At 37.1% G+C, this 110,753-nt stretch overlaps 1 protein-coding gene and 1 long non-coding RNA gene across 2 annotated transcripts; both read right to left on the reverse strand.

Annotated features, from left to right (window-relative positions):
• Positions 1-2,814: 2,814 nt before the first annotated feature.
• atp10a (ATPase phospholipid transporting 10A) lies at positions 2,815-78,081 on the reverse strand. The gene is made up of 21 exons (XM_073815223.1): positions 77,451-78,081; positions 56,848-57,052; positions 54,209-54,294; positions 49,804-49,910; positions 46,766-46,897; positions 46,316-46,446; positions 45,937-46,189; positions 45,583-45,800; positions 44,886-45,080; positions 41,648-42,209; positions 34,700-34,803; positions 33,948-34,074; positions 31,728-31,912; positions 27,347-27,698; positions 19,657-19,733; positions 15,373-15,498; positions 15,008-15,208; positions 14,207-14,287; positions 13,358-13,462; positions 6,685-6,872; positions 2,815-4,622 (listed from the first exon to the last, which is right to left on the reverse strand). The coding sequence occupies exons 1-21, from the start codon at positions 77,876-77,878 to the stop codon at positions 3,911-3,913; spliced, it is 4,575 nt and encodes a 1,524-aa protein (XP_073671324.1). The 5' UTR covers positions 77,879-78,081; the 3' UTR covers positions 2,815-3,910.
• Positions 60,765-63,810, reverse strand: LOC135757883 (uncharacterized). Its single transcript, XR_010536365.2, has 4 exons — positions 63,423-63,810; positions 63,044-63,089; positions 62,639-62,697; positions 60,765-62,352 (listed from the first exon to the last, which is right to left on the reverse strand). It is a non-coding gene; the product is annotated as an uncharacterized lncRNA (long non-coding RNA).
• Positions 78,082-110,753: the final 32,672 nt, after the last annotated feature.

Raw genomic sequence — 110,753 nt, forward strand, 5'->3', positions numbered from 1 at the left:
GGATTCTATTACAGAATATGATACTTTGCCAAAAACTAACAGACGTGAAATCTGGTATTTAAGTAATAAACTCTTAAAAAAACAATGGATACAGAAAACAACTCTTACATTTTATATAAAAAGTTTATCAAACATCATTTTATTAATATAACTTTCAAAATAACTTTACACATAAAGCACATATAATAAATTCACTGCCGTCTACATATGTGTTTTCCAGTGTTAAGGCACATAACATATATTCTACAACGTATAAAACTGTTCTTCCGGTGTAAGTAAAGCAACATCCGCATATACAAACTTTGCTTATAATTGGACTCTGAATATAAAAGTATAAATAATTTCAGCATACGTTGAAGATGCTAACATTTAAATTTAGACGAGACAAGAAATATTGTGCCCTCCTATCACCCACGCACAAGAACGAACTGAAGGGATGAAGTACTTGTGTGCTTTACATTAGCTTCTTAATGGTTTACTATAATATTTCGACAAATTTGGTCTTTTTACAGCAAGCTTAATATTGTATGGCTCTTTTCATATAACCTACTACACACCTAAACCAGTTTTCCTCTAAACACTATCAAATATTTTTTGTGTGTGTTTATTAGTAAAATAAAAGAGCTCAGATTTTACACCGTTTTTGGTCAGAAAAATTAACTTTACACAGAATTCACCTCAAAAAATAATTTTGGTAGGCTCTTTCATCTCAGACAAATCATTTCATAAAACTATCTCGATAATACGCACACCCCTGACATTTGGATAGAGTTTTTTTATGCCGAACAAAAGCATAACCACCCATGCGCTCGCATGAAACATTCATTACACATACATTACAGCTTTAAAATAATGAAAAATTGCACAGTCACGGGTTTGTCCATTAACTCCCTTCATTGCCTTGGAATAGACAGTGATCAAAACGGAATGTTTTCATGAAACTATTCTGGTGATTCCTGAGGGCGACTCATAAACGTATGCCATACGTAATGCTTCCTGTGTAATGAAAAAATAGGACCAATTTGGGTACAGTAACGACGGAGGCGGTGAAGGCACAAAGAGGATGAATAATGGAGCGGCAGCCCCGCGGCGATTATCACTGAATGATGAAATCAGCCTGAGTTGCCGGTTACAGTACAAACGCTCCAGAAGAGACTCCAGCAATAGTGTGCTTCTGGCATCTTTGGTCAAGGAATAGCCATACGGCTATTGTAAACAGGAGATGAACGTATATATTTAAACTGACGAGGACTTTTTTCCTGATGGGGTAAAATTGCATCAGATGCGCCATGTGTCCTTTCAGACAATAGCTTTAACATATGGGCCGATATTGTCTAAATTAATAAAATTATTTTAAAAATCCTATTCTGCGGGAATGTGTTGATCAAAGCAGCAGGGAAAATTTCAGAAAATACTTAAGCTGGTGAAACGCAAAGACAAGAAAAAAGCCTGATGTGCTTCAAAGAATAGTTCATGCAAAAATGTTATGTCATTCTGAACTGGTATGACTTTTTTGCAGAATACAAAAGAAGATATTTTGAAAAATTCTGGTAGGCAAACAACACTGGCCCCCATTGAGTGCAACTGTATAGACATTAGGCACATATCATAATATCTTTTTTGTGCTTCACAAAAAACAAGAAGAGTCATACAGGTTTTGAAGGACATGAGTGTAAAGAAATGCTGATTTTTGGATGAACTATATCTTTAAAAGACCCGATCTTTTACATGCAGGTACAACAATGCACAACTCCCCCGAAGGCTGTAATGATCCATACGTGCATAAGCGACTTATTTTTGGGTGGTTTCTAAGAGCTTCAACGTAATCTGGTAATAAAAGGCAATGGAGTGTCATGCATTGTCATCCTAACACCAAAAAAATCTGCATTCCTATTACCCCTAACAGCTGGGCAGCAACACAAGTCATATAAGGTGTGACAAAAACAACATGTAAAGAACGAACGGTTAAGGATCGGCAAGGGTACACCAATAGCACATATTAATACCTGAACCATTACATGTCAACTTGATCTAATGGTCAATGAAGGCATAAACCACATAAATGGAGGTGCGCATTAAAGGGACACTCCACTTTTTTTGAAAAAAATGCACATTTTCCAGCTCCCCTAGAGTTAAACATTTGAATCTTACTGTTTTGGAATCCATTCAGGTGATCTCCGGGTCTGGCGTTAGCACTTTTAGCATAGCTTAGCACAATCCATTGAATCTGAATAGACCATTAGCATCACGCTAAAAAAATAACCAAAGAGTTTCGATATTTTTTTCTTTTTTAAAACTTGACTTTGTTGTAGTTACATCGTGTACTAAGACTGACAGAAAATGTAAAATTTTCTAGGCCGATATGCTAGGAACTATACTCTCAAACAGGCGTAATAATCAAGGACTTTGCCGCTGTAACATGGCTGCAGCAGGCGTAGTGATATTACGCACTGCGTGAAAAAAGTCCCCTTGGTTACTTTCAATAGCAGGGGAATATTTTCAGGCAGTGCGTAACACATTACTACGCTTTCTGCAGCCATGTTACAGCAGCAAAGTCCTTGATTATTACGCCAGAATGGGAGTATAGTTCCTAGCATATCGGTCTAGAAAATCGCAACTTTTAATTTTTTGCAGTCTTAGTACACGATGTAACTACAGAGGAGTCAAGTTTTAAATAGGAAAAATATTGAAACTCTTTGGTTATTTTTTAGCGCGATGCTAATGATCTGATCAGATTCAATGGATTATGCTAAGCTATGCTAAAAGTGGTAGTGCCAGATCTGGAGATCAGATGAATGGATTCCAAAACGGTAAGAATCAAATGTTTAACTCTAGGGAAGCTGGAAAATTAGCATATTTTCAAAAAAAGTGGAATGTCCCTTTAATAGCAGCCATCTCTCATGTTATATAATGTAATAATTAATGTAAGGAATGTGAAGTGGCAAACACTACTGTGACTTTGGTTTAATGTAACAAAATTTGAGGTAATTTAATATAATTAGGATTATCTATGAAAATGACTAAGAGCGATTATTAACAGTAGCTCTGCATAAATTTTTTTTAAAGGGATAGTTCACCCAAAAAAGAAAATTCTGTCATTAGTTACTCACCCTAAACCTGTATGATTTGATGGTACCCATTGACTTATAGTATTAATTTTTCCTACCTTCTTTTGTGTTCAACCTCATACAGGTTTAGAATAACATGATGATGAGTAAATGATGACAGAATTTTTATTTTTGGGTGAACTATCCCTTTAATAAACCTCCAGATACATCAAATTTAGATTAGTCACAGGGTTTGTCACTTTACTCAAGTAGCCATTTAATTTATCTGTAAATGTTAACCGATACATTAACTTATCAAAAATAGTAGTTAAGGTGGCATTTATTTATAAATAACTTCGTGGGTCACAGCTACTGTAATATAAGCACGACAAAATTTCTTAAAGCAAATTTGCTCAGGTATCAAAATGATCATTTAGGTACCCTTACCGTAAAAATAAATTCTTTAGTTACGGACATTTGGTACTGTGGTTTTTAGGTGGGGAATAAAAAAACATTGTGTGCGTAGTGCTAACAGAAGTGTCTTATGGTAGGAGGGAAAGGTTCTTTAAAGTGCACCAGGTCCAAATAAACAGATAAAGGAATGTCCTGGACTGCCTCTGCCTCGAAAAACATATCTCCTCCAGTTCTGAGATGGTTTATACAAGAAAAACATTACAAAAACAATAGTATCAGAACTAGTTTGCATATGCTGGACACGCAAAAAAAAAATCTTTATTCTAAACTTTATACATCTAAAATATATATATATAGTACCAACCATTATCTTTATAAAATCAACACAATTATAATAATATTTCTTAAAGCAACGTGCAAATTTGAATTAGCGTAACGAGTAGAAGGCATCATAGAAATGTCGTTGTAAGTAAATGTTCTTGTGGGCAGCTAGACGATTGGCTGTTCTGCATGTCCCCGCCCACTTTCGGTAAAAGGGGCTTTTGGTTTAAATAGTCCTCGTCCTTTAGTTTCTGTTCTAACAAACAGCTGGGTGGCGACACGAGCTGTATATTCTCACTTTGAGAAAGCAGCGGTGTGGATGTGAGCAAACGAACCTGACAGAGGTCAGCTGGGCTCAGCGTGGCCTCCAAGCCCGTGGCCTCCAAGCCCGTGGCATCCAAAACTGTCCTGGAGCCAGCATGGTCATTGGTGCTTGACGGTTCCTTCGTAAAGTCTAAATTTCCAGAGTCCTGTGTGCACGTCTCAACTTGATCCAGCTTTTTAAGGTTGAGTACGACATGGTTCCCAGAGTTCTTTGAGCTTAAGGGTGTGTCCCTCATCTCCACGCTCTTTGACGGGATGGGGCTGGCTATAGATTTCTCCTTCTGTTTGGTGCCACCCGCACGAGTTTGCTTCATCCTTGGCCTGTAGTCTTTAAGGAAAGGCCCACAGAGGGGTATAAACGGGGCCCGAGGGGTAAAAAGTGACCCGAGTGAGCCCAGCTTCATCCGGCTCTGGCTCAGAAAGAGCCTGCGCATGTCCGCCGGCAGTTTGTCCAGCTGTCTTCCCACTTGGACGGGGCTTGGGAACAAGGAACCTTGACAGGCTCTGTAAAAGTATCTGAGAAATACAAAGTACAATTACATTTATATTTCATCAATATATGCTTACAAACCCATGACTTTGGCATAGCTGGTGCCACACTGTACCTGGTGTGCTACAGGAATGTAAGTGAATGTTGACATGTTACATACGACTTTTCTGTTTGCTTTAGGCAGATACCCACAAGCTTTTGCACTGCTAATGCAATGCTTTACTAGCTGAGCAACATGATCCACAACACCACATTATTTAAAAAAATGTAAGAGGAATATATTGGCCTCGTACACACTGCAAACTTTTGGAAATGACAACCGCATTTACATGCGGGAGTGAATCCCCTAAATGTTTGTGTCATGTCTTTACAGAACAAGACTCACTCCCAAAAATGTAATGATTGACAAAGAGATAACCATGGCAACGTTCTGCCGTCTTTTCTGCGTGCTTTTCACTTACAATTTTGACCAAAATAATTTTACAGCATTATGTTTCGCAATAAACCTATGTTGTGTATTGTACGCATTTGTGAGGCTGTTCCACAGCACGCTGTCTTGCAGTGTTGCCAGGTCCTCGTCTTTTTTGTACGATCAAACCGTTTATGGCTTTTGGCTCATGAAGCGATCAAGTTTTTGGTGTTATTAAAGTGTGAAGATGCCAGTCCCAATATTTTGATTTTTGAGATAAAGCTTTTGGATTTCTTTCGGTGTATTATTGGATTTTTCTTGTTCGCTGTTTTTTAAGTGCAAGATCTGGCAACACAAGTCGGCAAACGCTCGTGCCTCTGTCATTTTCTGAACCGCACATACAGAAGACTTTTTTTCTCCTTCTAGGCATTTATTTTTTCAGAAGAAAGACCTTTTGTTTCGAATCATTGGTTCGGAGCTTGTTTCTAACTGGCCAAAGTCACGTGATTTTAGCAAACGAGGCTTCATTACATCAACTGTTTCGAAACGTTAAGAAAATCCAACGATTCACCACTAGGGGGAGTTGATCACAAATGACCAGTGTAGGTGAACTTGGGTCAGTTTTATTTTAAAAGTTTATAAAACATTCATCCTTCTGACTAATAACACGACCATTTTGTCAACTTTTTGTTTATAGACAAATTTAACGACAAAAATGTGCATAATTAAAAAGGGAGTTCGTTTTAATGATTTGTTTGCCATAAATAAAACTAAAAACACAGAATACACTTTTAATTATGTCGTAATTAAATTAAATAATTTATTTTTCTTAAAAACATATTTTTAGAACAATCTTGCTATTATTTTGTAAAAAGTGTCAAATGTTTGGACAGATCTTGCTGCTTTTACACTATTTTGACCAGCAGGTGTCGCCAGCGTGTATGGTGTTTCGAACACTTCGAAAAACTAAATCAATTTACGAAGAAATTGGTTCAATTGATTCAAAGCTTCGAAAAGCTTCGTTTCTCCCATTACTAGCTCCTCCTGAGATGTTTTCTCTACAGACCTATTAACGTCTACGATATTTGCTACATTTTTTGAAGGTGTGGCTCCTCTTAAAGTGTCCGGGTGAAACAGTATGCCATTTTTATTTACCTGCCACGGTGGCCGTGTAGGTGAAGCGAGTTTTATTAGCGGGTGCCAATTTCCATCCCTGGTACGTACATACAGTTTTGGCGCTTAACTTTTTATGGGTTTTGGCTCATGACGCGATGTGTGAAGGTGCCGGTCCCGATATTTTGATCTTTGAGGTAAAGCATTTGGATTTATTTTGTTTTTTTATTGGATTTTTCCTTGTTCGCCGTTTTTTTTTTTCGTGCAAGACCTGGCAACACAAGTAAGCAAAAGCTCGTGCCTCTATCCATTTTTTCAGAAGAGAGACCCGTCATGTCCATGATGCTCGTTTAAACACTTTATCAACTACTAGTTGTTCAGTTCGGTTATGTACACACTATGCAGAGTTTTTACATGCATTTTGCGGGAGTTAATTCCCATAAATTACTGAACTGAATGTAAGTCCCGTAAATTACTGAACTGTGTGTGTACAGAACAGGATTAAGCATTAAAAGGTGAAGTGACAACCAAATTAATATAGAGGGTACGGGACCATAGATACATACCTGGGAAGAAGAGCAGCGATAGGTGTGACAACACACAGCAGGTAGAACATAGGATCTCCCAGAAGCCTTTGCATGGTCCAGTAAGTGTTGGAGGGAGCGAAACAAGTTGGGCAGGAAGCATTGTAGCACAGAGCAACAGTAAAGAAGAGAGCCATACTGAAGCCAATCGATACCCAGTTCATCCATGTCTGTGAAATAAAACAAAATAAATGTAAACCAAGTGTTACTAAACTGTCCACTTATTGCTCATAAGTGAGCACTTTCAAGTGCAAGAACCATCAAATGTAATTTAGAAGATACTTAAACGATCTAATACTTCTTATGATCTGATACGTTTAGCAGAAAACATAGGGGATCAAAAAACAATCTGGACCCCATTTATAGTGCCATCTGGTACACAGAATTGCCTAAAACCTTTGCGAGGGCCTAGCGTTGCCAAATCAGCCAACTCAACACCTCACCCCAGATGACTTAAAAGAAGTTTTACACTCTTTTCTCCAGTACATGTGTTCATTTTCCCAGGCAGCGTGTGGAGCGATGGACCTGCCAGTCCGACTATTGGAAACGTTTACTCTCTACTTGAGCCATTTACCGTGAAGAACAGCCTCTTCCACACCAGAAGCCATCATCGTGTCCGAAAAGACAGTGGGGCTGCGGTGGATATTTGTCATGCGGCTGAAAATTTACAGCGCCGGTGTAATGGAAAAAGCTCTAATCCAATTCACCCTCATAAATCTAAAACAGCGACTCTCAAGAACGAGGGGAAAGAGAGAGGAGGGGCAGAACGCAGCTGCGCTCATACATAACCGCAGCAAATAGATCGGCCCGCAGCACGCCGCTACTGCACGGGACACAGGACAGACATCAGCTATTAGCCTTGGCCACCCCGTGTGCATCGGACGTGGTGTGCGAAAGGGCATGCGAGCGGTAAGCCGAACTGAGGTGGACTTTACGTGCCGTCGGGCTGATGTATGGCTTCCGACGGCGCAGTGTCGCCCGGTTCAAGCCAATCAGAGAGACTCCCTGCGCAAATGTCTGTGGCGGTGTCGGCATCACCCTGGTTTTACTCACCATGGCTCATTTAAGAACGAGAGAGGAACAAGAACGCCTTGTTTTAATCTCAACACCTATAAATATGTGCGAAATGAGTTTTGGGAAAAGCCAAAGCTCTTCATCATTTCTGAAATGCTAAACCTTTAAAGATGGATTGCACACATGACATAGAACATCACCACACGTACAAGTACAATATAAGAGATTGTTTCAGATATACTTAAAGGAGACAGAGAAAATGGGTTAGAGAATACACAAAGTAGAGAATAAACAACAATAAAAAAACATAGTAGGATAAAATATGACTGCATTATGAAGGAAAGAGCAATATAAACAACTAATACAATGTGCATATCAGCTTAGTCAAGCAACAATTTAGCTGCTTATTTTATCATTATCATCACAATCCTTCCAAGGCTTTGAGAAAAACAACTTATTACATCATATGTGACCCTGCCTGTGAAAACCCAGATAAAGTCATTTTTTTGTGATATACTTTTTTCACATAAAATAAATACATAGCGTAAAGAACATTCTGTGAAAATAAAACATTGGTATCTTTAACACTGACTGAGTAAGGTCAAACATTGAAATCAATGTTAAACAAATGAGTAAAAATCAAACTTTGATGCTCCTAAAAACACATATTTGGATTATGAGACTTCAGCCTGGATTTCACAGACAGGGTCACATATTTCAACTACAGCAAGTCTATTTCTCACGATTCTTAGAGATCATAAAACTTCATAAATAATAAATGACAAATAAATACACTCTAAAAAAACAAACGGTGCTATATAGCACCAAAACTGTTGTTTTGAATCGTAACCATAGAAGAACCATTTTTAGTGCCATATAGCACCGGTGAAGCACCTGTGTAGAACCATATAGGGGCCATATAGCACCACTAAAGCACCACATATGGTTCTACAAAGCACTAAATGGTTCTACACAGGTGCTTCACTGGTGCTTCACCGGTGCTATATGGCACTAAAAACGGTTCTTCTATGATTACGAGCAAAGAACCACTTTTGGTGCTATATAGCACCGTTTGTTTTTAGAGTGTATAAATATTTTTTTAAATAAATAAATAAATAAAAAATAATAATTTGAATTTATATGTGGTTCCTAAAGTTTTATAAACCGAAACTGGCATTTTGGAGACACTAAGGAGCTGTATACACCAAAGGATTACTAAATTTTTTTAAAGGTCACGTTCGGTCTGATCCAATTTTTAAACCCTAGTTAATGTGTAATGTTGCTACAATAGCATAAATAATATCTGTAAAATGATAAAGCTCAAAGTTCACTGCCATGCAGGGCAGCCCGCCTAAGCTGGGAAACCCAACCGCCTTAACTAGGTCGTCCAAAAAAAAAAACCGGGCACATGCGCCACACGGCTGAAATGAGATAAAGACGTGGTCCGTCATGTCTGGAGGATAGCCAGTTAATAAAACGCGTGTCTGTGAGAACTGTAAGTGGACTTATGTTTTGGGGTTATTTTAGCCTGTTATTGTATTAGTCTATAGTTCTTGAAAATTAAAAGTAAGTAAGGTGGTGATTTTGTTGTTTGAGCAACCTGCTAGCTAGGTTTCATGTGCCTGTTGATTCGATATAATTGTTGAGCACTCTTGCTCACTTTATTTATGTGAATTATTTACATGCTACAGTAGTTAGTTATACTCCTTTAAGATAATGTAATTAGCCTTTCGCCGAGCCCCACCCCCCTTAGTTACTGTTGCTACTTCCGACAAACAAATGACCAGCGCGACAGATTGCCATGACGGAAAGCGATATACCAGTGCGTGTCAGTGACCTTTTTTGGAGCAATACCTCCGCTATTTCCTCCAGATCGAGGCAAAAGGGGTTACAGTATGCAGTGGAGGGATATATTCAAAATATAAAAATACGCAATGAAGGAGACACGGCTACTATCGAGGCTAATGCTTACCGGTCTCAAGCAAAAAATTAGAAACCACTTGACCGGTAACTCAAATGCAACCAGCACAGCCTTGTGGACCAGTCATGCTCTTGCACTGCCGGGTAAGTTCTCTTTCAGCAGCCATATCACCCTGTAGCCCAAGACAGCTTGCCCATTGAAGCTAAGCAGGGCTGAGCCTGGTCAGTACTTGGATGGGAGACCACCTGGGAAAAAAAACAGGTTGCTGCTGGTAGTGGTGTTAGTGAGACCAGCAGGGGGTGCTCACCCTGTGGTCTGTGTGGGTCCTAACACCCCAGTATAGTGATGGGGACACTATACTGTCAAAAAGCACCGTCCTTCGGATGAGACGTTAAACCGAGGTCCTGACTCTCTGTGGTCATTAAAAATCCCAGGATGTCCTTCGAAAAGAGTAAGGGTGTGCCCCGGCATCCTGGCCTAATCACCATTGGCCTACTAATCATCCCTCATACTAAGTGGCTAAATCACTCCATCTCCTCTCCACTAATAAGCTGGTGTGTGGTGGGCGTCATGGCGCAATATGGGTGCCGTCGCAACATCCAGGTGGATGCTGCACATTAGTGGTGGTTGAGGAGATTCCCCCGTTCATATGTAAAGCGCTTTGAGTACTGAGAAAAGCGCTATATAAATGTAATGAATTATTATTATTAATTATTATTATTCATATGGTACGGTCTATTAATGTCTATTGCAAATACAAGGGTATGTTAGCTAGCTAAACCTACATGTGTTTCAAAGCCATTCAAAGCTTACTAACATTTCTGTTGTTTAGAGGATAGCCGTTTTGAGAATCATAATGTTTTATTTCCTTTGGTGATAACCAGAATTCACAAATAGGAAACTGCTTTGGCTTAAATGTTGCAGGACAGATAATATAATAAATAAAATGTATAATATGATAAAATTGCACAGCATTTACGGGATTGTAAGGGGTAAAATAAGGGGTAGGTTTTCCGTTCATAAAATGCTACATGAAAGATAAAAACAAATTATTTAAAGTTGATTGTTAGGGCGCTATGTTCGACTTTGTCATAAACTGACGAAAAATTAAGTTTGGGAGCTGAAAGTCCTAACACAACAGCAGCTAATGTAGCTAGCGTTAGCTAACATGTTAACTAATGTGGCAAAATAACTCATTAAATTATCTTAGAGAGTAGGTTCTCTAACATTCTGGGAATTATATTGATGGTAATCATAACTTTGGTCCAATTTGTGTACTTGCGTCTAGTTAGTAGATTTAGACCACACTGTAACTAGTTAGCTGTAAGCCTTACCTTTGTGCAGACGTATTTATGCTGCGTAAATGTTCGACACATTTAACTGGATGGGGCAGTCCACACTGTTTTATCCATTGTATGGGGCAGTCCATACTGTTTTATCCATTGTATGCACCGCTCACAAGTGCTGCGGGCGTGAATGTTTGTCGGACGTGCTCGCATAGTAACGGTTGCTGTGATGTGTGATTGGACAATGGCCGTTTTGGGGGAGGGACTGGCGAAAGGTCAATTAATAGTGGGAAATATCAGTTTTTACAATTTTTTCGCTATCTATGATCGTTTGCCAGACGTTCTACAAGTTAGTTTCACTTCATCATGCAGCTACTCCTGTTAGAGGTTAAAACATTTAATTCATTAATAATCTGGTATGTGTTCATTTTCTGTCACAGTTTCTTCGAAATTAAGTTTTGAGTGTTTTTTAATAAAAATATTTACATTTTCATAATGACACATACGCCCCGCCCCTTTGATTGCCACGCCCCTCGGCACCGCCCAACCCTACCACCTTAACTAACAAATTTTCTGCGGGAAACCCAGCCATGCGATATTTTCTTTAACAAAATTCCCCTTTCAAAGCCTACAGCGAACGGCCGGTTTGGACTACAGCCCTCTACTTCCTGCTTTAATGACGTCAGTAGAACAGTTTTTGACTAAGCTCCGCCCACTGGAATACGTCAGTTGCCAGCTAAGCTAACGGCAAGCTAAGCTGCTATTGAATCACAACAAACTAAACAAACTACACAATCAAAACTAGTTACGTATTTCTGAAGGAGGGACTTTATAGAACAAGGAAGACATCAGCCCGTTTTGAGGACAGTGAAAGCAGTGAAAACATGTTTTTTTACATGTGAAACATGAACACATGTTATATTGCACACTGAAACACAATCAAAGCTGCAAAAACACAAAGAACGAGACCTTTAAAATCCTGATAATTTACTCACCCTCACGTCAACCAAAATGTTGATGTCTTTCTTTGTTTAGTCAATACGTTTAAAAAAAAAAAAATTCTCAATTTAATAGATTTATTGGACCCCAACAGTTTACAGTTTTAATGCAGTTAAATATCGCAGCTTCAAACAGCTCCAAACGATTCCAAAGGAGGCATGAGGGTCTTATCTAGCAACATTTTTGGCAAGAAAAATAAAGAAATATGTACTTTTAAACCACAACTTCTCGTCTTGCTCCAGCCGCGTGACGTGCCAGCATTACCTCATATAATGCGTCTTCAAGTCAAAAGGTCATGTATGACGTATGCCAATCTACCGATCCAGTGTTTACAACTGCGGAGAAAGAGGACCTTTCCGACATTGTTGTATGTGGAATAATACTAATTAATGTCTTTGTGCCAGTTTAGTTTAAAATGGTCTGCAAATGTACGTTTCACATATGTAACCTGTGACCTTTCGACGTGCTTAGGCAATTACGTGAGGGCGCGCTGGGGCGTCACGTGGCTGGTGCAAGACGAGAAGTTTGCTAGATAAGACCCTTATGCCTCCTTTGGGATCGTTTATAGCCCTTTGAAGCTGCGTTTAAAGGTTCTCTAAGTGAATTCACGCGTTTTAGACCATAAAACATTTTTTGTTACATACAGCACACATCTCCTCACTATCTGCTTGCTACCTGACCGCTGATCAAACTGTAAAAAAACACAATCTCTGTAGACAGCCCAGGCTCTACAAACTTCAATATACACACAGTGGCCAAACCTGCACCACGAAACAAAACAAAGTTTTACAGCCAATAAACGCCAAGAAAGATTTGGGGGTGGGGGTTGGTCGCGTTCACAAAGCACGGAAGGGAGGGGGAGGAGTTAGCTACGCTCCGTTTGTTTGAAAACAGTTCAAATATCAACAACAAGTGACGTCGAACATATTTGCTTAGAGAGCCTTTAAACTGCAATTTTAAACTGCATTAAAAATGTGAATTGTTGAGGTCCAGTAAAGTGTATTAAATTGACAAAAATCCTGAAATGTTTTTCTTAAAAAGCTTAATTTCTTCTCGACTGAACAAAAAAAGACATCAACATTTAGTATGACATAGTGGTGAGTAAATTATCAGGATTTATTTTTAAGAAAGTGGAGTAATCCTTTAAAATGTGTTCTGGTCGATCGGATCACAAGTGGAAGTTTTGAGCTCGTCCACTTTTGACCACACTCAGGTAGTCGAAAACACTTTCGAGCGGATTGTCTTTGTGGTGTATGCATGTGGTCGAATGTGTTCGAACAGCCACAAGAACCTGCCTATTTATCTAAAGTGATGTACCGAGCACAATGTTTTACATCTTTTATGTGAACACACAGTGTACAACGCTATCTTTAGACTTTCATTGATAAAACCTGAAGTCTTACACTGTTCAAATCAGAATTGAAGCACGACTCACCCAGGTTTTGGTCTCAATGCCCAAATGTATCAGGATGGTGAAGAGGGCCAACGTGGTAATTGGAGTTCCCCACGTGAACAAATCCACATCAGAGTCTGCGTAAGCCTGAGGAAGTGCACAATGCTCTTGAATTACAGTAATCATTACAATAGAATTAAACTAGCATTACATTTAGTTATCAATATATACATTTTGGGTAACACTTTATTTTATAGTGTAATTATCTAAGTAAGTACGGAGTAATATAAAGTATGTACTTAGGGTTTGGTTTAGGGTTAGTTGCATGTAATTATGCATAATTATACACTTTTACTATAGTATGCACATGCAATGTGTACCAAAGACATTGTAAAATAAAGCGGTACCAAATTCTGTAATAAATTATTTTGCATCATGGAAGAAATTCAATCTTAAGGTACCTCTTTTTTGCATTAGTGAAATATTCTTAGTGGGCCAACAAGGCACAAAAATAAATAAATATTGGCAAACTGCTTGCGATATTCCTGATTTGAATTTAAATGTCTACTAAATGACTTAATGAAATGCAAATGTGCTTTGCACAATGTTTTAACACCATGCGGTTTTATTTATTAGACTTTTTGTTTGTGCAACAATTATGCATGTGTCTCTAAATTAGACACTCAAGTTATTTGCAGGCTTTTTCTAAAAATATTGATACCAAGTGAATTTTTAATTAATTCGATCAAAATATTAAACTGATTACGAGCCCTAGTTATTAAAAATAAGGAGATTTACAAAATACCAGAGCAGAAGGCTAGACATAGAGCACAAGCTGTGTATTTTGGACCCAATTCCAACCAATGCACAAAAGAATCAAATCATACTTACAAAATATGGGATGAAGAAACAGATGAGGCTTTGGTAAAAGGCATCAATCATGTTCATCCAGAACATATAGGGTTTATATTCCTGTAAAAGCAATTCAGAGAAAACTCAAGTTTACCATTCCATGAACCCAAATGATAATGCAAAACAAAATCACCATTGGTTTTATTAGAACGGCATTAGATGTTCAGCTAATGAAGTAAAAGAACGTTATGCTTTGTGACTAACTCAAAATAAAAGAAGTCCTCAGCAAAAGATGCTTTTAGTCAAGCAGAAGCACCCGCTGCAGTTTAATTATCATGGGTTGCACAATTTCAGCGCTCTGCCGATGATTAGTGTTTTTTATAAAATGTTTTTTTCTGTTTTCCCGCTTATGAAACCCAGCACAGAATAAAAGAGCCATTTTGAAACGGGTCAGCAAAAAAACAATCATCAAAGCAATAACTGTGGCAACCGCTGCACGGGTAATAAACTTCACCTGCTTATCGAGAAACTGCTGACACGATGCTCCGGGGGCAACTCATATCTAAATACATGCGACAAAACATTATTCAAGGGTTTTTATTTACAATCTTTTCTGTCTAAATTATAATACTATTTACGCATTTTATTAATGCGTTCAGACCAACCAACGAACAAGTTCTCGTAGCTCAATTTGTTTGTGCTTGCAACTCCAAGGTCGTATGTTTGATTCTCATGCCAACTGATAAAACTTCTAAATATTTTCTTGTGTGCCCCTGAAGATGCCGCTTTGGATAAAAGCATTTGGCAAATGCATAAAATGTAAATAAATGAAAAACGCACCTCCGAGTTTTGCCCATTCATGTAGAGCTGAGGAAGCTCCTTTAGGGTTTCTGCTGACACATTTTTGTCTAGGGTCCCGGTGATGAGTTGAGGGAATGCAGAGAACATCAGGTTGAAGAAGATCAGATACCACTGATCGACCATGGCTGACCCCGAGAACCCACAGTAGAACTGATACCAGAAGATCAGCGCAACAAACATCTAGGCCGAAATACAAAAGAGAAATGTAAGCAGGTAAAAATGGTAAAAAAGGTAGATAAACACAGAAAACAACATAGTGTTTTAAATGCTTAAAAATGTGTTTAATTTTCTCTTTTTCTATGTATTGTTGATATGGAGAAAACCAGTAAAATTCCAAGACTTACAGCATTTTTGTAGAAGAAGTAGAGGATCATGTTGGCTAGACGAGAGTAACACCAGTGACCGTGAACCAAGAGAAGTTTCTGCAGGTATCGAAACCGCGGCAGGGCAAAATCACTGGCCATTACTGCCTATGAAAAGAAGAAACAGTGAGAAAATGCTAAATGTTTCCCAAAATTCCTGTGCAATACAAACACTGAACAATAATTGATGTAGGAAATTATGAGTTTCATTAAAAATATCACCACAAAAAAGCGGTAATACTGTACAATATGGTTATATTAGTAAACATTAGTAAATGCATTAACTAACATGAACAAACAATAAACAATATAGTTTTTCAGCATGTATTAATTCTTGTTATTACATGGCTCGTTGGAATGCTTGATTCTAATTGGCCAGTCGTGACATTTGCAAATTTGTTATTCCCAGATTACAACCGCTCAAAACTAACAACACACAATAGTCGTCCTGGATGTTGCAAATCATTTTGACAGGTTCAGTTTAATAGACATATATTATATAATTATTATAATACACAAAAATTTTATATAATTATGTCTTTTAATAACATATATGGCATTATATGATTAAACCAAATAGCATGTTTTGAACGTTTTATCCTAAAACTGAAAATAAACTGTATTCTCCTCGCGGAAGGTCTGCATTCATTAAAAATTAGCAAATAAAATATTTCAAATGATTATTAAAGGGGACCGAGAAAGAAAAACCATTTCTACCTTGTCTTTGTTGAATAATGGTAGTTTACCCGCATTCACAAACATACAAAAAAGTATTTCTTTTAGAAATGTCAGCCAGAAAACGGCCCAATCTGAAAAACTGATGCTTATGACATCACAGGCATCTAACTGCACCTCAACTTTAAAATAATTAGCTACATTTTTTGAGGGGCAGCAAAGTCAGCCAATCAGTAATGAGTTTGCAAGTTAAGCCAGTAGGGGGAGCTAAATAGGTGCAAAACCACTTGTTTAAAACCCCCCACCCTAATAGAGCTATCTGAGAGAGGTTTTTAGGAAGCTTCTAAGGCATTACAGACCCAAACAAAAACATTTTTGTCTACATGTCACATCACAGAACAACGATAAATACCCCGTTCAATCATTCTATGTCACCTTTAAATGTTCCTAATCTTACATATGAGGTAAATAGCCGTGTAATAACCTGGATAATGTACAGGCAGCTGGGTTTATCATGAAATAAGCCCCTTCAGTGTAATACAAGACCCTTCGCGTCCCCTCGGGTCCTGATCACACTGTTGGGGCTCATTTCTGGGATAACAACCAGCTGCCTATACATTATCCCTTAGTTAACAAATAAAACCTTATTGTAAAAAAACAAATATTTTACATAAAAATGTCACTCTCATTACTGTAATTAATGTAGATTCTAATAAGTTATATTTATTTTTAATACTACATGTAGGGCATGAATTATCATTTGATATCCGTGTTATTCTGTTATCTTTTCTCCCTTTTTTCCCAAACCGTGACAAACGCCAGTCCTCCTTCTCTGCACAATGCAATAAACCTGCTTAACCAATCATAGCGCACCATTCCATGCATTGTAAACAATAATGTTGGCACTTTGAATACACACAGATTCTAGAAACGTAAGCCATCAAAATTGAATAATTTACATAAGAGGCAGTGACACCAGCAATGACAGTGTTCTTAATATGAAAAAGTAAGTGTTTTTATTAATGCCATTAATGTTTATTTTTAAATCAGTGTATACCACTAGTCAACTAAATGAATATAACATGGCAAAGATGAATGCACATTACATATTGATTCAATAGATTTATAGCATTTTAGGGACAAAAATGGATTTATTGCATTTTTGCAATAAATAAATAAATAATCTGTTTTAATAATAAATCTTTGAAAATCAAAAATTATGGATTTGAACTTTTAATGTTATTATAACCTTAAGATGCTATGTGAAAGTTTGTAACATTAAATAGTGGTTTTCCTCTTGTCACTTTCTTGGTAAAGAAAACACATTTTTACCCAAATTAGTCAAAATGGATTTATTGCGTTTTGGAACCAAACTCTTCATATTTTATTAATGACAGTGCGCTATTAAAAATGGTTAGCAAGTACATTGTGTGTACAAATACGTCCCCATATATTGTGAGAAGCAGGCACATAGAAGTAAAGTGCTTACAACATTCACATAAACAGCCTTGAGGCCCACGATCAATCATAAGAGACACGCAAACATAGTGCCATGACACCGTCATACATTCATATGATATACGAAAGATTAACATCAGCCTGGTGACAACACACTCATTTAAAAAAAAGGACATTTTTGCATAAATAAAGAAGTCTCTCTAACTGGTGATTCTGGTGAAGACAATTCCCCGTCCATCACAATGTATTTTTATATAATACGTTTATGACAGCTGCTTGCGTCAGGCAGCTAACATAACATCTATCAGAGTGACAGATGCGGCTCTGTTGCCTCCAATGGCGGTTGGGATTTTAATCAAGATTCTTTTGGCCTGACACCACCCCATCAACCATCTTCCCCACCCTGCTGTCATTCTCATCAAGGACTAAAAAAACATACAAGGCAGGTGCGATGAGTTATTACCAAGCCATGGTCATGACATCATGGCAGTGTTTCCTACGATGCATACATAAGCATTATATGATTGGTAACGTGTATTTTGGTTTGTCTTTTGTTTAAGGTGTTCTTGTTACACAAATAAGTAATGAGTAATATTAATCTATTTATTTTTATGGTACGCGCTCATATTATCTTGTCACATTGAGGCTCAGAAATCAGTTTCGGTTTCTTCCACCACAATGCTGTAGATTCAGCAGAAAATCAGCGCTGCATCACATTTTGAGTGACATAGTCATAAACAGATGCTCATTATGGGAGGGATTTTAACGTTGAACATTGACCTCAAAGAGATCTCGGATGAGAGGAGCACTCCAGCACGCAGCAGCGAGCGTTGCCTCGTTACGCTCGGATCATTCGCTGAATTAATTAATCCACATGACGCATGAGACAAAGTGTCAAACGGATGAGCTCATGGTGGCGACTTCATCTCCATTCGCCTCATCAGAATGAATGCGCTTCAGGTCCACCACTGAGAACAGTGCTGATCGGGTCAGGTTGGTGTTTTTGGGGGGGTAAAGTCAAGTTTTTAAGAAACCACAGACAGGTAGACGTGGGGGGCGCACTAAATAAACAAACAATTAAAGCGAACATATGCTGTGTATCGCACAGATCAGCTGCGGGGGTTAATTTCATTTATAAAAGCATGGGTCAATGTACCAGCCATAGAGTTAATTTAATGTTAAGGTTGTGAAAGGTTTCATTTATCAAGTCTACCCAGCGCTGCCGTATCTTGGCCAAAAAATTTCATAAAGCATGAATTATGCATATCCAGTATCTTGGCACATTAACTCTCCAGTGCTGCTTTGTAATGTTCAATCTTTTCTACTCAAGGCAGAGCAGTGCATAAAGTACGACTATGTTGCAATCTGGCGATGCGTTTGATTTAACCAGAAGCAATCATCTCTCTTTTTCGAAAACATTTTTGCACAATCTTATTAAAAGACAACAGTGTTTTCCTGAACGCTCCATGAGGTTTCCATTGGAAAAAATGCAGTCTCTGCCCAAACTTATGCTATTGGTTGAGACGGTGCAGCCAAGCTGCACTTGTCTGGATGTTTAACCATACAAAGCAATGTTTTGATAGCGCCACAAAGCCATATTTACACTTTTTACTGAAATCAGCCTATTAATGGCTTACTTAAAGGTGCAATGTGGGATTTTTATAAGGATCCGTTGACCGAAAGTCAATATAATATACAAAACTATATTATCAGTGGTATATAAAGACACTACAAAATGAACTGTATTGTTTTTATTACCTTAGTATGGGCCGTTTTTTGTCTACATACACTGCGGGTCTCCTTACATGGAACTTGCCATCATGTTTCTACAGTAGCCCTAAATGGACAAAACATCCTAAAGAGCGCGTTTTATCATTACGTTGTCTCAGACAATGACGTGTTTGTCCTGTGGTGGCCACCATAGCTTCACTATGTGTTTTAAAAACAAGTAAGCTGTGGACTGTGTCGTTGGTTGCAATTTTTACCACTAGATACGGCTAAATGTCCCACATTGCACCTTTAAAGCAGTCTCTGCATAAGCTGATAGGAGAAAGAATTTTAACATCCATCTTTAAGTCCATTTGTCATTCATGTCTACACCGTTTCCCATGAATTTTCCCCATTTCTCCTTACCTGCATGCCTTCCTGTCCAGAAATCCCCACACCAACATCAGCTACCTGGATCATGCTTACATCATTAGCCCCATCACCTAAATTGAATGAGACGGAGAGAATGAAACAGTCAGAAAGAGATCACATCCATTTCATCTTGCACAATGTCATCCTGCACTAATGCAAACATTGCATCAGCTGCAAAGTGCTTGGCTGGCAGAATCAAACCACATAAATTACAGCAAATACCAAAAACAGAAAGTGTAAGGATATACTGGAATACTATTGTGACCTTACATCAGTGTCACCTTTAACACACCAAAATGCACAAATAAATCCAAGGGGAGCACTAGCTTCACTTATTAGGTTTAAAAGAAAAATAAGTTTGCAAGGTTATGCATAGATTTTATGTTTTTTGTGATGTACTGAAGTCTGATGTAATTGTATAGTTCAGGGTTTCCCAAACTTTGATTTGCGAGGGGTTCATTGATAAAAACAATTAATTACTATTAAATCATAAAATGTAAATAAATAATTAAAAAAATTACATAAAAATTCAAACAAATAAAAACACTTATTAACAAAAATATATATTTTATTTGTTTAATCTAAAGGCCATGTGACCAATATATCTGGAAAAACTCATGCGAAATGGAGAGATACATTTTATGTAATAATAATAGAAAATTACCAGACAAAGGTCCATTAATGGGTAATAATAACAATAACTAGATAAACTATTAAATTATTGGGTAACACTTAACTTGAAGGGGTGTTCATAAGACTGACATGACATCTTCATAATCATGACATGACACGTTTCACGATCATGAAGGAGATTTTATGCATTATTGTATGCCTGTGTTTTTGTATGCATGTGTATCTTTGTATGGGTGTGTATTTGTATGCGTGTGTATTTGTATGCGTGTGTGTATGTGTATTTGTTTGTGTGTGTATTTGTATGCGAGTGTTTTTGTATGCGTGTGTATCTTTGTATGTGTGTGTATTTGTATGCGTGTGTATTTGTTTGCATGTGTTTTAGTATTTTATATTTATTTTTATATGTACATGTATTTATTCTTTAAATATATTTTATATTACTTTATATTTATTTATATGTTTTTATTTTTATATGTTTATGTTTATTTATTTTTATATGTATATATTTATATTATTTATTTTATATGTATATGCATATATTTATATTATTTATTTGATATGTATATGTATGTATTTATATGTTTTTTTTTTTTTTTTTTTTTTATATGTATATATGTATATATATATATATATACAAGTAAAGGTAGGTTACAACATTTGATCCTGAAAGATTTTTAGTTATGCTGGTTAAAAGTCTCCTCACATCCTGATAGCAATCACTATGTTAAGTTGTTTAAATGTATTTGTAGAAATTTATGTCATATGTGAAAGGCGTAGGACCAATATTTTTTCAACCAATCATAGATCTCGGTCTGAACGGACTTTGCCTTTTTTGTCCCTCATACGCAAGCGTAATTTGAATGCCCACCGCGCAGCTAGTCCACGCAGACACCATACATCATCGGCGCGTTCACGTGCGCTCACCTCCTGTCTGTAAACAGTTAGAATAGCAAACTTTTCTGCTGTATTGACAACCTGCACAGGAGCCACAAAACAAAAGAGATCTTTAATAACAACAACAGCAAAAACTGCCTGGATCAGCAAAGAGCAAAAACCCAAATTAACATACGGTAAATTTACTGCTTTACCACAAGATGAAACAGCTGCAGGAGGCAAAGGGTCTGAAAGGGTCGTTGCACTGTTTATTTTGGTAAGGAAGGTATGCCATATGTTTGTATTGAGATGGATTCAGATATTCTACTTTGATGAAACATTGTGTTGCTTATGAAATTTGTGTTCGTTTACGGATAGCGTAACGATATAGTTACTACGTCTACACAACCGAAAGTGTGCTTTAACTAATTCTGATGTAAACCAGTTGTTTATGTTGGTTATTTTGGAAATGTTATTCACTTTGTACTAGGGGTGTAACGGTACGTGTATTCGAACCGGACCGTTTCGGTTCAGGGCTTTCGGCACGGTGCGCACGCGCACCGAAAGGCCGAATGCATTTTGTGTGCGCCTGTGCGGAACATAATACGTGCGTTTCCGCACGAACATATTAAGTGGCGGAAGTCTCCGCGTTCAGCGCAAGTCTTCTGTCAAACATATAACATAATTCGGCCCGCAGAAAGATTTTTATTTACTTAGTTGTATATCCGTTTGATTATTGATGTAAACGTTTACGTGTCGTATCTAAAAGCGCATGTTAAACGCGTGTCAACGCGCTGCTTTGTTCTTTCAAAAGTGCGTGAGAGGATGCACGTCTTTCGTTGCTATGCATTCATGAGACGCACTTTCTGTGACAGCAAGAATAAGGAATGCGTGATCAGATTTTTCATCTGCATATCACGTCAATCATATCATTGTCACAATGCGATCAGCTGGTCGGGACAGAGAAGAGCTGTAACCCGGGCTTACTCTGTTACTCAGCTGCGGAGGGGTTCGTAAGTAAAGTCACAGCTTACATTGACAACACAAGCAAAGATTAGGAGAAACGTGCAAAAGATCAAAGATTGGCTATGTATGCAGCTCACTAATCTCAAAATGAGTGTATCATCATGTTGCTTGCTATGCAGTTACACATAGAGCAGTAATATTATTTTTATACAGAGATGGTACATAGCCAATTCAATTCTGTGAGTTAAACAATCCAAAATAAATCAAAACAGAAAATTTTTAGTGGCAAAAATGTAGGCTAATAGTTCATAAATGTATTCAGGAATTGAATTTGTTAGTTCAAGGTTTTAGTAGAAAAAGTTTAAGAGAAGGTTACCTTCTGTTATAAAATAATGTAAAAAATAACTTTGCAGTAGTATTTTATTTATAATTTTTTCATTTTATATATATTTTATCTGTTATATTTTAATAAAGTGTTTAAAAAAGTGTAAACAAATTGTAAAAAAAAGTTTAAAGTAATAAACAACCTGCAGTTTAATGTTTGCATTTCTCCCTTACTGTACCGAAAATGAACCGAACCGTGGCTTCAAAACCGGGGTTCGCACCGAACCGTGATTTTTGCGTACCGTTACACCCCTACTTTGTACTGCAAAGTTTTCTCACGGGTGAATGAGACATGAGATGTGACCGTCTGATCTGTGCGTGTTGATATGTTTTGAAAGAGGCGTGACTTTGGATGGCGATTTGACTGGAGGGTGGGATCATGATTTCATTGCTAGGTGGCTACCGTTAGCATTTTAAAAAATGCGATACCCTACCTTTAAGTGTCATTTGTTCAATTATGTCATTTTTAATGCAAAGATGACATTGTTCGAGATGTCTTTGTTATGATTTGTCATAAATCTGTCATAAAAATTACATAGCAGATATTAGAATATTATCTTTTGATGTGTCTGTTTATTAACAATTAGTATTAACACTTAACTCTTTCACCGCCAGCGTTTTTAAAAAAAGTTGCCAGCCAGCACCAGCGTTTTTCATGATTTTCACCAAAGTTTAATGCCTTCCAGAAAATGTTCTTCTTTAAATATATAAACATACAATATACCAAATGAAAGAACAGACCCTCTGCTTTCAAACAAAAAAAAAACGTTTCATCCTACCTTTAGTGGTTCTTTTGCAATCAGCTTTTGAATATGGGTAGGTTTTTGCAAAAACACCATATTTTGAGCAAAAAGCAGAAATAATTCCATTTTTGTGACGGACTTTTCATAGAGATCCCATTCAGAGCGATCTTTAAAACAGACACGGACATGCAGCAGCTTGCCATAGGGCAATACTTCCGGTTTTAAAAAGTTGTGGAAGGGCGCGGTATTGCGGAAAGACGGAAAATCTCTTCATTGGCGGGGAAGCGTTTTCTCTTAATTGACGAGATATCTCGTCAATGGCGGGGAAAGAGTTAATGACTACATGCTACATGTCCATACTCAGGCCATAGATCATTGAGGCTGTTTAAACTTGGTATTAAGATGTGTTTTCATCGATCGGATCACAAGTGGATGAGAGAGACATTACGTTTACACCTGGTATTTAAATACGTCTCTTTTGTCACTTTCGACCGCTTCTGTCCTGAATACTGTGAGGGGGTGGTCTGTGAGACGGTGGGCGAGTCTCTCTGCTGTCATTCAAATGCGAGCGGGAGTAATTATGAGTTTATATGGACGCAAACTAATATTAAGTCGGAGTCCACTACTTGTTTAGCAAGTAAACATGCTGCACAGAGTTTTGTACGTGTGTATGTTAGAGCTTTCTCTGAATTTTCAGCGCAATTGATGAAATAAGATCGCGCAACTTTCACACGGTTTCAAAACAAAACTACGGAGATCCGATGCTTTAGTTTATCAATGAAAGGCTAAAAATAGCGCTGTTCACCGTATGATCACGCCAGAAGTCAAAAAAGACGTAAAACTTGTGTTTAATACCTCAGATTAGATAAATGGGTGGAGAGAAGGCGGTAGCGTGTGGCTGTTCGAACACATTCAACCACATTTGCGTTCCGCAACTCCAAAGCGATCCGATCGAAAGTGGTTTCGACTACCTCTGGATGTGTTTGAAAGTGGTCGAAAGTGGACAAGCTCAAAACGTTTTGAACACAGTTTACACCTGGCATTAACGTCGTCCACTTGTGATCCGATCGACGAAAACGCATGTTAATGCCAAGTGTAAACAGCCTCATTGAGGTCATCCAATTAGATGCTTCTCTTTAAAAATGACATAATTGAGCGAATGACACTTAATGACACTTGTCATAAATGTACATAAACCCTCCTTCATGTTCATGACACATGTCATGTTCATGATTATGAAGGTGTCAAGTCAGTCTTATGAACAGCCCTTCAAGTACCAATTATTGAAATATTTACTAAAAATATCAGGGGGTACCTTGTGTAAATAAAAGGTCAAGGGGGTTCGGCTAAAAAATACTTCAAAAACCCCTGGTATAGGTAAACGAAACTTAAAAGCAAATCAGAATCTTTCCCCCTTTTTCCCAAACCCCTGCCTCTATGATTTTTGGCAATGCCCACTTTTTACAATCCAATAAATTCTTGTAGAGATGTTCCCAAAAATGTTTCCCTTCCCGATACCGATACCTGGGCTTGGGGTATCGGCTGATACAGAGTACCGATTCGATACCTGGGTTATTGGTGAATTTCATGTTAAAGTCAACACCTTTATAAAAACGCCTAAAAGGTGTAGCCGTTTGGTTAAAAGATGGTGCAAGTAATGATTATGAGCAATAAGCACAATTAAAGGATTATAAAACTCTAAATCTAATGTACTAAACACCAGAGAAAAACAAGCTGTACTTAAGTCCACAAATACTTGCTGTTTGATGATGTTTGGCTTGGATCTTTCCAACTGCCCTGAGGTTGTTTTTTAAAACCATCTCTGTTGCCGCCTCAGGAAGAGAGCACAATGCTAACTCAACCCCGAGCTATCATCAAAAGCCCAGTTTTGAGCTAAAAAGCTACTCGCCTTTGAAGTATAAAAGCCCACTGAGAGCATCAGTTGCCTTTGTCCGAACTGAAACAAACAAACATGGCAGCCAAATTCAACAAGACCACCTTTATTTGAAGTACAGCGACAAAGCAAACATACTTAGCACTAGAACTGGACACATCTGCTGCAGAAGTTTCTCCCCAGTTCACCCTTAATCTCAGTCTGGGTCTCATATTCAATCTATAACGAAGCAGTCTAAAACGTCAATTTTACGGCAGGAGGTTTTATTTACGACACCGCCTAGGGTTATTGGAATGCCCCGTCCCTTCATCCCATCCAAAATGGTGGTGTTAATGTTACAAAAGATGTGCTTTTGTATTTCCTCGAGCCCGAAATGAATCACAAAACCTTTATCAAGGGGGAACATGGGAGGGGGGGGTGACCTGAGGTAACCTACGCTTTCTACTTCCTCTTTCCATAAGCAGGTGGCTCAGATGCACCTTGAATCTCTCTCTCTCTCTCCCTAAAGCCATCTGGATAATTAGCCAGAGTGCTGCGTAGGCTTGTAAATGTGGCATTCTGCGCTAGGGAAAGGACAGACACGTGTTGTCCAGTCATCAACGAAATGTTTACTCCGCAACACCGGGGACCATTAATCTTTGAATTTGACTCGCCAAGCAAAAAAGTATGAGAAAGAACAACGGCAACAAAAAAGAACATCTACGCTGGCCATTTTGGGCTTTTTATGAAGATACAATCACTGCTATAACAGAGCCACTAACATCAGCTCTGCACAACACAGGGAAGTTTATTTGTGGCTGTTGTCTTAGTCTGCATTTGATGTTTATGGCCACTAAGGGACCATCAGCTGTAGATTGGATTTTGAAAGACTCTCCCTTCTTGCAACACAGGCAAATTAACTATATGTTATTAAAAAAAACTGCTTGAGATTAAACATTTGTAACAAACTTTGTATAAAACATAATATTGGAGAAAACACAAAATAACGACATATAATAATTTGGTGGCTCCTACAGGTATGTACAGGCAACATAACTATTATTTAAAGGACAAGTTCGGTATTTTACACTTAAAGCCCTGTTTTCAGATTGTTTATGGTCAAATAGAACGGTTTTGACTGAAATGTCGACATTTGCGGCTGCCCTGAGAATTTTCGCGTGTTAGTGTTTCACCTCACACCTCTACAATGGGTTTAATGGTGCACTGGAACAATCCTTCCTAAATTGCATTAAACTTTCGTTTACAAAGACGTGAAACTCACCGAGTGGTCAGGGGTGTTCACTGATATGCTCACACAAAAATCGCTGCAAAAGATGCTTTCCAACAGCTGTTTTAGCATTCGTTGTTAACTTGTGGACCTATTTTTCCAAACGCCTCACACCCGTACATTCTTCCGCTTAGAGCTTGAATAATAGACACTCCAGCCCAGGTGGTGGCGCTAGTCCGCCATTGCCAATTGCAAGAATAGAAACAAAGTTCCCGGCGCGGAGTAATACCGTACCTCACAGCACATCTAATACATGTCAATGGAGTTGGTAAAAACTACGATAAAACCTGTTGGAATGCGTCTTTTGCAGAGATTTTTTGTGTGAGCATACCAGTGAACACCCCTGACCACTCGGTGAGTTTCACGTCTTTGTAAACGAAAGTTAAATGCATTTTAGGAAGGATTGTTCCAGTGCACCATTAAACCCATTGTAGAGGTGTGAGGTGAAACACAAACATGCGAAAATTCTCAGGGCAGCCGCAAATGTCGAAATGTCATCAAAACCATTCTATTTCACCATAAACAATCTGAAAACAGGGCTTTAAGTCTAAAATACCTAACTTGTCCTTTAAAGGCAAGGTGCACAATTTTTTAAAACACTTTGGAAAAGGGAGATGGGCAGAGTACCAAAACAAACTTGTACGGTGCGTGTCTACTAACCGACATCAATGCCTGGATTGCATATGTGTGGAATGGGTCTATCAAAAGAAGGTCCAGATTCTATTGGGGTAGGGGCGTGCTTGTTTAGGTGCTTTCTAATATCTACATTGGCTTTCAGAGACAGGCGGGGAAAGGGTTAATTGTACGTGTAATATAAAGCAACCATAATTTAGTTAATAAAATAATTTCAAGTTTCATAGTTGTTTTGACCTACTCAATATACCCTCAACTGGGAGTTAAAAAATTAACTTCAGCAGGACTTACCAATGGCCAACGTCATGACCTTCAGCTTGTTACGGACCAACTTGACCACCATGCTCTTCTGCAGAGGCGTCGAGCGGCAGCACAGAACGGACCTGCAGCTCCGAGCAACCGCCAGAAACTTGTCCTCGAGACTCTTATCCAGCGCGTAGGCCAGGGTCCGGCCGTCAATTACCAGCCCGAGCCGGTGCACCAAGAAGGGGCTGGTGTGTGTAGAGGATGCTGGAGAACAGACAGGAGAAGAAAAGTGGAAGCTGCTGTACTCTCTGGCCACCTGAGGATCTGGTGGAGGGTTGCAAAGGAACTTGGTCTGGATGTAGTGAAGGCTGTTCTCCAGCAATACAGCACAGGCCTCCTGATAAATTCACACGAACAGACAGAAAACAGGAGGTCATGAAAGGACATGATGAATATCTCATGTGGACCGACAACATCTGGCAAACATATCATTTTGAATAAAGACAAATGAGTCAAAAATGCATCTTGAACCTTTGTGAACTTTGTATAGTCGCATTATATAACACCACGCAAATTACTAGACGCACTATTATGCATGGAAAAAACGTATGACTAATACAGCTAGTCAGTGATTAAGACATGGCTATGAGGCAAGTCTTCTCATTTGTGTAAATTAAAGCCAGAAATCAAAATGTAGACATTATTTAATCACCATCATAACATCCCAGTCAATATGCTGTTATTTTCTCAGGGAAGAAAGAGTAGATTTACAAGAATTTATAGCAAGAGTAGTGTAACATTTTGTATATATTTTTCTAAATCTTTCTTCGTTCAACATTTCTGGAGCCTGACATCATTTGGTATGAAGAGCCGAGTAACAAACCTGCAAATATTTCGAACTTTGTGTTTCATGAAAAATGCAGGCTTGAAATGAGGAAGAGTAAAAATAAATAACAACACTGTTTTTTGGCTGAAATATCCCACAGATGCTTCATATATTCTCTGAAACAGTCCAGCTGTTCTGAACTTTAACAGTGCACAATGTCATGCTGGGGCAAACAGGTATTATTTGGTATATGTGAACCAAAGGGCAGGATTCAACAGATCAATGGGAGACATGGAGCTACAGTTTGTGTTTTAAACTGGGACAATCAGGCCAAGTTATGGGCAATACCTTCATGTATTCTGTCATTCCTCGTAGCAAAAAGCAAAACAAGAAAAATAATATCAGTCAATAAATAATTAAATACAATATCACATATAAAGTACTCGTGAGATGAAAAGAAATGGCTTTCAGTCCTGTTTTGAGATATTAAATATTCTCAAACTGTGTAGCCGTAGGCAGGAGTGGGTTTTATTCCTAAGAGTTGGGAGTGACAAGTCTGAACTTAGATGCTGTTTTTTAATTATGTGTACGAGAAACAAAATTATATCTTCTCTGTAGCCTAAAACATGTCCATGAATCAAGTCAAATCTAATTATTTAATGAATAATTTTAGAAATGCGATTCAGTGATTTTTATGCATTCGCAAAAAGAGCCACTGGTTACTTTGTTTGTAAACAGTGTTATTAAAATGCAAGCTAAGTTTATTATGTAGCATGTTTATACACAAAGATAATTGTGTAAAAGCGCTTTACAAAGAAATTAGGACTGTGCAATATTCACTGTAAAAAATGAAGCATGACGTTAAAACAACTTGGTCAATTCAACCTACTATGTTAAGTGGAATTGTCCATCTTTGTGTACAACAGGTTCCAGATACACAAAATTAAATATTAGGGTGCAACAACCAAAAAATGTCATGTGCACGTATGTGGACATCCAGGACTATGAAGGTTAAAGTAGCATAAAAATATATGTTGATCTGACTAAATGCCGCATTTTTACAGTATTAAAGAAAATATGCGCTAAGATGCTAAATAATGCAATGCATATTTTTGTAAAATCAATTTAAATTGTAAAAATATATATAAATATTAGGGCTGTCAATAGATTAAAATATTTAATCTAGAGTAATCGCATGATTTCATGAGTTAACTCGCGATTAATCGCAAGTTAATCTCACATTTTTATTTGTTCAAAATTTATCCTAATTTAACACTTTTCAGGTTTTTAATACTTTAATCATATATACATATATATATATATATGTTTTATGTCAATGTATGTTTACACCAGCCTGTTTACAACACAACCATCAAGTTGCATGATTTGTTGGAATAACACAAAACATGACAGAACTACACCGTTTTGAAGTTGACACAGTCAGCAAAGTTAAATTACCACAAAAATTACCACATACATTAAAATCACTGGTAAAACTTATACATTTAGCACACCCAAAGCAAAAACATCATCAATATATGTTAAACTTTTTTTCTTTTATTGTTTGATTGAGACAGACAGTTAAGATCTACTGGATCTAATATAGTGTTACACATCAGATATTTTTACCCAACAGTTAACCAAACATTCACTTAAGACATAACAGATTATCCTACCTGCCTGAATTCTTGTCAAAACAGATATTTTAAAAACTGTAATTTTGGGTTGATGTCTATATATCGGAGTCGCGCACTCGCGTATCTGTGTGAACGCGCTTCAGGTGTCAGTCAGCATGAGGAAGATCGGTTTTAAGTCTTGTCGCTCTTAAAGGAATAGTCCATTTTCTTAAAAGAAAAATCCAGATAATTTACTCACCACCATGTCATCCAAAATGTTGATGTCTTTCTTTGTTCAGTCGAGAAGAAATTATGTTTTTTGAGGAAAAATTTTGAGGATTTTTCTCATTTTAATGGACTTTAATAGAGCCCAACATTTAATACTTAACTCAACACTTAACAGTTTTTTCAACGGAGTTTCAAAGTACTATAAACGATCCAAAACGAGGCATAAGGGTCTTATCTAGCGAAACGATTGTCATTTTTGACAAAAAAAAAATGAACTTTTAAACCAGAACTTCTCATCTAACTATACAAAGCTTTATGCAAATGGGTGAAGTGTCCCTTTAATCGTCGTTAATATGAACTTTTAAACCAGAACTTCTCATCTAACTATACAAAGCTTTATGCAAATGGGTGAAGTGTCCCTTTAATCGTCGTTAATAAAATTAGTGGCATTAAAATGAATTTGCGTTAACGCGCTATTAACGCGTTAATTTTGACAGCCCTAATAAATATATAAATCCAACATATGTGTTTCATATTTCCGGTGAACATCACAACAACTTCTGAAAGTAAACAGCCATGTTTACTGTTGCATAAAACAAACATACAATTTAAAAAAATGTAAACAAACAAACAAAAATAAATTAAATAAATATTACCGCTATCATGCAGAGTTGCACATGCACACATGTCCAACATGCTAAATACTATTATATCCGCAATTGACCATACGTTACTTTTTGAAGTAATAAAATTAAATTGCTTATATTTATTGCAAACCATAGAAATGTGCACATTTGCAATATTACGATATACTACGCATTTTGAAATGATTGAAAAAAACTCAAAAAAGTGAAAAAATACACAACTATACGAAGAGTGTGTTTCCAAAACAAGATGACTCCGTTTTTTTTCAGAAATATAATTTTTTTGGTTGTGCATTCCAATTAATATCAATTAAACTGCAGTTGATTTGTATTAATTTAAACCTTGATAACTTAAAAAATACAGCTAAGTAGCACAATAAAACACGATAACATAATATGAAGAGTTTGGTTCCAAAACGGCTTAACGTTTTTCAAAATTTGTCAAAACATGTTTATTATTTTCACACTCTTTGTGAGGGAATTGATGGTGGATTGTTATATTTTTAAAAATTGAAGGTATCTTTTTTTCTATAGTTAAAGGAACAGTTCACCCAAAAAAGAAAATTCTGTGATCACTTACAGTACTTCCCCTCAAGTTGTTACATGCCAGTATAAATATCTTTGTTTTGCTGATCACAAAGATATTTTGAGCATTTTAGGAGTACCACGGACTTCTATATTAGGAAAGCAAAATACTATAGAAGTCAGTGGTGCTCCAAAACTGCTTAATTACAAACAATGCTTAAAATATCTTCCTTGTGTTCAGCAGAACAAAGAAATGTATACAGGTTTGGAACAATTTAAGGGTGTGTAAATGATGACATCATTTTCTTTTTTGGGTCAACTATGCCTTTACACCTTTTACCATTTCTTTATAAATATTTTCTACATAAAATAAAATGTTGCATAACAAAACAAATCAGCTTTTTGTCCTAATACTAGTCATCCCCTGAGACATGTTTATAGTGCACATTATTGCAAAAACAGTCAATTATAAAATTAAACATTTTAATTAGCATTGTATTGCTATCAGTCAGCATTTAGAGGGAGGAAATGTTGAAGAAGAGAAAAACCACTAAGCACATACTGAAGCAACGCATGATGGGTATTACCTGCGAGTCAGCATTAAGTGTGATGATCTCCTCCTCTGGGTCCAGCAGTTTGCAGGCGTAAGCGATGTTGATGGCAGTCTCCTGTTTATCTCCAGTCAGCACCCAGATCTGAAGGCCCGCTTTCCTCAGAGAGGCAATGGTCTCTGGGACTCCATCCTGAAGTCTGTCCTCAACACCTGTTGCTCCTATTGCCACAGACATAGATTTCATTCAAAAGTCATTCTGTAATGTAGTTTGCCAATAATGTCATACTGGCAAAATATAGCCTGTGGTTAAAAAGTGTTTTTTAAAGTTCAGAAGTGTATTAAACTGCTATAAATGTCTCTGTAGATCTGGTGAAAATTCCCTCGAATTTTTTACAGCACTGAGCAAAAATAATTTATCCGACCGCAAATGTAGCACACAGTAAATTAGTCCATAGATAACTCATAGAAGGGGATTTGTTAGCTTTGGGGGATTTGTTGAAAGACTATAGATTGAGGATAGATAAGATAATGTGTAAGATAATGTGTTAAAGACAGGCAGACAAACGTATATAAAGAATGTATAATGATGTAGAAAATTACAAATTATATTATTATGTGACAGGTGCTATAAGGTTTAAGTACATGTAGCTCTGTATCTTTTCACTTTCTATTAAACATGCATTTGACTGCATGTTTAATAGTCATCTTTCTTTTGAAATGTGTTGCTTTGTGTGCCGCACGTCATCGCTTCACGGCGAAAGTTTTATTGATTTTAAACATGAGCGATAGTTGGGACATAGTTTATACACTGCAAAAAACGATTTTCAAGAAAAAAATATTAGTATTTTTGTCTTGTTTTCAGTAAAAATATCAAAAAATTCTGAAAATTAAGATGCTTTTTCATGATGAGCAAAACGACCCAAAAAATAAGTCTAGTTTTTAGACCAAAAATATCAAATTTAAGTAATTGTGTGCATGTTTCCCAATGGGGTAAGCAAAAAATCTTGAACATTTTTCTTAAACACTAAATTCAAGAAAATTCATGAAAAATTTGCTTACCCCATCGGCAGATTTTTTGTTTGTTTTATGCACAAAATCACTTAAATGTGATATTTTTGGTCTAAAAACTAAACTTATTTTCTTGGGTGATTTTTCTCATCAAGAAAAAGCAAGTCTAGTTTTTAGACCAAAAATATCAAATTTAAGTAATTTTGTGCATAAAACAGGCAAACAAAAACTCCCAATGGGGTAAGCATAAAAATCTTGAAATTTTTCTTAAACACTAAATTCAAGAAAAATTAGCTTACCCCTTGGCAAATTTTTTTTGTTACTTTTGCTTGTTTTATGCACAAAATCACGTAAATGTGATATTTTTGGTCTAAAAACAAGACTTTTTTTCTTGGGTCGTTTTTGCTCATCAAGAAAAGCATCTTAATTTTAGAAATTTTTTGATATTTTTCTTGAAAAATTTTCAAGAATTTTTGCTTACCCCATTGGCAGATTATTTTGCTTGTTTTATGCACAAAAACACTTCAATTGTATTTTTTTTGTCTAAAAACTAGACTTATTTTCTTGGGTCATTTTGCTCATCAAGAAAAGCATCTTAATTTAAGAATGTTTAGATATTTTTACTGAAAACAATATAAGTGTACACTGCAAAAACGACTTTCTTACTTAGTATTTTTAACTTGCTTTCAATACAAATATCAAAAAATTCTTAAATCAAGATGTATTTTCTTGATGAGCAAAATCTAAGAAAATAAGTCTAGTTTTTAGACAAAAAATAAACAATTTGAGTAAATTTGTGCTTAAAACAAGCAAAAATATCTGCCAATGCGGTGAGAAAATTTTGTTTACATTAAGTGTTTAAGAAAAATGAAAACTAGTTTTAAGATTTTTTTCTCGCCCCATTGGCAGATATTATTGCTTGTTTTAAGCACAAATTCACTTAAATTGTATTTAGTTTTTTGTTAAACTTAGGTCATTTTTCTAAGGTCATTTTGCACATCAAGAAAAAGCATCTTAATTTAAGAATTTTTAGATATTTCTACTGAAAACAAGACAAAATACTAAGTAAGAAAGTCATTTTTTGCAGGGTAATGCAGACGTGTTGTGGTGTCACTCGCCCATTGAATTAGCGCTCAGCTTTAACAATTGTCATCCAAGTTCAAGTTTAAAACCTTTATTATGATATAGCATGGTGGTTAAAACACAATATGTCTTTGAACGTACTAAGAATCACTTTAGAAGTTACCTAGAAGGGTGAGGTTGGTCTCTAGTCGTAATGCAGACTCAAAAAGTAACTCCTCCCTTTTCTGTATTGCCGTCTCGGCCTCAAGGTGGCGCTGTAGCCAACTGGCATACTCCTCCTTACTGAGAACCTGGACCAAAAACACAAAAACAAACATTGAACATTCCTCCATACACCGTTACAGTCTGGGAAGTTCAATTGGGGTTATTTGTGAAAAAACATGTTTTGGCGAAATGCGTGCCAACAAGTTCATACAGTTTTTATTTAGTTCTGCTAATATTGTTGGTGCTTTTATGATAAACGGCTCCTCATTGTCCAAGTAGAATTCTTCAAAGGCATCTGCTAAATAAATGACGCTAAATTAATGTTAATGTTTATGCAACATTTGGCATCAGCACTCATAAATATTATGGTCGAGGTGGCACAAAAGTTTTCTATAGAATAGATCACCACATCCACAATAAGATGCTTAACTGTGTGAAAAACGATTCGTCCCCCTTCTGTTAAGGTGACTATTTAGCAACAGTGGTAATGAATCTTGTTTATGCCTTTATTTAAATATACAGAATGTGTGATGCAGAAGATACAGGAAAGAAAAATAGAGAGAGAGAGAGAAATGAAATAAACACAGACTTGTAAACCATCTGTGCAAAAATCTTTCACAAGGCAACATCCCCCCTATAGTGCACCCCCAAATATGTAAATGTAATACTAAAACTTAATAGATTTTTATCGAGAGTCAATTCATCAGTTACCTTTTTGGCAATACAGAGCGTTCTGAGACCATCTGCAGCATAGAGATTTAAGTAGTTTTGAGTTTTATACAAAACTTTCCTTTGTCGTTTTCCCTTGACATCATCTGCAAGATAATAAAAGAATTAGACAGTTTATCACAACATAATAACATTGCAATTAAGGGTAAGATTTATTAAACTAACATCAGCCACACAAATAAAAACAAACACTTGGCCCCCCGAAACAAGGCTATTAGATTAAATCAAGATGGCAGAGCGTTTGACAGGTTGACTGGATAATCTGACTACAGAGTATTGTAAGGTTTATTGCTTCTGTGTTATTGCACATTGCCATGCTTGCTGGCAAGGCGAGCAGAACAAACAGTTTGGGAAGATCACTTCAGCCAAGACCGTCAGACCATCAGCCAAGACACGGGGGCGATAGCGTCAAACTGATTCATCGCTAGTCGCCACCCTACACTGCAAACTGTGAAATGGCTGGACGTGCTCATCCAGAAACGTATACAGTGAATCTCATGACTTATGTATGATTTATCAAATGATAAAAAATAAAGGTAAAGACTTTAATCAACAGAAACAGTATTATTTAAAGATGAAGTGAATCGTGTAAAACCTCTAGAAGCATTAAACAGAATAGCAAAAATAACATGAATTTCAATCCTGGACATGGACAAGACGGATAGTTCACCCAAAAATGAAAGTTCTGTCATCATTTACTCACCCTCATGTTGTTACAAACCTGTAAAATGTCTTTGTTCTGATGAACACAAAGTAACACTCTTAGAAAGGATTTACACATCTTTGTGACTTAAGCTTTTAACACAGTATGTGTAATTTTAACACATTATTTGTCATTTTGTGTTGATTTTGTATTAAAATATAACAAAAGTTGTGTTAAAATGTGTTGTTTCGATAATAACACAGAGATGGGTGGATTCTGGGACAACGCATTTAGTGTGTTGTCCCAGAATCAACACTAATGTGTTGTTTTTAACACATTCGTTCTAAGAGTGAAGATATTTTGAGGAATGTTTGAAATCAAACTGTTCGTGGACCCCATTTCCTTCCATAGTATTCTTTTTTCCTACTATGGAAGTGAATGGGGTCCACAAACGGTTTGGTTACAAACATTCCTCAAAATATCTTACTTTAAAGGTACAGATATGTATACATTTGATACCAATATGTATCGTTGAGGTACTAATATACTTTTTTAAGGAACAAAGTTGTAGTTTTTTAAACAGTACAGTCCCAGTGACAGCTTTTGTTTGTACCTTTATTTCTGAAAGTGTAAGAAAAAAATCAAACCACTTGTGTCATTTTTATGGCATTTACGTCTTAAATTGCTTCAGAACGATCTTTGGAAATTCAGCCAATGGCTTACCTACTCTGTAAAATTTTGAAGTTTAATCAAGTTGATTTTACAATTAATTTGGACTTTTTTGACCAGTGAGGAGTTGTTATAAATTATAATAATAATTATTATTATTAAAAATCAAGTTGAAATAACTTAAAGGAACCCCACTTTCATAAAAAATCCAGATAATTTACTCACCCCTATGTCATCCAAGATGTTGATGTCTTTCTTTGTTCAATCGAGAAGAAATGACATTTTTTAAAGGAAAACATTCCAAGACTTTTTTCAATTGAATAGACTTTATGGGACCTCAATGTAGTTTAAAATTGCAGTTTCAACGCAGCTTTATAGGGCCCAAACGATCCCAAACGTGCCATAAGGGTCTTATAGCAAAACGATTGTCATATTTGGCAAGAAAAAAATACTTTTAAACCACTACTCCTCGCCTTGCACTAGCCGTGTGACGCGCCAGTGTGACCTGGCAGGTTATTTTTGACCCATAATGGGTAAAAATTGGACATAACACAGTGCTGGGTTACAAAAATACCAAATGTTGGGTTAAAACAACCCAGCATTTGGGTCAATTTAACCCAGCATTGTGTTCTGTCAAATATTTACCCATTATGGGTCAAATATAACCCAGCTATTTTTAGAGTGTACGCATTGTATAATCATGTCGAAAGGTCACATGTTACATATGTGAAACGCAAAATTGTAGACCAATTTAAACAACAAACTGACACAAAAACATTAATTCGTATCATTCCACATACAACAACATTGGAACTGTCTTCTTTCTCCATACTTGTAAACATTGGAGCGGTAGTTTCGCATGACATTTCAACATGATTAGGTTATAAGTGAGGTCAAGCTGGCGGGTTACAGGGCTAGTACAAGACGAGAAGTTGTATTTTTTATTTTTCTTGGCGAAAATCTTGAATGACATGGGGATAAATTATTGGGATTTTTTATGAAAGTGGAATATTCCTTTAAGCCAATTCAACTTTATTATTATAATTCATAACAACTCCTCACTGGTCAAGAAAGTTCAAATGAATTGTAAAAGCAAGTTGATTAAAGTTAAATGAAATGGAATTTTTTTACAGTGTATAATCCTTCTCTGCACATTTAACTCGATTAGCATAAAAAGAGTTAATACTTCACTAAAATGGCTGCTTTAAAGCAGAGAAAACTTTAGGTCACCAAAAAAATTTCAGTGTCATATTCCAAAAAAATGAATCAATAAATAAAATGACCGCCATTCATAAAAAAAAAACTTAATGAAAATCCCCTTCCAGCTGCACTACGGAATATTCTTGTTTTATACCATGGTCTGTTTAAATACTTGATTCTGATTGGCTGGAAGGTGTGCATTAAAACTGTTTAATGCACAGGTAGTTCCAGTCAGTTTAATTACAGTTAGAATAATCTGCTATTATAAACATTGGTAACCATAGTAACACAGTTACACTTGCAGAGAGAGCGAGCGAGCGAGACATAAGTGCATCTCTCTTTAAAGTGCGCAGGTTTTATTTCAGCACTACTTTATTTAAAGCGGATGGAGTGCGAGCCTTAACTTAAAAATGACTGTCATTTTTACCCGTCTGTTAAAAACATTACACTGTAAACATTAATTACAGCTTTAACTTGGCAAATAACCAAGGTATAAGCGGGATAATCCACGGCTAGCCATGCATTAAAGGGTTTTAATGCACTTCGCAGAGACAACCACCCTCCGCTACGCGTCGGGTGGTTCTTCGCCTCTACGTCGTGCATTAAAACCCTTTAATGCATGGCTAGCCGTGGATTATCCCTTACTTGTCTCTCATCTTCTTACACGTTGCATAATGACCGAAGAGACAACATGTGCCGCCCATGTTTGTTTTTCCAAATCTTTTTGGCAGTCTGGTCAAGGCCAGCCTTTATTTTATAGCTTAATGGTCAAAGATATGAACGTTGTGACGGATTTTGGGCATTGTGTCATCAGATGAGCACGGCAAAACTCCCCATACTCCTGAAAGAAGCTATTGTACCTTCAGTGGCTCTGCTAGGCTAATTGGAAGTCCACACCCAGGTGGCAAACAGTGCAGGAATATATACAAAAGTGTGTGTGTGTGTGCATGAAGTAATTCACAGTCTGTAGTCAGATACAGTCCGCCTGTGTTTGTACTGTGCAAGCGTCTACATCTCTCTCTTGCACACATCCTCCAACAGAGGCCAGACGCTAATAAATCCTGGGTTTCTAAATATATTTCTTGGCTGCCAACTTCACACGTGGCAGAAAGAGGAAGTGACATTAGAAGTTACACCACTTAAAGTGCGAGTGTGTCGGTAAGTCACCGATAGCCCCGCCCTCGCGCAGTTTCTTGTGGCAGGAAGTGAAGAAAGGTTGTATCGAGGAGTGAGGAAGTTAACGTTTTTGATTAAATATTAAGAGGGAACGTGAATAAAAAAATTATAATAATGAAGCGCAAATATAAGTCATTTTTAAAACAGTACAATATTCCTTGAAAAAAGTTATTAATTTAATCTTAACATTTGCAGCATGAATGAACCAAAATCGAACAATTCCCCGAGAAATCAGAACACATTTTGGTAATCTGTGTGTGAAAAGGGCTTGTGAAAAACAAAATTCTGATTCTGTGTTTATTTTTAACACTTGTGGGTGTGAATTTTTAACACTTTTCAGGTTTTGCTGGGTAAACATCATTTTGGCTTTAGGCTACATGTGAGGCATGCTGTCATGTATCATGAAATACATTGATGATAATTACCAGAGGTCTGTCTGCCTAGGACAGCAATACCAAATCCTTAAAATGACAATTTGGACAATTTAACAAGCCCAAATAACACGTTTTGCACAGAAAAATATATAAACTAGAATATGAGTTGCACATTTCTGCTTTTAACCCTTTCCCAACATCTTGCCCCATAGACATCCAAAGCAAGCAGCTTACTGTAAATTTGATGCTTGTTTATTTCTACAAACTGAGAGATGCGTCAGATGCTTTCCTGTCTTAATAGACAGTGACAAATGATAATCTGCTAACCTGGAACATCCCTTTAACCAATAACAACAAAATCTATATTGCGATCTATTCTGCTCTTTCATCAGTAACATTGTGAAAGCTTGCAAATTATAAAAAGCTAAAGATTTTAATCTCGTTTTTTGTTTGTTTACATGACATTTAGTTAGATGTAAAGAGCAAGGCTGTGTAAGCAGTACTCTGTTTCATTCATTTATGTACACAGCATTAGAGAAAACCGCCACAGCGGCTCTAATCGTGCCTGGAATACTAACAAGCCAGTCTACCTTTGCCATTAAGATACTTTATTACTGCTAAAACCTATGGCTACATCAAGAACAAGAAAAATCTGGACGCTGTCTCAGAGATGGGGACATAATGCCCTAACCATGTGGACTAAGGTTAGAGCAACATGAATAAACGCTACAGTATATGAATACCAAATTTATTCTATCATTATAGGTCAACAGCTACCACCAAAGACAAGAGGCTACGATAAGCACTTTAAGCACATGAAAAATGGAAACATTTCCGGACATATCACACTGTTCTACACTTGTTTTTTCCTTTTTTTATTGTACTGGAGATTGTGGAGATATATATATTCAAAAGAAATCTGATTATGGGACACTTGGCTACAACCATTATTTATATAATCTACTGGAATAAGTCTCATGTGAGGTTTAACTATTATTATTTAATAATAATAATTGTATTTATTTATTTATATATTTATATTTATTTATAAATAAATAAATAAATAATGCAAGGATTGTAGGCAAACAGTTTACTTCCACCTCCAAACCGTTCGTGGACCCCATTTACTTCCATAGTATTATTTTTCCTACTATGGAAGTAAATGCGGCACATGAACGGTTTAGTTACAAACATTTCTCAAAATATCTTCCTTAGTGTTCATCAGGAAAAAAATACATTTATACGGGTTTGCAACAACCTGAGAGTGAGTGATTGATGACAGTATTGTCATTTTTGGGTGAACTATCCCTTTAAAAAGTTACACATTGCACCTCTAAAGTTCTGGGCAGTGTTGGGGAAAGTTACTTTTAAAAGTAATGCATTACAATATTAAGTTACTCCCAAAAAAAGTAACTAATTGCGTTACTTAGTTACTTTCATGAAAAGTATTGCTTACGTTACTTTTGCGTTACTTTTTCTTACTTGGCCGAGGCTTGATCTCTTTCAGGCCTTGAAGGTGTTTTTTATGATCGCAAAAATGTCACGCTCTGGCCTGCCATCTCCGTTTATGACTCAAACTGTTCCCGTTCAGGCGCAAGTGCGTAATTTTATGTTAATATGTTCAGTTTAATTCAGTGGATTGATTTATTTTTAACTGAAAAGTTAAAAACTGAAAAGTAACTTGCATTACTTTTTTCAAAAAAGTAACTCAAATATTAATGTGTACATTTATAAAGTAATCTGTTACTTTACTCGTTATTTCAGAAAAGTAATATTATTACGTAATGCGCATTACTTGTAATGCGTTACCCCTAAACACTGGTTCTGGGTACAAAATCCAGGTAAAATGTGCCTCTAGTTTATATATGACACTATTTTGTAATTACGACTAGGCTATACGCTGTATTTTTATTTTTTAATTTAATAAACAGGAAGCAGTTGAGAGTAAACAAAAAGTGAGCCAGATTCAAACCAGCTGCCGTGGCTCGAAACCTGGGCATTAACTTTGTATGCATATCTAAGCTACGCATTTAAAGGACAAGTTCGGTATTTTACACTTAAAGCCCTGTTTTCAGATTGTTGATGTATGATGAAATAGAACGGTTTTGACTAAAATTTCGACATATGCGGCTGCCCTGAGAATTTTGGGGAGTTTGTGTTTCACCTCCCACCTTTACAATGGGTTTAATGGTGCACTGGAACAATCCTTCCTAAAATGCATTAAACTTTCGTTTACAAAGACGTGAAACTCACCGAGTGGTCAGGGGTGTTCACTGGTATGCTCACACAAAAATCGCTGCAAAATACGCATTCCAACAGGTTTTATCGTAGTTTTTGCCAACTCCATTGACTTGTATTAGATGTGCTGTGAGGTACGGTATTACTCCGCGCCGGGAACTTTGTTTCTATTCTTGCAATTGGCAATGGCGGATTAGCGCCACCACCTGGGCTGGAGTGTTTATTATTCAAGCTCTAAGCGGAAGAATGTGCGGGTGTGAGGCGTTTGGAAAAATAGGTCCTCAAGTTAACAACGAATGCTAAAACAGCTGTTGGAAAGCATCTTTTGCAGCGATTTTTGTGTGAGCATATCAGTGAACACCCCTGACCAATCGGTGAGTTTCACGTCTTTGTAAACAAAAGTTTAATGCATTTTAGAAAGGATTGTTCCAGTGCACCATTAAACCCATTGTAGAGGTGTGAGGTGAAACACAAACATCCGAAAACTCTCAGGGCAGCCGCATATGTCGAAATTTCAGTCAAAACCGCTCTATTTCACCATAAACAATCTGAAAACAGGGCTTTAAGTGTAAAATACCGAACTTGTCCTTTAAATCACCAGCATTAGGGTAATTATTACTGCATTCATACCTGAAACCGGTCTGATCAAATCCATGATGACCGAATCAGCACCCTTGGTGTACACTGTGATCTGTTCGGTCAGCGGGTGCCTGACGACCACTGACATTCTCTTTCTTGTAGAGTCGAACCCCAATGTGTGCAGCAGCTCAAAGCTCAGCCTGCCCAAGTGTGGCAACTCCACAGTCACCTGATCAGGCAGACGACCCACAAGGGCACACTTGTATGCCCGGGCCGCATAAACAAGAGCTGCCTCATCCGGCGACTCGGCCTCGTATCTGAGCTCGCACTCATCTTGCGCCAAAGCCTTTGATTTATCGTAGTTGGGTGGGACGGGGCTGAAAGCATGCTGAAGGTCGTGATCTCGAGCTTTTTCCTCGTTCAGCTTTGTCAGCGTGCTCTCAGCCGAGGGGGAGGACAGCATGCTGGAGGCCAGCCTGTGGGATGAGGAACGGTTGGTGGCCAAGCTGGAGGAACTGCTGCTGTTGGAGCCAGAGGTCAGGCGGCTCGGGGTGAAGCGTTTGATGAAGTCCTCTATGGTCTTCACTGGAGACTTTAGCTCGTAGCGACGCACCTTAAAGAGATAAAGGGAAAATTGCATAACACATAAATCCTCAGAAATATTTCCACATTACTTCCACAGAATCGCTTTGATAAGTCAGATAAAGGTTGTTTTGAAACCGGGGCCAAATTGGAATTGTTTTCATATTTTACCATAAATGAAAAAGCAAATGTTTCATACCACCCAAACAGTTTAAAAAGTCACACTTAGTCTAAATTTGTTGCAAACAACGTAGGTGATTTTGTCACACGCAGCATCGTATGAAAGATAAAACATAAGTGCCACAAAAAAAAAAACTGTGATTTTGTTGCTCTCATTTTCAATTTCGTGGCTTTTTGCAGAGAACAAGCCACATGGAATTCTGGAGAAATAAAACATTGGTTATTCTACAAACATATGATGATAAGTTTCCACTTAAGTAGAAGTTTAGAAGACATGTGACAGATGGTTTCCTAAGAAAGTCTGTTTTTGATATGAATCATGCACATCGTACATAAGCAAGAGTTAGACCACCATTCTCTGGATTTAAATCATGTACTAAACTACACTTTAAAAATTCCTTGTTGCACTTTAATATTTGAGTTTAAACAACTTGAATTAAAGGTCCTGTTTTTCCTCATTTGTTTTTCAAACTTTAGTTAGTGTGAAATGTTGCTGTTAGAGCAAAAATAATACCTGCAAAATTATAAAACTCAAAGTTCAATGTCAGGCGATATATTTTCTTTTACAGAATTCCCCTTTCAAAGCCTACAGCCAACGGACGGTTTGAACTACAGCCCTCTACTTCGCGGTTAAATGACGTCAAAACGTTTTAGTTTTCGACTAAACTCCGCCCACAGGAATACGACAATTGGCCAGGTAAGCTCAAAAGACTCTGGCTATGCTAAGTTGCTGTTGAATCAATCTTGTTTTTAGGACAGTGAAGGAAGTAAATTGTGTGAAAAATACTGTTTTTTAAACACGAAACATGAAAACATGTTATACTGTGCACCATAAACACAAATATAACTTTAAAAATACAAGAAAAACAGGACATTTAAAAAGTCATTTCAACTTTTTGAGTTGAAGTTGCTTTAAATTATAAAAAATAATTATAAAAAAAGATGTAATAACTTTAGCCCATTAGCCCAAGTGCAAGAATATTTTTTTTTACAGTGAACCCATTCCAAATAATGCTATTGGCCAAGTGGGGAGTAACTTAGCTTTGCTTGCAGGTCAAAGTCAATTTAATTTACTCAACCTCAAGCAATCAGAGATACAAGTGTCCATCATCTTTCACATTTGGAGTTATTTTAGTGAATGTCCTTGCTTTTCCAAGCTTTTAATGGTAGAAAACAGAGATCAGGGAACAACTTCTGACTTTGAAGCCCAAAAAAAGTGCATCCATCCTTCACAGAAGTGGGTGATTCTCATGAAATCCCGATTTAGAAGGTTTCCAAGCATCAGAATTTTTAAAAAGCTCTTGAAACCATTTTTTTTTTTTGCACATATAAGATTAAGGTCTGAACTTACTATAACCATTATTTTTAGAGGATTTAAAAAATATTTCCGATATAATTATTAAAATTTTTAGATTATCATAATCAAAAATGATTATTACCGCAACACAAAATTACATTAAATATATGCATTTACAAACTCATGTTTCGGTAATGAGAACTAAAAAGTTGTCTAGGTACTATGACAAACAAAATTTCAACTTTTATCTGGAGAGAAAAAATAAGAACTGCTTACCTGGTCTTGAGTCTCACAGTCAATTATGTCCCTTTCAACAATTTTTTTTTAAATGTTAGTTTTTTGAGGGCTTAAACAATGATTGAAAATTGTTGCGGAGGATGAGAAAATTGGTCTTGGACACATTTATATTCTTTATTATTGTCTCTACATTTACCAATGATCACCAAATACCACATGTTTCTTTACTGTAAATGTTTATAGTATAACATGCCCTGAAGCTTTTTATTTTTTAATTATAAATATTTCCATGTCAAATAACCCAAATCCAGTCACGGACATGTTGCGGTAATGAAAATTTTCCCCTAAATGTGGAAAAAACAATGATGTCATTTGAAATCATGTGCAAAATAGTACATGAAGAGATGTTTGTAACTGTATGCTTCTTATTTTGATAGCATTTACTTTATCAAAATGTTTCATGACACCTCACAAGTTTAATTTCGCGATAATCACAAAAGTAATCAAAACAAACAAAACTTATCAAACAACACGTGGGTAAGGAGATCGCATGAGATCTGTTTTGCATCTTGTTGTGATTTAAATTGGCCAATCGGGCCAGTGACTGTTGCATCTGCTAACAACACATTCATTTTAAAACCTTTGTAATAATTATCTTACCAATTATGCACCAACAAAATTCCAGCAGCGTTGGTATGCAAAAGTTCAAGTTTATAAAGTTTTAAATATTTTTTTTACAAAATCACATCGATTACCGGCAGAAGACCTTTATTAATCCCTTGGAGCCGTGTGGATAACCTCTGAACAATGAATGCACTTTTTTGGGGGTTTAAAGTCAGAATTTGTTCACAGATCCCTGTTTTCTACCATTATAAAATTTGGGAAAGCAGGGACATTTACTAGAATTATGCCAAATGTGTTCATCTGAAAGATGATGGACTTACGTATCTTGGATTGCTTGAAGTATAACTCAATTTGCCTCAAGCTGCTTACCTTCTGCCTGGGCTGATTGGGAGAGGACACAACCACAGTGTTGCAGATGGTGAGGGCGATGAAGAAGTCAAAGACGTCACACAGGTCAGGAGGAATCTGATTCATGGACTGTGTGTGAAAACGCATAAACTCCATCTGACTGCTGCACTCATTGACCTTGTCCATAAGCTGAGGATCCGGAGTAATGTCTTTCTCCTGTTAGACCAATGGTAATGTTTAACATCACTAATATCACTATCATCACTTAAAGGCGGGGTGCATGATCTCTGAAAGCCAATGTTGATATTTGAAATCACCTAAACAAGCATGCCCCTACCCCAATAGAATCTGGACCTTCTTTTGATAGACCCTCCCAACACATACGAAACCCAGGCAAAGATTTAGTTTAGTAGACATGCGCCTTACTGCTAATTGGCTACACGTGTGTTTTGGTACTCAGCCTGACTCCCTTTACCAATGTGTTTTCGAAAATCATGCACCCTGCCTTTAAGTTAAAACGCTTTATTTTTGCTCCCTCAACTACTAAGATTTTTGGAGAATCGCGACTTTTCCATGCAATGAAAGTTCATGCATCACAGAATATTGGTTTATAACCACATAATGACCTAAAATACTGTATACCTCCTAACAAAAAAAAAAACACATGACCCAAACAGTCACAGAAGCATAGTGCATAGTAATACAAGCTCCCACTAACCATCGGACTGCTGAAGGCTGTGTGTTTGGACAAAATGCTGGCCCGTTTGGCTTCGGCACGGCTCCCTGTGCGGCGGTGAGATTTGGTGCTCTGTGATCGCAACACCACTTTCCCGCTCTGGTGACTGGCGACGCTGTCTCTCCGCGGTAGAGTCCCACCATGAGATGTGCATTCCTCCTCCTCTGAATCCACCTCCTGGTACATAGCAAGCCTCCTCGCTGTGGGAGAGACCCTCAGACTGTTTAACATTATTTTCTACACTTCCCAATGTTTGAAATTACATATTATTCTGCTTATTTACAGCGAATTAATGATCTGCACTCAAAGGGAAAGAATGAACCTTGGAATACTAACCATTAGCGTCATGCGAGTATTCCACTCCTGCCACAGTACAGCGCCGAAACACCATCTTGTTTTCTGTGAGTGTGCCGGTCTTATCAGAGAAGATGTATTGCATCTGGCCCAGGTCTTCGGTGATGTTCAGAGCCCTGCATTGGAGGTGAGAGTCTGTCTCCTCATCGTATAGCTCAGCATCCTGGTGGATAAAGTATACCTGGCATATCTTCACTATTTCAATAGAAACGAAGAGCGAGATTGGGATCAGAATCTGGAGAGAAAGAATGGCAGAAAAAGCAAGGTTTGTAGTACAAATGTAAATTAGAGCTGTAAATTGACATATATGTTAATATAAAGACAGAAACACACTCCAACACCAAGTTTGTACTTGCTTTACCTGAAATACTATAATCATGGTCAGGAAGAGATAAATGGCAGAGACCACTGGAGATAAGTTCGTTCCTTCCGGGCTAAGAACGTCAAAGACGGGCCTCTTATCTCCATACTGAAACATCCACAGGCCATGACCTGGAGAGGTTTAGAGACAAGTACTTTACTGTATAAACCATGTTTTAATGGAATTAAGGTCACAGAAAAACACAAGAGATAAACTCAACAGAAGATACATTCATAAAGTACATATTTTATAGCTTTCATTACAAATGGCCTTCACATCTTAAGGGCAGTTATCTACATTATAGTGTTATGGCCGGTTTACAAAACAAACCCATAACTATAATGATAACCATATGGAGACCTATAATAGCATCCTTAGTTGTTATTTGGACTCTTTTTAGCAAAATTTAAAACAATTTCATATAGTTTAAAAGTGCAACATATTACGTACCAATAGCTGAAAAGAGGCACATGACCAGCAGTATGATGACACACCAAAACACGTCTATGTTCATCTGGCGCTCCAGTTTGCTGCGTTTATATCGAGGGCCGTTGTTGTTCAGCATAGCTTTTGTCTCATGACCTGAAAATCAATACAGTCAGTCCAGAACTCACTTTTTGTATAAACCGAGTTGAACTAGTCAGAATTACGGTTTGCAACAATAGCCTCTTTCACACAGTAAATATTTTTTATTTTATTTATTTATTTAAATTTTATTCATTTAGCTGACGCTTTTATCCAAAGCGACTTACAATTGCTATACATGTCAGAGGTTGTACGCCTCTGGAGCAACTAGGGGTTAAGTGTCTTGCTCAGGGACACAATGGTGTGTCACAGTGGATTCGAACCTGGGTCTCTCACACCAAAGGCGTGTGTCTTATCCACTGCACCATCACCACCCCTATTACCATGAATTGACCATGAAATTACCAGAATAAATTTACCAGTAAATACAAAAATGTGCTGTTCACACACCCAGTGAAGTTCCGTCTTTTTACCAGTAAGACATCATTCACACATCAGTACATTCGGTGAGAAAGCAGAAGTTACCTCTAAAATGCCGTGCGAAGAGCTAATTGCTATATTTGTAAACAATGGCGGGTTATGACTTCATATCCACGGTCCGTATTTTGTTGTTTTCACATCTGTGGCAAACGCGGACAGTTGCGAAGTTGTTCATGACCAAACAATATAGCATTAGGCGACGTCAAATATAAAACAACAGTACTGTTTGCACATTAGGCTTACAGAGAGTGTGCTAAGGACGTCGGCAATTCGGCAAATAGATGGTAAGCCATTTTAAACAACTTTGGTGAAGAAATGTGCTCGACTTTTAAGCAGCATGTGTGTTGAAACGTCCGTAAAAAGGGCAGGGATAAATGCGTCATCTGTATCAAAACATTATGATTGGCCCAAAGCTGCCAGCACGGTCTGACGCAGTCTTTCTAAATGCCGGTAATCTATATTTTTCATTCACACATAGCGCTTACAGGTATGCGAACTTCACGCTAGTTGGCTTGTTCGGTTAATTTAGCCTATTCAACCTTCCAGGTACGTTCTGTATGCTATGGTTTATCGTTTAAATAACTGATAATATTACTTTAAAGTACAGACACCTATTCAGCCTACTGTTCTGTCTGCTATTGTTTAGTTGAATAACTTGCCTTTCCAGATTAAATGTCTGTTCTTCAGCTTGGATTTTGTGAAACAATTTTCTAAATAAACACGACGTATAATCCACTGCGACTTCTATATGAAAAGTTTGGTTCCAAAACGCAATAAATCCATTTTGATAAATTTCGGTAAAAACATGTTTTCTATACCAAGAAAGTGACAAGATGAAAACCACGATTTTCTGTTAGAAACTTTCCCATAGCATCTTTAGGTTATAAAAACATAAAAATTAAAATCCATAACTTGATTTTCAAAGATTTATTATAAAAACGGATTATTTTTTCCACAAAATGCAATAAATCCATGACAAGTTTTTTTCAAAATGCTATAAATCTATTGAATCAATAGCCTATATAATTGTGCATTCATCTTTGCCATGTTATATTCATTTAGTTGACTAGTGTTATACACTGATAAAAAAATAAACATTAATGGCATTAATCAAAACACTTACTTTGACATATTAAGAACACTGTCATTGCTGCTGTTATACTTGGGACGTCGTAGCTGAACTTTTTTGACAGCGATCAGCTGTAAAATGTTTTGGTCCTGCTCGATTTTCGTTGACTTTGAGTAAAATTATGGAAAGTTTTTCATAAGATCCCTTGGGGTCAATGTGTTAGCATGACAGAGCTTGATGCTGTCGGGAGAACAAGCACCCGTCTCACGAGTGCCTCTCGCGTAAATTATTAGATGTTGATGGCTTTCCCGTTACAGAAAACCATCACAGGTTTATCAATGCCATTAAATTAATATTTGTTTTTGTTTGTTTTCTGATCACGAAGTACAAAGTAGATGAGGAAAACTAGGATTCCGTGTACTCAACGTGCTGCCATTGTTTGTTAACATTGCGTGGAATGGTGCGCTGTAATGTGCGGAGCGGATTTATTGCATTCTGTGGAAAAGGAGGAGTGGCGATTATCGGGTTTTGGGAAAAAAGGGAGAAAAGATGACAGAATAACACGCCGGATATTGGATTTTGCGTAAAATTAAGAATTAACTTTTAAATACTGACGTGATATAATACTGATTCTGGCAGTAACTAATTTTTTTCAAAAATGGTGTTTATTGCGTTTTGGAACCAAACTCTTCATATGTTATTTCGTCTTAATGACGCATTTTTGAATAATGCGGCTTATACTCCAGTGCGGTTTATAGTCCGGAAAGTATATTGGTAATCTTACAACCTCTCTTACTGGTAAATTGGCACCACTGATTTACCAGTAAATTACCAGTAAAGACTGTATATGTGAAAGGGACTAATTAGTGATGGTTAAGGTAACCACAGAAGAAGGATAGGAATTTTGTACATTTACCTATATGCATTTGTCAGATGCTTTTGTTCAAAGCGACCTCAGGCTTTACATTTCATAAGTATTTGCATTCCCTGGGATTCAGAACCATGACCTTGACAATAACTGTGCATCTTTTCTGCAAAAGTACGGGTTTCCCAAATAATCCCCCTGTCTGGAGTAATGTCCCAAACCTACTCCATCGGTTGGCCACTAATGATTTCGGATACTCAAACAGCTATATCACCAATAGTGGTGTTTTAGGATTTAGTTTGAATATTGTGGTTTAAATATTGGGGTTGTAATTGCAAGTTTAATTAATAGGGGTTACCTCCCCTTCCCGCAGGAAACACCACCCCTGGTTGTATCAGAGATAATGTTATTAATATGGTATTTCAGCAACACAAATATAAGAATGAAGAAAAAAATGTAACAATGTTTTGATTTTTAGTGGATATTCCAGTATTTTGGACCGATTAAGGATTCCATTGAAAGTCCTGGCTTGGAAAGAGGGCAGTATACCTGCATAGATGATAATTCCCACAGCCTCCTCTGTGTTGCGGATGGTGCAGCCCCTAAGCAGCAGATTGTCTTTGTACAGCCCGTCTCTCCTCCCACTGCGATGGATTCTGTCATACACGAAGCATAGCCTCATTCATCACACTTGTAATACAACAAATCTATAAGGACCAGGCATAATCTGGTTTCAATCTGTATTTTTCTGTCCCGTTTGCTTGAACTACATTAGGTTCATTTCACGATGGAAATGAACAAAACCGGCACTTGAGATCATGTCAAAAGGAGATCAAACAAACTCCCGCATCCCTTGTTGTGGACCACATCAATCTATCACAGCTGACAGTCCGCAGGGCTCCCCCCAAGGTTCCGCTTTCCAGGCACAAAAATCAATAGTAAAGCCAGGACCACAGTAAAACAGCTCTGAACAGGTAAAGCCCTGAGGCAAGCTCATATCTCATTCAGTCAATGCAGCACTTTTGGTAAAACCCCAAAGCCTTGTCAAAGGACTGCTGCAAAGTTTCTCAGGAGAAATGAGTTGGAGGGGTTTGGAGGGGGGGTAATGAAGTCTTAAATTCATAAAAGAAAAAATCAGATCTGATGGAGGTACATGCCCTGGGGCTAAACGTGGTGATAAAAAGATGGCAGATGCAAACTCGAACTGAATGAGCAGTGAATGTTAAACACTTGTAAGCTTTTAATGCAATCTCTAATTCCAGGTTAAATTGAGGATTAGATGTCTTAGTTAAATGGCTGTTTTTGCTGAACTTGTCCTGTGCAGCTTTTGGGAGGTCCACCGAGCCTCTCTACACCCACTTTTTGTTTGGGGATGTGAACCGGGGCAGGGTGTAAAAATGCATGTGGTGTATATCAAATATAAATAATGAAGTTCACACAGACCTACTGATTCAAATAAATAACTAATCATTAAATTATTAAGGCTTGCCATTAAATTGTTGGCAAATTCTTACGCCCCTTACGAAATATGCTGTGTTAACTTGGGCCGGTTGTAGCTTAAGTACTTTGCAGATTGACCCAGGTTCAACTCCCATGCTGAAATGATTATTAATTTTTAATAAATCCATTAAAATTGCAACTCTTGCTAGAAGATGTATCAACAAAAGTGGGATGTCATTTGGTTCTTCTTTAGTTTTTTAACGACTTAATTAACCTTAAAGGAATAATTCACCCAAGAATGAAAATCCTCTCATAATTTATTCACCCTAACAATATCCCAGATGTATATGAATGCATGTTTGGAGCATTGCCATATTTAAACCTGCCATACTAATCTGTGAGCGAATCCTTTTGGATCTTTGCCATGTAGAAGAACCCCATATGAGATGATAACATGACAGGATTTTAATATAAATTCATTTGTTTGTGTATAGCTGAAGAAAGTAAGACATACATCTGGGATGACATGAGGGTGAGTACAGTATTAGAGAATTTCATATGTGACCCTGGACCACAAAACCAGTTCTAAGGGTCATGAGACTTAATAAGCTTTCCATTTATGTATGGTTTGTTAAGATAGGACATTATTTGGCTGAGGTACAACTATTTTAAAAAATCTGGAATCTGAGGGGCTGTTTATACCTGGTATTAAGATGTGTTTTTCGTCGATCGGATCATAAGTGGACAATAAAGACACATTTCACATTTACACCTGGTCTTTTAATCCATCTCTTTTGACCACTTTCGCCTACTTCTGTGCCGATTTTCTGAGAGAATCAGCAGAGGGACTCGCCCACAGACGTTGTTTAAAAACGAGCGGGAGAAATTACGTGTTTGAAAATTTACTACTGCTTGTAGTAGACATGTAACACAGAGTTTTGCACATGTATATGTAAGAGCTTTCTCTGATATTTCAGAGAACTTTTACACGCTTGCAAAATGAAACAAACAAAAGAGGCGGAGAGCAGCCACTTCAGTTTTATCAATGAAAACCTATAGATCACGCTAAATTCAGTGGGTTTAATAGAAATACATTGTGCTCAGTACATTAACAGTCTTGTGTGGCTGTTCGGATGTGTTTTCAACTACCTCTAAAATGTGGTGGAAAGTGGATGAGCTTAAAATGTTTTACACCCCGTTTACATGTCTATTTAGCGTTGTCCACTTGTGATCTGATCGACCAAAATGCATCTTAATACCATCTTAATACAGCCTCTTACTGTGGGTTCACACCAGACGCGTTTGAGGCGTCAAATTCGCGTCTACCACATCTAGTTTGCCACTTGAACATTTAGAGTGTACTTGCTTCATTCACACGTGAAAGTCACGCATTAAATTCTAGTCATGGAGACATTCACGCTGAAATTCGCGTCATGGGAGGGGCTTCTGCGACTCGGCTCGCTTGCTTGCTGTAAACACATCACTAATAGAGCAAGCTCCTGATTGGTTAAAGCGGCACGTTTTTCTGCCAGTTCACATTTTTCAACTCAATTCGCGCCATCCGTGCTAACTAGACGCGCGAATAAGGCGGAATCGCGTCTACCGCACCGCGCTTAATGGCTCATTCAGGCTGCGAGACCTCCAGATGCGCTCCCAAAATCACTCGCGTTTGACGCCTCTACCGCGACTGGTGTGAACACAGCATTGCATTAGGGTGCAAAAATCTAAATATTAAGAAAATCGCCTCTGAAGTTGTCCAAATAAAGTCCTTTGCGGTAGGAAATGTACAAAATATCTTAAAACGTGACCTTTCCATAATATCCTAATAATTTTTGGCATAAAAGAAAAAAAGGTGATAATTTTGACCCATACAAGGAATTTCTGGCTGTTGCTACAAATATACCCATGCTACCCAAGGTTTTATGGTCCCTTTTTTTAAACAAAGATTAACTCTACATTTCTATAATGGGGGTCAGTTCATTCAATTCAGAGTCACGTGCCAATTATGGAGTAAAGTTTAACTCCACTACAAGACAACACCATCAAAATAACAGCAAGATTAGTCTCTTAATAGGCCTACACTACACACAATTGCCAACTGGGTAACTGGGCAAAAAAAGCTTGCAGCACACCAGGAGCATCTGTTCTCTATCACCCAGGAAATAAATGTCATAAATATTCTGGTTCATGTCAGCTGACTCGCTGGCCCTACTGTCATCATTACCATGTGGTTTTCATCCAAACACAGGAGATCTACTTCCAACCTACACAGACTTCACTGAGCCAAAGTTTGGATTTGACTACTGTGCACAAGTTGTAGACATTAGCATTTTTGGCAGACTTACAGTGCATGCAAGCTGAACATTTTATCAGTGCATACATTCACTAGGACTCAAACCAATGACTTATTACTTTACCAGTTGACATATGCTAAAAAAATACAATATTATGTATGCTAATCCTGAGTATTTGACCTGCATGCATTATACATTTAATTCACACTTTGAATGTCTTAAAATCAGATTAACAATTATATTAAAAATGCAGAATACAAGAAAATATAACCAATCCGACTAAAGGCACAAAGTGTGGGTTATCAACAGGGCCAAGCCGGATCCAGTTAACCCCTGATGGTAGATGTTGTAACTTCAGATAGCTGCAGAAGGCTGCCGAAATCATATTTCTCCATTCGGAGTCATTTAAATGTGTCTGTGTCTTAAAATCAAATGCATTTTTTGCAGACACAACATAAATCACAAATTGCATGATTTTTATCCCTTTTGCATCATGGTAATCATTTTGATTCACTAAAGATGTTTTGATTCATAGTTTGTGGCAGGTTTCCAGTATCGCGTTACATGGCCCTTGTGATATGACTGTACTACAGAATAGCAAACCTATATGCTGCATGTACTCTGCCCTAGTCAATGCCTATAACACAAACCTGAAATTTTTCATCCTCAACTAGAATGATGGCCAAGATGATTGATAAAAAACAATTGACCTATAGCAAAGACTCACTTTGTCTGACATAAGCCAAAGCACTCCAACTGCACAAGAAATAATAATCACTTCTTGAAAAAAAAATGGCATAAGAAAAATACAGATTAAAGCTAAAGCTGCATAGTTCTCTATTCACTATTATTACCATCATTAAAAAGCAAAATCAGTATGCATTATGATGTAACATTCACTAATTCATCCTAGCTTGCATTAGTTAACTTAAACTTCATTAACATAGCACTTTGGTCCCAAAAAATACCCGTAAAATTGGCAGACAAGCTTCTGTGTGAATGCAAATACGTCGCATAAATGTTCTGGTAGGTTGCACGTCAATCAATCTCCCAGCGAAGGGCTTTAGCTCTCTCCAAATTTAACTACCACAATGCCATTATATACATTATTTCAAACTTGACGATCCTTGATCAGAGACTTTAAAATAATATTATATATAATTTTTTTTGCAGGTAAATGTAAAAAAGTCCCATAATATGTATTACTGCATTGAACTTACATGTATCCTCGAAATCGGTTGAGGTCATTGTTGGGCTTCTCACACTCAATAATGCTGTTGTATTTTAAGGGGTCAAACTCACAGTCCTGCAACAGAAAATAATTTGCCGTCTGTGATAAATGATTAATGAATAGTTCACTTAAGAATCAAAATCCTACATGTCTAAAATGTCATTCTTCTAAATCACTTTATGGTAGTTTCATATTTTATGCCTTGATAGCCACTGGTCACAATTCCCTTTCCTTGTATAAAAAAAAACAGTGTGCACAGTCATAAGAAGGTACAAAGCAGTCACTAGGATGGTAATTATTTTTTAAAAGGTGCTGATATGTACCATCAAGGCACAAATTGATACCTTTGAGTACTAATATGCACCCATTAGGTACAAAAGTGTACTTTTTTGAAGGGGCACTGCCCTCAACGGCAGCTTTTGTATGTTTTTCCTCAGAGTCACCAGAATTTTTTTCCAGATTACTCCTCATGTGTTTCATGGAAAATTAATGTTTATTTAAGTCACAAGAACAAGGCAGCATTATAAAAATTGGGTGAACGATGTCTTTATAGTGATAGTTTACCCAAAAAAGAAAATGTTATATTGTTCTTATCCTGAATAAAAGTATTTTTTAATGAACACAAAAGACGAAACGTGATTGTAACCACTGACTTCCATAGTAGGAAAAACAAATACAATGGAATTCAATGGGTACAGTCAACTGTGTGCTTACTAGGAATGCAACAATTCAATTTTCAGTTCTTGTCCACGGTTTTCGGTTCGGTTTCGGTTCTGATGCCTTGGCCTATTAAAGTGTTTTTTAATTATTCTATGCTTAGGTAACAGGAACTGTGAGATGTTAAGAAGCAAAAAAAAATGGTTTTAATTGCAGTTCTCTTTATTTTATGTAAATGCAAAAATCATCTTACACATTTCTAGTGTATTGATACAATAATATAAGATATAATTAAATTAAGATATTCAAAAATGATATCCTATTAAAACTGGGGAACATGTGAATTCATTACATTACATAAATTGGCCATTTTATATATCTGTAAACTTTACATTGTAAATGAAGTCTATACCTTACTGCACTACTGTTAAGTCCAACATCATGCTGTCTGTGTAGAAACCAAAAATGCGTTCCTCAATCAAGATTACTGTTGGGATTTATTTTAGCATCATGCGCATTCTCTTCTTGAGTTGAACTTTTTCAACTTGCGCGGAAGACGTGTTTCAGGCAAATAACGCGTGTTTCCGTCAATAAAAAGCCCAATTTGCGTCATTCGCATTGCCCAATTTGCGCAAATAATGAATCCACAGCTCAGATTTAAAAGAGAGTGGTGCTGCTTCTTTTTGTTGTTGTACTTCTGTTGGGTGTGTGTGCGCGTGCGTGAATGAAATCTGACACCAGCATTGCAAGCAGAGTTCAAGCTGAGTTAAAGCAGCTAGCGCACAGTGACTGGATATTAACTCGCTGTGGCGTTTAAGCGTGCAGATCACGCGGGCGCGCACATTAACAAAAGTGCAGGGAATATAAGGGGCTGTCCACGGAGACGTGTATCACTGTATACGTATAAATTTGTTATCGTATTGGCGTTTCATCCACACGGATACGGCGTTTTGGGAGACTGAATCCGCTATTTTTTGAAACCGAGTCCTAAAGTGGATAAATCTGAAACCGTATATTTTGTGAAGCGAAAACGTCATCACATCACATGTCGGAAGCGTCACACGTAACAGCAACAACAATAACGGCGGACTACGTGATTGTGTTCGTGCTACAGAAGCTACTAAAGCCTAATAGCTTTATTACAGCAAAATCTATTGCTTCTATGCAATTGTGGTGACCAACAAGCGATAATGGACAACACCATACGTTGGTTATGCGCATGCTCAAAGTCTTCTTCTCCGTGTATAGTGTATATCTGTGCCAGAATTACAGCGCCCCATACTGGTCCGGCATATATACTACACCGCTTTCAGTCGGTTTCAGTGGTTTCGTGTTTACGGATCATTTTTTTAGAGCAAGGAAAAAAATTATCGGATAGGGAATGCACCGGCTTCATGTGGACATAGCCTAAAACTCTACGGAAAAAAAACGCAATTCACATGCGCGTATTGGACCATGGGGGTCGAACCGAACGGTTCAATATTATATTGAGAATTGTGGCATCCTTAGTGCTTACCATTATTTATTAAAAAATCCTCTACATCATTTATCACAATACTTCCACAATATTTGTTTTCCTACTATGGAAGTCAATGGTTACAATCAGCTGTGTGCTAACCATCATTTATCATTTGTGTTCATCAGAATAAAGAAATTCATACAGGTTTAGAACAACGCGAGGATGAGAAAATGACAGAATTTTCATTTTTGGGTGAACTATCCCTTTAAATTTAGTTTGTTGTCAAATACAAGCAACAAAGAGTGAGCTTAACCAAGGGAAATGAATATTTGACTTTGTTGTACTGGTGTGAAATGACTTCTCTCAATGGGCAAACGCAGACCAGCTGAATACACACTTGTGAAAAGCAACACCATCACATTAACCGTACTTGATGCCGGAATGTTTCTTTTTGGTTCTTTACCCAACTTACGAGTTTTCACAGCAAATACTCTTTGGTACTGAGCACTTACCAGGTCGATGAAACTGCGCACCACCTGCCTCTGTTTAAGGTTGGTCTCTCCGTCCAGCGTGGCCGTCTCGATGTGACACAGGCGGTCCGGGTCACTGGAGCTAAGCAGCAAAACGTCGGCAGGCAGAATTTCATTGCAGCGCAGACGAATAAAGTCTCCGACCCGAATCTCCTTCCAGTATTTCTCCACGTAGCCTTTCTCATTCCTACAGAGGGTACAAGATAATACTGTTATTATATTTAAGCATAAACGGTAATCAAAAAAAATCAAGTCTGTTAAAATTCTGGTTTCGGCTCCCTAGATCTACTTGAGGTTCCACTGTATTTTCATTTATTCGTTTAGCAGATGCTTTTATCGAAAGTGACTATTTAATATTTTGTCCTGCAACAGTAAGTATAGTACACAAAGCTATGTTTCCAGGTAGGATAAAAGCAAAAAGAAAAACACACATAAGCCGTGTCCCAATTCAAAGGCTGCTGGATTCTAAGATCGATTGCGGCACAGCCACTTACTAAACGTCAGTAAGGCCGTACAAACTTTAAGGCTGCTAAAAGGTGTTTCTTTTTCCAGTGTTTCTACCAATCTACAAAATTTGAAAAGATCAACCCAGTAACTTAGTTTTGGTAAACCATTCTCTGCAAGCAAGTGAAAAATGAGGTCATTGAAATTTGGCACCCCTTGTGATGTCAGAAGGGGATAATACCGCCCCTTAATCTGCACTATCCAACCATTGCACTGCCATTTAGTGCAGAGATTTGGTGCAAGGACTGACACAAAACGGCATATTTTTATTCACAATTTTAACATGCCATAATAAATTATCTATATGGTATTTTGAGCTAGAATATCACATAAATATTTTGGGGACATCAAAAATGTATTTGACATCTTAAAAAATGAAATGTCCCCTTTAAAATGAGACCTCAAAATGCGTCCTTCTTTCTCCAAGCTGCGAAGGATAGAACGAATAGATCTTTCATGGTAGGCTATCCCGAGATTCATTGCGTGCCTGTAACGGCTGAATATAAATTTATATCAATTAATCATAAAATGGCTCTGATATGTCACTAGACATTTAGAAATCATTTTCATTTCAAATACTTATATCATTGACAGCAGTGGTCTGGCCAGGATATTGTCATTTAAAAAGTGGAGTTGCAGCCCCCAACTGATGTTTATGTTGTCATTTTGTGTATTGGCCACATGTTTTGTGATTGCAATACCAGTTTTGGCCACAATCCTACATAGTGTTCCTTTAAAACCTTTAACAAAATGAAAGTGTGTATTTAGCCGAAAAAAGTTTATTGTCGCTGTTTTAGTATTATAAATTATGTTTTGTATTAATATTATTCTGTAAATGTTATGTATATTTCTATGGTTGATTAATTTGATATACTGTTGGTTAGTTTATCTACATCAACATGTCATATTTTATAAAATTAACATTTTTCTGGTTCCATATTTAAATTTGAACAAGTCAGAAATGTATGCACTGTGTCCTGCTGATAGGTGCAGTGGGCGCAGACAGCAGGTGACGCAAATATGAATCCTCTGAAGGCTATTTGGCAGGCTACATTTCAGTTCTCTTCATAGACTTCTGAGGCTGCGACTTTCAAAGACCGAGTGCTCTGCTTCTGAGGTCGCGTCCTTAGAAGGTCGCAGCCTTTGAAGTAGGACACAGCTAAAGATGTGGCATTGACTGCTTTGGCCCATGCAATATATCAATGCACGCAAGACTGCCCTAGAAACATAAAGGCCACGGGTGAATAAGCAAACTGTGGTTTATCTAGATGAAAATCATTTCTTTTACATTTCTCAATGGCTTTAATAGAGTACATAGGAACTTGGCGGTTAAAATTATTAATTGTCAAAAAATTGCAAATATTCTAAACATGTTTTTTTTTTGCTTTTTTGGGTTAATCATTTTGGAGACATCCCTAATGTGATGATATCCACAAATTCTGTCTGTTATTTGTAGAAAGCTGCTATTGAGATAATGGCACAGGAGCAAAACAGACAAACAATAATTTAGAACTTGTAAACAATGCAAGTCATCCTAAATTAAAATCTCTTGCTACTAAAAAACTTGAAAATGTGCAGGGTTTGATTTTATACACCACCAAACTAAAACTTTGTTTTTCTTTCTTCCACATTCATATGTGAATGCATTCATAAGCACCAAAACGACAAACCAAAAACAACAACAATAAAAAACACATATGTGGTTTATGTGTTCACAACTACTAGGAGGGTTCATAAAGCTGGTTTAACACGGCGCCTACTTCAGGAGGACAAAAAATAATATTGCAGGGCGTTCAGCAAACATGGCTGCAGGGAATCTGGGACTCTTAAGGTGCATGGAAAACAAACCTTATTTCTGTTTCGTTTCCCGCCCTTCCACAAGGAGCTTATTTACTGTCGCACGGGAAAGTAGAGCAAACTCTTAAAGAGGTGAGGACAGACTAGAGGAAGAACAAATTCTCTATGGTTTAAAGGGGGTGGAGAGTGTGGTGGTTTACCACATGCTTGAAAAAGTTGCATGAGTCACCTGTTGGCAGCTTGAGAAGGGGTAACAGAAAGAGCATAGAACCTCTATGAGGGCATTATCAAAAGCCATTGTATTTTTACATTTATGCATTTTGCATACGTTATTATATACATGTACAGTATATTTTCATCAGTATGTGTGATCCCTGGGAATCGAACTCAAAACCTCTGCACAGCTAATGCAACATGTCATTTTTGTTTTAAGGGTGAAAGTCTGCAAATCAAAGAATTGAACCGCATTCATACGGGGGTCTCATCGTCAGGCTTTTGTGGGGCCAAGTGGAATCCATCCGGCACATGTTTAACTTTACTGCTAAATACAGATACATAACACTGAAGGTCAGTGTCAGTCCAGCATTTAGCTGAATTTATGTAAACATGAGAAGAAACAGATACAAACAGGGTGGTCGTAAGGAAGTTAAGCTGATGGTGTACTGTGATTACACCCCAAATTCACAATCTAGCTTATTTATAAACAATTCTGGTCATTGAAAAAACTTTAGAAGCTCCAGAAGAATTTGCGGGGAGGCTTGTTATGGAAGCATATGGGTAGCATAATTCAATTTAGAATGTAATATGCAATATGACAATGCAATATGTAAAATGGCAATGCATTTCTGTATTTAAGTTTACATTTTCCATGCTTGTATGTGCAATGCTTGGTGCAAAATAAAAATGAAAATGTAATACTTTAATTTACATTTTCCATTTTCTACAGCCCTGTTTTAAATACATATTTTAATGCTTTAGAAGTTGCAAAATTAAAATGGAAATGTATTACCCGAACTGATATAATGTGTTTCACATGGTCAAGCAAAAACTGTAGCAAAATTATAATTTAAATGTAATTCTCCCTAAATGCATTTACATTTACAGGTGGGAAACTTGGGATTGCATTTTCATTTACATAGAGCGCAACGGATGTAGCAAAATTAAATTGGAAATGTATTAGCTGGATTGATTAGATGTGCTTTACATGGTCAAGCAAAAACTGTAGCAAAATGATAATTTAAATGTAATTTTCCCTGAATGCATTTACATTTACGGGTGGGAAACTTGGGATTGCATTTTCATTTACATACACTCAAAAAAATATTTAGGCCTAATTCATAAGATTTATGTATTTTGATTACATGTAACATTTCCATCCATTTGGATTACATACTTCTAATCTAAAAAAAACAAATAAACTTTATATGATAGATATTTTTTAGATATATGTAAATGAAACCAGTAAAATTTATGTAATAGTTTTACTTAATCCAATGTGTTTAAAATGCATTAAAAAAATGGATTATGTATTCTTTATTAATAAACCCAATTCACTTAAAATGCATTACATTTAAGTATCTTACTAATAAACCATTTATACATTTATATATTCCTCCTCCATTTACCCTAAATCACAATATGCTATAACAAAAAAACACAAAAAAGAAGAAGAGCCAGACCACTTGGTTTTGCATTCAATATATTTATTTAATACTTCAAGGCATTACTCATAAGGCAGCAAAAAAGAGCAGCTAACAACTAGCATGACAGCCATGGCTTATACACCTCGTATTGTGTGCAAAAATAAATAAATAAGTGTGTTTCAGACATTTCAGCCACAATCAACCTCATTCCACAAATAAGTGCAAACATTTTGAGCAAACAGGCTGCAGAAATACAAAAAAACCCTGTAAAACTCAAGGTAGACATAAATCAGTGACAACAACATTACTTTAACATTTTCAGAAATCTGTGACATGATGTAATAATAATAATAATTTAGAATGATTAGGTGGTAAGAAAAAAAATGGCACATGGCTTAGTGTTTTGAGTGGCTGTGTGCCATTAACAATTTTCATGCATCTCTAATTACATGTTAGATATACATCAATTACATTTTTCAAAAACTTTTCAACTTTTAAAATTGTTAAAGCAATATTCCAATTTAATAAAACAAAAATCCCGATAATTTTCTAACCCCATATGTTTATGTTTTTCTTTGTTCAGTCAAGAAGAAATAAAGTTTGAGTTAAAGATTCCAGGATTTTTCTCAATTTAAGACTTTATTCAACCTCAAGTTTACGGTTTCAATGCAGATTTAAAAGGGCTCTAAATTATCCCAAATAAGGCATAAGGGTCTTATCTAGCTAAACGATTGTCAGTTTCAAAAATAAAAATAAAAGAGGACTTTTAAATCACAACGTTTTGCACTAGCTGTGTGACACTCTAGCATGACATAACTGAAACTACCGTTCCAGTGTTTACAAGCGAGGAGAAAGAGGAGCGTTCAGATGTTGTTGTATGTGAAATGATACTAATTAATGTCTTTGGGTCCGTTTATTATTTAAAATGGTCATTTGTGATGTGTAAACATTTATTACGTAGTTCACAATGTCGCACTGTGTGTCACATGGATAATGCAAGACAAGTTGTTGTGTTTTAAAAGTTTTCTTGCCAAAAATAATAATCTTTTGGATAGATTAAACCCTTATGCCTCGGTTGGGATCGTTTAGAGCCCTTTAAAGCTGCTTTGAAACTTAACTGTCGAGGTCCAATAAGGTCTATTAAATTAAGAAAAATCCTGGAATGTTTTTCTCAAAAAACATAATTTCTTCTCGACTGAACAAAAAAAGACAAACATCTTGGATGACAGACAGTAAATTATCAGTATTTTTGTTTAATGAAAGTGCAATATTCCTTTAATGTTAAAAAGTTCACTTGTAAATGTACAAAAATGTACCCACTTTGAGGGGGATGCATCAGCGTGTCTGTCAGGTATTCACTGAAGCATCTTTCAGTGATTGCTTGGTTGTATCAAGTCCAGTTCCATTAGGATTTTTTGAAAGGTCAAAGGTGCACCTGAGGTTCTTCTGGTAGTTCAGTTTAAGTGCATAAATGTGTGACACCAAGTAGGTTTTGCAAAACTTCCACTGTCTGTGCAATCCCCAACTCACCAATTTCACAATTCTGGAGAAGAACAACAAAAAAATCAGTCCCAATAGCAGGCAAAGTGAAATTTTCAAAAATGTGCAGGCAAATTGTTTTACAAACTCTGATATTTAAAATATGTAGACTGATTCAAACGTGTAAAATAATAGAACATTAGTCACAAAACCATCAAAAGACCTGAAAACAGATAATCACCTTGTTTAAACATCTAGTTATCCATAAGATATTTACACACACACACACATACCCATACACATACATATAAATAGATATATAAAAATAGAGTAGGTTGACATACACTTACCACATATTCTTTAATTTGTCTCTCCATGCCTTCTTTGAGGTAGATACAGATGTCTTCAACTAGAACAAGACAAAAAAACACAATATATAATGATTTTCTTTAACAATATTTTATGTAGATAATAGTTTATAGAGACAGATAAAGATTTTGTGAGGTGAAGAGTATGTATTTTTTCTGTTTTAGAAATATTGTGTCCCAGCATGTGTGTACACTACCGGTGAAATGTTTGGAATGAAGTCTCTTATGCTTATCATGACTGCATTTATTGGGAAAAAACCCACCTGTTTCCAATATTGACAATAAATCATCATATTAAAATGATTTCTTAATGATCATGTGACACTGCAATGATGAAAATCCAGCTTTGCATCAGAAATCAATATCTTTGTAGCATAACTTACATACCCTGTCTAGCAGACGATTTCATATAGACGATGAAATGATGCTGTATCTGTAAAATAAAGTTTTAGTTAGACACACACAATGCACTCAACAACATAGTATAATTGTAACATTCTTTTGTTAATAAAGTCACAGAGATTATATGATTATTTTATTCTGATAAGTCTCCAGTAGCCTATGACTTTATTTATTTCTTAGGTTTCAAACATTAAACGACAAAAAATAACCAATAAAAGCAACAGACACTGCAGGGTAATTTCCAACAGACCATCTGTGTAGTGAGGTGTATTTTACTCTGAAACATGCAACGCGTCACACATGTAATTAAACAACAGACAATTATATTTTAGATAATCACATCAAACTTGTTAACTTTACTCACCTACAATTTGGCGATCGTAAACTAGTGAGATGACGATCCAGTCCAATGCAAAATGGCGAAGTCCATGTGCTGTAGCGTCTGTTTTTGATTTTGGCGCCACCTCCTGACTGGAGTGTGAATAGACGTCATTTCCGCTTCTGCTAAAGTCAGTTTCCTGACACTTGTATGTAAATCAATCTCATAGAATTTATCCGGTTTGTTTCACGGCTAGATTTATTTAATTCATATTCATACATTTTAACTGATTAAATCTAATAGTTTTTAAATTGAACAGATTTATATATATTCTAATAAATCGGATTACATATATTTTAAAAAACGAGTATTTAAATAAAATCTAAATGATCCAAATACTTAAAAGTAAATATTGCCAGGAATCGTTTTTTTGAGTGTAGAGAGCAACGGATGTAGCAAAATTCAATTGAAAATGCATTCCGAGTTGACCACGCCCCCGCCCCGTGAAACACTGCGTCAAGGCGGGCCAACAACTCCCATTGCCTGGCCTCTCACGTGGAAAACATGGCGGCAGCAGGGCTGATTGAGAGTGTTATATTCGCTGACCGATTAAGTGAAGCATAAACAGAGAAATATTAGTGTTTATGGAGATTATTACGTGTCTGTAGGTGACAGAACAGCGTTGTTTGGTCCTCTCACCGAATTGTGGCCATTATCAGACGCTGACAACTGTTTGGTCACTAGTTTGGTCACAACATACGGGGATCAGTGAGCGACCCCTCACCAAATGGCATATCCTGTTGGCCTTTGATGTAAAAGCACCTGTTTATTGCAGTATGTATGCGGTTAGATTTGTCAAGCAGCCGTGTTGTGCTTTCACACTCTGTTTGCAGTTCGCTGCAGCTGCTGACCGCTGCTTTTGCCTATAAAATGATCGCGTGATTGACACTTCCTGCGGAAAAGCGCAAAAACAATATAACAGATCATCCTTTTTTTTCACAAAACAAAATACTTGAGATATTATTTGATAGACTAGTAAGTGTGGATTAATGATGTTTAAAATCTTTAGCCTGGTGGTCAGGACATGAATGGACCAAATCAGCAGATTAGCAAAGGTTTATTTATCTCCACATATATCATAAATAAAAATTAGCAGTGTAACTTTGCGATATACTTCATTATATTTCCTACTATGTATATATGATTTCCATATTATAGACGAGAGTATTCAACGGCAATAAACATCTCATATGGCAATAAATATAATAGACATAATAAATATTTTTGGCAGATTGATTACGGTTTGTATTACCCTAGGTTTTTTTTTTTTTGACCATCACAGTTCAAATAAACCCTGACTGTTACATATGTAGTGTATGTATTTTTACGTTGAAAACATTGTTCAAATCTTTTTTTTATAATTTTAAAATACAGAAAACAGCACGGAGTGAAAAAAGGTAGACAGACTGAACTTCGACATAAATACCTTCTTAGTTTGACATGTTTTGTGAAGAAGAAGAACCATTATCTGTTCTGGTAAAATTCAGTTCTTTCACAATAATGCAATAATGGATTATCATTTAACAAGAATAACCATTTTACTACATTAAGGCTTAACTATGGTTTCAGAAAATCTGTAGTAAACCAGTTTTGTTGTTGTTGTTGCTTGTAAAACTTTAAGGTCCATTTTCTTAAGGTTCTAAGACAGAGTTTACTGTTTGCCGTTAAACGACCATCTCCACCAGCAATCCGGTTCTAACCAGAGCACCGCATGTAAAAATTGTCGATCTCCATTTCGTTTCATATTCTCCATGTCTGTCTCTTGTATCAGTAAAACTTCAGTATAGTAACATGAATTTAACTAATCTGTCATGATGCGAGCGAGTCATGTCTAAGGTCTAAACAAGCAGAGGGAAATCACAGATTATTTACGCTATACCAGCTTGTTTTTAACATGGATCCTGATGGATGTCTGTTTTATATATTTATGTTTGAGTAGGCTATTGTTGTGTTTAAATATTGTTGTAATATTTGTTTAAATTTAATTAGCTTATTGCGAAATATAGAATAGGCCATTTTAAACGTAATTTTTCTTCATACGTTTTGTTTGCTTCTTTTAAACGAATTTCATTGTTTTGTTAATAACTTTTGTGGATATAAATAAATGGAACATTAAAAGTAGTGAATAAGATAAGCATACCCTAGCCACAGGTCAGTATAGCCTTCCATTCATTACGCTTCTGCTAGGATGAAAGTGTATAAAAGTACAGAAAGTTAAATGTACGTTTGGTCTGATCGGGTCAATATGCTGATGTCCGGGTGTGCAAGACTAGTCGATCTGCAATACTTATTCGAAAAGAAAAAAATCTATTCAAAAAATGTTTAACGTGTCACTGCAGGGTTAAGGTATTGTAATATAGAATGGTCATTTAATGCGCTATCACTTCATTTGTTTTATTTTATGTAAAGAAGTAGTATACCTGAAAATTATTTTGTATGTATTTCTGATTGTTTTGGCCATTCAGGTCGCAGTAACCTATTTCGAGATTTAACACCGCTGCTGGGTTTTCTGATTTCACTTGCTTGCGTGTTATTTAGATGTGCGCATCATGAGAAATTAAACTCTTTTTACCGATAAAACAGAAGAGCTAACCGAGACTGAGAATGAAACGAAACTTAGATTATTATATGCGGTGCTCTGGTTATGAACCGAATTGCTGGAGATGCAAACTGCAAAACAAGCAATGACGCCGTCTTAGACCCTTTCGAAAATGTATCATAGTTTGACTATAGTTAAAGCCAAAATCATGGTTACAACCAGATGGTTTTGAAAACCAACCACAAAACAGCTTTTAAAAAAACTTAAACCTTACTGTAGTAAAACCATGGTTATTCTTGATAGATGATAATCTATTATTGCATAATTGTTAAAGACTTTCACCGGAACAGGTGTTTATTCTTCTTCACAATAACATGTCAAACTAAATAAAGAAGTAGTCTGTTATAGCTTATAAACCTTTTATCATTCGCACCGTGTGAGGTTTTAACGCCATTATCTTTATTTTAAAATCATTTAAAAAAAATTACAATGTTTTCAACGTAAAAATACATTCACATATATGTAACAGTCAGTGTTTATTTGAACTGTCATGAAATGTTCGCGGTAGAAACATCCGTAGGCTACTTGCATGCGAAGGCAGCCACAGGACAGAGCGGGGTGAACTAGCGTCTGATAATGGCCACAATTCGGTGAGAGGATCAAACAACGCTGTTGTTCTGTCACCTACAGACACGTAATAATCTCTATAAACACTAATATTTCTCTGTTTATGCTTCACTTAATCGGTCAGCGAATATAACACTCTCAATCAGCCCTACTGCCGCCATGTTTCCCACGTGAGAGGCCAGGCAATGGGAGTTGTTGGCCCGCCTTGACGCAGTGATTCACGGGGCGGGGGTGTGGTCAACTCGGAATGCATTTTCAATTGAATTTTGCTACATCCGTTGCTCTCTATGTAAATGAAAATGCAATCCCAAGTTTCCCACCCGTAAATGTAAATGCATTCAGGGAAAATTACATTTAAATGATCATTTTGCTACAGTTTTTGCTTGACCATGTAAAGCACATCTAATCAATCCAGCTAATACATTTCCAATTTAATTTTGCTACATCCGTTGCGCTCTATGTAAATGAAAATGCAATCCCAAGTTTCCCACCTGTAAATGTAAATGCATTTAGGGAGAATTACATTTAAATTATAATTTTGCTACAGTTTTTGCTTGACCATGTGAAACACATTATACCAGTTCGGGTAATACATTTCCATTTTAATTTTGCAACTTCTAAAGCATTAAAATATGTATTTAAAACAGGGCTGTAGAAAATGGAAAATGTAAATTAAAGTATTACATTTTCATTTTTATTTTGCACCAAGCATTGCACATACAAGCATGGAAAATGTAAACTTAAATACAGAAATGCATTGCCATTTTACACATTGCATTGTCATATTGCATATTACATTCTAAATTGAATTATGCTACCCATATGCTTCCATAAAGTTGAGTGCTATGGATCACTCTTTATAATAAAGGTGCCATTGAAGAACCATTCTTGTCTTTTTTTGCTCCATAAAGAACCTTTAACATCTGAAGAACCTTTATGCCTAGAAAAAAGTCATTTGTAGTGAAAAGGGGTTCTTCAGATTAGGGAAAGGTATGAAAGAAATGATTCTTCTAAGCACCTTCAACTGAATGTTTCTTTTGAGGAACCAAAAATGGTTCTTCTATGGCACCGCTGTTAAGAACCTTTTATGCACCTTTATTTTTTAAAAGCGATAACTATAGAAAAGAGTGCATGTAAAAAGGCACGGCCTTCAATAAAGACACTAAATCTGTGAAATGCTGTGATTCATGTTCAGACAGTTACAGCCTGAGGATGAACCATTATGTGTAATTCAAGATTCACAAAAAAGACCTGATTAAAGAATGGGCCAGTGCCAAAAATATTAGACCTTACAGTAAACCCAAAATCAGAAAGTAAATCTGGTTATTTCACATTATGTAATAAGGATTAACATAAAGGTCGTAAAGCGATACTCCGGCCAAATATCAAAATAACCCCATGATTTACTCTCTCTCACGCAATCTGAGATACAAATGTGTATGATCTTTCAGACAAAGACATTTGGATTTATTTTACTAAATATCCTTGCTCTTTCAAGCTTTATAATGGTAGAAAATAGGGATCAGGGAACAACTTCTGACTATAAACCCCAATTCATCCTTCACAGATGTTATCCACACAGCTCCAATGGGTTAATAAAAGGTCTTCTGTGGGTAATCAATGCGATTTTGTAAGAAAAATAGCCATATTTTAAACTATAATAACTAGCTTCCGGTAACAACGTCATCTTGGACTCACGTAATTCACCAGAGTTTTAGCGTGGTGAGCATTCATTGCCAAGGGTACATTGCGCAGTGCTCCAAGATGGCACCGTTACCAGAAACTAGTTATTATAGTTTATAAAGTTTGATATATGGATTTTTACTTACAATATCGGATCAATTACCCGCAAAAGACCTTTATTAACCCATTACTTTTGTGACGAATGGATGCACTTTTATGGGCTTCAATATCAGAAATTGTTCCCTGATCCCCGTTTTCTCACATTATAAGTTTGAATAAGCAAGGACATTTACTTAAATAACAATGTTTTTGTTTGAAAGATGATGAACATATGTACATCAAATTGCTTGAGGTTGAGTACATTATAGGGTAATTTTGATATTTGGCTGAGGTATCACTTTAACAGCACAGGAGCAAAAAGCCATGTTAAAGAGTAAGACAAAGGGAAAACTAAATTTTAGGGCTGGGTAAAAATATCGATTCATCAATGCATTGCAATTATTTGTTCCTCAATTCAATATCGATTCATCAAATTCATGAATCGATTCAGCCTACCGGCCAGTGGCTGCGCTGTGGTTGGGCAACACTCTAGCGCCCGCTCCCCGAGGTAATTTGATCCGGCCCTTTATGTAGTCTATGAAAAAGACATCTCTAGAATAAATAAATTTAGAATTAAAATAAATGTATTTGGACAACGGGCCCTACAGTTACGAGTTGATGAGCGTGCATCTGTTACAGCATGAGATGCAGAGCGCGAGTCACGTGACTGGCGCGAGCAGGTTTGTCACATGTTTATATTCGTGCTTTGGTCTAACGCGAGCTGCTCGCGCCCGCACATCAAGACGCGATGACTGACAGTGGTGAGACCACGGACTCTATGGCTGTCTTAACCTCTTGTATTTCCATCTTACAAAACCGGCTTTTCCGACAGTTGTTGTTTGATATGTCGGCTCAATGATGACTTGCTTATCCACAATGACATTAGATGTCTTAATAAAGGAAACGCATTAAAACGATTAGTGACAGTTAATCAATCATCGCGCCCAACACCTGCACCACTGAACGTGTATCTATTGACAAACATACACCTGATTTTACTGCTCTAGCGAAATCTAAAAGTATAATTTCTCTTATTAGAAGCTAGACTAATGTTTGCCAGTTATTAAGATGGCTGTTGTAGTTTAAATAGGGGTAGTGAAATAATTAGCTTTGACAAAAACAGCATAAAACAATGTTATGTTACATATTGTAAACTTTTTTGTTATGTGTACTAAAGTGAGTAAATAAGTTAAATTCTCAATGAGTGTGATATGGCTCTTATTTACCCCTTTAAATGTAAATTAAAGCATCTTCCAGTGCACTTATGTTGTTATGCAGTTTTAAAATACAACATATGAACATGTCTGGATGTAGAAAAAGCCTACTTGGACATGTTACAATGCACTAATTTTGTTGTATGCAGTTTGAAAATACATGTTTGTAGAAAAAGCCTATTGTACAATGCACTGATTTTGTTGTTATGGAGTTTAAATATATGAAAATTAAGTCATAATCACTGATATATCTTCGGCCCCTTATATGAGATGCTTTTCATGAACTGGCCCCCATGACAAACTAACTGAATATCCCTGCTCTAGTGAGAGCGTTCAACATTGTACAAGAAACGCTTTACCAAAACACGCTTTACCAAAACAGCAAGATGGCAAACAGCAGCTGCACTCCGTTCAAGTCTGCACCAAAAGCTAAAATTAAAATATAGGCTACTCAGGTACTTAATTACTTGTGTATCTACTTATTATTGAATCGATATTGAAGCAAACAAATCAATATCGAATTGAATTGAATCGAAGCCTCAAGAATCGGAATCGAATCGAATTGTGAAATTCCTAACAATACCCAGCCCTACTAAATTTGACAGATTTTAGTACAAAAACCTTGGCAAACATAAGTGTAAAAAATAATAATAAATAATGTATTTTATAAATGAGCCCATTAAGATAAATATAGACCTAAATCTATTATAATGCTATAGTAAGAGAGCATGCTTTCATTCTTATACCCTAGACATAGTGGAAGGTCACTGATATAATATCCAAATGTTTTTTATGACTTGCTACATTAGACTTGTATCTGATATCTCCATTATACGAAATAATTGGTGAAACAATTCAAGGTAGACTGCCTAGGTGAAAAATTACTTGAAGTGCTCCATTTCCAAATACTAATTTTGTACTGAACATATTACAATTTTTCTCTAGTACTTCTTCTGTGCTATTTTGAGACACCATGAATATGAACTAAAATGTGCAAAATATGTATTTAAAAATAAACTGAAGTACCACTTTGTACGAAAGATGAGTTCAAGTTTACTACAAGTGGTAACTAAATATTTTTTTTAAATACAGATTATGTTAAAGCACATTTTAGTTTATATTCATAATGTCTCAAAATAGCAGAGATAAGAATGAAAGTGATCTCAGACCCAAGCTTTCTGTGCAGCAGAAAACCACATGTTAAGGGCACCATGACTTCATTGCTTTCACATGGCAAAAAGAAATCAAACCACAAAAAAATCTCTGGATGTTTTGTCGGAGTATAGTTCGCTGTACTTGTGTTAACACAGAAGTCTGTCTGCCAATTTCATGGAAATTTTCTGGGGCCAAAGTACTGTGTGAATGAGGTTATATACACACTTAATCGAACTAGGTGTGAAACACCCTTAGACATTCTTAAGATTATCTTAGTACTAAAGAAGAATTTTAAGTATATAGCCATAGTCCTTCATTGCGCTGATAAAAAAAGAGACGTGATCATGAGTGGTGTCCACCTGAGTTGACGTCATCTGCCAATGTGGCTTTTTGAATGACATATATTCATTTCGACGGAAATATCTGATCTGTCCGCTTACATTGCAGACGTGAATGCACATATCCAATGTATATCCGATTTCTTGTTTCCACATATGAATAATGCCTGAAACCAGTCTGAGAACACAGGGCTCCAGACTAACTTTTTTCACTAGGAGCACCCAACTGAAAATTTTAGGGGCACAACCAAAAAATCTTGGGGCACACACCGTAAATCAGCATGCTAACCAAATATTCACATTTCTACAAATTTCCACTGTATTACTAATAAATAATTTGATAGTAGATGCAGAAAGTACAATGTGCTGTTCAAATTCAGTGTCACATTAGAAAAAAAGGTCAAATTTACTGGTCGCACATGTGCGACTGGATGTAAAATTTAGTGGCACACTCTCAAATTTTGGTGGCAAAATGCCACCATTTGGTGGCAATCTGGAGCTCTGGAATATCAGAATTCATGAGCGCTTTCCTGCTTACACATTCGTGGGTCATATCCTCTTTGTCCCACATGACAAAAGAAAAAAAATATCGGAATTGATCCACCTGAAACATCCAGTGTAAATTCAGCCTTGTTAGGAATAATTACTGAACAGCCCACCCAAAGCAGGTTCTCAAAGTCATTGTACATGAAATTTGGGACATAACACTCATGGAAGCAGGTGAAAATGTGGTGGAAAAAAAATCAGGATTTGCCAAAATGTTCCTTAAATGAACACAATGACTACTAAGCATTGTTTTTCAGTTGGAGTTCAAGTAAAACAAAACTTCTGTCATTTCATAAAACGCTTGTTTCTTTAAACAATTATCTTGCCTGATAATCCAAAATCAAAAACAAACAGAATTTAGAAAATACCCAAGGCCTCTGTTGAAGTCGAACTATCCTTTCTTTCTTTCTTTCTTTCTTTTAAACACCATACCAGCTTCAAAGGCTATATTGTCTAACTATCCTAAAAATTCCGCTCAGAACCATCTTAGAGATTTACAAGCTTGCATCCCAGGTGAACCTGAGCTTTCTGAGGGAGCGTGAACCATCTCTCCCTATAAAAGCACAAAATTCCTAAAATTCCTGCTGTGCGTCTCTTTGAAATGTTTTGTGTTGATATTAAAAACCCTCAGGAAATATATCACGTTGTACACAGATTTTCATGAAATTCTGTGATAGTTTTGTCGCAAGGGCTTATGTTTCACACTGCGCTTTTTAAGAGTAACACACAATAGAAGGACTTTTGATCCAGCTGCTACCCATCGAACACAGGAAAGGAGGGGACGTGAACTCTTTTTAGACATTTCTATTGTTTTCCTGATCCCACTGTCTGTTTTGAACAATTACTTGCATTATTTTAAAAGTTACATTTGATTTAAAATAGTAAGTTCAATTTGAATGAACTTGCACGTAGCACCGAAGCGTTTCTTTTTACAGCGTATCTGATAAAAACTAGGAGCATATGAAATTTTCAGGCGTTTTATATAACTTCTCCTCAAAGTGTGAATACTGATCTTACATCTGTCCAACATAAGCATCTGCCTTGAGCGTTGATGCCTCAGAGACCCACGATATTAACAAATAATTGATGTGCCTCCAAGTTGTGTTTACCCTAAAGGTAAACAGGAACTCAGTGTGTAGGTGTCCCTCAAAATAGCCTTCTCTATTTGAACACGATGGCCCTCAGACTGTCCGTGTTATGGCTCGACAGACAAACCTCTTTTATTCAAGTAGTAGGGGTGAGTGGGGCAAAAAACTATGGCGGGTTTAGTTGTAACACGGACTGTTTACGTTGTTGCACAAGGTTGAGCGTTTTGTTTTTCCGGTATTTTTTTCACGCTGCCAAAAGACGATCTCCCGCAAATTATTGGAAATGTATAATGGTTTTCCAGAGAGTTATTAATGAACGAGTGTTTTGGTGGCATGTAAGGCAATTTTCCAATCATATGTTTTTTTTTGTTTTTTTTAGGTTTGGGTGTGTAAGATATCAAATCCAATGCTATGTCATATAAATCAGTGTCTTGTTGACTAAAACATAGCATCGTGTTTGTTCAGCTCTAAGCAACTTTTTTGGTGGGCTTAAAAATATTTTGACCCAGCGGGGTTAATTGTAACAATGTGTTAAACTAACCCCTCAGCACTTACTATATAAAAAACGCTAACGTTAGCATAATTCTTGCCGTTGTTTTAAATAGGCTACACATAAATGATTGCTGGCTGCCAACAAAATAAATGCGCCTGTCTTGTGTCAAATTTATTTTGGATTGAATAAGGTCACGTCAAAGATTAAAATCATAATGAAATGAATGACTAAAATCAGACTTTGATGCTCATTTTCTCAGAATTGGATTTTCAAAACTGCAGTATGGTTTTTACAGACTGGGTCACATAAACAAACATTTTTGTCATAATTGTGCTGCTTTTTCTCACATATTTAAACATTTGTATCCATTTATATTTGAACTATTGTAAGAAAAGGGCTGGATAAATGAATACAGTGTGAATACCTGTCTATTATAGACAGATATATAAACAATATCCACTTCAAGTATATAGACAAAATAGTATTGAAATATTTGCCTGCAAACTTAAATTTTAGCAAGTGTTACAACTAACCCCCTGCCTGTTACAATTAACCCCACCTATGGGGTAAGTTGTAACGTTTGCACTTCTGTCACGTTTGGTGTAATTGTCCAAGAATGGTAAGTACTAGAAACAAACTTCAAATGTTCATTTGTAGCAGAGATGTGTGTGTATTGCGTGTGTATAAAATATAATTAATCAAACTCAAATTTTTTTGAATGATTTGAGTCAAAACCAAAAAGCGTAAGGTTGTAACCCGCTCTACCCTATAATATATAATAATAATAATAATAATAAACACATATATTCTCAGCTGTTTTGAAATATTTAGAATATGTGGGTGAGACAAAATGCCTGATACTGTATGTTACAAAAACAGCAATATCCAGATTCCTTTCATTTTACCTTATTGTACAATAACATATAAAAACGACTAAAATTGACTAATGATTTATATGTATGCTTATATGCAGAATAGCATCTATGCATATAACATCTCAGAGTCATTTGTAACTGATGTGTTTAGTGAGAGTACAGTGCCTGGATGCCATGCACACCAAATCATTGTTTGGATAATAAAAACATCTCATCAAACATAGTAGAAATGATGAAGAACTTTATAAAAACAGATTAGAGAGGAGTCTGATCCAGTTGTAGAAATACAATTCTTCTAAACACTGCATTCATCATTTGGTTATAATCATTAAAATGCATGCACTATAGATCAATATGGACAAAGACTTTGCTATATCTTTCTAAGAATATTTTAATTTCAGATTAAAACTTTGCAAGGTCAAATCAGGTTCTGTTCAGATGGCATCAAACTCTGACGTCTTTTCATTGACACTCAGGGTTGCTTTGTTGAATAGTTCTCAAAAATGCCTTTCGCTTAAGAAAATTCAATCAAAACCAACCTTGAGATAGACATTAGCCCAGCACTTGTTCAGAATGAAAAGTCTGAAACACTGTGGCTTTTGACAGAGCTCATACAGTCTTAACATGGCTGACAGAGATGCTTTTCATCAGGAAAAAAACAGCCTTCAGACGCAAATTCACAAGTGGAAGCTCTCAAAACACATATGAAAGACAGACAGGCCTCCAAACAAGCCACGTGTTTTGATCACCCGTGTCGGTTTTACAGGAGAAGTTTTGACAGTGTCCTTCATTTCTGAACAGAGTGAAATTTCCTGACAAGTTTTATCTGGTAAAGGTCCTGTGGCTCGAGTGGATTGTGATGAATAATTTGTTCCTGCAAGTTCACTCTGTGAGTACACAGTGTTAACCATCAAGGACAAAACTAAAGTTAAACAACATGTAAATAGTGCAATCTGCAGTTGAATTTCCACTACAATAACCTCTAATGATGTTCAGTTAAACTATTTGACATGCTTTCCCAACAAAAGGTAATGGTTGAATTTGTCTTTAGTACAATAGCTCTCAAAATGTTAAAGATCAAAAAATCACCCAGATTCATCTTAAATTTCATTAATAAAGTAATTTAATGATTAATACCATGGTTCCCACGTGTCTTGTGATAAAATATCATATGACAACCAGTCACGAGAACCGTTGAGATTCAAGATTGAGAAATTATCAGTATGTCGCCATACTTTAAGTCTCAAGTGTGCTTGTTTTGGTTTCTCTTTTGCCAAATAAGCTTAAAAAATGATTCGGTTTCTATTAGCACACCAAATGTTTGACTTCAGAAGACATTTATAAGCGCATTAGTATCATTTGGATTCCTTTAATGATGAATGTTATCTGTCAAATTACTCATACTCGTGTTGTTCTAAACCTGTATGGATTTCTTTATTTTGTTAAACACAAAAGAAGATATTTTAAGCACACAGTGGATGGCACCCATTGACTTCCATAGTATTTCTTTATTCCCACTATGGAAGTCAATGGGTACCATCTACTGTGTGGTTACCGTCATTTGTCAAAATATCTTCTTTTGTGTTACTCACACAGGTGTAGAACAACTTGAGGGTGGGGAATGACAGAATGTTTATTTTGGGTGAAATATTCCTTTAAATGCAAATCAAAATATAAAAACATGACCCGAGATGATCAGCAAAAAGTTTATTTAATCTCTGTAAAAAGTGAAAGTTGGATTAATAAAAAAAAGAAAGTTGAAAAAGCTTACAATTTTAGGTGTTACCAATTAAAGGGAACCTATTGTATTGCTAAAAACTACGTTATTTTGCGTATTTGGTATAATACAATGTGTTTGCTTGGTTTATGGTTAAAAACACATTATTTTTCACATCAGCTAAATTTGTTTAGCTCCACATTTCCCTCTCCCTAAACGCATGGATTATGTACAAAACTCATTGAAAAGCGATGTGCCCCTGATTGGCCAGCTAATCTGTACGTTGTGATTGGCTTGAATACCTCTGATGACAGCCAGAAATGTGGCGCTCCCTACCATGTTTGAAAGATTGCCTCACAATGCAATGCTAACAGGAGTTAACTTACATGCTAAGTCTGAAGGGGGTTAGCCGCACAGCTAAGTGTCGCGCCGCGTAGAGTCGCGTCTAGGACAACACGGAGGTATCGTAAACCTGAAGTGCACATTACACAGTGCGAGCTTCGTCAGATAGCGTCTACTTAAAAATGCAAAATATACGTTAGCAGCCAATGTTAACTGTTAATGATTTGGGACAAATATGATGTTATTTAATGTTAAACTATGTGAGTGGCGCGACAGGGATTTGAGCATCTTCCTGAGTCGTAGCTGGTGCCACCTGTCCGCACCGGTGTGCATATACTCATAGAAAGCAATGTGTTCGAGTTTATTAGGACGGCGTGGCGCTGTGCGGCGCGTCCCGTGTGCAACCCCCTTGAAGCGGGAGAAATTATGATAATGTCGGTCTTTACTACATCACCAATCCCAGGAAGTAAACTGTTGCCTACAATCCGTGTGTTTGTTGTAGTCCAAAAAAAGAGATTTACGTTGACGAAAATAACTGGCGTCATTATTTACTTTGGGTATGTACCTTTTGCATATCATAAACATGTACTAATACACACTTACACACCAAAAAAAAAAAAAAAAAAAATGTAAAATTGTCAATCGGACCATAGGTGCCCTTTAATGTTTTTAAGTAGATCCAACTTTCACTTTTTACAGTGATGTACCTAATGTTTTGGAGGTAATAATGTACAGTCCTGATTCTTTAAAATAAAAACTCAATACTAGTATACAAAAGTGACACTTAGGCCTGGTATGCACATATACCTCTCACAGCACTCACTTTCCCACAGTGTTTACATAAATCACAGTTGCCTATTCTTCACCCACATCACTACTACAGTGTTTTTGGGAGTCATGTGATGTGTAGCCTTACTAACAACAAATATTATTAACCAAAAAGCACAACACCACTGGCCAGGTACTGAGGCTGTGTATCAAAATAAGTTGCCAACCTACGGTGCGTTTCCCAAAAGCATCGTTAGCCAACTATAGTCGTAAATTCCATTAAACTCTATTGGTAACGACAGAACTTGCGACTACAGTTGTTTTTTGTGTGTACAACATTTAATGCAACTACCTGACTAACCTTTTTTTGCGCATCATAGGCGCAATCGCCCATGTTTGTGACTGAAAAGACAACAGGTAGACAGGCCTACAGGTCTCTATCTTCATGACGGTAAAGCAAACTTGTGTTCATTGTCAGTTAGGAAAACTATAATACACACATACAGGAAGTTTTCATACACGTGCTTACCTACTGTAAACGAGACAGTCCATGTGATTGATTTCTTTATCTGATCGATGTCGTCTGTAATCCTCCCATAAATCTTTGATAGCGGTAACGGATAATATAAAGACCACGGGGGCGAGAGCCAGCTCGGGTTGAAAAGCATTGACCACCGGCACAAAATTGAGTAAGGCTATGAAAACAAAATACACGTTGGCGAATCGGTGAAACTGCTCGAAGAGATTCTTCGGTAGAAAAGAAAGCAGAGTGTATTTTGTGGTTTTAATCTTATTATCTGCATAGTGTCTGTTGGGGTTATCCAATCCTTTGGTATGGTCATAAAAAATGTTGGCGTGTACGATCCTTGTTTTGCTCTCCTTTTTGCTTTTCCTTCTTTTGTGCTTTTTGACTTTGGTACTTTTGGCTTCCCCAGACTCTCCAATCTCTCGCGCCATACTTCGCCAAACTTTTGTCTCTTTTCCTTCAAATAAAAGATGGTTTCTATGTAATCATGCTGATCCTCCTTGTTGACGAGGGACTGTATAAAATGCTCTTCACCCAGTTTTGTCTTTTTCAGCCATCGCGTCAATTCTCTCCCTTCCTCTCGTTAACTGGAAAGTTTTACAGCGGCATCTTTTTCCCCTCATATGAAGATGCTTTAAGGCTGGGCCATACCCGCTTACACATTTTAGATATACATCTCATTCGGATAAACCTTCACGTTCACATTGCACTTTAAAGTCGATCCGCATGATTGCAGCTCTGTTGTTTTACTCAGACTGTGTGGACAGAAGTAGCCAATCACAGCGAGCTACTATCGCGACGTAATTTGTGACGTCCTAAAGATCCGCCTGTTTACCAATGAAACCTCTTAACTGGAAGTGCCACGCGTTACCATTGAGAAAAAGTTTGTTTTGTTAGGTTTATGAGGACATATTTGTACTTTTAAAGAATATGTGCAGTTCATTTGTGGTATTAATAGCATCTAGCATTTATATTGTTTAAAGACGACCAAAATGTATTTAGTCCTCCTCATTGTGTACACTATAAACAATATGCAAATGTAACACAAATAAAACCGTGGTAATGTAAAATCACAAGTAATTTATGTAGGTATAACTAACATGATTATGTAAATCTGATGCAAATTGATCTACAAACTGATGCAAATTATAGCCTACATACAGTATACTTTATTATGGTGTAATGGTTTTCACCAATGCTTTTCAAACTAATAAGCTTAACTAACGGTATAGACATAAAACCTAATAGGCCATTGTTATTATTGTGGTTTTGCTTTTCTTGTTTGTTTACAAAGTATTGTTTTCCCCTTTGTTTCCACTAAGCATACAATCTCAGCCCTTATTTGTATAATAAGCCTACAAAGCTTTGCTTATGCTGTGCTTGTGGAGTTCATTTGTTTGTGATCTGTAAAATAATTGATTCAAAACAGAGATATGAAATGTTTACAACGTTATAGCCTATTCTTTAGTATTTTAGGAGTAGAGTAGGATTTATGAGGGTTGGGTCCCCACAATATCTTAAGAACTATTGAATGAGCCACACCAAAAATGTGTCACCAAAAACTTTAGTAATTAAAAATAGTACACTTTTTCACAGCATAGTGATCAGGCCAAATATACTCCCTTGTCTGGCAGAGATTCATGTGCCTGCTGTTTATATTACCTCCACAAACAAGTTGATCAGCTTTTCTGTGACTCACGAGCCTAGTGCAGTTTATGAAACTCCCAGATCTGTTTATGCCTTGTTATCAATAGATTAAATAAGAACATCTGTTCAAAATTAGAAGCAACTTTGCAATAACTGTTTATATTATGTTGGCAAATATGTTAAAGGCGGGGTGCAGGATCTCTGAAAGCCAATGTTGACATTTGAAATCACCTAAACAGACACGCCCCTAATCATATAGAATCTGGACCATCTTTTTATAGACACGCCCCGCATATATGCAACCCAGGCAATGATGTCGGTTAGTAGACATGCCCCTTACGGGTGATTGGCTACAAATGGTACTCAGCCCGACTCCCTTTGCAAAAGTGTTTTTCAAAAATCGTGCACCCCACCTTTAAGAGGTGTAATCAATTTAAAAATAACTTTTAGGGCATAAAGGCATGGTATTAAGGAATGTATGAATTGTATAATGGGATTGCCTTAATTGGTTTGTGATGTAAGGTTGGCATAGCTTGGCTACAGGAACAGGTTGGTTTGTGGTACCAGTTCTGCAACATGAACTGGTTCAAAATATCGACATCTTCTGATGTTGTGCCCTTGAACCAGAGGTGTAAAATACTCAAGCATTTATCAAATACTTTATCCAAGTGTTTTACTTTAACTTCACTACATTCTAAAACAAAATATAGTACTCCATTATATTAAATATTACATTTCATTTAATACTTAATTTCATAAAAAATCTAGTAAAAGTAAAATACTATTTTTATTATGCTTATGTATTAAAGTAAAAAAACAACACATTTTTAAAATGTAGAGGAGTGAAAAGTACAATATTACAGTATACATCGGAATGTAGCAAAGTTAAAGTCTCATAGTACAGATACTTGAAAAGTCAGTGAAAATACTTCACTATTTTACTCCTTTAAACAAGCAGGTTTTGGAGAGGTACCATAATTAATGTACTGTAATGGGAAATGCATTTTTGAAAATACCAGTACTTAATGCGTTTGTATTTATAAGTCTGTGTTTTATAGTTTGTTGTATCTTTTAATAAAATATGCTGTGTACGGGTCACTGTTTTGCCATTGTTTCTTCTTTTTCACAGCAGCTGGTGTACAGTAAATGAGGGATTTTTCTGCAGGGATGTTGCAGGATGCATGGTGATTTATGTCTTTCCACAAAGTCATTAGTTTTTGTTTTAAACTATATTATAAGGGCATTTCAGTGTACTATTGTTTGGCTTTTTAAATGTAGGTACAGTGTTTTATTAGCTCTTTTGATAAATTAACACTCTAAAAATGCTGTGTTATGTTCAACCCAGTGCTGGGTCTGAAAGCAACAAACAGCCATTGGGTTAAATTAACCTATAAAATTTTATTTGACCCAACGAGAGATTGTGTTTTTTTCTTTTGGACCCAATGCTGGGTTGAAAATAACCCAGCAGTTTTTAGATTGTATAACTGACTGGTTAGCTGAACTTTAGATTGTTATTTTTATGGACAAGCTTTTTTTGTGAACACTTAATCATTTAAAGCTTGCTGAGCTCAAAATTAATGCATAATGCAATGTGAATTGCTATGTAAATGTTTTGTTTGTCTGAATATGTGAATTTGTTTATCTCACAGGGAGCTACACTGCGACCAAAATGGTCGCATATGCGACCTTTTGAACTGCCGTTGCGACCCTAATTTTTAATGGGTCGCAAATGTGCTACCTAATGTCTTAGACAATATGCTATGATTTACTATGAGCATTTATTAAAACAGAAATGTGGATTTTACGAATACGTTTTATAACATGCTCTGAGCCATCAACACGTTGGCTTCATTTTGCGTGAAAGCACGTTGTGTCTCTCCGTATCAGTGTGCGTTTGCGTGCTCAGCTGTTTCTCAATGAATTAGGTGCGACGCGACGCAAGCGCAGTGTCTTCCATGTTTCTGAACTTGAGCAGAGGTCTTTCTTCACTGAGGACGCGGGACCCGTCTGTCGGGTCCGGTTAGGTCCTAGTTTAATTACTTTGGGTCCCAAGTCTGATTAATGTTGTGTTTATAACCCGAGTCGATCGGAAAACGGCCATGAGCGCTACCGCGCTAAAGCTCGAGTGCAGATTCAGCGTGCCTCCGGTTTCTATGGCGATGGTTCTTGTTACGACCACGCGCTGCATTTGCTTTCTCACATTTTTTTAATGATCTTATTATTAATAAACCATATCTTTTCTAAAACCATATCCATATTAAGTTTGGACAGAGATTGTAGCAAAAAGCAATGCTAATGTCAAGCCAATTGCACTGAACGAGCAAAGCAATGTAAAGTTTGTCACCGGGACAGCAAGTAGACTTTTAAATCTGAAATAATGAGTGGATTAAGCTTTTTAAATCGGCAAGAGAGAAATAGAAAGATAATGGTAAATGGACTGCATTTATATAGCGCTTTTAACAGACCTATGGCCATCCAAAGCGCTGTACATGTCACCTCACATTCACATTCAAGAAAGAGCAGAAGCAGTAAAAGTGCCTATATCTAATAGAAATTATTACCATTATAACATCAGTCACATTTATAATCTATAGACCTGCACTGTCTATTAATATACTATACATAGTATTGTATTATATTGAGTTTGATAAAAGGGGTCTAATTGCTTCATATATCAGTGCAAAAACAGTAAGTGTTTTCGTGGTGCTTTGACAAACAGTGTCAGCTTTGTTAATGGCAAAGGAAGTTTGGGGTGGTTAGATTGATGAAATAGAATGTGAAATTAATATTAATTTTCAATGAATCAAAGTATTGTGTTGTGTCACACATTATTAGTTCTATGTCACATGTATAGTAGACCATTATTTGTCAGGGGGTAATAATTGCCCTTTTCACCGGCTACCACCACCAAGTACATTTCAGATCTGTGGGAAACACGGCAACGTTTAAGAAAACAAGAAGGCATGTGGTTTAAAAGATGGCAAGTAAAATAAAAAGCATAACTGTATGCAATACAGTTTCATTATTGTTCATTATTATCCAGAGCGCCTTAATATGACTTGAAAAAAATATGTGCGACCAAATCATATTTTGCGCCAGTAACTGAAAAAGTTGGTAGCGCAAGTGCCACCAGTGGAAAAGTTTAGTGTAGTTCCCTGTCTCAATAAAGATAAAGCAATACTATTTAACATGATAAACAGATTAAATTGAACTTCATTCAAATTGTAAGAAATTACAAACCATTTGAGTGAACTGGACTTTGGACAGACCTTCTGTAGTGGTCCAGATGATACACTTGATTTATTTGCCACTACACAGTCAATTTGTCTCATTATGATATATTTAAGTGAAAAGCTTGTTTAAAATAACAATGAAATGTGATTAATTTTACACAGTAGTTCCCATGTGTTTCCGTGGAGCGAATGCTCATGGCTTTCCTTAATCTGGGAAACCACAAAATCGCAGGGGCTTTCCAGCAGACAGGTCTAATGCCTGGAATTGCTCACTGTCTCATTACTGTTGTCCAGCCCTGTCTTTGGACAGAAGTAGCATGCTGCAATGTCTCGGGTCCCTGCTCTCGTTGACCATCCATCACACAGAAATTAAATTGTTCCCCAATGCCAAGATGCCACAGAGTCCAATCAGCCATTATTTTCTCCCAAACCCAACAGCTGGATGCCGGTACTGCAAATCAAGGGCGACAGAGGGCCGGATGGGGCACTGATTGATCCCCCTGCTGTGCGCGCTTGGGGCTAAAAGACCCTGCTCTCGCAAATCTGCTGATATCTGGAGCTTTAGATAGATGCAAGCATTCAATAAACCTGAACAGTCTGCTGTTTTAAAACCTGGTTCAGCATTTGCTACTGTTTTGCTGTCCTAAATCATCATGCTTAACAAGTAGATTAAGTATTGTCATTTAGCTATTGATGGGGTTATGGCCTTTCAAGCTGCCCTCTTGTGGTTAAATTGTTATGTGTTGCCTCCACAGTCATTTGGCACAATATGCTGCGCACGTGAAGATGGCTTGCTCAGAAATACAATGATTGTGGTGTCCTTGACATCACTTCTAATTGATTTAAGTTTAATTTAATTTACACATCCCTAATGTTAATGAATGATAGCATCATTAATCAACAATATGTGCACAGGACAAATTAAAGGAAAGTGATCTGATTCATCCAGCTGAGGAGTTCTAATCATAAATAAATGCGTACTTATAACAGTGATTATGTTAATTATTATACACTTGTAAATGATTTGCATTAGTTGCTGTCTACATTATGCATTAGGGAAGAATGTAACAGTAAGATTCATTGAGTGCAAATATTGTCTAGAGCTTTGGTGCAATCTTTTTCATTCACACCTGATTTACCAAGCATGCAATTTTCCTCCAAATTAAGCAGCAATATATGTTTGCAATTTATTCATGGGCATTACGTTGACACACATTCATTCACTGTCATTCGCATGTGATGAAATTTTTACATTATAATTTGCTTCGTAATTTGATTATCAGGCATTCCAATAAATCAGTCAGCCACAAAGTCATGTAAGTGACTTTCACACAAGGATGCATTAGAAGCTTATAATAATCTTAAAACTTCACTTTACATTTATTTACATTTATGCATTTGGCAGACACTTTCACACAAACCAATTTACAGAACACTGCAAGAAGGGATGCACTGATGCCAAATTTTTCGGTTAGTTAGAACAACATATACCGATACCAATAGGTACCTAAAGTTTTACTTTTTACTTCCTGTTTCAAAGTATTTTGTCATGAAATCCTATAAAGTGCAGAGCATACAAACTGCAATTTTGTTGTTGTTGTTACCCAATTCAAAATAATCACACAGCATGAGTTCTGATGTGTTTTTCTTTCTTTCTTTTGTCTTCATGCTATTCCAGCATCTATGGGTATATTCATGGCGAGAACCGGTTAATCCATACACAGGTTAGGGGAGGGACAATTTGGTATCCCCAATTTACCTACAGTAGCCTAACTTGCATGTTTTGGGCCTGTGGGAGGAAACCAGAGCTGACACAGGGATGCAAACTCCACACAAAAGGCCACCTGACCTAGCCGGGACCCAAACCAGAGACCTTCCGGCAACAATGCTACCTACCGATGTGTTTTTCCACCCCTTTTGTTTGCCAGGATATAATCTGCCGTGATCATCAGCTGTTTTTACAATCGGCTGATGTCCAATATTTGGAAAATTATTTTATCTGCCGATAGCGATTACAGGCCGATCTATCGGTGCATCCCTACATTTTTATCAGTATGTGAGATCCCTGGGTTCGAACCTACAGTCTTAAAAATAAAGGTGCTTCACAGCGATGCCATAGAAGAACCTTTTTTGCTTCCACAAAGAACCATTTAGTCAAAGGTTCTTTAAAAGAACACGCCCACATTTTGGAAATTTAGCTTATTCACCGTTTCCTCCAGAGTAAGATAAGTCCATACATATCTTTCTCATCTCCATGCGTGCTGTAAATGCTTTCTGACGCAGCCCCCGCTAGCTTAGCTTAGCACAAAGACTGGAAGTGAATGGCTCCAGCTAGCATACTGCTCCCAAACATTTTCCTATTTATGTGTTGTGATTTGTATAGTCACACTGTGACATTTGTTAATCAAATTTTTTGTGACTATAACACGACTTTCCGTGAGATCATGTTGGACCTATTGTACAAAGGAGTTCACATGGCCAATATGACATATTTGACATGCAGAATATTGCTTATAACAAAATTAGATAACACAGAATGACTCCCCTGCTACACTGTTGGAAAAAAATATCTCAAGCTGTCGTTGTGGCGGTACCCTTTAAAAGGTCCTAATGTGAACTATTTAGGTACCGATATGTATAGATTTGGTACCAATATGTACCTTTGAGATACAAAAATTAACTCTTTGGGTGAAATTGGTGCTTTTTGAAGGAGTATGACCCAGTGACAGGTAGGGTCAAAGGTTTAGTCCTTCTGCAACATATTGTGCCTATAGCAGAACTTGCATGTTATTCACTACACTGCACAATTTACTTTAATATAGCAAAAGCAATGAATCTGCAGCATAGACAATCTATTTCACTTCTATTTTTTTGTATATGATTTTGCTGGTTCGGCAAATGAAAGAGGCAGAGGATAAAAAGTCCCTTTCAAGCATCCAATTACGGCTAAAATGAAAGGAATAGTTCATCCGCAAATAACAATTTTGTAATTGTTTACTCGCCCTTATGTTGTTTCAAATCTGTTTCAGAGCACAAAAACGTTACACTACTTACAGTTTCTGGTTTACACATCCACTTTCATTGCGGCGTGCAAAGACAGACTCAATCTTTATAACAGACATTTTATACAACTGTGACATCAAGCCAAGAGGTTTTTATTTGTCCACAGAGCAAACAAGGTCAACAGTTCAGCTTGTCCGTGCTTCATATGCTGTTTTGCAGAAGTGTTAGTTTGATAAATGAGGGTACACACTCAATGCCTTTGTGGTAAGTGCAGATTTTGTTGTGTTCATTTATCTGTGCCTATATGCAGTAATGAGTAACAGGGCAGGCAGCGTTGATACAGCGGCAGATCCTCATCCCAATCACTCCCATTCTTTTAAAAGAAGAGCACTGAAACACTAGAATCTGCTTTCCCAGCCAATCTCAAGAGGATGCGGCAGTATCCGTTAAAGATGAGTTATCGAGGATTGGTCAGGTGGGAAGAAGAGAAAGTGTGTGTGCATGAGAGACTGAGGAGATGAAGAGACACAAAGGTTGTTCATACCCTCAAAAGTAATTAACAATATGCTTTGAAATTTTCTAATGCAATGTTTTGAAAACATTAGGATAACAATATTTATGCATTTTATTTTTCTCTGATCTTAACATTTTCTTTTTTATTCTGTATTCTCCCTCTATGCATTATAGCCACATTCTTGCTCAGTGAAGCAATGCCGACCTAATAGCTGCTATGCTGCAGTTGAGTAAAAATGACAAGTCAATTACTCTAAGCACAAAAACATATGAATCACCAGCAGAGGGCGCTAGACTCCATCCAGTATACTCACCGTACCATGGCTCTTTATGGAGTTATTGCATGCTGCTTAGTGCATACTACTGTGTAGTACACAATGCCTACTAATAGTTATAAAATCAGTTTGTTATATACACTATAAAAAATAACATTTCAAAAATAGTACATGACCTATCTCGCCGACATCTTGTTGAATTATTTAGTAATTATTTGAAATCAAGTTTTGTGTAAAAATGTTGATTAAATAATGTGAAATGTATAGAAAATCCTTACAGCAGAGGTCTTCAGCCTTTTTTAGGCTAAGGACCCCTTAAACTCTGATTTTGGGGATTTCCGCCTGGATTTTGCCTATCCAATTTCAAAACCTTCCCATACCGACATGCAAAGGTGTATTGTACATACAAAGGTTTGGTATCATTTTACAGGAAACCCTTTGAAATGACATAAAACACTGTTGAAAGTGCTAAACATGGTTGTATGTGTTGTCAGTCTTCTAATAAACACAAAAATAAATAGGCGCTTTTTGATGTTTTTTTTTCTAAAGTCTGTGTTTTAAAGTGTATAACTCTGGCCCTGAGTGGTAAAGAAACCTGCAGACAGTTTTGTTTGATTCAAGCTGCTGTTTGTGACAAATATTGTTATTTATGTTGTTTTTCATATGATGAAACACCTAATTTTATTTTTTATGTTGTAAACACTGTCTTTGAAAGTGGATAACTCTGGTTCTGTGTGTGTCTGTGTGCTCTATCACAGTGGTTCTCAAACTTTTTCCGCGTGCGGCCCCCCTTGTGTACGGTGCACTGCTTCGCGCCCCCCCCCCCCCAAAAAAATATTTATGACAAAAAACTAATATTTAACATTTTAATTAAACAAAACATATAAAGTTATACAAAGTAGTGCTGTTGGTCAGTAGCCTTATTTTTTAGGTTTAATTACACAATTCATGATAAATGAATATATTTTACAAAATGTCATAAAGCTGGGGCCCCCCTGTCATCATCTCGTGGCCCCGGCCCCCAGTTTGAGAACCACTGCTCTATCAGACTGCAGACAGTTTTGGTTGTTACGAAGACAGTAAATACACAAAAAAAGAATGATCTTTAGCATATCGAATTCAAAAGTTATTCTTATTTTACTGAAGGGTGTGAAAATACATTTTTCATATAAAAATACTTTGTCTTGTTTTGCACATATAATAAATAGCAAGGGATCATCATGCACACAACCAAAGAAAATTCTGTGAATGGACACATTTTTAAGAGTAGGACCTAAGATAAAAGATGATGTAGCATTTGTGGCTATCTGAGGCAGTTCATGCTCAAGTTTCACATACGTTTAAAAAAGACGATTTTTTCATTCGATGATTGTTGGAAATGTGATAATAATAGAACATAAATAAAGATGTAGCCTTATTCCTGAGAGTGAGAGCTTTCATTTGATATAAGACTTGCCCATGTTTGTCATATTTGAAAAATATGAAATATATGAAATTATATAAAGAAATTGGGGGGGTTGATAGTGTAAATTAAGTGTAAATAACTTTCTTACAGTAAAATATATCTCAAAGTGATGCATATCTGCATCAGTATATCATATGTTGTACTGGGTCCATGACAAATCATTAAAAATTAAAGGAATACTTTATATTAAGTCATAATAAGGAATTTTGGACCCAGTACAGGGTCCCAGAGTTAAAGAAGTTAATGGATAGAGAAGAGGAGCAAGGACCCCCAGTACATGTATCAAATTTATTCATACTATGTTATGATGGTTACGTTCAAAGATATTTTCTCGTATACACAGTCACATACTCTAAGCATACTATCTTACATAATATTTAAAATTTACTCTATAAACAAATCAAGTTTTTATTTTTATTATTAGCCCATTAATGCATTTTTGTTTGACGTCTAATTTAATTTTCTTAAACAAATATGGCAAATGACCATGGTAATACCACAACGGACCCACCATGGCTCTGGAACCCATGTTTGTGCTGTGCTGTATAAACATCTACACAGCATTCAATACAAAAAAATATGCATACTGTGCACATTATACACACAACAACCTTTTTGTGCACATGAGGGAAGTAGACAGTAAGACAACCAGAGGTAGCACACATGTAAATGCATGCAAACACAAAGCAATATACAACCTCAAAGTGTAAACCTCTTAAATGGAGTTCATTTCTGTTGGTTTTGTCTTACTCAGTAAATCCACACCATAAGTGTTACACTGCAAGGGGCATCACATTTCAAAAACCTCAACCACTGATACCTCATCCTGTTTCCATGATCAACAAGCAGTTCAGTTGTATGAGACAATCAATGCTGGGTAAAAGCCAATTGTAATAGTCAGCAATGAGACAAGCTCTTATGATATTAGATTAATCTGGAGGGCAAGATCTATGAGGAACAGAAAGTTCACCATCCAGCAACGGTTCTGTCAGACACCTCACGGTTAGATAACATCCTCCTAAATCTGGTCCTGGTTGCCTGGAGACAGGAGTTTGATTTGGATGGTGTTGATATGGGAGCCAAAGTGCCACTCCAGTGCATAGAGAAGCTCTAATATTATCCGGTGGTGCTTGAAAATGCCCTTTAAACTAATGAAATAATAAAATTGACGAACGGCATGGGAAAATCACAGTTCTATTTCTTCCCCTGCAAATATCAAACATGCATCTAATTTCCTATGGAGATGTCAAACACCAAATAAGTCAGAAAAGTGCACGGCAAATGAAATCAACGGTTTAAAAGAGCCACGATAACATAATTGAAGCGTTTTCCTGGAACCTAAACGTTTCTTTTGAATGATAAAGAGTCAAATAAAAATAAAACCGTCAGTATGATGCTCGGCGCCGATCAGCCCACACAGCCATCTGCAGATATTTGATGGTTTCACAAGACTCACCCAAAGCAATTCAGCACCAAATGCAATTATCATCATCCAAAGCCAGTTGGATGTAATGTCAAGAAGAGTTTTGCACTGGGGAAGGCAGTTTCATATTTTTCATACATCACTCTGCGGGGTGCTGGCTAATGACTTCTTGTGACCATCACTCTGCATCTGATCAATTGTGCTGATTTCCATTTCTAAATAGCTGTTGAAAGATTTAAAACTGCACATCAGTCAAAAGAGTACTTGAACACGCACTGGAATGGCATGCCAAAGAAACAGTTGCCCATAAATTCATACCCAAAATTACGAGTGTGAAGATGACTACGATCTCTGACGTTCAAAACACAGCGTATGTTAAAATAATTTCCGTAAGGAGTTTTGAGTCGAGACCTATGTATGACACGTGACAGCCTCCGTAAGGTTTTGTGTGGACACCGTGTGAACGTCGTGCCTATTTTAGTCCAAACCGTGGGTGCCTTCATGCTATCTATTGCAATAACAGCTCCCCATCTGGTGATACATTCTAAGTAAGGAGCAACGTGGTTAACAGGAGCTAAGCAACTACAGACTGAAAGTACTCTGCGAGTCACACACAATGATCCTTTATAAATATGATATCCTGCAATCCTTTGCGTGCGGTTGTAGAAAAATAATAATGTCACCTGAAGAAGTGGTTGAAAGACTATAAATAATTTATAAATGTTGTTTTCAACTCATGATTTTTTTTTGCTGAGAAATGTTCCTGCAGCTTAGTTGCTAGAGAATTGCAAAGGTTTTTGCAAAGGCCATGGGTTCGAGTCCCAAGGAACAAATGTACTGATACAAAATGCACAACTTAGCTTGATAAGCCGTTTCAGAGAAAAGCATATGTCAGATGCATCAATTAAATAAACAAATTAATAAAAAGCACTAATAAACATTCAAAAGCTTACTGGAATTGAGAGTATGTCTTGGAAGTCACTCTTAAAGGGACCATGTCACAATTTTTTTTTAAGATGTCAAATTAATCTTTGGTGTCTCCAAAGCACATATGTGAAGTTTTAGCTCAAAATACCATATAGATCATTTATTATAGCATGTTTAAAATGCCACTTTGTAGTTTTGGGTGTGTCCTTTAAAATGCAAATGAGCGGATGAAATTCAAACACTGATCACAATGATGGTGGTTTGTTGCAATTGAAACTCATTTGTGCGGTGAATTATTTTCTCTCTCTCTATCTTTCTCTCTGCACTAGATCGCTGTGCTGTGGTTGGATTAAGGGGTGGTATTATTATAATAAGAGCTCCTTATGACATCATAAGGAGAGCCAAATTTCAATGACCTGTTTTTTCACGTGCCTGGGTTGGTCTGTTTCACATTTTCTAGGTTGATGGAAGCACTGGGAACCCATTTATAGCACTTAAACATGGAAAAAGTCAGATTTTCATGCCATGGCCCCTTTAAACCATTTACCTCATGAAGTACGTTCATAAACTCACGCTGCCTGTAAAGTCAATGAGGCAGCGAGGAAGTGAGGCAACAAGACAGCCGCCTCAGGTTTCAGACCTAGTCTGAGAGACATGGGGCTGATTTTATATATTGGGACGATGAAGAAAAGAAATAAATGAAGATTGAGTGAAGGAAGAACATGAGCTAGGAGTGATGGTGCTTAGGGTTAAGAAAACAGATCAAGGAGAGAGCGAGCAAGAGAAAGAGAGAGAGGGAGAGAGAGAGAGAGAGAGAGAGAGAGAGAGAAACAGAATCTCAGACCCTCAGAAACAGAGGAGAGTGGGCCGCAGCAGATGATTGGCTGCGTGTGGGAGTCAGAGGCATCACACTGCCACAAATATTAAACCAAACTCTCTGTAACCGACCAGAGAGAAGATCTCAGAAACGGGACAACAGCCCTGAGACTGATTAGCACCGCAAGTACGCTCGCACTCAGGCTAATTAACTCTCCAACCAATAAACTCCATTCAGACAAGAGTAATCATGAGGAGAAGGGAGGTGGAGAGGGAGGAGCCAAGAGCAGTGGGGTTCAGATGAGATGCTCTCAAGATGACAAGCAGATCTAGGTCATCAGTGCTGACAGGAACTTGGCTCGTTGGTGAGAAAGTCCCGAAACTTCTTTACCTTTAAAAATGTTCCTTTCTTTTCCCTCAGATTTTCTCTACAGTCACACAATCAGGTTGCAACAGTAAGCTATTACATTCAAGTTAATGTAAATAACTCGAACACAGAAAAATAAATAAATAATTATTTAAAGTGGGTACCTGTAGGTCAGCTGTACGGCATTGCATTAGCAGCACAAAGATCATGGGTTTAATCCTAACATAGGTATACTAATAAAATATGAAGAATTTGGTTCCAAAACGCAATAAATCAATTTTGACTAATTTGGGTAAAATGTGTTTTCTATACCAAGAAAGTGACAAGATGAAAACCATTATTTTCTGTTACAAACTTTCACATAACATCTTATAACAACATTAAAAGTAAAATTCCATGATTAATTTTCAAAGATTTATTATAAAAATTGATTATTTTTGCTCAAAATGGAATAAATCCATTAACATTTTTTTTCAAAATGCCATAAATCTATTGAATCAATATATAAATGTGCATTCATCTTTGTCATGTTATATTCATTTAGTTGAGTAGTGGTATACACTGAATAAAAAAAAAACATTAATGGCATTAATCAAACACTTACTTTTCATATTAAGAACACTGTCATTGCTGCTGTCATCCTTGGGACGTCGTCGCTGAACTTTTTTTTACAGCGATCAGCTGTAAAATGTTTTGGTCCTGCTCGATTTTCTTCGACTTTCAGTAAAATAATTGAAAGTTTTTCATAAAATCCCAGTCAGTGTGTTAGCATGACAGAAACTTGATGCTGTCGTGTTAGAACAAGCAACAGCCGGCATTTTTCTGTCGCCCATGTGGCTTACATTTCTTCCCTGCCAAAGAAAACCACCACCGGTTTATCAATGCCATCAAAAGTATTATTTTGTTTTTGTTTGTTTGTTGATCACGAATTACAAACTAGATGAGGAAATCTAGGAATCCTTGTGTATTCACCATTCACCGCGTCACCATAGTTGTTTACAATGCGTGGAATGGTGCGCTGTGATTTGTTGAGTGGATTTATTGCATTCTGCAGAGAAGGAGGACTGGCGTTTATTGCGTTTTGGAAAAAGGAAGAAAAGATAACAGAATAACATGGCGGATATTGGATTTTCAGTGAAATTAAGAATTTACTTTTTAATACTGACCTGATACAATACTGATTTTGGTGGTAACTCATTTAAAAAAATTGCATTATCGCGTTTTGGAACCAAACTTTATATATACCTTAAATGCACAAAGCAGTATGTGACAGTCACAGTATGTGACAAAAGACGTATGTTCAAAGTACTCATAAAAGAGTATAGGTGAAAATACCCAAGCTAGATTGTGAGGCGTGCATTTGATGGACAATTTTCTATCTCATGAGGCCATGGGAGATTTGTGAACAGAGATGACGTGAAGCAACTGACACTGGTAGGTCACATGACATTTACAACATGGTGGGTGTACAGTGGCAAGAACAAGTATGTGAACCTTTTGGAATTTCATAGTTTTCTGAATAAATTTGTAAATGTGTCTGATCGTTATCTTATTTAAGGGTGTTGACAAACATAATGTGTCTAACTGTAATAACACAAAAATTCTGATCTTTCATGTTTTTATAAAAAAAAAAAAAAAAAAAAAAAAACTCATAGGGCTTGTGGAAAAAGAATGTGATCCCTCGAGTTAATGACCTCAAAAAAGCTAACTGGAGTCAGTTTTTAGCACACCTGGAGTCTTGTTAAAATAATACATTTGGAGGTGTGGACTAACAACCCGTTCTCACCAAGATGCGTACAAATGACACGCAGTGTGATTATCGTGCAATAGATACGCCAAATTCCGATTTTGCGTGCATATGATACGCCAGTCCTTCCCATTCACTTATATGGCGAATCGTTTCGTGACGTTTTATTTATTGTTTTCTCATTTGTTTTCTGTTTTTTAAACCATTTTCGCTTGGGTTTAGGGTTAGATTTCACATTTGTTTAAGCAGGTTATTTAATATACAGGTTTCTCTAAGTTTTTATCTATATTTAAGCCATGGTCGCTTGGAGTTGGGGTTAGAGTTGGGGTTTGGGTTAGGATGTCATTTTTATATAACAAAAAGTTGTTCTAACCCTAAACCCAAGCGAAAATGGTAAAAAAAACAGAAAACAAATGAGAAAACAATAAATAAAACGTCACGAAACGATTCGCCATATAAGTGAATGGGAAGGACTGGCGTATCATATGCACGCAAAATCGGAATTTGGCGTATCTATTGCACGATAATCACACTGCGTGTCATTTGTACGCTTTTGGTGAGAATGGGTTGGGACTAAAGCTACTCAAAATTTTGGAGTTTGCTCTGCACAAGAAAAACACGCTTTTGTAAGTCATGCCAAGCCAAAAGTGCTTTCAGAGGAGCTACAATCAAGAATAGTTTCTTTACATAAAGCTGGAAAGCGTTACAAAGTTATTTCAAAGACTTTAGAAATATAAAAGTTTACAGGCAAACAATCTACAAATAGAGATGCTTTGGAACTGTTGCTCTACCAAGAAGTGGGTGCCCAGTCAAAATGACACCAAAAGCACAATGAAGACCAGTCCTAAATGAATCTAAACCTTCTCCCTATGTGTCATTTTGTGTTAAATTTGTGTTAAATTAATTAAAGGAACAACAAAAGTTGTTAAAAGTAACACAAAATGTGTTGTTCCAATAATAACACGGAGATGTGTCTAGTTAAGGCAATGGTTCTCAAACTCTTTAACGTGAAGGGGGGATCCCTTTGAGGTCCCCCAAAGACAATTAATGACATAAAACAATCTCAATATGAATTATAATAAAAATATACAATGTACCCTTTAAAAATTCTGGGTTATTTTCAACCCAGCATTGGGTCAAAAAGGGATGAGCCCAGCCTGCTGGTTTGTAATTTAACCCATTCTGGGTTGGTTCAACCCAAAATGCTGGGTTGTTTTAACCCATTGTTGAGTCAGATATAAACACTTTCTGGGTTAATTTCAACCTAACTGGTGGCCTCATCCCCTTTTGACCCAATGCTAGGTTGAAAATAACTCAGCATTTTTAGAGTGTATGTTGGTTGGTGCTATATTTTGTTGATGTGTGATTACACCAAATTTATGATGAATTAATGTATTTTTTAAAATGTCATAAAACGGGGGCCCCTCTGGCATCATCTCGCGCCCCCCAAAAGGGGACCTGCCCTCTAGTTTGAGAACCGCTGAATTAAATGTGTTGTCCCTAAAAACCAAACAAACAGATTTTAAAAATCTTTTTAGAGTGCAGGAACAGCATCAAAATTACAGTAGTTACCTTGCAACCATAAAATTAAAAATGTTTCCAAAAACTTAAACTAAATACAACAGCAATAACAACAGCTTTATAAATAAACCACAACATATGAATCAAAGAGTATAGCAAGGCCATGAATCAGGTTTTTTACAGATCAGTTCGGGAGGCCTCCACTTCAGATTAGATTGTAATATGCAATAGGACGGCCTTACTGATGGAATTTCAGAGTCCATTAAAGCAGAACCGATGGGAGGACTGGACCAGACATTAAATGATCCCAATCCAGAATGGAGAAGCTGTATCAGCCACATCTGTTAAGAGCATTATTGGATTAGAACAATATGGTAGAAGAGGCCTACCGGCAAAAGAGGAGATCAATCAATAAAGGTGATTTTTTTCTCCCGAAGCAAGTGCTCGGACATGCGGTAATATATCTGCTCACATACTCTCTTTCTCACCGGGTCCAGCCCTCCACTTGAGCGTACAGATCCATCTGCGAAGCTGCCCCGCCCACTTTTGCACTTTCTACAGCAGTTCTCTTTAAGTGAGCGAGCAGGGTCGACTCTAATATGGAGAGAAACGTGAGATGCTATCCGTGTTATCATTGCTATTGAGTCTATTCCAGCTGCTGTCAGGATAATCTAGATTGATTCGGTCCTGATTTATGGCTGTTGTTTATCAAATGCAGCCTGCAGAAAGGTGGATGCTGTGGAAGCCATGTTGAAGTTTGACTTTAATGCAACCTTGTGGTTGAGAAGCATGTCAATGCATGTTGCTTTATATTAGTTAAGAACTTAAACGCTTTTCATTGAATCATTCAAAATAGTACTGTATATACACTGTCAAACATAAAGGTACAAATCTGTCACTAGGACAGTACCCTTTAAAAAAGTTTCTAATATGTACCATTTAGGTACAAATATGTATCTTTGAACTGCGAATATGTACCTTTGATTATGCACCTTTTGGGTACAAAGGTGTGCCTTTTTGAAAGGGTACTGTCCCGGTGACAACTTTTGTACCTTTACTTCTGAGAGTATACCATTCAGATTTTTATGTGACTTAAAGGGGCAATTTCCCAGACAGGGCTTATCTTAGTCCCAGACTAAAACGCATGCTGCCTTAATTTAAAAACATCTTGCACTGACATATCTTAACATATATCAGTGCCATTGTTTTGTCTCTGTGTGCACACCAGTATTGTTTTTTAAGGTATGTTTATAAAAACTACTTAAAGGGGACATATCATGAAAATCTGACTTTTCCATGTATAAGTGCTACAATTGGGTCCCCAGTGCTTCTATCAACCTAGAAAATGTGAACCATTCTCTGCAAGCATGTGAAAATATCCTCCCAGCCTCACAAAATGACGTACCTATAGTCACGTAATTTTTTAATTCTTTTTCATGATCGTATCATGAATTTCTGTTTATGTGCCATTGTCATGTATTGGTTACTCAACTGTTTTGTCCTATTTTCTTACCATTTTTGCTTCGGGTTTTTTTTCCGGTCATCATTACCCAAACCCAACTCTAACCCTAACGGCAGGCGACAATGGTTTAAAATGTAGAAAATATAAAAAAAGAAATCAGAAAAGATAGAATAAACCAATACTTAAAGTGACATCCTACTGTAAACACCAAATCTAACCCTAAACCAAAGCGAAAATGGTAAGAAAATAGGACAAAACAGTTGAGTAACCAATACGTGACAGTGACACATAAACAGAAATTTGTGATACAATTACGAAAAAAACCCCCAGCAGAAATTCGTGACAGTATCACGAAAAAGAATTTAAAAAAAAATATGTGAGGTACATAATTTTGTGAGACTGGGTAGGAAAAGACAGGTCACTGAAATTTGGCTCCCCTTGTGATGTCAGAAGGGAATAATACCGCCCCTTAATCTCATCTATCCAACCTCTACATTACCATTTATTGCAGAGATCAGCACATTAAGTTTTTAGCGCATTTAAAAGGACACATCCCAAAACGGCACATTTTTGCTCACACCTACAAAGTTTTAACATGTTATAATAAATTATCTATATGATATTTTGAACTAGAACTTCACATATGTACTCTGGGGACAGTGTTGTGCCTGAACCATAGACTGTAAAAAAAGGTGGACGACCCGACGTCGCCTCCCAGCATTGTAATGAATTGAAGCCAAAAATGTCCGACCACGGTCGCCGCCATGTTACGTAAAAACGTCAGTTTGGAGCCAAGGCATGCGCCGAAGGAATCGTACGTGGAGCCAGAGGCGGAGCCACGGTATCAAACTTCCGCCCAAACGCTCGCGCGACCAATTCAACCACACCAATCATAACGACACACCCTGTTTCTATAGCATTAAATAACTAGCTAAAATGAAACTAACCACAATAATGAACACTTGAACATATATCAGCTTGATCATAACTACTTGAAAGGACCAAAACCATCTTTTGGAATTTTTTATTTGTTTATTGGGGTTGTTGTATGGGGACCTGTTAAGTGTTTTGTAATGTTTACTATGCAAAACTCAATAAAAATATTTGAAAAAAAAATATTTGAATAATGGAATTTTTTATTGGAAGTATAAATATTTTTTTTATTAAGAGCAGAGTCCCGTTCGTTTGAATGGAGAGGGCGGGGTTTATGACTTGTACTGCAGCCAGCCACCAGGGGGCGATCAAAGAGCCAGAGGCTTCACTTTTCAAGGCTTATGAGGCACACCCGGTCATATTTTGGGAGTCTCCCAGGCGAAAACCCGGCTAGAACACACTGTAAACAGGCCTTAATGTGTAGCGGAAAAAACACCCAATCTGGCAACACCGCCACCAGGCTACATGCGTCATCAAAACAACACTGACTGGACGCTGCTGAAATACAAATCCCTGCCGCGCCACTCACATAAGATTAAATAACATCATATTTGTCCTAAATCGTTAACGATTAAAATCGGCTGCTAACGCATATTCTGGATCTTGAAATAGACTTTGACTATGTGCACGTGCGGTGTGCAATACCTGCGAGTTGTACTACACGCGATGCCTCGCAGAGCTTCTCGCCCGATGTGCGACCCCCTTGAAGCACCAGGCTAGCCTTTCAAGGTATGTACAAGCAAATACAAAAATTTAAAGACAGTCAATGCTAATGTAAACCCTGGTTGGATAAGGGGCCAGTCACACCAATAGCGTTTATGGCAGTTGCAGGCGCCTTTTTTGAATGATATTCTATGGGCAGGGCGCGTTTGCGCGCTGTTTATGCGCGCCGAGCGCCTTGCGGTTTTTTGCCGCCTGCCGCGCACGCGTTTTTGAAGGAGCGCTGAGAGCGGAGAAGCGCCCGACGTCATTCGTGTCTTTCCATTGTCCAATCGAATGAGGGGAGAGGCGGGCCTTACGTTGTGGTGAGGGAAGTTACAGTTGCTTTGAAGAACCGGACACCACTCGCTCACTCTCTCCTGTGTGTTTGTGCACCTCTCACCCTCAAACAAGGTCAGAGCAAGCGTCCTCTTTTTAAAGTTTCTGCTGATATGACAGTTAACAGCAAAAGAGCGCTCACGCTTCAATATTTGATTGACAAGACAGCTGACTCGGTGGTTGCTTAGCAATATGAAAAGCCGCGTCGCACTGCTCTTTTTTTTAAAAAGGCAGTGCGTCGCGCCTTGCGTTTGCAAGCGTTTAAAGCGCTTTTGGTGTGACTGAAGCCTAAGGATTTAAAGTTGGATATGAAGAGGAAATCTGACGCATTTAGCTTCAGTGTTAAAACTGATAAAATAATTGCTGTCTGTGGTAATATATGGGCTATAATGGCAATAATGTTTTATAAATAATATGGAACTATAAATTAGTTCATTTTTGGAACTGTGAACTAGTTAAAAATATTGAAATATGAACTATGAACTGAATTAGTTCATTTTAAAATGTGAACTGTGAACTGAACTAGCTCATGTAGAAAGTGAACTTTCCCAACACTGTCTGGGGACAACAAAGATTTCTTAGAAATCCTAAAAACGTTTTGTGAAATGAGCACTCCCCTCGATATCAGGATATGATAGAAAATCCAGCCTGATGTGATCTCACAGCTTGTACTAAAATGTATGAGACCATACCAATTCATTCAAATTTGCCACCTCTGTAATATTGTATTGAAAAATCATTACATTTGTATTAGGACTGAGTGTCAAAAATAACATTTCTGGGACTGTAAGATGTTTGAGACAGTAAGTTTTTATAGAAGCAGCTTTTTTCAAAATTATAAAACATGTCAAATTGAACAGAATAGCTTTTTGGATCTGGATGTCCAATATGAAACTCCAAGTGGTATTTGATAGCCAAGTGATTTATGAAAATGAGAAAGAAAGATCCTGCGGAGGTCAACAGCTGTAAAACTGCCCTCTACGGCTTTTTGCTTGCCTCTATTACCATCATTCAAATAAAAAAGAGCAATGCTGAAGACCGGAAGTTAAATTGGTATTTAATTCGAGAGCACATTGGTTGATCACTTTAACCACCCAAGAGTTTATGAAGTAACCAGTGGTCCGCTTAATTAAACAACCCCATTTAGATTTCAAAGAGTTGCAAAATTACGATCATGGCTCTGACTCCAGCCAATGAGCAGAAACTGAGTGCATTTTTCACAGCCAGACAAATACAAAGCAGGGGATTATATATCAGCAGCAATAGAGACCATAAAGAGGGAAGCGGGGAGTGTGTTTGTGTACTGCAGGCAGTATAGAGAGTTTGCAGATCGCTCAGGTAACATCAGTTTCTGTGTTATGCATCACAGTCATGACGCCTTCACCTAAAGTCAGGCATCACTGTCTAACGCTTTCGCCCTCCTCATCACTCCAGGACACGCTGGTGTTGCTCAACATCACCGAGATGAAATCTTGTTTCTTTAATCCATTACAGGCTCGCATTACCGCCACAGCACAAATACATCTCAGTTTGCCATGGCCTGCTGGTTGGATATAAAAGTGCCTCATTTGATCGGCTCATTATTTTCCCCCAAGACCCCCTCGCTTGGATTTTTGTGCCTACTCGCACAAAGCTCGTGCGGCACTAGAAAGATCGTTATGTTTTGCAGACAAATGCTTTTATAAGAAGCCCAAAATATCTGTAGTTCTTTGCTTATCTGACAGTATACAGTGGTATACTGTCAGATAAAATGGTCAAAATACCGCCCAGTGGGCGGTACCCTTTTAAAAAAGTATACATATTAGTTCATACTAGAACCTTAAAGGAACATATTGGTACCAAATACATATCTGTACCTAATGGTACTTATTTGGACCTTTTTAAAGGGTACTGCCCCAGTGACAGGTTAAAATCAATGTATAACCAGGGTTGGTCTTTCATATCTTAGGTGATTTAATGGAGTTATTAGTTGTGTTTTATTTAAGTATCAACTTGATCTCAGATGTTTCTCCCAAGTTGCTTAGGAAAAATTAAAATAGAAAAAAATTAGACAACTGGTAACATACATTAAGAATATGAGCTATACAATGTATAAGTAAAATAATCTGGAATTGGGGAAATTAAAGAAGGAATGTTTGAGTTCATACACTGTAAAAAGTGAAAAGTTGCATCAACCTTAAAATTGAATCAATTGTTAATACCTAAAAAAGGTATTTTTTTTCTACTTAAACTTTTCACATTAAGTATTTTGCACTTAAAGGTACAGTGTGTAATTTTTAGAAAAATGTCTTTACAGAAATGCAAGATAATATACAAAACTATATTATCAGGGGTGTATAAATACCTTTTTATAATGAACCATTATGCTTTCATAACCTTAGAATGAGACATTTTTATCTACATACACGAGGGTTCCCTTACGTGGAAGTCACCATTTTGTGCCGCCGTTTTTCTACAGAAGCCCTTAACGGACAAACTTTTTTCCTAAGTAGTCTTTAATAATGACATGTTTTTCTGGTGGCGGCTACCGTAGCTTCTCTATGCGTTTCAAAAGTGAGGGGTAAGCAGTAGACTGAGCCCTTGGTTGCAATTCCCAACCTCACCACTAGATGCCGCTAAAATTTCCACACTGCACCTTTAAACACATAATTTGAAAAAACAAAAAAATGTAGGTGTTACCAATTAAAATTTTTAAGTTGATCCAACTTTTCGCTTTTTACAGTATTGCGATCTTTAATAATATGGATTTTGATTGCAGACTTGGCAAATCAGGGCTAAATTTTTGACATTGTTGAGATTTTGAAGCTCTTATAAAGACGTTTGTAATATTTTTGGGCCTTTCTCTCACACTGTCAGGAAAAAGGTAAAAAAAATAAAGGTCCCTAGCTGTCACTTGGGTGGTACCATTTCAAAAAGTACACCTTTGCACCTAAATAATTCATATTAGTACCCTAAAGCTGTGTTTTTGGACGTTTTAAAAGGGTACTGCCCCAGTGAGAACTTGGGAAGTTTTTTTGACCAGTACTTCTGACAGTGCCAGAGAAAAATAAACACAGGAAAGTTGCAGAAAGCAAAAGTTTTCATTTGCTCTCATTTTAATCTTACTGATGTCTAGAATAAATCATTGAGATATTAAAGAGAATTCATCTATTTTACATCTGTTTTCTCAATTGTTTTGCTTTGGGGAAATAATTAGGTTCAGTGCAAACTTATGTGATTTTGTACTTCTGTAATTTTAATATGGTTCATGCCAGGGGATTTTAAACTGGTGTCCGGGGACCCCCAGAAGATTGTAGGGGGTCCTCAGAAAATTTCAGATAAAAAGTATGGGGCAGATGTGCAAATATGGGGAAGAGTGCATTTTCATTTTAGGGTGAACTATCCCTTTAAGAGATTTTATGGACTTAACATCTTTAACCTAAGAGAACAAAGTCCATTTGCCAATGGATTAACCACCTGACATCAATTATTAATAAGAGCAAACAGTCATACCCTAAGTGTGTTGTGCCTTCAGATACATTTTTATATTTCAGATATATAAAGGTCCTAACTGAAAAAACATGTAATAACTGGACAACAAATGAGTGGAGAAAAAACTTAAATATTGGCCTCGTTCCTGTTATAGACAAAAAGTAATAAACATGCCGGAAAGATGAGAGTGAATGTGAACTGAGCACATTGAAATATTTCTCTTGATGAATTCCTAAATCAAACAACACTCATTCCACAAGGAGGTAGCAAAATCAAAGACAGCAATACGATATTGCTCTAGCTTCTCTGTGGGATGGATTAGCCCGCAATTTTCCTTTCTTACACTGATAATATTATTATATGAATTTATAAGTGACTAATTGTATCATTGTAGTCTCCCCAGCAATAATCTTTTCCTAATTGCACTTTTTCCTTCATTTATCTCACTCTAAGGTCAAATACATGTTTTCTTCCATTACAATTAAAGCCTCTGCTTAATGCCACGGAGGATTTTGTTTTTGTATAATTAACCACAGCACCTTTGTTCTTGCTGGAGGCAACGAGAAAATGCATATCAGACAATAAATCACGATACAACTAATGCATGTTAGAGAAGCGAGTGTAGGTTGTCAGTGTGCGCCCCTCATTAAAATCTCTGTACTTTTAAATTATTCATGCATTCTTGTTTTGTTATAACTGTCGATCCCTAGAAATTGAAAAATCTTTTTTTTTAAAGCAGTAAGCAAGTCTTGTGTTTCTGAGAAATAATACAAGTCTAAAACTCCTGAAGCAGAAAACACAAATAAATAAAATTTAATTCAGAAAATTGATTTCATTACTTTCTATGCTTAAAACACCACTTTTAAAGTAATATGGGACGGATGTAAAGGCTGGGATCAGTAGGCAAACATTCAGCAAGTACAGTAAACAGTTTAGGGTAAGTCACTCTTTTATTACACTACAGAGCTGTAAGGCATTCAGAAACCCATTCAGACCACCATATAGCAGCACACACAGAACTACAGGAACAGTGCATGCCAATGCATAGATGATCACAGTGGCAGCCGGTGACTTCTTTTTTCGATGTATGTATGTAGCCCTTCATGTGTGTCGTTCGTACAGTAATTTCAAAATATGTGTTCTGCACGTCGAGAGAACCTATGGGCATCACGTGTGTTGTAAAAATAAGTGCCTGCTGCAGATGCGTCTAAAGGGTTTATGATAAAAGAGACGCTCGCGTTTGCCAGATACTCGGAGAGTATTGCCAGAGTGTACTGTTAAGGAAGTGTCTTACAGTACATGTATTTTGTAAACGTGAGCGTCTCTTTTAACATAAAGGGTTTTGACGCATGTGCAGCAGGCACTTATTTTGACAAAACACGTGATGAACATGGTTCACATGACGCAACAAACACATATTTTGAAAAAATGAGCAACACACATGACACTCCAAACACTTATTATAATTTTGCTCCCCTCCGAATAAGCAGTCACCACCCTGCAAAAAAAAAAAATTTAAGAAAGAAGAAAATAAATATTTTTGTGTTGTTTTCAGTAAAAATATCTACAAATTCTTAAATTAAGATGCTTTTTCTTGATTAGCAAAATGAACTACGAAAATAAGTCTAGTTTTTAGACCAAAAAAAAAAAATCGAATTAAGTAAATTATTGATTAAAACAAGCAAAAAAATCTGCCAATGGGGTAAGCTAATTTTTCTTGCATTTTTCTTAAATTTGATATTTTCGGTGTTAAAACTAGACTTATTTTCTTGGGTCGTACTGCTCATAAAGAAAAAGCATCTTAATTTAAGAATTTGTAGATATTTTAACTGAAAACAAGATGATCATCACTCATTGTTTTTTTCTGAGTCTTCAAAGTGCCTACCGCACTGCAAAAAATGACTTTCTTTCTTAGTTTTTTTGTGTTGTTTTCAGTAGAAATATCTTAAAATTCTTACATCAAGATGTATTTTCTTGATGAGCAAAATGACCTAAGAAAATAAGAAAAAAGAAAACTTATTTCAAGATTTTTTTCTCACCCCATTGGCAGATATTTTTGCTTGTTTTATGCACAAATTCACTTAAATTGTATATTTTAGTCTAAAAACTGTAGTTCTTAAATCAAGATGCTTTTTCTTAATGAGCAAATGACCTAAGAAAATAAGTCTTTACACTGCAAAAAATGATTTTCAAGAAAAAAAATCTTAGTATTTTTGTCTTGGTTTTAGTAAAAATATCTAAAGAATCTTAAATGAAGATTTTTTTTCTTGATGAGCAAAACGACCCAAGAAAATAGTTTTTAGACCAAAAATATCAAATTTAAGCATTTTTTTCTTGAATTTAGTGTTTAAGAAAAATGTTCAAGATCTTTTTGCCTACCACATTGGCAGATTTTTTTTTGCTTGTTTTATGCTCAAAATCACTTAAATTTGATATTTTTGGTCTATAAACTAGACTTATTTTCTTGGGTCGTTTTGCTCATCAAAAAAACATCTTAATTTAAGAATGTTTAGATATTGTTACTGAAAATAAGACAAAAATACTAAGATTCTTTTTCTTGAAAATCATTTTTTTACAGTGTATTTTCTTAGGTCATTTTCCTCATAAAGAAAAAGCATCTTGATTTAAGAATATTTAGGTATTTCTACTGAAAACAAGACAAAAATACTATGTAAGAAAGTCATTTTTGCAGTGCAGTCTTCAGAAAAATCCTCCAGGTCCTGTACATGTTTTGCTTTTCCAGCATCTGCATATTTGACCCTATACACATAATATAATATTGAGATTTTTTCATACACAACTATTACAAAAGGTCCAAACAGTCATTCTTGATGACACTCAAGAAAGCAACAGAAAACATTTATGCCAGGGGTATGTAAACTTTTGAACAGGATGTTCAATCCAAATTGTTATTTTGTTAAAATGTTAAGAGTTGAATTCCTCATGCTAAACACAGGCAAACTTAAAAAGGCAGTTTGACATATGACAAAGTATTTCTGTGCCGAACGCACAGTTTGTACAAGTTTCTGAACGTTTTTTTGGGGGGAAAATGAAAGATTCATAACAATCTTGCTTTATTTCTTTCATGGACAATTTCAGTTCAGGAAGTACTGTACAGTGGACGTCCTTATATGGGCACATTATATGGATTTGTGAGGGAAATTTAAGCTTGTTTAGCTTTCCAAAGAACCCAGCCTTATGGAAACAATGGATATAGTTTGTTTATCAGGGATAGCAACGGAGATGTGCGTGTGTTTCGCTGGATTTCATTCAAATGGGGTGGTCCCAATTGTATTAAATGTCTGTTTTATTGGCAATCGGCACGTACTGTAAGCGCATATAATGTAAACGACATGAACATGTAGTGAATCATAAGTTACCAGAGATAGTGGGATAATGTTTTGTGTTTGCTTGTTTGGTGACTCGCTCCACCCGCGGTATACGCCTACAACAGGGCTTATTCAGAAAAAATCAGTACAGCTGATCTGTCTTTTATAAATCTCAAAAAATTACTCAGTCTTTGGATATATGAAGAATGTAATACTACTCTAAGATTAGCATGAGTAAGTAGAAACAGTGTGCGTTATGTGAACTTTAAACATTGCATTGTTGTTGCATCTTGACAAAAATATAGACAGCTTATTATATCACCAGGTACCTTCTCATTTCCAAAATTTTGGGGAAAATTTACAGGTAAGAGCAATGTGGCAAAACAAGAATAAGAGGGATGTAGAAATGGAGGAGACTGTCTGTTATGACCTTTATGTGATTGTGTGTAGCGGTGTGTGTCAGTGTGCGAGTATGGGGGAGTGAATGTTTGTTTTTAGTGTTGTCAGTTCAGATTATGATCAGTAGCAGAGGTGTGACCTCAGATTCACTGACCCTGGGCTCTGTCCCGTGAGAGTGGGCGACAGATTACTTCCCACTTTTCACACGACTACAGTCGATATCCACCTCTCGTGAGACACAGGCTGAAAGTTGATGCGTTTTCTCGGCTTGTCTCTCAACAGCAGTCGGTATGTTTACACAAACTGTACCTATACTGTTGAGTTTCCTTCAGATAACATCTGATGGTATGTTTAATTTTGAATAGCACATATGCATGCTGTATTTTGCAATTAACCCATTGTCTTATTGGAAAAGGTTTTGTGGAGAGCCATTTTGGATTTCTCCCAAAAACACTGGATGTTAATATAGATCAATCGATTAAGCACGATCAAAGAAGCCTTCAGGGAACAAATCTTTCATTTGAGCCACTTGATAAGGAAAGAGCTCTGCAGAAATGAGCATCCACATATCCTCAAAATTAATATTTAATTGCTTTGTTGATTGGTCATTGATTCAGACGGTGATGTTGCAGTGGAATTGTTTAATTTCTCTTGAGATAAATCCCACGGCATTTGGGATTTTGCATGAAGATTGAGTAACTCTGCATTAACCGTGAATGTTGTTTGAGTTACTTATTTTAATGAGTTACTTATCATTGAGAATTGTTGGTAAAATTTTTAAACTACCTTCACTTCTCTTTCCTCTGCCCGTTTCTCTTGACCCACACCCCAGGCTCATTTACTCTGACTTTTTACCCTTCATGATAAATGATCCTCGTTAGAGTCATTTCACCACCTGACATTCAATCATTTTCTTATTGATAAATTACAAAACCATGAGAGCTTCATTAATAGACTGCATGGACTTTAAATACAGATTCCCATTTTCCTAAACCTTGGAAAATTGTGTAATGGTCCATACAGCAAAACAAAAATATATATTTTTTCCCAAAAACATGTTTTAAATATATGCTAAATAAATTTTGTAGAAAGGAAAGCTTAATTAAATATATTTTTTTAAATTTAAAAATATAATTTTAACCTTCATATATTTAAAGGCAACAAATACATTATTTATTTTACAACCCATACAGCAAAAAATATGTTTCCTGACCAAAATATAAAATTTGCATAAAATGTATAAAGTATAAGTATAAAATGTATAAAAAGTATGTAATAAACTAAAAAAAAATTGTAGTTGAAAGTATATTTAATTTGAACCTTTTTAAGCCTGTTATGTTTGCAGGTTTGTAACATACAAAGTTTTTCTTCTAATGCGTCATGAATATAAATGCTTTAAAATATATTTACTTTTAAAATATATTTAAAAATATACAAAAAATGGCAACAAAATATATTGATGAAAATACATTTTTGTGAACATTACATTAAACAATTGTGAAAAGCGCTATATAAATAAAATTGAATGAATTGAATATTTCAAAATATATATTTTAGTACATTTATTTTTTGGACATTTTTGTATATTTTGTAATATAATTAAAATTGTATTTAAAAAATATATATATTTTTTGCCATATGGGGGTTTTTGTGCTTCCCATGAATATGGTATAACATAGAGCCTACAACTCTTAACAAAATTATGTTTGCACTAAATATTATATGAGCTGTTTTATTTGTTCTTAAATTGTAAATTTACCAACCAAATTGTGAAATGAATGACAGGAGAAAAGACAAAACATTTTAACATCATGTAATGTTACCATTGGATGCCACAAACCAACATCTAAAAAATGCTGGGTTGCTTTCAACCCAGAGTTGGGTCAGAAAGGGACAGACACAGCTGTTGGGTTAAAACAACACAGCATTTTGGATTAAAACAACCGAGCAGGTTAAATTACAACTTAGTGAAATACGTTCCGTGGCGTAGCGTCTGGGAATGCAGGGTATGCACCTGCAATTGGGCCCGGGCCAATAGGGGGCCCGGCCCTGGGCCGCCCCAGCTTTTAATTACAATTTTTTTTTCAATTTTATTTTTATTTGTGGCCGCAAGAAATATATTCTTGTATGCATATCATGTGTAGTGATTTCTTATTTCTCCATAATGTCTAATTTATCCGTCATTCCTTGTTTGCGGTTATTATTTTTTTGCACTCCGCGGCTGCCGTAGACTACTATGCCATAATTTTTTTACAATACGCATCGCCGCGCCAAAAAAAAGAAAACACAATGTTTATGTAGATAGCCGCTATAGTAACCTCTCACACTAAGGATGGACAGATATAAACAGGGTGCGATTTGCTGGGGGGGATGCGTGGGATTTCCCCATTTCTGGTCAATGTATCCCTGCCTCTGCTTAATAATTTTTATCCCCGGTGGGGATAAATTTATCCCCCCCTCAAAGTGATCAGTGCTACTACACTAGTGGCGAGACGGATCACAAAACTTATCACGGATCCGTGGTTTGAATAAAGTCAATTTTGTTTTAAAATGCGCTGCTTTGGCTGGCTCTGATACAGCTGCCGCGCAGCCTCTCTGTATTCACCACTCTGAAGACTTGCTCAATGTCCCGCCCACGGCGCTACCTGATTGGTTACAGACCCGGTTACACCTCACGAGTAAAAGCCTATCAACACATGCGAGATGGTTATGGAGCTGTGTGTCGAAACGATGGAAGGCAGCATATTCATCCGCATATTAATAAAGCGAGAATAAACATCACAATCTGATAATCTGTTTATGATGACAAGCAGAGTAAGTGTCCCAGTCACACCACTGAGAATGGCAGAAGTGACACATGATAAATGCAGATGAGGCGTTTAGCGAGGCGCGGGCGCGTCCAGTTTGCGCAAATGAGGCTAATTGACATAATGCATCTGTCTTTTCTATCATTTCACTGTAGCTCAGCATTGCGGTGTAAAGTTAATGTTATTACTTTAAAAGCAGCAGTAAAGCTGTTTCTACTGTTATGGTTTAACTTTGCAATCAATACATTGTTCATATATGTTTAAGTTGACACTACGTTGTGCCATACAGTTTTGCCATTCAAGATTTAATTCTTGCGTGTTTTTTCGTTGTGCATGATCACAGTTCATATGTGTGGGGAAAGATAAACTATTAGTGTAAAAATATTGCGTTAGGCTGCTTCATGAGTTAAGAATTTTTTTACAATTCCTGCAAATGCAGTGATGAAGTTAATGTTCTCATGATTTATTTTTATGAATTAAAATGTTTTGAAATGTGCTGTGAACAGACGCATTATGTCAAGAATGATAAAAATAAGCTTCAATAAGCTCATAATTTGCGCTAAAATAGTCTAAATGTTTAGTTTAAAACCATTTTAAAAAGCTGGTTATTTTGATGTTTCTGCGCAAGTTCAGCAGACAGTGAGGTTCGGGTTTGTTCCGATCAGAGCTCGTGAGCGGAGAGCGCATTTCTGAATATTAGAAATATTTTAATTAGAAATATATATAAAAAAAATATATTATAATCAGGGTTTAAATTGGGCCGGGGCCGTCCGGGGCTAAGCCCCGGCACATAGGCTGAAGGTCGCGCTCTGCTCTTGCCAGTGTAGCCTACTCGTTGCGCTGGTGCGTGTGCACTGACGCGAAGGGAATAATGTGTTTTCATTCAAGTTCAAGTTTCATTACCAACGCAAGTTCAACGATTTGCGCGAGCAGATTACATACAAAGTTAATGCAGAGACGCAACCAGGCGCGTCCTCGCACGGGGCGATGAAAATGACGCGAATTGGGCGCCGCAATTGCCGCGAAAACACGCGCTTTTCCCTTTAAATGCGTGTCACCAGGTGACGTTTGAATGAACGACGGGCGGAACCCGGCTTCCATATTTTGAACGAACGACGGGCGGAACCGGGCTTCCACATTTCGTTTCCGGGGTTTCCCTGAAGTCAAATTGAGCCTGATTGTGCGCAGGTGGGGATAATTTGCACAGCGGTTGCTGGTAGGCTGACGAGGGGAAGAGTCAGCATATAAGAAGACCTTTTGTAGACATCAAAGGGAGTTCGTTTCGGGCATGAGTTGCTACACTGCCTAGGGCAGACACCGATCACACGCTCCGTCCTTAGAGGAGCCGGAGGGCGCCGTCGATCCACGGAGGTGCTTATAGCACATGGAAAGAGTGCGGCAGCCAAGAAGGGCGAAAAGGACGGAGCGGTGGATTTTAAAGGAACACTGCACCGGAACGTGCTTGTGGTATACGTTGTGTACGTTGTGTGGCTGCTTTGCAGACGGACCACGCTGGTTGGATCGCTCTCCTGGGGAAGAGAGTAAGAGACAGTCAGCGGACGAAGGAATATTGTGGAGTCTACGTGAGGAAGAGTGAACACAGAGCCATCGAGAGCACAGGGAACAGAGGTTATTGGCAACCAAGCGTGAGTAACCGCCGCGATACTTCTCTGTACATGACTTGTATGAAGAGTTATCCTGGTGTGTGTTCTTGTGTTTCGTGAGGTCCCTGGCCCCACTGGAGAGGAGAGCGTGGGTGAGCCGCGGGTCGACCGGAAGCACGGACGAAGCACCGTCCGCCAGTAAGCCAGTGGCCCTGTGGGAAAGAGGAAGTGCAGGTGAGCCAGGGAAGTGATAACCGACACGCCGGGCCTGTGAATACCACACATCTCTCCCTCAATTGTGATCCAGTTGTTGCCCAACCAGTCTCTCGGGGTCGTCGTGGTCAGGTGGCAAGGACGATCTAAAATTCACGTGACGTGGTATAAGAGTGCTGTGGGTGAGTTTCACTGATTGATGGTGTTTACGCTTGACTTGCTGTGTGTATGCTGTGCTTGTAGCGTTCAAACTGCCCAGCCTCTGACGAGACGCGAGATGATGACATCTGTTGTGGCCTGAGTCCTAGAGGGAAAGAGAGAAAATCAAGCCTTGTGCCCGGGGTGTGACAACGAGAGCTTCGTCTATACACTGTAGCGAAACCAGTGAAGCTCTGTGTGGGAACGAGGACCCCCGGCTCTGTGAGTAACGCAGCCTGTGAAATAACCTGTTCTGTGCTTATAGCAACTACCTACCCGAACCAGTGGAGCTCTGTGTGGGAACGAGGATCCCCCGGCACCGTGAGTAACGCAACCTGTGGAATAAACTGTTCTGTGCTTATAGCGACTACCTACCTGAACCAGTGAAGCTCTGTGTGGGAACGAGGATCCCCCGGCACTGTGAGTAACGCAACCTGTGGAATAAACTGTTCTGTGCGTATAGCAACTGCCTACCTGAACCAGTGGAGCTCTGTGTGGGAACGAGGATCCCCCGGCACCGTGAGTAACGCAACCTGTGGAATAATCTGTTCTGTGCTTGTAGCAACTACCTACCTGAACCAGTGAAGCTCTGTGTGGGAACGAGGATCCCCCGGCACTGTGAGTAACGCAACCTGTGGAATAATCTGTTCTGTGCTTGTAGTAACCACCTACCTGAACCAGTGAAGCTCCGTGTGGGAACGAGGATCCCCCGGCACTGTGAGTAACGCAACCTGTGGAATAATCTGTTCTGTGCTTGTAGCAACTACCTATCTGAACCAGTGAGGCCCTGTGTGGGAACGAGGATCCCCCAGTGCTGTGCGCATCAGTGGAGTGTTTGCCCTGGCCGGACTGTGTTCGAGTCTGCCTCCAGGAGAAGCGGAGCGCGCCACGGACTGCTGGGCCAGAGCCCCGGCC

This window comes from Paramisgurnus dabryanus, chromosome 7 (assembly GCF_030506205.2).
Source record: "Paramisgurnus dabryanus chromosome 7, PD_genome_1.1, whole genome shotgun sequence".
Taxonomy (NCBI): Eukaryota; Metazoa; Chordata; class Actinopteri; order Cypriniformes; family Cobitidae; genus Paramisgurnus; species Paramisgurnus dabryanus.

Coding starts and splice junctions, on each gene's coding strand:
- atp10a (XM_073815223.1), bottom strand. CDS start 77,878: ATGGCGCGAGAGATTGGAGAGTCTGGGGAAGCCAAAAGTACCAAAGTC. Junction 34,075..34,699: donor CGCTCTGTATTGCCAAAAAG/GTAACTGATGAA, acceptor TTTTTGGTCCAG/GTTCTCAGTAAGGAGGAGTA. Junction 15,209..15,372: donor ACTTCTTCTACAAAAATGCT/GTAAGTCTTGGA, acceptor ATTTCGGCCTAG/ATGTTTGTTGCGCTGATCTT.